The sequence below is a fragment of the Anarrhichthys ocellatus genome, unplaced genomic scaffold, assembly GCF_004355925.1.
Source record: "Anarrhichthys ocellatus isolate YVR2014 unplaced genomic scaffold, GSC_Weel_1.0 scaffold48, whole genome shotgun sequence".
NCBI classification, from domain to species: domain Eukaryota; kingdom Metazoa; phylum Chordata; class Actinopteri; order Perciformes; family Anarhichadidae; genus Anarrhichthys; species Anarrhichthys ocellatus.
In genome coordinates this window covers 1,702,661-1,809,012 of record NW_022280078.1, presented here as the reverse complement: position 1 = coordinate 1,809,012, position 106,352 = coordinate 1,702,661, and the positions used below count along the sequence as shown (strand labels likewise).

The following is a 106,352-nucleotide window of genomic DNA, read 5'->3' as shown; positions in this document are numbered from 1 at the left end:
CACACACACACACACACACACACACACACACACACACACACACACACTAAAATTTGACCTTTGCATTTAACCCATCCTAAGCATTTTGGGGCAGAGGTCTGTTGTATTTTAGCTTCAAACTTTATCATCAACTACAACTTGTTTCAAAACAGAGCTTGTATAAATTAAGGTTTCAATCGATCAGTGTGTATTACCTTACAAGCCGATACACTAACAACATCTAGTGATTACTACGATCACACCCAGCCTCTTTATGGACCTTATAACAGGTGTTCATTCCAGGGACAGATGGGAAGGATATGTGGTATTTACTGGAGTTGCAGGTTGCTTATCTAAGGTTTGCTCGTCATATAATTTAGACTTGATTGGCAGAAGAAAATCTAAGGCAATACGAGACTGAAGAATTGTTATGATTCTTACTGCTGTACAGTGGCCTCTAGCTGGCATATTTCCAAAATAGAGAACATAGCCTGTTAAATCAATATAAATAAATCATAATGTCTGTTTTTGTGAATTTGTTGTTCTATTCAAAGCTACAACAAGTTCTTGAGCAACCAGAGCAAATACAGAAATTAAGAGAAATAAACCACAAATGACAGTGGAAACATTGTATTTTCACCCGTTATGCAAATATAACCATGGGCATTTCAAGAACTTGAGACCCAACAGGGCCATGTGATAGATGAAATGAACTCCTAATAAATAAATAAATATATTGATATGTATAAAAAGATAGTTTTTTTATGAATTGTGATATCAATGTGTCAGTAAGAGCAGTCAGTATATGTTTTCCTCTGTAGATGGAGAAAGTAAAATGCCCAGAAAATGTGTTGGCATATACTGACACAGGGAATACTAATTACTCTTTTAATTAAAATAACAAAAGCTCAGACTAACACATTTCCTTTTACATCAAGCATTGATATTTAAGTCGACCACTTTGTTCACGAGGACAGGAATGCTAATTCAGAGGATTGAAGTATTCCAGACAAAATAAACATCTACATGCTTAACATGAACTGGTAGAGATCAAGCTTAAATGTGTATTACAAACAGTAGCTTCCTTTTTAAAATGGGTAAAATCATTTCCTTAAACATGTGGTCATTAGTCGTTAGCACTGTTACTCAAACAGGTGGAAATTGTGTTTTTGTTGGGGACTATTTTCAGCAGCGGAATGATACAGTTGACACTTGTGCGCTAGTGAGTGTGTATGTTAATTTGCAACAATGTCCGAGTTCATCTTAAAAATGGAAATCCGTCATCTAGTTTGACAGTGTGGCTCATCGATGTGTTTTATGGACAGTAATGCAGAACACAGAGGAATGAGATATCCCAGGCTTTGGATTCATAAGGAATACTTGTTCTTAGTAGGATCCACTCACTGTGGAATTTGTCAATAATAAGAAAACTATATAATCCAAACATTTTAATGTGTTTTCCTGACAAGCGACCTTTTTTGGTGAATGATGATTGTGTCATTTCAGATGCAATAGCTCAAAGGGCACTTCCTGTGATACAGAAGCATTCAACAAGATCTTTGCTTGTACCATGAGAAGGCCGCACTGATTAGGATGAGTCAGCTAATGTAGACTGGATGTGAAGAACAATAGATGACCTAACCTGTCCAGATTCATTGTGCTGGGGAGGATTTAATTGCACCATTTTCATTGCCTGGGAAGAACAAAGGTTTGCATGAGAAGCCTGGGGTATCCCGGCCGCCCACTTACCTACTCGTACACTCATACTGTGATGTCAGCACACGTCTGCGTCTCTGACAGTCCTATGGACACGGCAAACCGGAAACTAGACAATTATAGAGCGAAGACAAAAAGTCTATCATATTGTTGAGTGAAAGGGCTTTTCTGGAAGTTGGAGATTCACTGTCCTTGAAGCTCGCGGATGAAACACACACATACGCACCAACCCCACATCACTATGTGCGCAAACAAGATTTATATTTGACTGATATAACACAAAAAGTGTCTCAGAAATAAAAAGTTGAACAAAGTACCAGCTCTGCAAGCCATCCCTGTGTTTTAGCATTCAACCCTTTGTGACAAATATAATAAATAACAGACAGATGTGACACATGAATTAAAGCTTTGAGAGAGGGCTTTAACATCTTATTTCTCAGAAAACCCTTTCGGTGAAATCCCTATCTTAGATCTAATCAACAGAGAGTTTCATTGTCTGATTAGCAGTTTCCTAGTTATGCCATTTGTTGCCCTAAGGCTGTCATGCCTCCCTTTACCCTTATGACCACCATATGGGATAGTACCCCCTGAAAATGTTATGATTCAATAATCTATTGGTTAAATGGTCATCGCTAACACACTGTCTGGTGAACTGTGATGCTTTGAGTATTGAAGTTGTTTTGGGGCTTTTCTTACAATGCACTGGAGCGTCTTTGCCTAGATTTCAGCCCTAAAAAGAGTCTGAATTTAACCAAGCTATCTCAAAATTGCCCAAATTTAACTCAGTTTTAACTATTGACCTTTATAAGAAGTGGACGTAGTCACCGTGATGTCCCACATTGGTTTGCGGACAGCCTTAAGTCTGTGTTTTGGCCATCGCCATCTGGGTTTTTTGCAACCAGAAGTGACACGACAGGCAGGAGATAAGTAAGATAAGATAAGATAATCCTTTTATTAGTCCCTCAGGATCACAGCAGCAAAGTGGATAGTGCAAACAAGGTACACGGTAAAAAACAAGAGCAGCAAGTATTATAAATAAGTAATAAACAGTAAAGAATATCAACTAAGTAAAAAAAAAAAACTGAACTCAATTTATCTTTAATGTGTCACGTTATAATATTGAATCGCACCAATGAAATGCATCACCAGACAATCCTGATAAACCAGAAGTGACATTTACCTGTTTGAGTGAGTTCCAAACGGAAGGTCACATCTCACTCCAAGCTTGCTTCATCACATCTGGGACTGATTCAAGGCTGAGGCCAATTTAGGACACTTACGTCTCAGGGCCCTACTTTATCTCAACCCACAATTCTATTCACATCATTTGCATTCAGACTAAGCCTTTTTACCTCAGGCTACCTGATATTGGAAGTCCTTTTTCCATCTTTGTTCATCTCGAGCCTGGCGAGGACCTTTCAGTTTAATGTGGCATCAGCTGTGATGGAGGGAAAGCTCATCTTCAGCTCAGTGTGCTCCTTTCAATGTTCACCTCCATCTGCGAAGATGAAAAAGCAGGATGGGGATCATCCTCTCTTTGGGGGATGCTGTTATCCCAATGCATTGTTGCCAAAGAGAAAATCACAAATAAATCAGAAGAGGTCCCTGATACCTCACTGTCACACCCACAGAGTATGCCGAAACAAAAAGACCACCAACAGGCAACAACAGTAAGATTTTGAATCTTAAATGACACCCTGATGTATTGAGTGCAAAAACTGCTTTTCCTGCTCAAAACTAGTTTGCATGCATCTCCTTGGAGTTAGTTTTGCTGAATTCTTTGAGATTGAGTTGAAGTTTTTCTTTTGTCACGAGCAGCTTACAGTGCTAGCTACAAACAGAGATTGTTCTTTCAGACATATTTTTGTGATTAGCAATTTGACACAGATTGAGCACAATACATTGAGTACACATGTGGATTATAATGCAACAGTGGTTGATGGTTTTTCACAGTGAAATTGAGTCATTTTAGTAAACATACTCGTTGGTGCTACCATTGAAGCCCACAGGTAGTGAATGTTTAAGTACTATGTACATTCCAGTGGTACATACAGTCAGTTGCGAATTGATTAGGAAAGCTTTGCTAAAACGATTGCCATACCATCTGCATTAATGAGACTAAATATTGAAAGACATCCCGATGCAAATAAAGTCAAAACTACGACAAACTAGAGCCTCCAAAATGACCATTAAAGCCTAACATGGCTATTGTTAGTACTCACAGCTTTAAAGCTAGCAGCTTGTGGGAGACTGAGGTAACGCACAATGAGTGCACACAGGTAGGCTTATAACAGCCCTGCAACAGCCACAGATACCAAATTGTTCCTTTTCTTTTGTCAGAGCATTTGATTGATTTATTGCTGTTGGGATATAAAGCGAATTTCAACAAATATAACAAAAAAAAGTTTCTAAAATACATTATCAACCCTAGCTTTGTGTTTGATCAATATCTTTCGGTGAACATTTTGCTACTTGTGTTTCTAAAGATTAATACACAGCTAAAAAAAACAAAAAACTATTATGCTCTGGAGGACAATTTAGCTCTCCACATGTTCCATCAAGGACCAGCTGTTAAATTTCCTTTGCAATGCCGATCACAAATCACTTCCACAATACAGAATGTACACATTAGGCTGCAGAACAAACACATGGAGCAGCTGTTGTGATGACACACTGGAAGTTAAATGAACAAGTTGTGTTATGTGTGAACTTCCAGTGCGCTGCCAGACTGCTGATGCACGTGTACACCACGTTCATGTGCGCTGAATGAAACTAAGTGGAGACAATGGGGGAGAGCTTCTCCGCAGACTTAGTGTGACTTCATGCATGAGGAAGTGCTGAAAGCACCGCAGAAGCAATCTTATTTGAGTAATTGCCCTGCATGTGTTTGTGTTGGAGAAAAGAAGGTGAATTATGGGAAAACCCAACATCCTAGCCTCGTGTCAATGCCACAGGAAGTGTCTGTAATGTTTCCTGGCATTACATCGGTTTCTTTGTTTGTTTGTTTTTTTCTGAAGGTCCTCAGAGCGGTGACTCAGTGATGAGTGGAGGGGGACAGCTGGAAGCCCATTTAAACCAATAATTTAATGGAAACAGAAATGAGTGCAATGCTGGCCTACGGATCTACACAATATTAGAAATATATATATATATATATATATATATATATATATATATATATATATAATCCTTGATTAATGAAGGGTTTTATTATCGTCATTTATCACATCAGTACCCTATGTAAATCTGGAATTACACAATTATAACATTTTAAACTCAATCTTTTCATCTAACTCTTGCCAAGAAGGGTTTTTAAAATGAAAAACCATTAATTTAAAATATAAAACAAATAGGCCATGCAGTTCCACAAATGACAGATCACATGTTTTTATTGCTGCCATTCCTGGGAATGTAATACATATAATACAGCAACACCTTCAAATGAGGCCAAATTCTTCTTTGGGTGGGTTGTAAATGGAGCTCACATTGCACATGTGTTTTCAAAGCAAATATTTGCACCATGATGTTAAACTGTCTTCACAGTAATGTATTTTCATAATGATAATGTAACTGTATACAGCCTTGGTCTTGTTTGATTAAAATGCACATAAATGTTTACTCAATTCTCAAGATGTAGTCTGGCTATGTGAGAGGAGGAGGCGTAATGATCTGGACTAGCAATTAACATTTTCAAATATTAGATCATTTTTGAACCCCCAAACATAACCGTATTCACTATTTAAACAAAAAGTGCTGAGATAGTTTATCCCAGGCCTCTACACATTTGTGAAGTGGTCCAGTTTGATCTCTGCAGGAGTGCATCTGGCAGTGTCCATGGAGGACCCTCAGGTTGCTCATCTGTCTGTTCGTCCTCCGGGGAGAAGAGGGGCATGCATGCCTGCCGCAGGCCCGACCAGATGCTCACTGTGGCCGTTAAACAATAACCACTGGAGTGCGTTTCCCCCTCAGCAACACTATGATCCGCAACTACTCCCAGGAGCCTGTTTAGATAGGAGGTCAGCCGAGCTTACAATATGCAAACTCTCCTGAGATTCAAAGTGATAATCTAATGAAAAATGTTTTCCATTTCTATGCTGTTTTTGCACTATTTAATACCCAAATCACTTTATGTTCCAACATTGTATATAGAGCTGTATTCTTCTTTTCTGTTGATGTTCTGTTTGAGTTTGCACTCCATTCTTTGTCTGTTAAGGTTATGCAAGAAGTGTGGTCACACCACCTACTTTTGCTACTTCTCAAGAATTGAAATGGAACTGAATGGAAGTAGTGCAGTGTGCAGTTCTACCTCAGGTAGTAGAGAAGAAGTTGGCTGTAGGCTTAATGTACAGTACCAGGTGGGAGATGTGATTCTGTAGAGAGATGTTTGACATAACTGTGCTTTGAACTAAATGCTAACATTAGCATGGTACTATTTGGTACTTAGCACTTATTTGGCCACAAACCAAAGTGTCGACAAATTAAAATTTTGAGCTGCACACTAGATGAGAAGTCAGGAGATCAGTGAGTGATTAGGATTCACCGTCTGAGAACCATGTATGTCTTTAGCAATTTTTGTTTCATTAAGACATTTTCAGAAGATATTTCAAAAGTGTCATTTTGACCATGATGAGGAACTTGAATATCTCTACAAAATGTCATGGCAGTCCATCCAATAGTTGTAAAGTTATTTTAATCCAAACCAAAAATGCTGTTGCAGGTCAGAGGATGAGCAAAGTCATCAGGCTTCATCTTCATTGGACCGAAACTGGACCAATTCCATATGTACCAAGATATTCTCAACACCATCCATGCACAGGGCCAGCAGATGTCTGTTGATCGGAATGGACAAAAAAAACACCCTTACTGTAAATCATTTATCAATGTGTTGATATCATCTCCGAACACTGAATCTGCAAGAATGGGAGACACTTGCTGCGATTTTCGGAAAATCAAACAAAAAGGTAATATTTATAGACATTTCAGTCTCTCTTTATGGATTATTCCAGTTTGATTGGCATCATAAAGATTGTCTGTTGAGGTGGATTGATCATCACCTGTGGTAATCCATTTTCATACAAATCCCTATATAACATCAAAGTGGGCTTTCATATGTGCGTTGATGGAAAAAAAAGAACATTCTCCATTGCCAAACAAACACATGGCTTTAAGGATGATCAAGTGTACCTTGTTTCCTCTCAACAATATGCCACCTTCTAATCTGTCTTTGAACTGCCTTCTTGGATATCACCACCCCATCTTGTTAACAGTATGACATGATGGTATTCATCATTTCCTGTGTACATATTTACTAGTATTTGGTGGAAACATGCCAACAACCCTGTTCACCAGGAGCATTTAACTTTTTGTTTTTACCAAAGCTATTGGGAAAACGCATAAAACTTGGTACTTTTTAAATGAGAATTAAATTAATTTAAAAAATGCTGATATCATTAAGACATTTATTTATTAATAGGTGCCAAAGTCAATCCAGAGCAAGCACACGTGCCAGAACACATGCCCCGTCTTTGAATGTGTTTTGGTTATGTCATCAGAGGCACAACTGACATTTTTAATTTAACATTTTGTTTCTTCCAAAACTGAGCTACAAATATTTTTAAAGGAGAAAACCTGCCAAGCTGCATTGGAAATTACTTGACTTAATTTGTGTTCTGAACGTCTCTGTGGTCACGTGTGCTCTTCATTTTACCCTGACAGCTCATCGCATTGTGTGTGTGTGTGTGTGTGTCGTGAGATGTGTATTAGAGTGTAACGAGAGAGGAGCAGGGTTAGCTGAAACAGATTTCACAGTCATGAATAAAGTATAACAGTGATGTTCTCTCCCACAAAACTACCTCCAGCTGTTAAATGACTGACTTGTAGGTGGTCCTGTACCAGTAGTGCTTGCCCTGGAGAAATCACTGATAATGATTAACTTGACGCTGAATGGCTTTGTGTTTTTCTGCTGTACCCCATAGGTGGGGCTGCCAAACGTTGGACCCAGACAACAACAGGACTGATATTTGACTCTTGTCAACATTACATGAATGTACCTGCTGCCTTGGAGATCATAAACAATGATTGATGTCAATACCTCGGAGCAGCAGGTACTGTTATTCCCAGAGACTGTTGTTTTTGACTAAAACAAGTGGTGATACACAAGTGGACAATCCAGTCCTATGGGAATTTGGTTTATTAGGGACCTGATGGTACATTGTACAGATATTTGTGGAGACATAATGTTAAAAAGGTGATTGTATGTATATGCTGCTCTTCATGTGTATTTTATTATACCCAGATGACAATAAAACATGTTTAACAGCCTGAAATGATTCGGAATTATACCGCAACTAAGAAAGTGTTTTTCCTTGCCTTGTATTTTGAGTTGACACAGTTCTAAATTTTGCAATTTGAATGCTAGATTACCTAAACACTTACATTCTACCGAAACAATGGCTGTTGAATGATAAACAGCAGTCTGTTATTGTTTTACCCTGCAGGCACTAAAACACACCCTGGAATCTGAACAACGGAAAGTTTTTTTTTTTTTTTATTTCACATTGTATTTTTGCTAGCAAAATGACAACTACATTACAGGTGTTCTTCCACTTAATTTGCACAGACTTTATACCAAAGGTTGTTCATCATATGGCAAGCTAATTGCACAAAGCCAGAAAAACGCACCAAAAACACAATTGAGTGACGTTAAGCTACTCTGCTAATTCCAAATCTGTTTGAGTGATTTCTATAGCAACTTTGGATACACTGAAATGTAAATGCTTGAAATGATTTGGCATTTTGGGGCCAAAAGAATTCAACAAAGAGCTGATGGCTCTAGAGGCGAATTTGATGATGAGAGGGCTGAGACTACAGTAAATGTGCTGTTAAACCAAACAATGAACACGACTAAGATGCTCCACAGAGCTGCAGAATAGGTTGACAAGGCATGTATCACATAAAGGCATTTAACTCAGTGTTGAAAATATATTGACTAATTGAGCATTATATTTACATCTTCTGCATCTGACATGCGAGAGTGGTACAGCCTGTGATAAAATGAAAAAATAAAACATTGTTGTCACATGGACAGTCAACTTTGTTCTGTTGTTTTTCCCTGCACTGCTTCTGTTGTTTGTCTCAGAGCTTAACAGGATGACTAATCAACTGGCCTGCACATCCTCCCTGTGATCCATAGTCATGGCAGCGCTGCACCATGTGTTTTCTATTGATTAAGAGACCATAGAGATACTGTAGAGCTGTAGAAAGGGATTGAGTTGTACTGATGTCATTGCCTGCATCGTGTTCAAGAAGAAAATAAGGCCCGATTATTTTACAGCATCTGGGTTTGAAGTCGACTGGCTCAGATATGTTTGCGTTGTGCCCGAGCATGGTGCTGCTGTCCCACATTTCCCCACTCTTCGTTCCCCGAGTGAGACACACACATATACCCAACAACAGCAAAAGTTAATGGACATACAATGTCACAGTGGGCGACTCCATGCCCCAGATACTAGTAGAGAACACTGGTTTTGTGCCATGAATGTTTGATCATTGTTCCGTTTTTGGTTTCTCATCTTCACTTTGTGTGATTCATTCCTAAATTAGCTGCAACATCTGACCTAAGATGTGACGAAATATAAAGTTTAAATGTTGAGCAAAGTCCATTAACAATAGAAATGAACTGACTTTGTCCCTCATCAGCCAGCCATCGTATTACTTTACATTTCTTTCCATCTTATTATTCCAATAGAATGGTAAATAGAAACCAGACCTTACAATCCAAATTCTCCGATCCAAAAATGAAAGCGATGAATCACTCCCCAGATTGAGTTCTCTTTCTTCTCTGGCCCCATTGCAGTTATAAAATGGCATTGGAATCGAGGTCAATCCGTCCGGTCAGTGGATGAATATATTTTCATATCTCTAATACCCTTTTGGTATTATGAGAATAAGGCCAAGCAGTGCACAAAATATAGATGCAGATTCATTTTTTAATCGCAAAATATAGTGGGAAGGTTACATTCATGTGGAACACAGTAACATACCATATAGGGTGGTATGTTCTTCAGCCAGTTCGGTTGCATTTCCAACAGTTTGGCCTTTATGGTGCACATGCAACAAAGAAAAATATTTGTCTTCGCTGAAATCTTTTCAAATCTTATTTTAAAAAGGAGTGCAAATGCTGAGGGAGCACATTTCAAACACATTTCTTTGCAGACATTTACATTACCCCCTGTACAAGTTGAAGGATATCTAAATAGTTATTCTGAGTATTGCATCATGCTGAAAATTATTTAGGAAATTTGCACAACATGTTTTTCAACTCGGAACAGATTATTTGGGGGTCTGGGCTGTCACTTTCAATTCACCACTAGCAGGAGGCCAATGTTTGATATTTAGTCTAATGAAGCAATGCATGCTCGTTATGCGGTAAATTGTAGCAAATTAATTATGTGATAAATTGCAATTTTCACTTTATTAAGGTACTGTAATTAATTACCTGTCAGTACTTCCAAACTTTAGGCAAATATTGAGTCATTTTAAATCCAATGTTGATTGTAAGAGATTACATTTAACAATTGTTTTTTTTAGTTAAAATGGCCTAAATCAAATAAAAAAAGATATGAACGATAATAAATCTCTACATAATCCTGGTCGCCAATGAATGATGTTCCAATAGGATGCACTGTATATACACAACATACAGAAACTTCTCAAAAAGGGTTGATAGCACATTTCTGCTTGCTGAATAGGAGTGAATTGAAAACAAAAAGTAACCCAAACCCTTCATTATACTTATACACATAGAATACCTCCAAGAGTTTACAATACACAGGATTATGTAGTTATATCGATATCGAAGTGCAATCTAATTTGGCACAGTTTGAGATATTAAGTGTTCACTCACTTCATTGTTCAATGTAAACACATAAACTACCCTATAGATCTAGTCACCTGCATACAACGGTGTCTATTTCCTAAAGAACTGAAGATAAGTAGAGGTAGTGCTGGGCGATAAAACATTAATGATATTTATCCCTTTATTTTTTACATGCATTAACTGTGTAAACCCCAACAAGTCAATCAAGTTTAACCAATGGAGCTCGCCAATTGCATTTAGGAAATTGTGTTTTATCATTTATTTTATTTCTGACCAAAAATACAAGACCTCCATGGTAATAACTGCATTAGTCATGCCCCAGCAGAGATCATGTCTAACATCAGTTAAATCCATTACCGAAATGGTTCATAATCAGAGGATTAGAAACAATAAAGTGCTCCAAAATAAAGTTTTGGCATTTACATGTCAGTTTAAAAAAGGTCCTGCTGAAGTTATGTTTTGATATTGATCTTTGATTTTCTGTACAGTAGAAATGAGATATGCATTTCAACTGAAAACAACCCTCAACTCTCAGCTGCATCTCAAGTTTTTCATTTTTAGCAGCTGTAATTCTTAATAAATATTTTGAATTACAGCTAAACAATATCAAGAGTTGGTTGTGACAATTCAATCGTTGCTTGCTCTGTTTAATAGTTGTAGTCTGTTTAATGTCAAATGCTTTTTGTTCTGCCAGCATACATTTGAATGTCATGGTTTGTGTCTGATAAATATCGTTATCGCATGATAAGGTAATTTTTTTTATTGTGATTATATCTTTAAAACATATCGCCCAGCACTAACTGGAGGTAAAACAATTAGCTTATCCTCGTGAAATCTCTTCTGTACTGAAGAGTGCAGTCCACCAAGACACTTCGTTTCTAGAGGGATTGCATGCATGGAGCTGGTGTAGACAAAGGAAACAGTCAAGCATATCGCCCCCATCCTTGCAGATTCACAGTATTCAGAGATGATGTCAAAGGGTTAACTAGTGATTTACAGTGTAGGTCCAGTTTGATGTCATCTGTGGTCTTCATCGGATTTGGTCAAACAGACCTCCGCTGACTTTGAGCATTTGCCCTGTTTAATATACCCTGGTACATCTTGGACCTGAGGAATCGTGGGTAAGAGTCTTTCTCCATGAGGCTGTAGACTTTAGCTTGGACTTCGTTGAGGCTGGTTGGGGACGGATCCCCCAGGCTCTGCTTGGTCTTTTCCCTGGTGGGGTAGTCAATGTTTACCTGACAGGATAATGAGAGCAAACATTTTTTTTTTAAAAAGTGAAGGTCCCCCACAATAAGTCATAGTCACAAATGCCATTAACTGTTCCGCAAACTCTACACTCTGCATTTTATTTTTGAAGGACTTTTTGTTTACTTTTACGCTTTTACCATCACACTCCCAACCGCAACCTCAGATCTACCGACGCCAACCTCCTTACCCCCCCTACTCTGTCCCAAGCATCGGACCTGGGGGACAGGGCCTTCTCCGTTGCTGCCCCCTCCCTCTGGAACTCCCTCCCCCAACACCTCAGACATTCTTCGTCACTCGCCACTTTCAAAACTGCACTTAAAACTCACCTATTCAAATCTGCTTTTAACCTCTAAAGTCAGTCATGTATGTTTTTCTCTTTCTTTTAATGTTTTTTTTTTTTTTTTTTCTTACTGTTATGTCGTATATTTTGTTATTATAAATGCTTCTATTGTTTCTGTTTTTAACATGTAAAGTGTCTTTGAGTGCCTTTTAAAGTGCTATATAAATAAAATGTATTATTATTATTATTACACCACCTGACCTTTACCAAGTAGTTTTATCTACCTGACCAAACCTTAACCAAGGCAGTTTCAGATCAGAAAACACGCATTTGGGGAGGTAATGACAAATTACCTATTGTGTGGTTTAGTTAAGGGGAGTCGTTGCTGTAATCCAGTCAGTAATCTAAAACAGGAAATGAAGCTAATGACCAAACTGAGGTGGGGCTATCCATCACGTTAGCCAATAAATGTACAAATGTTGCACAATTCATGATCAACGTTCTAACAATCAACGAATTAACCAAGAGACCGACTTTCATGAAAAAGGTGAAACGTTTAGATTAGTAGAGCAAAAGTACATTTACAGTTTGTGTGACATAACAGCAGTGTTTATGTGAAATGTAACCTTGGTCTCAATCTGATATCACAATAGTATATTGATCTAAAAAATGTTTGTAAAAGAAAAACACATTAAACAGCAGTCACACACACACACACACCTCTCTGGGCGCCTGAATATCAATGAACTCGTGAAAGATCTTGTTTGCTTTGGACACAAGCTTGGTTGAGCTTTTGATTTTTTTGTACTCCTCGCAAGCCATCCAAAACTCGATATTCTCGTCACTGAACTCTGACTTGAGAAATGTCCGGAAGGCAGCCAGGCCATCTGGAAAAGGAGAAATGAATGAGAAGGTAAGGGGAGGTGGTAAAAACAACAAAGGCACTTCACAAACATGATTGATATTGCAGCATAGCACCTATTTCTGTACAGCAGGATACTGGATGTTTTTTTTGTTCTTCTTCATCATAGAGTAGCTTGATCATGTCATAATACCCTTCACCCTAGGTTGATATTTTTCCAGTATGTACACACCCGTGTTCCCAGAAGCGGAAAACGTCTCTCATGACTAGAACACAAACAAAATTGGAACAAAATACTCCCACGAAGAGATCGCTTTTTTTTGCTGTCTCCAACAGTCAAGATAAGTGATCAATTAATGTGCTCCCCACTGATGATAACACAGAGGAAGGGCATGTTTTTCTATCGGCTCATGTCACACAGACATATTATTTCCACCCTTCTCCTTTCTGCTGTTTACCTAATAAAGCTAGGCAGAGCAGAGGGGATGGTCCATCCGTGCATATTCAAAAATATGACTTACATAGAAACACACACATTCTCATGAGTGTGTACACAACAACATGCAGGTTTACATGGACACGGGCATACACAAACACACACACACAGTGCTGCTGTATGTCCCCAAGTAACTGTGGTATCACAAGCAACAGGGAGTTTGCAAGCTTTTACAGTGTTCCCGCTTGTCTACTTGGACTTATTGGAAAGTGGATGAAAGGTTTTTCTCCCAAGTGACACACTTTGTGAAAAGCTTTCAGAGACCAAAGACCTCTGCTGAGAATACAAAATATGGGTAGGATCATCATAGATTACAGTTGGCATATTTCCTTTATGTCAATTTCAGTAGTTTGTGATAAAGTGGCCACATATTTAAAAGCATGCTATGTTTATAAATGTGGATTGAAACCCACAATTTGTAATTTTTGCACCAAAAATGTATTGATGAAATCAAACATCTTAACACATTTATTTGTTGAAAAATCTATATAGAATATTTCACCACTATTTACCTTATTTTAAGCTCAATGGCTGACCCTAAAGAAGATTAAGTGGTTAAAGATAATGGTTGGATGGACGGATGGATAAGCTGAAAGGTCCGAATGGACCGGACAGTTAATTAATCAACTTAAATTCACTAAACAGCTACGTAAAGCTAAGGGGAGCTGCAAAGATGCAGGTGATAATTCTGTCTAGCATCATCACTCAACCCGATCTCATGGGAAGGCAAATAAATAGCACAACATTTCCGCCGCCATTGATACACATCTTTGGCTTTTTGTGTGTCCTTAAACAACACGTCGTTACCGTGAAACGGTCATGGAAATATTTAGGCAACAAAACTACAGTGATGCAACAAGACCACTTAGTTGGGTTAAGAAACACATCATGGTTGGACCTAAAGTAAGTACATAAGCACATCACTAACGCACCTTTAAAAAATGAATAACACTTAGAACAAGTGACGAGGTTTACCGGTGTTCCAGAGTGCAGCATATTCACACAAATTAGTTTACCTTGCAGTCAGACTACATGGTGTACAAATAACAATGCGCAAAAGCAAGAAACAATGCGTTATTACATGCTAAATGACTCAAATATTTTTGTCATTCATACACCAATTGGTGAGACCGGGCTGCATTGCTACAATCAACTCGTTTCACATTGGCACATAGATTCGCATTGTCATTCGATAAGTTTTTTGTGTAAAATATTGATCATATCCGCTTTAAAGTCAAGTGTGTGAGTGCATTGACTTCCTCTTAATATATTTGCAAAGCCCGATCGTGCATTGTTCACAACTTTGTTTTTATGTTAGCAGTCTGCTTGACTGCTTCTGATGGTGCATTGCTATATTTGTTGACGCATTCATTGCACCAACTTTTAATGAGCAGAATAATATGAGACCACAAGCAGGATGTTTATGGTGCTGGGGAAAAACTCAGGCACCAAAAAAAAAACAAAAAAACTTCTAAAGTAGATTATGTGACACTAGAGTAGACCCACAAGCAGACACAAGACCAAGGTTATGTCCGTTTTTAGGTACCTTTCATTTGGAAAGGAGAGGGGCTGAGGGTTTGTTGCTTGGTACATTGAGGGATTAGACTGAGGCAGTTTGGATATATCTTCATAGAGCAAGGAAGACTGAGAGAGACAGAACAGGGTATTCTGAAGGCAGGCAGACTGAAACCAGAGTGCAGGTGAAGACTGAGTTGAGGCAAACCATGAATGTAAGCAGAGAATCTAGCTGAGAAAGTCTTAAATCAGAGCAGCAAGGGAACTTAGTGGACCGACAGGAGGCTGTCCAGAGACTCAAGCTTAAATACACCAGAGCAATTAGGAGCAGCTGGGAGTAATGTGGACAATGCACAGCAGCTGGGGCTGAGACAATCAGTTGAGACTCAAGCTGCACACTGGGACGAGAATGCAGTCAGGTGTAATTGGTAAACACTATCCCTCCTTTTGAATTAAATTAAGGCCGAGGTAAATATATATATATATAACCTATCAAGGGAACATTCAGTACTGTGGTCTTATTGCTTTGACAGTATGTGCGTTCGGTTACTTGTTGTATTTCACCTCTCTAATGTGTGTGGCCAATTGAAAAAGGAAAGGTGTGGCACGCTTTCTCCGCCTGGGGGGGGGGCAGCTCTATTCTTGGCTCTGTAACAAACAAACTTGTTGTGTCAGAACCTTGATCTGGACAAAACAGATAATTGTCATGTGAGTGCAGGTTGTTTACAGCTTTCTTTCAGTCCAGGGTGGCTGTCTCTAATCCCCTTGTCAGCAGTGTTTGATATGATCACTATAATCACTTTGATGACAGACCTGTGTGAAAAGTGGTTCATCCTAGTTTTGCAAGCTCAGACCAAAGCTTTGAAAGATAATTGCGATTGAGGACAAAACTAGGCAGTTTCTTTTCTGCTTAAGGACTGAAAATTGTTAAAAATCTAAAAAAATGGAAAAAGACACTGCAGGCATCACAAATACAAGTTTTAGTTTCAGCAGTCAGAAGTGATTACAGATGGGTTGTGAAAACAATACAATACACCCAAGAATTTTTTTTTATTAAAGAGACATCCATCAAAAGCAAAACTTCTGAGGATATAACATTGGGCTCTGGGAAAGTATTAGCCAAAATAATTATATCAATTAACTAAGAAAATAATAGGCTGATCGACCGATAATGAAAATAAGTTAGTTGCATCCCTAGCTTAACATGTTTCTTCTTCATGAAACATTTGCTAATAGTCAGATTAAATAATCGGCCAATTTTGTTCTTCTCACTGTGCGAATGTTAGTCAACCAGAATCATTCTCGATAGATTGAGGTTTATCATGGAGAAAGCGCTGAAGTTGTTGTAAAAAAGAAGCATGGCCCTTTAATAATCTAAATGGATATATATATATATATATATATATACAAAATAACTTTCCACTGGACAGATGATTATATAACAAAAAACAGACTAGGGCTGCGAGGTGGTGAATGTTGTATCCCCTGAGATATGGACTGTGGCTCAGGTCAAATAATAAAATAAAACAGTTTGATACAAAGTTTAAGCGAAAAGAAGAATAACAGATCAGACCAAGAAGAAGGAATCCAGGTGGAAGAGGAGGACAAGGGCCATCCAATCTGGTAACCCCAGATGAGAGACTTGCTGCAATAATTGGACAAACATCCAGAGTGGAATATGGCCAAGAAATGAGAGTGAAAGTGAGGACAACGGACTTTCCTCCAGAGGTAATTTATTTGATAAGTGTATTAGGGTTGTACCGAATAGTTTGAAGCTTCATTCTTGACATTCCGATCCTCAATCAACATTTGATGCTGCGCAGCTGCTTTTTTTGCATGTTTATTCATCGTGTAAATTCTTTAATTCTGCACAGTGTCAGATAATGATCAGACTACATTAATATTAGGAGTATTATGCTTTTTGTAGAATTAGATTTCAGTGGTGGCTGTGTTGTTTCCGACTAATGTGATCCAAACATTTGCTATTGTTCAAGAGCATTGTAATGTTTATTTGTGGAAAAAAAGATAGATGTGATCATTTCTAAATTTCGTAAACATATTTTATCTACATCTGTAACAAAACATGCACTCTTCCTGTGGGCTTGTCAAAAACGTTACACGGTTCCTTTTCAACATTAGACACTGATTTTCTCTACAAGTTCTCAAAATAAACTGGGATAGACTACAACCGACTTGGATCAACTTTGTCTAATCATAAGTCAGTACGGTAATTACAGCTCTAAACAATACATCAATGTACATATTGTTTGTTGTCTTGTCTTTATCTTTTATTATAGTGGCTTTTTCAGAGCAAATAGCGTTCTCTATCTGTTATTGTTTTCCTTATTTCTTGTGGCACCTATTGAGCCGTGGTTTCTGTCACTGTTATTGCAAAATAAACATTTGTTTTACAGTTTACTCCAACCATCTAACAACATAAAACAAGCCTAAGATGATTTGTTTTTACTTGTTCTCCAGAAAAGTACTATCAGAGTTTTTAATATCAATCATACAAAAATCAAAGCAGGAGGAAAGCTTCTTATTGTCTCCCTGCTTCCGAATGAATATTTGTCTTCTAATCCAAGTTTAAATTTCTTTCCTTTCCGGGGATCAGTAAAAGGCAAGGATGTTGATAGGCAAAGGTCGGTTTTCATATCACTCAAAGAGCAGCAAGAGTGTGTGCTGGAGTGCTTCTAGAGATTGAAAAGAAATCTCAAAAAGTGCACATGCTCTGAATCCACTTGTGTTTTCCCTTCATCTCTCAGACCAGATAATTCGATACCACTGATGTTGGGTTACGTAGCTTGTTAGCAGTTAAAAAAATAAATGCCCGTCCTGTTTGTGCTGATGGATTTGTGTGAGTGAGTCTGTGCTAGGTCCATGGGGAAGGTCAGAGACATGTGACTCATTCTGCGGGAAGGAGTCCTCACAACACAGACATGAGAGCCTTACATAAGACAGGCATGGAGGGGGGGAAATGGACTTGTGCTGTGCAAAAAAATAGACTTTCTATTTCGTAAACAGAAAAGCATTACTGCTACATTAAAGTGGCTTTAATTTTCTTCATCGTGAAAAATAGAACATGTCTACTTACATTTGTGAGACAGGAGATGATCAAACGATTCCGACCATCGAACAACTTCATCCGTTGATACTCTGACGGTGAAAAAGACAAAAGGACACTGCCTGAGTAAGAAGCTGATCAACCACTGTGCTTTCATGCATTTTGAACACAAGATGGTACTGTATGTATTATTGAAGGGCAGCAGAGTTTGATGTATGAAATATTCTCTACTCACAGGCCATCATGTAATTGAAATATCTGGTTCAATTTAGAGAATGATGAATGGAGGAAGGAGATGAGATAGAAGAACAATAGCTTCACATGTTAATGCTCTTTATGAAGTGATGGAACGCAGTCTCTTGGAGATTAGAGGGATGCATTAAGATTATTGCACCGCTCCATCTTTGGAACGTTAGGCTAAACATGAAGAACATTCTCGTCAACTTAAAATCTCAAAGTGACGTCTCTTAATAATGCCAGATTTCTCTATACAGTTTATGAAATTATTTTGTGTCCGAGAACATTGTCGGTTTACTTGGATTACTTGGATTGACAAATTAGGGAAAACACATTTTCTTGGAGGTACTTTAATTGACCACCCACATCCTATGCATAATATTACTTTGTAATATTTGCAAATCAAGGCATTATTAAATGCCACTGAGAGAAATGTTTCCCTATTGGCATTAGAGGGTAAAAAAAAAAAAAAAAAGTTAAATTGTATCACTCTAATCTTTAGTATAATGAACAACAAAAGGTTGAATTGCTCATTTATGTTGCTGGCTATCTTGGCTAACAGGACAGTACATTACATTGAACATCCCACTAAAATAACTAAATCTGAAACAAGACTTTCTTTGTCCTTCAAGAGTTTTAAAATGTTGAATGTAATTTCATAACGCCTCCAAATTTTGAAGGCCAAGTGTGAGGTCTAGAGAGTTATTTAACACAACAGAAGCTTTGAATTTCATTTGTTACAAAATTGTAGTCCCACAGAAGTAGGCGCAGGATTTGTTGGCAGACTCACTTCAGACACCTGGCAGTGGTTTCGTGGGCAGGAGGCAGGAACTCAGAGAAGTCACTGTAGGAGTCAGATTTGTTGGACAGGCAGCCTAGTCTGGTCTTCATGGTGCTGATCCTGCTGAAGAAAACACACAATACTTAAGCAAAGGAAAGGCAAGTTTATTTGTATAGCACATTTTAACAACAAGGCAATTCAAACTGCTTCACATAAAACCATTAAAAGCATCAAAACACAAGGCAAAAGAAAAGGAGATTTAAAAACTGATTGAAACCTTAAAAACAGTCATTAAAACACGAAAAAGCTAAAAAATAGAATTGCTGCAGTGCAGTTCAAGAAATAAAATGCAGAAATGCAGGAAATTGATTAATATCCTTGAATCTGGTTCAATTAAAGGCAGCAGCAAAGAAAAAAGTCTTCAATCTTCATCTTCTAGGGAAGAATTCACAATAGGATTGTGCTCAAAGCACCCGCAAAGGTAAAACGCACCCATAACTGCGCTGCTAAGCAAATAGCATCACATTTTTATGTTTTTAAATTAAGAAATACGTCTACATTTAGTGCAAATCTGCCCATTTCCATGGCCTCAATCCAAAAACAGTGCAATTCACAAAGATCAGCGCTACAGTTACAGTTAAATTATTAAGGACTTCAAAAAGTTGGTGGCATAGACTTTATATAAGTGGAAGTGGAGGTCATCACCATGGCGTCACCCAGTGGTTTGTGGACTACAGTTTTGTATGTGTGGAAGGAACAAAACAAAGTGGAAATATGATATTAAGACTCAGTGCTTGTAGTCAACAAATCACATAAAACTGTAAAATGCATTTTTATTGTAAGCTTAGCACCATCAAGAACACGCCATATTTGAACTGTTGCCAGGGTGGCTAATCATATGTTTATGCTTCATGTAGTTGGGCTGCCCCTTTTAGATATTCAGCCTATGCATAAGTTCTACAATGTTGTTAGGAGACCTGGTGAATCAACTGATATAAGATGCAGAGAGATAAGGCCAACTGACAGGACTGGACTGGAGGTAGACAACAGGTGCAACTCCATATATGCAAGAAGCTGAATCATTATGCCTCAATCGGCAGGGAGCTTCAAACATCCCTGATATCCAAATTCCCAAACTGGTAAGGTTTCTTATTTAAGTGTTGTTTGCAGAGTTAAAGAAAACCTCCTACGCAACAATTCATGACTGCAACTGAGTTCTAGGGGCAGCACTGTCTCTGATAGTCTCACCAACATATCCAGTTTGCATGAGCTTAAAATATGTTCTGCAGCTCTGTGCTTGCCGTATTTTTCTTTTACAGACGACGTAGACTTCACCTATCAAAGTTATCGTTGTGATAGAAGACTGCCCACCACCCTCTAGAATTATTATTAATAATAATGATTAGAGTAAATTATTCATTTTTTTGGCTTTGGAAAATACATGACATTTTTAATAATAGTCACTAAGATGGCCCTTAATTGTGATCATTCTTTTTTTTCAATTCACTACACTCAACAAGAATTGAATGCACTGAAATGAACCATATCCCCCCCATCACAATCTGTCCCATTTTATTAGTACACTGCTGCTGCCATGTACTATCCGTCAATGTTCTCCCTCCGGGACACATTGGTCTCTCCAGATGGGGCACGGTTGTAAAGATGCTCCGTCAAAGGCAAAACATTTGTGAAAAAGTAGGTTTATTTCACAGGAAACATTAATGATAACCATCTAAAGGACATGACATTCAGGCAAAATCATCCAAGCTAGAATGTAAAGGGCCATGACACGAGGAAAGACAACGATATAACAAATGAATGAATGAATGAATTCTGCTTCACCCCCTTTCTGATGTCATTAGGGGTTTTGTCCCTTGACTCCCACTGTGAAATGTAAATGCTGCATGAGTGAAAAATAAAAAATTAAAATGTTGAACCCTTTCTAACAAGAAAAAGAAGTATTCCAAACTTTTTCGGAAAAATCCTGCAAGATTATATTTGTGATTAAATAATATGAAAACAATAAAGTCGCCATTGGATTTATGAGCCGGACTATATTTGAATTTGTTTTGATTAAACATACAAGATATAAGGTGTTAATTAGATGTGTTTCATACCTTGGTTCAGCTACACATTTAGAAGTGTTTCAATCTTCTCATATAACTCTCATAAGCATTTTCCCCTCAGTGTCAAACTATTCCTTTAATAGAGCATTAAGAGCTTATATTGCATATATACATATATATAACCTCTGCTTAATCATCTCATTGAGATCAAGATCTCTTCTGGGACATGAATACAGCAGAGAAACATAGCTAGACAAAACAAAAAAATTACCAGATGAACATAACATACAAAGAACCCAGGCAGACATAACAAAAGCACACACAGCATCAGTGACGATCCACCTAAATATATTTAACATTACACGTTTTATCGGCCAGTGGAATGACACATTTCATTTTTTAAATCCTCTCCAACTCATTCCATTTATGGGGCTCAAAGTAGTGGACGGCAGTCTTCCCGTGTTCAGTGTTTACCCGAGGGGTATCTTAGGTTTTGTGATGGATCTGTTTTGTAAAAGTTTCCGGAGAACTCCAATAGACTGACGGGCTTAACTAAAACAACATGTATCTGTTTTCATAGTATTTGTCTATTCACTCTAAGTGTTCCTCTAGTATTCCTGTCTCTTAGATGGTGTCATTGCAGTAGGAGAACTGGAACAGTGGGTTGTTTTGATGCTTGAACATTCAATTGGGAACATTGCCTTAAATGTACTGTTCATTAGTCACCTGAAAGCCATTTGCTTGAATTAATGGACTCTATCCACCACATTAATGCCAAGGCTCTTTAAATTGTCTCTTTGTGTGCTCATCTTCCTCAGACAATTTGTTGCAAGTGTGTTTGTGTGTGAGAGAGACAGCATGTGTGCATTTGTGTTTTGGTTGGACTAATATCCTGATTCTGTTATTGCTTTTAAATGAAAATTGGATGGCTGTCTGCTTTCATTATGTGTGAGCACTAGAGGGGTAAATATAACAGTTTGCATATGAGTTTAAAAAAACAACAAAAACAAAACATACCTGACACACTCTGACACACACTCTGACACACACTCTCCAGTGAGGAGGGAGCATTTGTTTGGGTTTTAGTGGAGAGTTGTTTACATGCTCTTTCTGAAGTTTTTCCAACCGATCAAGAATAAAATCAAGTAACACACTGAAGTGTTCGCAGCGTGTGCCCCAGAAACAGCCATGTTATGTATAAAACAGATCCACTGGACTGGAAGAGTTGTTTGCGTGTCATCTGTGTGAGTCATAATCTCAAGGTACACTTCATTTGCTAATGTAGAGTTATTTTCAGAGAGGATTAATACAAATTATAATGAAGCAGGCCATGTATTGACTATGCGTTTGAAGTTCACCAGTGAGGGTTGAGTTTTACATCAGATTTCCCCGCAGACTTGTGGAAGGTTATACAAAATTGCTGTTCAGATGACTTTATTATACAATGATGGCAGGAATTCCAACACCTCTAACATTTACACCAATACTAATTTGGGATATATCGCTGTTCTGAAAGCACTCAGGGAGGCTAAACAATATAAAGTTAAGGATGAAAAGCACAATGAAGGTCATAGAATCACACAATGCGAAGGGCTATTCCTCTGAAGAGCATACATGTGCTCATGAAACACACGGCACCCATAACATTGTGTAACATACTGTATGTAAGTGAAATATTTGTGTAAGGCTTGAACAGGTCACCAAACCACTCAAATGAATTGGAGACATCCTCTGGGGAACATGCAGCTTATGCAATTTTTTTAACAGTTGTTGGACACACTCGGTAAAGTTAGTTTTAGGAACTTTAATTTCGTGTTGATTTTGGTGGACCCTGTTGACAAAAGCGGTCGTGTTTCCGAGCACCAGATTCCCTTTTGAAAACTTCAAATTTTACTGCAGCAGGGTCTGGGCTAGAGGCAACGCTGGAGTCTGAGCTGAAGGCCTTTCATGGTGAACCTGCATGATTGTTTCAGGATACGGCAGAATCCGACCCGGTAGCACGGATGAACAGCATGAAGAACAACTAGATAACAATAGCCAATCTTCTTGCTGATGGTCTCGTTTCCTCATGTAGGTCATGTTGAGGCATCAATGTTGAATCAAGACAGTTTCATAACCAGTTAAAAGTTTCCCGTAACAAAACCATCTCACTACAAGGTCAATTTAGTAGCTCTTCTGGAGCTTTTGAACTTATCATGCAAGCTTTGCCAGCTAATGACAAGTGAGCAAAAGCTCCAGAGAAGAAACTAAATGGATCTTGTGGTTAGATTTTATTTCAATTATATCAATTAAGATGTATCTTCTGAGGACCATGAATAATAGAATCACATGCCTTGTTACTTGTCTTGCTCTTTTTCATGGCTTCATCTGAGTCAAATTCGACCACTGAGTCATGCTTATTAAGCTCCTCGTCCTTCTAGCTGTGCACTGCCGTTCATGGATTGCATAATTGAATAGAGCCATGATAGGTACAAATTTGGGATATTATTTCATGCAAGTTTTCTATGCATCAGTACACTGCAATTAATGCTTTGAATTTCATATAAAACATTTGGCCTTGAATCCTTGAGTGGCATGGACAAATGGGAACACAAATATTAAAAACTGGCGCATTGTACAGCAGCTTTAGTACATTAATATTGGAAGAGGGAACCAGGCTTCAATAATTTATTTAGGTTGAATTCGTATGCATGTCAGCATGTGCCTTTTTAGAGCAGACAAAGGTCATCAAGTGAAGTTGATGAGGGAAGACGTGAACATATTGATTAATCCATTTGGCGTGTGCCAAACTGTAAATAACATGATACCAGACCTCCCCCCCCCCCCCTCCTGATATTCCTTCTCTCCTTGTCTCTCTTGACAAATCTGTATCTCGCTGACTGTTGTGAGCTAGATTCTTCGTCTGCAGTATGGTGCAGACACGTGCTGCCACTGAGCTATTTATAAAATCCCTGACAAATCCATGTAGTCAGGAGGAAGCAGTGCATGTTCTATTCAGCCATGCAGCAGGGCCGGCTCCTGGAGGAAAGATGCTAAAAACAGCAACGGCACTTTAATGTTTCAGATTTACACAAGTGCGCCTCATGCATCTAAAAGTGCAAGCAACATCCGCTAGACCTCTGATGTCTGATATCCCTGTTGGGGTTGGTGGATTAGGAAGTAAAAATCTAGATCAGGGAAATTGTGTCCGAGTGTGTGCGTATGAACATCTTCTTTGATGTTACCTAACTTGGTGCAATGCAGGTTTTCAGATTTCTCTCTGTTTCCTCATTTCTGTATGCAGACACCCAGCAGTTCTATGGCTACGTGTTAATTGACATGCTGCAAAGTGATTATGAAACGGGGTTTGCATGATGAGATTAGATTCATGTACACAGAGCGAATTCAAATGAATATGCTATGCATTATCTTCTGCTGAGAAATGGCAGCAAACGTGCACAGTATTGATTAATAGACTCTACTGTAATATACTCAGCATGATGACGTGTGCATGAATGCTCAAGTGCACATATTTGCATTGACGTTAACGTTGATGTTAGAGGCCACGTGTGTCTCGTGTCATCTCTCCAGTTAGAGGAAGAGCGTCTTAAGGACAGGTCACACCTCACATTCCTGCTGAGTGCAGCTTAAAATAGCAGCTCGCTGAATTCTTGGACACTTTAGGTTGCGCCCAATTATAGCAGATCATGTTTTTGTCCTAAGTCTTCTTCTGATACTGTGGTTACTACTACTAATACTCACGCTAACTAAAGTGTCACCAACTAAATTAATAGTAATAATAATATATAAAACAATTCACAACTGTTTGTAAATGTCTGTCTTCCGCCATAAAGCCTGTCCTGCTTTCCCACAGCCTCATTTATTGGGAGCTGTCTCTCACATATTCATTAATTGATTCTAATTCATGAACTTGTTAATTCAGTCACTCACTCACTGTCAGAGTCTCTGCCCCCTCCACTTCTACACAAACATTAAAACAGGATCATTTGCTTGTCTCATCTCTGCAGAACCACTGAGCTGTGACGGTGTGCTTTGCTTCTTTGTCTCCTCTGTGACTTTCTTGTGCTGATTCTTTTCAAGACAACACCGGCTTTGCTGCTTGCTCTCGCTTCCGCTTATATTCTCGTTTTTCTCTCGTGAGAAACTTTGAGCAGCGCCTCCTGTAAACGCATAATTGACTTTAACTGTAATTACTTAAACATATAAATAGCCGATTGACATATTTCAACATTTTTATGACAGTCCAGTACAACTTGAGCGTGGCCTACCAAGCACAAGCCTTTAGCACATAGATGCCCCCCTTCTCCACAGACGACTACCGCACACTTTTACAGAAGATTGCAGGGCTGGAAACTAATATTCATTGGTAAGAAGTGAACGTGGCCATGACTAGACTATGTAACGATCCCACTTGGCTCCAAAAACAACTACCTCGTAGCCGTGTGCTAGCAGCTCTTGTCCACTGTTTTGAGTCAACTGTAAAGTGATAACTATTAAGAGTTAGTGCTTAACTTCAATCAGCAATGTTAAAAACCTCAGAAATCTAGGTGTACTGTAGTCACGGACTCAAACCCTAATTTGAACAGCCTCATTTAAACACATAGAAAGTCAGCCAACTATCATCTTAATAATATAATAATACAATTTAAATGATTTATGTCTCAGCAGGATTTGCAAAAACTTCACATCACTCCAGTTCTGAGGTCTCGACACTGTCCTCCTGTTTGTCAAATAATTGATTTAAAAATACTACTGTTGGTTATTAAAGCACAGAGTGGTTTATGGACAAAGTACATTCACAAGCGTCTCCCAGAAAACTGCAGGACTTCAAATCAAGGCTCAAGACTTTTCGGTTTCCCTTTTATTAAATCATTTCTTGCACTGTAACTTTTTATTCTTATTCTTATTCTTATGTCTTGTTTTATATTCTCTTGAATATAATAACTATTTTCAATTGTATTTATGTCTTTTTTGGTGTCCTTTTTTGTCTTTGCATTTTGATGTTTAAGTAATCATCGGCCGTTGTGGACACACCTAGCTGAGATCTGCGCGCTACTGAGTGCTCTTCTATTTTCATTATGTGATTTTCATTGTGCTTCAAATTGAATCATTCATTATCTTTTTGATGTTAAATATGAATGATTTAGTTGCCACCACTGATGGCTCATATGTACTTGTGATGAATTAATAAACAGGTGCCGTATATAGCCACAGCTAACAGTCACATATACGGCTGATCTGACATTGTTGGAGAATCTTGCCGCCGTGGCACAATGGTTAGGCCTATAATTACACTTTTCATTGACAGATAGAGCAAGTGGTTCAGCGGGTAGAAGTATTAATATGGAAACAGATGATTAAGATCGTGTCTGCATGAAGAGATTTATAAAACAGAATATATTTTTGATGCAAACAACACGCATGCTTCACATATTTCCTTGTGTTTTATTCATTAGTTTGATACATCTGGCTCCTGTTATCCTCAAAAAATTAAAAAAGGTGACAGTTCAAAAATAATTTTGCAATCCACTATTGTTTTTCCCATTTAGTATTTACTAGGTTTCAATATTCAATAATTATGCTCATTTCAAAAACTATTTCAAACAAAATTCTTTAAGTGCATGTGAGTATGCCCCAATAGCTTGCTCATGACCGCACCTCTGCACTTTACGCTCGTCGCAAGTGTAGTGCCAAGCCTCCGGTTCCCCCTCAGGTATAAACTCTGTTAGCTCTGTCAGCACTGTTGCTGGTGTTTGCACTGTTAGCGCTGTTAGCACCGTTAGCTACAAAGCTGCCGGGTCAGCCATTATATGAGTCATTTAGAGGCAATAAATATGCTTTAAATTTTGCGTTTAGCACCTTTTAAAACTTAAGACTAGTGAATGATGTTCTTTACTATTTGTCATGTTCCATAAATCTCTGGGGCCTCTCACTCCTGTAAGGTCTCCTATTATGACACCTGAGTACATTTCTCACAACAGCCTGATAGGTCAATCTGGGATAGAGCTACCCAGGGGCTTTTCAGCACATAACACCCTGATACCATTTTCATCAACGGAGAGGTACACCCATGTACGGTTAGATTAATGTCACCCCCCCCCCGCCACGCAGGCCCTCCTCTATCTATTTTTTTTTCAACTTAATCTGTGTCCAGTTCACAAACCTCAGCAGCTTAAAATTTAATCTCAGAAAGAATAGAACTGCACTGTGCAAGCCTGCAATTTTGTTTGGCAAGCTGAAAAAGATTGGCCATCTGCTCAACAAATAATACAATGTTCATAATTGTATCTTCTTTCCACCTGCATGTGTTCTGCAGTTGCCACTTTTTTGTTTCAGAATTGTGCAGACAAACATGTGCATGCTTTTGTTACATTGCTACATGTTTTTTTGCCCATCCATCCACCTATACTTTTATTTTCTATATGCTTATTACATTCACAGGCAAATTTCTTCATGGTAATAGTTTGAAATTTCACATAGAAGTTAAATGAAAATTGCACCTGAATATATGAGTGCTGATGATAAAGAATGGAGCTACGTGACCAAATTCAGAATATATAATATTTTTATTTTTACTTAGATTATACCATATATGCTAATTTATGATTTCCATTTACATCCTAGACTAAAAAGAAATGTCGTCTTTTGTGCTCCGTTTCGATAGGCTGGGGAGCTTGCTTTTATCCTGGATGTGAAGAGCCTCGTAGCAATATGTAAGCATCTGGTTTGGGAGCAGCCAGCGAGTAGAAACTGTTGCAGTGTGAGCTTTGTCAGGTGCATATATGGTGCAGTCCATTGGGAAAACATTGGAGGACTATTTGGGACACATCGTGATTTAATCGTTCTTGATAAACAAGTGACTGGTTTCTGCTCGTGAAGATTACATGAGCTTTCATTCATAAACGACTATCATCCCTCTAATTGCAACTTATCTATTGTTACAGGAGGGTTGGTTAAAATATTTCAGTTCCTTGACCAGGTAGATGTTTCACCAAATTGTGATTAGTGTTGCACAGAAAATATCTTTGGAGCAATGCTGCTTAGTTAACCAGATTTGCTAGCTCGCTAATCAGTCTGATGGAGCTTGACACTACCCAAATCATTAGCGTCATGACCGGCCAGTGGATGAGTGCATTAGCACTGGTCAGACATGTAATTAGCAATATTTCACAGAGTGAAATTAGCATTCATTTGGAGATATTTTTCTGCTGATGTGTAAGTTCAAATATTCACTCTCCTTTTAGTTCTGTTTGTCTCTACAAATTCCTCAGCGGCTAAATCGTCGACCATGTTTACCAGCCAATCTCAAACTTTGTTTGTCTGCTGTTTGTTGCTGGGCAGGCTGCATACGGTCGTATTCTAAGAGTTTCTTTGACTGAAAACAGCTGTCTGTAGAAACAAGGTTGGTGAGAAGTAAGAGTGAGCCATACAGTAAATGTGCTGCAAAACCAAAAGGTCAGGTAGGTTTGTCACCAGGAGCCACGTCTTTCACATGAATCAGTCATTTGAGCCATTGTTAATTAAAAAAACATTGATTCATTGTTGCTTCAACTTCCAGGTGCGTTAATTGAATAAAATCAACTAAAATAAATAGCAAGATGATCAGCTTTCATCCAGCAAAGTATGTTTAGAAAGCCAACCAGCTCTTTACAGCTACTGTCCTAATATGGCATGCCTCTTGAAATATTTATATTCTGTAATAAAAACCTCTTTTGCATATTTGACACAAATCTCAAAACTGACCTCTAGCCACTCTCACTCACCTTAGAGGTAAAGGGAGGGTGAAAACGACTTCCCAATCTTTGGCCGAATATCTGATAAAGAGCTACGTCGGATTATATTCAAATAAATCTGCCCGGTACTGGCTGGACAGGACTATTAAAAGCACATGTGTGACACTGGTGTTCAGGATGATAAGGGCGCACCACTGACTTGCATTAGCTTCTGGAGAACATTTTGCTTGGTTGATAAAAAAGTTAGAGCCTGTCATCTACTGTAGGCTGTATCCCAAGATGATGGGATGTGACTGGGTTTGAATGGGCTTTATATGGTCCTGCTGCATTTGATGAGGAGAATGAGCTATAACCATACACTGCAGTCTGGAGGAGAACGACAAAGAACAGTGATGGAGTTATATGAAGCCACAGTAAGCCTGAAAGTTATTCACTAGCACATCCTACCATTCACATTTTCCACCATGTGTAACAAACCCTGTTATGCAGGTGTACTTAATACTTAAGTGTTTGTTTTTTCAATCTGGACATGTGCTTTGTTCTATTTAGATTTAACGGCTCAGTGCTACAGTCTGAGCGCATGTCTTCGCTCATCCTGCCTTTAACCACTTGTGTAATCAGTTTGTTCCAGGCTATTTGTTTTGCATTGCAGACACTGAAAGCATTTCTCTTAATAAGCAGGATGTGAAAATGTGTTTCCTAGTATGCATGTAAGCATAAGCTGACTTGTACCGTTGAGCTACAGATGTGCACTTGATCACTTGCTTCAATCGCCACATGTGGTGACAAAACTAACGCAACCTATAACAGTTGATTTAGAATTATTTATTTTTCTGTTTTTTCTGCTGCCACCTAAATACAATGACTGGGATTTAGTTTATGGTGCTCACATCATAAAAAACTTAAATAAAGAAAACAGCAAGTTGTTTTTCCAGAATCAGTGTTCATGTTACTCTGGATAATCTACAGACTTGGCTGTCAACAGTTTTCATTGGATCTACTTTCTACCAAACAAAAGATCCCAGCATTTCTTAGATTGAAGAAATTACATTGACCTTCATTTTATTTGCAAGAAGGCTATAAGACCTGATGCGCCGGATTGCTTTGCTAACAGAACCATTTGAGAGGCCGTCATTGGCAACTGTTGGAAAAGGCAAGAACTTCCAAAAGATAATTGGCAGAACAATCTGTCAAACGCTTTCCGAAGCCAGTCGAGAGACGAGCAAAAATACGTTTTCCATCGAGAAAAGTCTTCAGTGGCCATCTTTGCCCTTCTTTCAATGGAGAAATACTCTCCAGTTCTGATAAAACCGTTGCAGTATCTACGCCACCATTATTTAACAAACAGTCACCTCTCCGTATCGTGTCACACACACCTGAACCACACCCGTAGCCGACACAAGCTCCTCACAGGAAGCTTATTGGTCTCATTACTTGAAGTCTGACAAAATAGATTTTTGTGTGATCTTCTGTCATCGTGAGAATCCAGCTGCCGTACAAGTTATTGAAGGCTAGGCCTATATTTTAAAACCTGGTCCAACTTAGATTTCTAGGAATTTAGTTCATAAACATAAGGAGAGAGATCGTGTGAATGGCATTTCATTGTTATGTTTAGGGAAATAAAAGCAATTGGTTTAGATATGACTAGACATTTTGGGGGAAAAGCACATTTGCTTATTCAAGAATTGTCGAGAAGATCGATACGACTCTCATGTTTTGTTCGGTACAAATGAAGTGATCACCTAGATTAGCACAAAGCAGGGTTGAACAGCCACCCTGACTATGTGCTGAAGGTACATAGTACCTCTAATGCTCACAAATGAACAAGATATAACAAGTGCCCTGGTCAATGACATACAAAGGTAGGGTAAGTAGGGGTAGAAGAGTTTAAAATTCAAAAATCTAAATGTTATGGACGGGTTTGGATACACCTCACCTTGAGGTGGCACTTGCGTGGGCTTCAAAGCCCTCCTCCATCTTTGATAGCTCTGATGAGTGACATTTACTGGACTGAAAAGCCCTCAGAGCTTTTTGCATCAAGGGAGGGAAGGTGGGAAGGTGGGAAGTGATTTTCAGTATTGCTCACAGGAAATGTTACTAAAAGCATGCGTGAATAAGCAATCATGTTGCCAGAAATGTGAACATGCAGCCAAACAGAATGAACACAAGCATGCATTGAATTAGCTGGAAAATAGGCAATAGGACACTCTTGTATGGAGCTTGCATTTCTCTCCTCCAATAGTTTGACTGTTTGCACTGCTCCACATATATGTTGAATCAGTTCATCAACAGGGTTTTTACTGATGTAACTATAAGCTATTCAAAGCAGCAGATAATAATCAGCCTGGTGAAGCACTTAGAATAACAAAGACCCACCTAATGTCTAGAGCTCTTTGTCCACAGCAGAATTACATAACACTTTGTCATCCAAAAAATTAATATGGATCCTTTACCTTGAGCCTGCTGTGTGCGAGAGACGCTGGACTCTTTCTCCCCTTCTTATATATCACTGCCTATCGCCAACGTGTGTTTTGGCAGAACGCAGCCTCCGTCTAGCCAATGCTGGTGTGTATTTGTATGAATCTGTAGAGCTGAAGATATCTAGTGTTTCTGATGCCAGCAAGTGGGAACTACACGCGGCATGCTCATTGGTGTGAAATCGCGGGGGGGAGAGAGGAGCCGATACGGATAGAGGGAGAGGCAGAGGGGGTGGAATAAGAGAGAGATGGAGGGGGAAGAGAGCTTTGTTTGCACGGGGAAATCTCCAAGGACAACCTGAACACATCTGTGAAGTGGAGAAGTGCTGTTCAGTGATGTTGTGGTTGAAGAGATGTAAATGTGTAGTGCAGCAGGGATGCTGGGGGTGCTATGTCAAAACCTCAACAGAAAACTAGAATAAATAGAATGCATTTGTTTTCATTTCGTGCTGAATGAATGCTCTGCATTTAATGGATCCAGCTTCTGAAATGTGATGATTTTAAATTGGGGTTGTTTTTTCGTTTTTTTTTAACCCTTAAATGGACAAAATAAGCTATTTGAAGATGCTAATGTTACATTGCATTTTTTAATTAATTGTTGGAGCATGTGACAGAAAGAGACAAAGGGAGAAATAGTGGATACGGTTTAAGACTAGAAAGGAGAGTTCATTATTAGGCGAGACTAAGTATTCCACAGATGATTTATAGTAAATGATGGATTTCGCTCACTAAGCACAGACCACAGCAGGTTCACTACCATGCCATGTGCATCTGTGTACATGTTAATTAACACAGCATATACAGTGCACACATGTAAACTAGCACTCAGAAGGTGCCATGGGAATAATAACATGAACGTTCTTTCTGGTAGCAACAGCAAGCAAATAATTTCTCTCACAGTATCTCTCTTTAGTAAATATTGCATATCCACAAACACACGCAAAGCACACAGGAATTGCGATTGCACCTTTATGCATATAAAATCATATTGAAGATGAAGTAAGTGCATAGAAAATAAAGAGGGAGTGCAGAACAGTTATCTTGCAATCTTGAGAGGAAGATATAATCTGCAAGGAGCTGAGAGTGTGGAGGAGGCAGCCTGGCAGAGGACATATAATTCCTGCTACTGAATAGACAACCAAGTGTTACATAAAATCACTCACACACAAACACGCACGCTCACACACAGAACCATGCAAAAACACTGCCTACACACACACATGTTCCATGTCTCTATCCTTCTTTCTCTCTTTCCTCAATTTCAGACACTTACAAACACATCATTCTATCGTGTCAAGAATTCAGGGTTGCACACAAGTCTGTAAAAGCTATGGTTCAGAGAATTAACTCGAGAAGCAAGCAAAATCCATTAAGAAATTTGAGTAGCTTTATGGATCAATACTGTAAATATAAATGTTGAAACAACCAATTTAAGAATCAAGAGAAGGCATGGAAATACAAGACCAAGAGTTGATGATGGGATGTTTGAAAAGAGGTTTCTGTATTCTGATGAATTACATAACCACAGCAAATACCATTTGAACAAAAGAGTGAAAAAACAACAACATTTGGTGTGCTTCCAGTCAGGAGTAACACAGCTAAAATGGCCGTTCTGAATTAAGTCTCTTCCTGTCGCACCCGGCAATGATGCATAGATCCCCTGAATCACCCATTATGGCGTAAGAAGAAACGCATGCACCCTCACAGCTGAGAAAGGAAATCTTGCAGTTTGACTGATTCTATTTTTCCATCATCCAGCAGTGAGCAGATACTTAAACTATGTGTGTTCAAAACCCTTTTCAAAACGCGAGGAAGCAGACCACAAAAGGGTGAAAGAGTGATGAAAAATATTCGCCCACATCGTTGTTCAGATATATGTGACCTTCATGACGCTGCAGATGCTTGTATCGTAGCTTTACCATTCAGACACCGTCTTTGTCCCTCACAGTCTCTCTGGGTGACTAATCAGAAATCTACCGGAAGCAAAAATTTCACACGTCCTTAATCCATCGAGTAATTAGTCTTTCACATTGTCTGACAGGCACGTCTCCCAGTCCTGTTTGGCATTTCACACATTTCAAATGCCAATGCTAAATAAAATAAGATGATGAATATGGTAAAGATTATACCCGCTAAACATCAGCATTGTCATTGTGAACATGTGACCATGCTTCCCATTTTAGCCGAGTATGAGGTTATAGAGACGCTAACGTAGATTATATGTTTTTCATCATGGTTACAATGAGACGACAAACAAAAGTTTAAAGTGTCATAGATTCCAATACCCTATATATATATATAGTGTATGCTTATAATATCACTGTTTATAATATTAGTATTGGATCTCATCAACAGAAATAATTCGACTTAACATTTAGCCCATTTCTACAATTTGAAATCGGGAAACAGACAACCCTATTCCACCTAATTTATCTAACGGGGACAGCACACATTAATTCAATCAATCTGTTGGAACTGTTCCATATTTTCATCTGCAACCCCTGAGATGTCATGCTGTTTCTTTGTTTTTTTGATTTGCAGGCTTGTAAAAAATAAACCTGTTCTTAGTGAAAGGTTATTTTATTTTTGTGATTCACAAAAATGTGTTATGGCTTCAATTGGACAACATCAACTTTCCACCATCACACACTGAGTAGGGATTCTGTCTGGTAGATTTATTGGATACTAATTTTGGTGTCAAATCCTCTGCATCTATGTCCCAGCGTTCCCCCTCTGATCCCTCATCTCCATTATTATGGCTTACAAAGCCATTATGACTTACACAAGGAGGAGGCTTACTGACCTGCTAAAATAGGTCATAATACCCCTGGAACACATAGACATTCTGAAATGATTGTGTGCAGGTTTAAATATATTCACCCTGTTAGTCATTGTTGTTGCGTCTGCCTCCATGTTTATCTCAGGCTGTCAGATTTAACTTTACAGCTTCTTCATTCATCTTTCTCACCTTTTTTCACATTGTGTTTTGCACAGATGGCCTTAATTTAAACCACCTGTGTAAACAAGTTTACCAGATAATTTAGAATAGTTTAATCTCTCACTATAAAAGACTCAGAAATCAATACATTGTGATGTAAAACAAAGTTTTGTTTCATCAAGGGGTCCTTTTGGGCTTGTCCAAATCGGACTGAAATTTACACTTTTTGTTTGTTTTCTATTTAGTCTGGTTCAGTTTCACAGTGCACAAATTAAAGTGGACCAAATAATGATCTCGGACCAGTTGTTTTGGTCCTCGCTAAATTATGACTACTGCTTTCAGAACTGACCGCACTAGAGTTCATTTTAAACGGACTAAATTTTGGCTTGTAAAAGCGCCCTAGATAGTAGCCAATATTGGAGTAATTGACTGCTGACCGCTAGAATGCCTCTTCTGTAAATTTCATTTGCAGGTGCGTCGTTGTTCATTACACAGTTTGGCGAACTGGAAGGGGAAGCATTCAGGGTTTTGGCTCAGCAGGGGAGAATGTCTTACAGTTTTTTCATTTCAGGTTGTCTAAATATATCTCCTTTGCTTGCAAACGAATTGCTTCTTTATTGATGTTTGGCAACATAATCATAACCTCAATGTGGTAATCTGTGTTGTGAGATTACCGTGTCTTCCACTTTGAGCCAGCATTGTCGGTCTTGATTTGTGCCAAACGACTAGCTTGTGGCTTCCCTACGGTAACCAGACAACAGGGATTGTCCCAGTTTCAAGCTGAATGTCCTGAGTCCAAACAAATATCCATAAAACACTGGAATGTCCCGGTTTTCAACATAATCAAAATAATAATAATAATAACCTGTCAGTTAGTTAGCTAGCTAGCAAGCTAACTTAACTTGTAGTCTATTTTTTACCTCTGGAAAACTTCTAGTTCGGTACAAATAGTCTTGGGCATTTACAAAATGCAGGCTCAAAGTGTTCAGGCGGGAGTTTACTCAGTTTAACCGCATCATTTCGGGTGTTGGGGTGCTGAGGAATGACATACAGAACAGAAACTGTGGGTTTGGGGGGATGTTTGCCATACACATAATGAAGCAGACGGGACAAACACCATCCATGCCTGCGACCAGAGAGTAGAGGCGGAGATGACTTTAGAGGGCAGAGGGAGAAATGTGTTGCACGTCCTGCCATATTTGTGATTTATTTTGGATGGAGAACTCGCCCAGATGGATCATATGTTTAGCAGAGACACCAGTGTACAGCTCCCTTCCTCCCCTCCTTCTCACGTAGCCTACCACTGAATCATGTGTGTTGTTAACCCACGTGTTTCCTCAATATTTGTATAAACATCTTTGCCACAAAGTTGGAAAAAAAGTTAAAATGTCAGAATCTGTAGACTCTCCACTGCTTAAGTCCGTAACATTGCGAGATCGTACGTGACTCACACAGCATGCTAGGACGCAGAGGAGGGAGCTCGACACACCTGCCTCTCACTGTGCATATTTGGTGGATCTGTGTGTCCGTCTACACTTTGAGTGAAACCAATTGACGCTCAAGAAAGAAATACCCATCATCAACCAATCACACCTCTTTAAAATAATGCATCAACGGGGTCAACCACGTGTCCTCACTTAGGTAAAAGTTTATTTTTCTTACTTGCTCAGAGTTGCTCTGAGACGTTTCTAAATCACTCTGCAACTAGACGTTTTTAAGAGAGTATTCTCCGACTGTTTGTGAATACGGCCCAAGGACGGTTTAAATCAATATTAATTTAATCACCCAAACTGTCTGAAATAGAAATTGTTGGGGACACAGTGACATTTTTCTCTCTGGATCCCGATTCGTTGGACTGGTACAGGACAATTGCAGCACATTCCATTAATCTACATCAAGCTGACTTTTCTCCATTTCAGTCATTTTACCTGAAAAATGATATCAAGTGAATGTGGAATATGTGCAGAGGTGGCCTTGTCACTCCCCACAAAGATACACCAAACTCAGGCTAAACGTAACCTTTCTTCAGAGGTCCAAATGTCTGGAGAGGTCTTCAGGATGAGTCATCAACAGGTTGACAGTTTGATTACCGGGGCCTGCTGTCCACATATCGTAGTGAGCTTGAGCAAGACTTGGAACTCCAAATTGCTCCTGCATGATGGTTAGATCGCTGCCGTGTGTGCGTGTGAAAATGATTGAATGAGAGGCAAAATATTAAAGCGATTTGGATTTAAAGTACTGTATGAATGCAGTCCATGTAACTCATTCCCTAAACTGCTGCCAGCCATGTGGAATGTGTTACATTTTTGGGGATTTAATGTGACATGTTCTTGAAATAAAGTCAAAACTGAAGAAAATAGAACTGATTCATCAAAAACAAGTTGGATCACGTACAAAGCCAGTTAAGTTGTTGATGTAATATTGTCTTTACAGGGTGCTCAGTGTGAGTGTCATACAAAAAGTTAAATCATAAATGTGGCCCGGACCTGTAGTTACAGTAGCCTTGCCTCATATAGCTATATTGAGGGAAATACCCTGGTTGTCATTGCTGACCGTAACTATAAATAGAAAAGGAAGTTGTCTGAGCTCCTGTGTGCCCCTTTGCTAAACAACATCTTAGAAACTGGGGTAGACCTGCATGGCAGTTGCAGACATAAACAGTTGGGAAATGAATGAAATTATTTTCTAGTATTTCCAATAGTTTAACAAGATGAACTAATCCCACTAGCATCTAACAAGTGTGAAAAAGAGGAACTGCGGCAAACATGTTGGCCGTAGAACAGGTTTGTGTGGGAGGTACAGCAGAACATTGTACAAAGTGATTTCTCCCAATCTAACCAGTGATCACACGGTCACCCAACTGAACAGTTCTTCCGAAGACAAAACATTTGGCATTTTCATTTGGGGATATCATTTTTGTGGAGACCATGAAGCAATCCTCAATAAATGAGGTAATGTGTGATGTTACAATGGAGCCAAACGTAGTAAGAGCTTACTCTTATGCATAAAAAGAACATTATATATATATTTATTATATCTATATATTTTTTTTTTCAGTTTGTTCACCATCAGCTCTCTTATTTTGTCTTTTTTAGACGAATATTAAAAAGGTAAAAGAAGAAGTAACATGCAAACATAAATACAGAGAAAATAAACCAAATTGAACTCATCGTTTTTTGTTGAATTTACCACTTTTATTTATTGCTGTTAGATGTGTGACTACAAGTGAAACAGGTTAAGTATGATTCTTTTACCCTCGGTTAACATACTGTAAAGTTCTGACGACTCATTCCCAACTAGAAGTTCTGACTTTGTACATACGTTATGACGCTGCAGATGACCTGTACGGTCCACGAGGATTTTAACATGTGCGAGGGTGAGTAAACCTGTGCGTCAAGACAAAGTATTAAAAAGCTCATTAATTCTGTCGATCTTTCGTACTTCTGCCTCTCGTTCAATAAATCCAAACCCCAAGTGATCTGGCTGTTGCTTTCATTTCTCTCAGAGGTGAGGGAATGATGACTGTGTGACCTCAGGGAACTGCAATAAAGTGGGTGGCTGTTTATTTGCAGCTGATAGTGAGTTACGAGGCTGATGATTATAAACCTGCTTCCTTAATTCTCTTACAACACTATAGTGTCTACCTCTGACGGAAAGACTGATAACCGCAACTGAATAAACTGTACCCACCCTTTTTTTAGATTCACATGAAAGCTTGAATTCACATGAATAACCTCCGAGACTCCAAATTCATCCTCGTCTGACAGCGCTGGCAGAGTAGTTTTATTTTTCTTCAAATTTCAGTTAACTCCACTTTAAATCAGTTCCAGGAATATATTCTCACAGGGAGACATGCGTATTATCCCAATAGGCCTTTTTCACAGAAGACATTTTGACCTGTCACAGCAGGAAAAGCATAAGTGTGAATAATGAAATTAATGATGGCTGAACATCCTGAACAGCTGCTTCAGTTTTGGGGGTGGGCATGTCAGCTCCGTGTCACACTGTCATGGCTCACTGTGACATTTATGTAGAATACAGACCCATTGTTATTATTCACAGTTGACCTTTTCCAACTACGACAAGTCAAAATGTCTGCTCTTTCCCTCGTTTATACGACATGTTTTAAAGGGCCAGTTCTCCCCAAAAAGCACAAACATATGCTTATAGCTCGTGGTACTTAATTCCAGCACCCTATAATATGCAGTAGACGTTGATTGGCATTGGGAAACATTTTAAAGCGGTCATGAACAATGCCGAAATGAAAGAGCTAGTCTCCAAGCAAAATATGCGTAGTTATAACAGCAGTACAAGATTTTATGCAAAAAGACAAAAAAGAAAACATTTTCAGCGGAAGTAAAATCAAGACTAAGAGTCTACAGTCATGCTCACAGCAACAGGGTTAACATGCAGTAGGTATAATATTTACAATTTCCCCCATCTTAGCTTAGCATTTGCTATTTAGCACTAGATACAAAGTGAATTTTGACCTTATGGCAGCTGTACATGAAAAGTTAAGGGAATCACCAAAGTGTTTACAATCCATCCTTATGAAAATACAAACATCTGTACAAATTGTCATTGCAATCTCTCCAGTGGTTGTTGATACATTTCAGTGTGGACCAAAGTGGTGGTCCGAGCGACATTGTCATCCCTCGAGCCATTGCATAGAATGCTGCTAGCATTGCTAAAAATACAAGTGTGAAGTCACAATAGCTGCGGCCATATGTATGCATTCACACACACACACACACCTCACAAACCCTTGACCTTCGTGGCAAAATGAAAAAGGAACTTGTGCCTCTCACAAGTGTCTATGAGAAACATTTTAAAAGTTATGAAACGGCGTGGTTTAAGTACAGTGGGCAGGGCTAACCCACACCAACGAAGGAGTGCAGCAATTGGTCAGTCAATTTAATGTCAACCACAATCTTTTCCTAAACCAAGGTGGTTTTGTCTTATTATTGCAAAGCTCTGCATGAGGCACACTCAGGCACACTCACCTGTTTTCCAGTGGATGACCCAAAACACAAGCAAAAAAAATATCATTGTATTTGTTGAAATTGACTGATATTTTTACTGACAACATAGAACCAATATGCTGAAATTACCTAGCTGTTATTTTAATATTCCAACCCTAGTTTTGAGTAGAAAAGAAGCTCGGTAACACTTTATAATAACTACACGCTATGAAGCATTAGTTCAGTGTGAGTAAACACTTCATCATTTTTAAAGCATTGTTCCTACATTAACACTCAGTATACAATTTATAACAGTTACAAATATTTTTTTCTTCATTAATAAGCTCGTCTATTATATGTTTCATGATTGTCTTTTCATACTTTATAAATGATGGATTCCCCATTTGTAAATAAAGTATTATATATATTACAAACCAATTATTAAGGAGTTGTAGATGATTAACATCCTTTATAAAGTGTTAGTAAATGATTAAGAACTGATTTAGATATGCGCTAATGGTTAGGGACTATGTTAATATATGCTTTATAAATGCGTATTAACACTGCAATTCATGATTAATTCAGGTAGTTACTATTCGTTAGTTAAGTACTTTGTGTGATCTCATCTAAAGTGAAGACTATCTATGCTTGACAAAGCATTTATAAATGACATTGAAAGGCCAGCAGTGCCTGAAAAACCAAAACAAAGAGATTCTCCTTCAGAAGAATATGGCTGTATTTAGGAACAATGCTTTAAGTGTTTACTCATACTTAACTAATGCTTCATAGCGTGTTATTATAAAGTGTTACCAGAAACTCTTTGCTATACATTTAATGAGAGTCTTAACACCAGACAAAACTAAGGGACTTGTCATCATCAATATATTAACAATAAGCAATAAGTGCGACGCATAAAATGTGCCAGCTCATTCCAGCTAATAGCTGCCCTTAATATCCATCTCGGGACCTTTATTATTCACTGTTGTAATTATGAATTAAAGGTCAGACTTGACTATGCATGCATCATCCGACCACTTGGGGAGGGTCATTTCCATTTTTTTTCTATCTGCCTGACTGCTGTGTGGTGTCATTCATGAATGAGGACAGAGATTGCTCATCGACTAATATCAACATGCAGAACTAGAGCATCAGGTTTACGCACCACATGCTGAGAATCGCAGCACTGAACTGATTGTAACAAGGTCGCTTGATTGATTACGGCACATGATTAGCAAAAAAACATGTACGCAATCATGTCCCTACACATGTATAATAAAAGCTGTTGTACACATACAAACCCATCAGAAGCTCGAGCAGACTGACTCGGACCTCTTTGCACAAAGCTAAGCCTTAAAAAACTAACTGGGTCTGTTACCTGGGAACAACATGTTGCTTTAAGACGTTCGTCCTATTGCACCTAATAATGCCTCAATTCACCAGATTCAATCCCAAGCTTATTGCTGATTTAGTGTCTAAACATCAACAGCAAGCTGAGAGGCATTTAGAGGTATTTGCTATAACAAAACATTGAACGATACTTACTGGACATAATTACAGCAGGCTGTTGGTGCTCGGGAGGCTGATCAGCATTTATAAAAGAGTTTACATGAATGTTCATGCAAGCCTGATAAATATCCCATAGATGCACTTTTGTAGATTCTTTCATCAATCAACCACAAACACAAGAAGCAAATATTAGGCGCATTGTGAATCAGGCATATATTTACACGTAGGTGAACACTAACATACATAGAACATACTGGAAACAATATCGATTACAACACGTCAGCATCTCAACTGGAAGGACTACTGAGATTCATAGCTTTGAATGTCCAAAGCGTTATAATTCACATATTCTGTCATACTAGATATATTTACTTTGAAAACATACATCCAGAATGATAGTCTAAAGTGTGGCGTTATCATTGTTTTACATTGTGCAGGTGGTGTCCTCTGGTGGCCACATTTAAGAAATGCACTTTCCTTAATTTCCTCACTGTAGAATCGATAAGTTACATCATGGTGATGACATACTGATAATTCAACCACATTGAATAGCTTGATGTTCATGTAAGTATGAATCTTTAAATGTCATTTTTTATGTAGCTGCTGTAATTCATTATGACAGTTTTGATTGAAAAGATAATTGGGGTCTTCAAAGGCGTGAGGCCTTTGGCAGGTTGGTGCCTCTCTCTGTCTGGTTGCCTCCAGCGGGACGCTTCATGTGGAGCACAGTATACACACCTCGGACTGTGAACAGCAGCGAAATGGCAACAAAGTACGAGGCGTAGATAAGGAACTGAAAAGATGTGAGGGGGTTACTTGCACTGTGGATGATGACTTGTAAATCAAAAAACAAAAATCATCCAGTCATTCTCTTTTGATCCGTCTCCTTCTGTATGTTTATTGAAAGGCCCTTCAAACAGCATAATGTTGTTCTGAGGCCTTTAATCAGCACTCTTAATTGTTTTTATTTAAGCTCTAATAAAAGCTCTTTATATTCCAAGTTAAGTTCATACGTATAACTCAGTATTCTACTTTCAATGAATGAAATATAAAGCCTATGAATCATCTCCTGAACTCAACGTGTGATGTGTGAGTACCTGCGAGGTGATGGTGAGCTGGAGAGACTTGGAGCTGATGACGATGGCGGTGAGGACACTCTGGAGGATCGTGCCCACAAAACTGTTCATGCCGAATACCAACGCGTAGCGCTCCCTGCTCAGCATCTTGGCTATCTGAAAACTGGGAAATACATACATGATAGTCCTCATACGCTTTGATTAATTCAGTTATAACTTATAGTAATATGAACATGGACCTACAACAAAGGATAATCAAATATTGAAAAAATGAATTAGACAATTTGGTGGTATGAGCTAAAGTCAGCATGCTATTATGCATGAGGATGCATAGCAGATTGTATTAAGCATATTCACCATCCTATTTTAGGGTTTTAGCATGCTAACCTTTACTAATTAAACACAAAGTATAGCTGAGGCAGATGGAAACATAATTTGTTATTCATTTGGTTATAGACAACAATTTTGAACAAATACAATGTTTGACCTGATTGCGTTTGTTTCCTGTCAATTCATTGAAAATAGACCACAAGTTTCAACCTCAGGGAGCCACAATAAAGGAAAAGTTAGGGCACCACCAAAGTCATTAGGATTCATCGTCTGGAACCATGAATGTCAATCCGTCTATTAGATGTTAAGATATTTCACTAGATAAGTAAAAACCTTAACTTTATGGTGGCAACAGATAAAGTTAAGAAGTCATCCGCATTGGGATTTATCTTCTGCGGACATGGTTATACTGTATCTATCAAATTGTATGGCAATCTAGCCTCACATTTCACATTTCAGGGACCATGAGAGTAATATATCCAATAATTGTTGAGATAATTCAGTTTTGACCAATGTGGTGGACCGGCCAACCGTCATTGCCATCGCTAAAAATGATTTGACTGAAAGCTCTTCACTTTGTCCCACACAGCAGGGACAAGATATAAGTGTCACAATGATATAAAAAAAGGAAAATAACCGGGGTTGAAAACAAGCAGAGTAATTCATTTATCTTGTGGTGTTAGTGGCGGATGTAATTGACTTATGTTGTGCTCAGGGAAATCTTTGCACAATCTGAGTATTAAGCATCGCTGGAGCCCAAATTACACACACAAGTACAGATCAACCTGCACAAAGCGATTATGTCGTTAACTGTGCAACAACACCATTAAATACAGTTAGGATGCGTTTGGAGGTTTAGAATACTCTCCACTCGCCATAGAACCATTGCAGCCCGTGAGGCATATCTAGACTTGTTTAACACACAAAACATCTTTGTGGTGTCATACATTCAAATTCAACACAGTATTTGTGGACTGTTGTGCTGCTGACACTTCTATAATGCATTCTTACGTGCAGATGGTGGTGAGTGCCATGTAAACGGTTTTGAAGAGGAAGAAGCATGAGTAGCTGATCCAGATGTTGTCAGTCAGATCCATTAGGAATATAGCTCCTGCGATCAGGAACGTGAAGCCCCCCAGGACCAGTTCCCCCCACACAGACCACTCCAGAGAGATGTGTCCCACAGCAACAGTGGCTACGGCTCCTAAAGGAGAACACATTCACTCTGAGTCACTGCATGACTACCGGGTTAGTTAATGAATTACTGAAATGTATTCACAGTTCATCCCAACACAGTCAAATATATTCAGTGTTGTCTTGAATCTGTCACATAATATCTATGTCTTCATGAAATAATGACAATCTTTAGCAGCAGGGAATGCATAGATATAATTCTGTCCAACATTTGACTAGTTGAACTCTTCTCTTTTGGAAAGTGACGTTTCTCATTTCAGCCACAAGGTGGCACAGTGCAGCCCAGGCACATCACAAGACTCCTCGTATGACATGTGAATTAGTTATGAGACCTTCATCCCTGTCGATGGATGTACGATCGGGGACTCCACTGGCTCTTTGAAGCATTGGTTATTTTAGGACACTTGTCTCCCTTTTTTTGCCCTCTTTTTATCTTTTGAAATTCTCACTGGTTTCATCCCCCGACTCTTCATCTCACGTCACTTTAACTTGCTTGCTACATATTCATCACAATTTCCACAACTACAACTGCCATGTCGAACCTTTCTTGTAATTGCTGAAGATTGAATAAAAACTAAATCTGAGGCGAGTTCAGTATGGTGAGGGTAAATAGGGAATACCAGAGACATGGATCTCTTCACTCAGAGCTCTTTATCCACACGACTATGAAGAGAAGCTAAGTATAATTGCTTCACTCATCTAAATGTGTACATTTCCTTTAAGTCATTGTCTATTCGTGATCAATCAGTGCTAATAGTCCAACACGGACACCACTGGAGCTTGTGTGTATTTAAGATATACTTAATCAATCCCCGGGTGCTGATTAGCAGAGGTGGGTCAAATGGAGACTGAATAATTGGACCAGTTTCCACAGCAGTGTCAATTGGAGGCTTAGCAGGGTCAGCAGGAGCCAGCTGTACAGCTTCATAGAGAGGAATCAATAATGCAGCTGGGCTCTACAGTGTTTAAATTGGTCTCAGTTTAATTGGATACGTTTTTGCACTTATTCTATGTTTTAACCAATTTTATATGTGACAGCAAGAGGTGTTAACAGAGATCTTGAAAGTTAGAGGTTCACCAAAGGTATTAAGACTCATCCCCTGAGAATCTGGAATATCAGCAGCAAATTCCACAGCAATCCATTAAATAGTTGATGAGATATTTAGGTCTGGACCGAAGAAGTGGGCAGACCCTCCATAAAGCACCGATAGAGCCATGTAGGTAGTGTGGCTAAGAGAAGAACAGTCAGAATTGATGGCGAGGGTATCTCGGTATCTCGACTATTAATCCCCATTTAAGAACTGCATTATTTTTTTCCAAAGATTTGCCTCTTACTGCCCATGTTTTCCCAACATCATGACCACAGTTTGTAACACGGTCTTTCTGTTTATAATCTGAGGTATTCATGCCCTATTTGAGTTAACCTTGACGCCATCATTAGTTTCACCGTAATTGTAGTTATGAAGGTTCAAACACAAGCTGCATGCAGGTCACCCTGCTTATGAACCACTTTGTAATATGTGTGGCATAGAAGAGGAAAAATATATGACATCACGCTGCGTTTGGCTGTTCACGCTGATTAGATAACATCATACTGTGTGTGTAGTGTATGTGGGGGAGTGAAATATGTATTTGCAAGCTTTAAACTGTGTGTGTGTGTGTGTGTGTGTGTGTGTGGCCTGAATCTAAACTGAAAAAACAACAAAAAATATCGCCCCTTTTGATGAATGGTTGGGAGAAACCATAACTCCAATTATGAACAGTCAATTTTTTAATTGAACAAAAGACAGGAGGTATTTCTGAAAATATGGGGCGTACTTAATTACAATATTGAATGGCTAGAGTTAAGCTGACAATGTTATAAGATGTTATCTTGGGTTGTGAGGGATGGCCTGCATTGTAGGTCATTTTGTTATCATTATGATAAGTGTCCGATAGCAATGTGATAAATGATGTCCTGATAGTGGCAGTAAGTGGGACAAGGGTTGCTACTAAAGGCGATTCTTGTAGGGTAGGTTTCTTACATTATGACATATGAATGATAACTCTGAGGATGACATTTTCCCAATACATTTCATTACTATTGGATATGTCCATAGCAGCTCTCTATGTACATTTATTGTTATTTTTTCTCTTATTTTCAGTCGGTTTTTTTATAGTTTTATTGCTATTATTGTTTTAATTCTGTCTGGCGTTACCTCTTTTGCAATAAAAACTGAATTATAAATATGTATGTTTGAAGTGTAAATTATTTGTAATTACTGCTTGAGACCATAGATAAAAAGATGGAAGCCTGATTTTTAAAGGAAAAGGAGTTACACACTATACAAAAACATATTACTGAACATAACTCAGTTTGTTCTGCATACACATTTTGTTTTATCTTAATCCTAATGAGCTACAAGAAAATGTTGTTTTCGAGCTCGAGGGCGTACAGTTATTAATATACCGAACATGAAAATAGTAAATTATGTGCAGTATTCTGCCGTATTTTATCATGCTGGTAATCCATATTCATAGTTTCCCTTTTGGATTCCACCAACTTTTTTTTCCTCAGGGAGGTCTATGTGTGGAACAGAGGAGAATACAGCAGGGATCTTTGGGGAAATATCAGACATAGGGCCCTACAGCTTGACTGCATGTTGGGCAGAACCATTTACAAGTGAAATGCATACAGCTGGATGCGGTTTACACGGAGTAATTGCCTTTGGCTTCTGGGGAATACAGGACTGTATCAGTTCTATAATCAATAAAAGTGTACTGGCTGGATGGCAGCAGCTGCTGTACCCATATGGGGATGAGAGCAGGCAATTAAACAGTCTTTATTTAATTAATGTTGCTGCTATTGTCTGCCGTACTTTGGGGGTTGTGAATACTGATAATAGAAAGGGATTGAGTTTTCTTTGTCTATTTATTCAATTATTTTTTTGTAGCGTACAATGAAAATGTTTGGAAAACAAAATCCACATACTAGCACCTCTAAAACTCAATAATCAACAAATCATGTCTCATCATTAAACTGCACAAAAAAGTTAAAGACTTCATGGAGAGCTACAGTATGTGCCGGGCTATTTCTTTGCAAGGAGCCTACAGTCAAGGTTGTTAATTGTTGTTCAATGGATTATTATTTCCGATGCATTACATGTTCATCTTGAAGCTTGTTAAAGTGGTGCTTATAACGGTGCATTAGTTACCTGACAGTGTGCTGAGGCTGTCCACCCCTCCATTGTAGGCCGTGAAGTTGTGGGGCTGCATGTAAACCCAGAAGAGCTGGACGTACCCTGTAACCTGGTAAAAGCCACATCTCCCTGTAGCTGCCCATATGCAGAAGAAGAGCACGGCCACAGACGAATAACATTTCTTGCAGTCCAATACGAGTCTCCTAAACATCCTCCTCACGTGCCTGGCAGCCGTCACGCTCTTGACCCACGTGGAAAAGTCTTGGCTTTCAGAGTCGTGACTGTCTTCACCTAAGCTTCCCTGTTGGGCAGAACACGTCCCCTTAACAAGTAAACTAGTCTCAGGCATGGGCAGGAAAAAGGAGGTTATGAGTGCTACGGAGACAGAGATGAGAGTCACAATAGCTAAGCAATACAAGGACACCCCACCCAAAGACACTAGCAGTTGACCCAGCAGAGCGCCCACAGCGTAGCCCAGCAGCACGGCCCCTTTGACATAACTGGTCACTTTCTGATAGTAGCTAGGCTGCACCACACTGTATATGTAGGAGAAATAGGCCACATCTGCTGCCATGGCAATGCTGTAGCTGAAGAAGGCCAACTGAGCCGAGCGGACCCCCGAGCCAACTAGTACCAGCAAAAACGTTGTGACATGGCTGAGCCCCTGGAGGATGATTACAGGCTTGTACCTGAGGAAGTCTGTCACCAGGAGGACTGGGATGAGGAGAACCAGGCTTGAGTAAGTCCACACGGGATACACCTGTCTTGTCACCTGGAAATGGAGGAAGGTGGAGACCTAATTATTCTTTAGAAAATGATTCCTAACTGGTGATTGCAAGAGTGTCTGTGAAACATGATGAGAGCAGCACTCCGTGATGCAGTTCCACCTCTTTTCATAATCAATGAAAAATGACTTCTGCATGTACATGATGGAACACGAAGCACTTCGAATGAGGCTCATAATGTGATAAATTGATTCATTATAATATTATGACAATAAACACAATGGCTCCAGCTTGGAAGGCAGGTCCCTTTAAGCAAAAATATGGTTATTAAATTGCTGTTCCAGTTAAGTTGTTTTTTGGCTTTTCACTTTAGCCTCGACTGGAATCCTATTCAAAGATGGGTTTTTATGGCAATGGCACGATTTCAAATCTGCCCCATCTCTATCAGCTGTTATGTAACAAAACAATGTGTGTGAATGAGATCAGACAGTTGTTGTAAATAGTGATTTTTATAGGAAGTGTCAGAGTCTTACATAAATAACAGGTTTGATAATGAGTCATCTGTCCCCAGCAGATAAATTATAATGACTTTGGTGTCCATATTCATTTCCTTAGTGGTACCATAAGGTCAAACTGCCCTCTTAACCAACACTTTGGTAAGGGTAAACTGAATAAAGTAACACCCATAACCCCTGCTGTACCAATCAGTAGCTAGAACAGTTAACTTAACATTTTTCACACCAATTAAATAAATGTGCATTGAAATAGAGATGCCATTGTGCAAGCTGTTTGAGAGAAAAACTTAGAAAATTCCTTCATTGTATAGACTTGAGCTATTAGCTAATATCCCAACCCTTACTCTCCTAATTATGTTTGTGGCAAATACACATGGAACACTGCGGTAGTCATTCTGTAGAAGCATGGATCAAACCAACTGTGTTGGTAAGTATTCAGTCTAAATGCATCCTTAAGAGCTCCTTGAGCATATTTTAGTCACTCTTGTGTCAAATGTACTTTGTTGGTATACATTTGGAACAGGAAATTGAATCTCTGGAGTCTGCACTTTGTTCACCAACTTAGTAAATTCCTACAAACTTCATATGGAATCTCAACAGCCTCTCAGGACCACAAGTTGAAACGTAATTTGCATCATACATGGTTGATCATGAAATGAGTACACCTCGGGTGAACCTGCCATAAAGTGGCTCCCAGCCCGCCTTGTGCATCACAAAGTGATTGTCATTGCAGAGGTGTGAAGGACTCTATTCAGTTCCTTCTTAATGCCCCCATGTGAGGCGCAATGCTGTCGAGGCTCCCCCTGTTCCCTCCAGTCTGAACCAAAAGCTTTGAACTCTCGTGTAAAGAGGACAGCTCTGCTGATGCTAGTCTAGCTAGTGCTTACATCAGTTTGCAGTGGCTGACACATTATTATTAGTAGTGGTCTTTTCTCTCCATGTATGGAGAGAAAATAACATGGTGAATAATGTGAAGAAGTGATACAAATTACAATAATAATTCGTCCTCTAAGATGAATCCTTCCTCTTAGACATGTTAAACAGTTAACACATGTGATTACTTTACCTTGTACGGGTATTTTACACATTTGCCCACGTTTAAGGATAATCTTAACAAAGACTAGCAAGATTGCAAAATTTTACTTATAAATTCTTGATCTTACTTATTTCAGTAACCGTCTGAACCTCTTTTTTAGTGCCACCATCAGCTTAAACATTTTGTGAAAGGCCGTAATTTCACGTTAGGCTACATCTTTAGTTATCAGGTGGTATTGTTCAAAATATTATTTGACTCAATTTAAACTGACGGTTCACTAAACTATATTAGAGGCATAGAAAACAGAATGCCAATATTATGAGCACAGCATTAATATGTCATAATGGCATGAATAATGGAAAACAATTATATTGACTTACATATTACATTTGTAACCAATAAAGCAACTAGTTACTGTAGTTCTGACTATTGACAGATGTACCTCTGAACCAAACGTCCACTATTTGGATTCATCCTGTATATTCATAACTTTGTTTACATGCATTTAGATTATTCATATTATGTATATTAAAACAAAAACCTAGCAAACCTAATGACCTCCTAAAGCTTCCATCACTGTGCAGCAGTCACAAATCTCATTTCATAGCTCAGTGCCTCACCTGCTCGCTGGTGAGATTCTTGTAAGTCCCTGTGAGGAACTCTGTCATGAAGGGCTCTATAGGCCTCATCATGGAGCAGAAACCATAGATGCAGAGCGGCACGGTGGGGCCCACCCAACCAGCATGGCAGGGCATATAATGGCCTGCCCAGCAAGGCCTGCTACCACACTCCCCGCTCCAGCAAAAACCCATCGTTCCTCTCCGGCTCCCCGGGGACGTCTCGCCGTGTCCGGCCAGAGCACAGTTTAATTTAGGCAGTTTAATCTGTTGAGATATGGAAGCGCCTGATAAGGCCAAGGTGAGACTGATTGTGAACACCGAGTCACCTGCTTTGCCATTGTTGTTTCTCTCCTCTGAAGTTTTCTACGATGAGACAGAAAAGAAGAAAAAAGTGAGGCTGTAAGGCATTAAGATGAAATATGAGGTAGGGAGCCTCTGGGACTCCAGCGGGTTATAATAAATACTGTCTCCTCCTCTGTCTTTATACAACACCTCCTCATTCCTGCAGATATTGAGGAAGGGGTGGAGGTCAAGCAGAGGAATATGTATGAGTGTGTGTCTCCACGCAGGTGTACACATCATACTGCCCGTACACACACAGCATGTACATATGCTGTGCCTGTTTAGCTTCTGCCACTATTAGCCAGTGGAGTCTAAAAAACAAAGTGAGTGATGCATAAGATGATTCAACACTGTTTTAATCAAAGAGATATTAGATTATATAAACTATAAATTTACAAAATACTTAATGCACTTTCTCCAGACTACTAAAGAGTTATGTAGACACTTGGACACATCCACAAATATCACTCAGCTCGGAATTAAATCGACCCAAATTTCAATTTTCCAGAGTAGCTCATCTGATCAAATTATCTTAACTTTCAGCGTTTTGTCTTTGTGACCGTGATAAATAACAAGTTCATAACTTTAAAGCCAGTTAGCAGGATGGCTTGGCAGTCAATTCTTAATACTTAGGGAAAGAAATAAGCAAGGCAATAATTCCCGAGCTGAGAATTACTGTAGTCTGTAATTTAAAATATCCCACGGCGAATTATGAGTCACCAGTGGGGTGTCAACAGAAAGCTCTGCCTCAGCTCAAACTGTCAGACCGCTGCCATGACTTAATTCTCAACATCAAGGTCACCGGATAGGAAAAATATTATTCATATTTATACATTTGGCATTTCTAGTTTAATGTTGTCAGATTTACTGTATGTGATGCTCAGTGACTATGGCTGGAGGGAGCAGATACAGAGACACACAATCTGACCTTCACACCATCAGAGTAAAACTGTAGTGTTACGAACATTTGGCTCTATTATCAATCCATGTTGTAGAACAGTAACAAATAAAATATTCACCCCTTTCATCTACAAAGTACCTGTGTTTTCTACAAAGTACCTGTGTTTTCATTAATGTGCTTCTGTATCAATGTTGCTGAGGTATTTAACTTAGTTAAATTCAAAGCTAATACCCATGATTACATGATAGGAGTAGTTATATATTTTTTGAATTGGCTGCACTGGCAGTATTTGCATCAGTACTACTCTTCCTTTGCTTCCTCCTCTTACGTTTCCCACATTGAAAGAAGCTTATACAACATAACAAAATACATTCTTAAAAAAACCTCCGGACCAAAAAATACGATTAACACAACACGACTGCAAGATGCTGTGCCAAGATCGCACCATCCAACACCCTCGCCCTACTCTCTGGACTCATTACGCTCTTAATCATCTCTGACCCGCAGTCTTATTCCTTATTAATCTACAGCAGACAGAGATGAACCTCATTCTCATTTGGAGAAGCCAGATTAACTAATTTTCTTTCTTTTTTTCCTCTGTAATCTCCTACAGTCTGTACTGGGACAGAAGTGATGATCAAAGGTATCTCTCCTCCATTTCCCCTTCCTTTCCGTCTGCAAATTCATGTGTAAAGATGGTGAGACGGCCTGATGATAGCTGGAGCAGAGTGGGGGCAATGGCAGGTAAATGTCTGAAATTGCCTGCTGCGCGCAGTAGGGCCAAATGGAGCTCAGCGTGGGGAAGGACATCTAAAAGCTCAGGCCGCCATATATCGGTGTGTCACCTGCACCAGCTCAGTAAAAAAAAATCCCTATAAGAAACCATTTGGAATTTGATTTTGGGGTGAACACGGTCGACACTTTGTTGAGTAAGCTCTGAAATGCTCGGGTTGACCCTGCTGTGAACAAGGAGTTTAGCACCATAAGCAAACCTTACTGTACCAGCACATCACAGATAGAACACGAGCGCCAGCTCTATACTTTTTTTAATCTCACCTTTGTCAAAGGGACATCTTTTACTCCATGTTCTCCTTCTCAACAGCATTGCTCTTAGGTTATGTGATTTCCTCTCCATACCCTCACTTTATATTTCATCTAACCTATAGCCTATTTGTCCTTTCTTCATCATCACTTCTGTTCAAAGACAGCCCTGATGCATTGATTCCTAATTCTTCACAGACCAAACCCTTCTTCCCACAAGCTCCCTTTTTCCCGCCCATCCTTGCTGGCAAATCATATGAGGCCGCGGCAGTCAGGAGCCTGACTTTGAAACAAACAGTGAGTGTGGGATGGGGGTTTGGGTTGGTGTGTGTGAGTATATTGAGGTGTTTTGTGCAGCTCAGATAAGCATATGTTTGCAGTGGTTTGGCTGGAAAACAGAACTCCCACTGCCTTAAGCTGATAAGACTTGGAAGTTCTGTGCATGTGTGTGTTTGTGTGTGTGTGTTTTTCCCATCCTCCATTATGGCTCTTGTTGATTTCACTGAACAATGAGTTGGATGTATAATAAGGTGACTGCGGTAAGTTTCTGGTTTAAACAAGAAGACAAACACAATATAATCCAGCACCACTTACAAACACTTTTTTTTTTTTTTTGAAATACTTTACATAAGTGCAACACTTCATTTCCACAGTGCCATTTTGATACAGTTCTCAACAAGACTAATGCATATTGAACATAGTGTAATTGGTGGTCTGTTTTATTCCTGAATATCTAGGTGAGTGTAAAATGAAGTAAAATATTTTTGTGTTAAATTTACAATATATTTCTTCAAAAGCCAAGTGATCTGCTGTGAACCATAGGTTTTTGGTGCCCCTAGAATCACGGGGCCCTGAGACAGAGTCCCTAAAGCTGGTAATTCAGCCTTCAACTATTACCTGCATCAGATTCTAACCTTAGCATGAACCAAAATCTAAAACAAATTTCACCATTTGTCATACATAGATAAAATCCTGAAACACAGACTACATTTCACTCAACTCTACCAAATCAAACACATTACACCTGTGATGTAATAAGTTGCATATCAGCACTGGACTGTCTTAATGAAGCGAGTACTCATCTAAGAGTGCATTTCATTCCAATATACTGGATTGAATTGGAAAACATCCAAATATTTACTGCACCAACAGATTGTTTGAGTGCAGTCTGGTAGTAAGATCGAGAACAGAGTGTTGAAACATCACGTTGTAATCGTCTATCTGAAGGTTCTCAGGAAGCCTTTGGGCCAGAAGCACTAAATGCTGGTCATCATGGAAAGCACCCGTAACACTAGATGGAGCTCTTGCTTCATCATACACCCGCAACATCACTCCTCATCTCTGTGACGCACGGCGGTCATGACACATTCCTGACGATTTTTGACAGTCTCAAACTTGTGGGAGCTTCAGGATGAGCAGCACATGATTGACACGCTGATGGACGGACAAACAGGGAAAACCTCAAAAACCAGCTGTCCTTACCACGCGGCCATCTGCCGCTTCCTGTCTAATTGGATGATGAGTGCTTCATTTGGAAAGCTTGCTTGATTGCTTAATATTTTGTCTCCACATGTTTTGAATTATCTTCCAGGCTTTTTATTGTTCCGACACGGTTGCAATGGATGTAGCAGAATTAGTAATAGCGCTGGCAGTACGAGCAGTAACAGTCAATAGATCGTAGCTGTAGCTGACAGCAGCCGTGATCTATTGACGTGCTTGTGGTGAAGATATAACTTCCGCAGAATCATATAAAGTGCTGGTTGTTGGCTTACAGCTAAGCCCCTTTTGACATTTTGTTCACTCAACCATGGGGTAACATCTCCTGACACTGAGAAATATTGTAAAGATCCAGGATTTCACAGTATTCACCTACAGTAATGTGTAACAAAGAAATCATGCTTTATCCTCTCAACTCTGACCACAATGTACAATATGATGGACATGTCTGGACATTGCTGCTGTGATCAAACCCAGAAAACATATGAATTGTACAGTAGAACCAATTTGTCACTCTACCTGTCAGTCAGAGGAAAATTGAATAAAAAAACATTTCCATGATGCATTCTGGCATAACTCTGAATAACCCTGCTGGATAACAGATAAAGGGTATGCAGGTATAAATACGTGTTTTCAGTTTTTACTGGAAACACTGCCACACCATTGCTAATTACTGACTGTGGACAGCCCCCCAAAAAAAGAAGAAAATCAAGAGATATAGTAACAGTATGTTGCAGTGCATGTAAGAATGAAATCAAATGAATATGGTAAGAAAAAAAACAAACAAAAGAGAAGCTTGTGGAATTCAAATGTCACTGAATATCAATACGTCAATGGCACTGTAAAGCTCACAAGGAGCTGCTTCCGATCAACACTTCACATTTGAGCCAAGTGGACCTATGGCTGTCAGCGCTGATCCCAACCCTGTGACATTTAAAAGGGGAAACAAGGAGGGTTTTCACTGCCTCATTGCACAAAATGACAGTAATAAGGTGTGTGACAGGGATGATAGTCGTAGCTGGAATTTCTGGCATTCAGAGCTCAACTCTCTTGGCCATACTTGTTATTTTGATTTCAACAGAAGCTTTCTTCCTTTTCAATCATTTTGTTTGTAAGGTAACTCTTAAAGGACGACATTGGACTGCAAACAAGACTAAAAGCCTCGGGACCCTGAGGCAGTGTTTTCCATCAGAAATTGTCGCACATTGAAAAATAAGCACAACCTCATATTGTGTCGATAAAGTTTACACACAGACTCCAAAACTTTCGTTCGTCATTAATGTTTCATGAAAAGGTTTGGTCGCGTGCATTTTTTTCACATCCGTCAAAAGCCTTTGGACCGCTGTTTGATCACTCATAGCGACTGTATATGCAAAACGTCATCATCCAAAAAGGCATTTAATCAGCTGATTCACTTCATCTCCCAGAACAAAGCACTTTACGACAAACAACCTAAAGACTACAGAGATGCGGGATTTGACTTGTGGCAGATTGCAGAACAGCTTAATTTGGAGATGATAGCAACCTATCACAAAAAAAAGAATATATGAAATATCAGACAGAAAAGAGTGTGCCCTAGGCAGCTATTTGATAGTATCTTGCTAATGTCATGCATTAATTATCCCCCGTTTTGGACTAGTGGACATACAGCTGATGCTGAAGGGGATGCCATTAGTTTTGCAGCTATTTGGCCATAAACCAAAGAAAAAAAACTGGATCTGATGAAGGCGCTGGACGCGACATTTTACAGAAATGCCAACCTCAGAGGAAAATTCAGAGGGAAGTCAGTTAATGTTACCCTCTCTGGACCATGAATGTCTGTGCAAAATGGAATGGAAATCCATTCTACAGTTGTCGAGATATTTCAGTCTGGACCAAAGTGGACCCGCTCATCAACCTACTCACCAACATTGCCATCCATGAAAACCCTTTATTTTTCTCACCTAGAATCCCCATCCTCTCTGATATATTGTCATGGGAGTACCTGGTACTTGGTAGGTATATATAGTTACTCCGTGAATTCAGATAAGGATCAAATTAACTTTCTTCATTTGCCAGTGTCATTCAGTGTATTTAGGGATCATTTGGGCTCATTTTAGTTAAAGCTTGCCCGCAAAACCAGGGAAGAAAATTGAATTGATTATAATGACTTTGCTGTGTGCAATGTCACACGGTTGTCCATCTATCAAATGGTAAGCTTGGTAAGGCTGGTGGACAGTGTTAGGGAAGTGACACATTCTAGAGTTCCTCGGAGCAATTTCTTCTGGTCCTACAGAGGTCACTGATGACTTAATACCACTTTAACAAGTCCTAAACAGATAAATGACTTGAAAAAAATTACTCAATATGGCAATGTTCACGGCAGTTAGAATATATCTATTAGGAGCCATGCATTAAAACTCATTAGAGCTTGTTTGGAAAGGATAGGAGGTCCTTGGCACCAATCAATCAAGGTCATTGCTAAGATGATACCATGCCATAGCTGGAGGGCTCTTAGACTGATGAGTGTCAGCAGCTTCTGGTGAGCGCTTGAGGGCTAATGTCCCCCTCACTGGGCTCCCCTCTTTCCCCTCCTCGCAGATGAGTCCTGCTCTGACAGAGAGAGCTGCAGGAGGGGGATGGAAATAAAAGCTGACATATCAGCACCCTCTCCACATCTTGTCAGAGTAGTACTCTTTTGCCCCGATCCAATATCCAGAACCTCTTGTTCTCTTTCCCACCCCCCTCTTTCACCCTAGTTCTCAATCCTATAGGCTGCTCAAGTTAGCTGCGAATAGACTGTCTTTTCATTAACTCCCTGTGTGGGGGTTTGCAAGCACCCGTGAACGTGTGTGCATGCAATATTTTTAAACTTTCACCACTCATATACCGGTACCCCTTTCTCCTTGCCTCCAGTCTTCCTGTTTCGGTCTTTCCACCTTTTATCATCTTAATTTCTCCCCTTTATTCTCTCTGCATCTTAAGGTAATAGATCCAAAATTGTGGGGGTAATTATGGCAGAGGAGGAGGAGTAGCAGGAAGAACACTATACGAAGGAGGAGATGATTAGCTCCAGTTATACAACAGTTATTTTGTGTGGTAGGACGGATTATTTTGTGCTGCATTTTTGGTTCTGAGCACCACTCAGCCTTCCGTTTGACAGCTCTCATCCAGATCCTTCAGGGTGCTTCCTTCCGCAATCAACTAATCATATTCTTTATACTGCTGTCTTTCATAAGACTGTATTTTTGGCTCCCGTCCAAACAGGAAACAGTACTTAGTCTACATTATTTGGGCGGAGATCTGAGAGTCCTAAAAATTCAGGCAGGATTTAAATCATGGTAATAATTTACATAATTGGTTAAAAAGCAAACATTTAGTCCAGACAAACAGACAGATAGACAGAAAGATAGATAGATAGATAGATGTCCTTTTTTACATATGCCAGTATATACGTTTCTCACAAATCTTAATAACACTGGATATCTCTAGAAACACGAATTGTTAATTTTAACCTCTCGGCAGTGTTTCTAGTAAATGTGCAGTTGTGTGTCTTCTCTTGGAAGTGCAATTTGCAGCCATTCCCATTAAGCCTTAATGGGAAACATTAAAGGAGAAAGAGAAAGAAAAATCCAGGCAAGATGATCAACAGTGCATTTCAAGCAGCTGACAATAAGTTGCACTCCGCTAGATTTAGGCATTAGTTATTCTAATGAAAGCAGGGAATTCACTCTGAGGTCTAATGTCATACTGTATGTTAATAGAATCTTCATCTGAGAGAGACGGTGTGCCAAATCCTGCTTTCTAAATGACCTTGCAGATCAAGTTACCCTCGTGTTGATGCTCTCTCTTAATGGCATTGCCTCATTAGGAATTAGTGCTCTATTATTGGCCATGTGAAAATCAATCAACGCTCTGTGAATTGCAATCAGTACTCAACACTTCACACAGATAAAGAAGATATATTGTGGAATCACAGCACCTATTTGCTATTGAAGACTACATTTGTCACTTCAACTTTCAAAAACATGTTTTATTTAATACAAAAAAAAAATGTAAGTCTTCTAGTTTAGATATCCCAGTACTTTGGCTTAACAATTTAGATTATATAAGTCAAAACAAGATTCATCTTCAGTGATAGCAGTTCTTACTTCAGTGCTCTCCTGGGGCTTGAATGTTTTGTTCCCAATTTACAAAGTCTGTACTTGTATTGTAATTGCATGGTGCAATATCTGCGTGAACTAAAATGGTTTGTAATATCACCGCAGGCGGGGGGGGGGGGCTGACATGGTTAGCCGGTTAGCCATTGCTGAGCACTTTGTTGGACTCAGTTGAGCACTATTGTGACTCAGTCCACTACTTTGTGTCGTGATATTAATCACCGTGTAATGTATCGAGTACTAATGTCAAAGAACTGTTCGTTGCTGGGAATTTTTACATTGTCATTTGTCTTTTTTCTATCTGCACAAATCAACCCATGAAAAAAGGGCAGCTAATACTAGCCACACATCCTATTGTGGTACGAATGCAACACTGAATCTGTGGGAGCTTTCGATCATTCAGCAGGTGCTGAAAATCATATTTAAAAAACAATATTTCTCTGCTAATATTTGCAAGCTAAACTGGCTTTCACTTTCTGAATACAAACTCAACAGCACAATGGATTCTCCCAAAATCTGAAATGTCTTCAGGGACAGAGCTTAAATCACAAACCGTTTATGTAATTACGCCATAGGCAGCTCTATTAAGAGGCATGGAGGGGGCTTGGCGGTGTGCTATGAGCGGCTCTAGATAACTGCCTGCGATGAAAGTGACTTACAGGTCTGGCCTTGAGATTTATAGTACCCCTTGCCTGAACCTCGGGACCGGGCCCCCTGCGCCCGTCGCGTCTGCCTGGCATCACTATATATATCTATTCAAGCACTTTGTTTACAATTAAATTGTTTACTAGAGCACACAATTGTTTTCAAGAGGACAAAGTACTTCCCACATCTAGCCTCTTGCACCAGATTGATGCATTTCATAGGGTCAGAGGTCCACCCACCCTAGTGGGAAACACTGGGTTAAGCAAGAATTGGACTGGCCATCGGGAGCAAGCTTTGATTGTGCACCATAATTTAGCTTCCCCATGCCTGATGCCCTAGCGCCGCCTATGGCCAAAGCTATACGAGTTTGTTTATAAGATAGGAAAATAAATGGCATATCAACATCCAAAAGATATACGACCATGACGTGCTCCAGTCAGTAGCGCACCACAGAAGTTGACAGTGCATCTCCTAGCTTTGCCTGCTCTCAAACGTCATCTTTACTCCCAACTTTTCACATAGCTCCTTTCAAACAGAGAACAGATACCAAGGCACAGTTTATTGTGTGTGTATATGTGCCTCCACTGCTCTGTTAAAAAGATTCACAACTGACTTTAAAATCCACATTATGCCACGTCTCTGGGACTCTCTGACTTGTGAACATGAGCATCTGCGCTGCTGTCAACACTGAGGTGCTCCTCTGACAAAGAGAGGAAGTAGGTATGAACTTTGTGAACTTGTAAAATGTTGGTTTGAACTTTGCAGCTGTGCTAACAGCTCTGAACCAGAATACAGACCCATATCCTGTGCTCTTCCTCAGCCACCTTTTCTAATTAATTCTCTATGGAGCTTCACAACCGCGGGGACCGGACCAACTCTGCTCTCTTGTTTCAGGCTGCATGAGACAGTAATAGATGTTCACCTATAGAGAAAGAATTGCCCCAGGGATGGAGGACAGTATAGGAAGTCAGAAGCTCACTGAATGCCATTTTCACAGTGGCTTTGTTTGTAGGAGTCAAGAGTTTTGTCATGCCTACATTTAACCCTCCTTGTCTGCTTGCTGGACGTCTTTACTGTTGTTCTCGTCTTGTGTACCACTGCTGCCAAGAAATGAGATCGTTGCCCGTTTTGGAAGGTGGAGCAACATTACCGCGCAACCAAAAGTGAACAATACGTACTTCTTCAAGGGCAGGTTATTTTTTGAAATGAACTCGTTTGTAAATAACATTGTCCCACCATATCTAAAGGTTTGTACACACAAACATTTGACGGAAGTGGTTGTGTGGAGGATGAAAAAAAAAAAAAAAAAGAGCTTGAGACTTGTACTTGAAGGGAAGTTATCAAAGCTAAAATTTGACGTCGGAAAGGTGTGAGTGTTCAAAGACTGAAGAATCAAAGAAGAAGTAGAAACTAGATAGCAGTGTTCGGGTACTTTGTTCTTCCCCTGCAATGCAGACATGATTCCACTTCTGCTGCACATTTAGCGTACCCTGGCTCGACCGGAACCAAACTGTGGCGCCTTGTTCCAGAAACAGCGTTTATATTAACCTGTGTTTTAGGCAAAACCTCTCCCAGATTCAGATAAAACTGCCAGCATGATAGCTCCCCAAATTTCATCCCCTTAAATTGTTGGATAAGGATGCAACCTTGGCTGCTCTCACTTGGCACCCAGTTGTTTCTGATTGGAAGCCTTCAAGCTGAGCCAACGAAGCGAAGCATCACGTTTTATCTGCCAGGGCTCAGTTCCTTCATCCACACGGAACAGTGGGAAGCATAAAGAGAAAAGCCAAAAAAGGACATCTATAATTAGTTAGTCAGTTAGGCTTCACCTCTCTCCAGCTCGCTCAGCTGGCCAAGACCCCCAGTATAAACACACACAATCACTCACACCCACTGTGCCCGCTCCCCCTTTGAGATTCATCTCGACTCACGGCTCTGCTTTGTAATTGCCTCACAAGCCTGGTTATTGAGAGCCAGCCTATTAGGAGAGCACCGGAGTGGAACATAACATTTTCAGTTTCAATTAGGTCTATGAGGGCATACATAATGCACGGGGGAGGTTTGGTCCCCTCGGAGTGATGAACTGATGAACTCATGTGGGGAAAAGACACAGCAGTGGTCAAAAGAGCTGAGCTGAGCTGACCGTTTGTGCTGCATATGGCTGTACGATTTGTCAGCTTTAAGTGAATTAGTTTGTGCTCATTGGAATGTGGAGATAAGTTTGGAGAGAGCATTTATGAGTGTCTCTGTGTGTGTGTGTGTGTGTGTGTGTGTGTGTGTGTGTGTGTGTGTGATACAGGGAGAGAGCGAGGCAGTAAGCTTTAAAAAGAGAGGAAATTGCACCAGGCTGAACTAACTGAATTACATTCACACTTATGTGGCTGCAATTACCTGGTGTGGATTTTGGCTAACCGAGGTTGCAGCAATCCCCACACATTGGGACCTTATTATGGAAGTATATGATTTTATGTCATCTTGTAGTATGTATGTAATCATCTCAACCGACTCCCTACGGATACGTTTGCATTGAATTATTCTCCGCTGCAGTTGAATCGCAGTCAAGTTGAGCCACTACAGCATACCACTTCCTCGTTAAAAGCTTACGGAGAGACCCCACAAATTACAGAAACATCATAATATGGGAACTAGCAGTGTTAACAGTAGTGCTCATATAGATGCAAACGGCCTTAACATAAGAATCCCAGATGAGCAGAAGCAGAGCCCCAAGGTCACGATAGTTTGATTCATGCTTCGATCATTCACTGATGTGCTTTTAAATGGTGTATTAGCTTTAGCATTAGCTAAAGAGACATTACATACATAGTCAGTGACCATAAATATGTGCATTGAACTGGATGACTTGATTAACTTTGATTAATGTTTTGAACACCTAACCTTTTAGTATGCCCTTCACTAGTTTTAGTTGCCCAACCATACATTAACAGTACATTTATGATTTGTAGTTGATATAATACAATTAATTAATAGGGGAGAAAGGAGCAAATCAAAGAAATCATTATAGCAACGTCGCAGTTCAATTTCACTGCTGCCTCCCTCATGCATTCATCTCCGTGGGCATACATCTTACCTTTTTCTCTACCCTCTTTGGTTCCTGTACTAATGAATGCATCCCTGAACTTAGAAGGGCTTGCATACGATTGTATAGACTTGCAAGACAGATGCTCTAAAGGCCCCCGTTTCTCAGTAGGTTTCTGCTTCCTTGTTTTGACATTGTGCACCTTCAGGCTTCCAACCTTCATATCTCTGCCATCATCTATGTCTGCCAGTTAACTAACTTTGCAGACTCTGAACTCCCTGGCTTCCCTTCACCTGTCAGTTCCTCACAGCCAAAGGTCTTGTGGAGCATATCGTTGACTGTCTCCCTCACTTTCACATTCACTCTCCCTTCTTACAAACATTATGTATGTATAAGCCCCAAAGCGGTGTTGTAAACCAGTTTAAAACTCAGTGTTGAAGTTGAGCCAGTGCACATAGTTCAGTGGTTCATTTGTTACCTGTATCAAATATTTTTCCAACATTTATATAGAATTCTGGTCTTTATTTTTGCATTGTTGAATATGTTCAGAAATAGGTAATCAAACCCTAAAGAGGTAAAAGAACAGGCAAGAGCACCAGTTAACAGTCGAGATTTCACTTTGCTTTAAAAAGTAGTACGATTTATTCGTACTTTTTTCAAATTTTCATTTTGTGTCGTCATGTGGTGCTATCAAGATGATAAATTTCAGTTTTCCCAGAAGTATCTGTTTTATTATGTCTAATAATTATTTTTTGCATCCTAGGATCATTTTGTGAATAATATATAGCTTTCTTTAAGTTGTTCGACTTCACAACCTCCTGTAGGGCCCATCTCTCAAATGTGCACTGGGTTGTTTTTGTTTCCGTCTATGTGACACACAAACAATCAACCACTTAAGGCTGCATCGTGATGTGTGACCATCCACAGGCAGAAATTGACTCTACCAGAGAATGACAACAGGCAGCAGGCCTTCACCCATGCAACGGCGAGCTCTTTGTGTGTGTGTATTTATGGGATCCGTCAGGCCAGAGAGGCCAAGTGTGGCCGGGTGCCCGCCTCAGCCAGGGCAAACAAGACAGGACAGAACAAGCCATTTTCTCCAACCCCCTCTGGTTAAACTCCCCGTTTCCACACCAGTCGCCCTGGAATTGCTCCGTCTCTCTCTATGAGCGACATCCTGATGGCACAGTGGGCAGCAAACCCAGTAAGCAAATAGGAGCAAGCCGAGGGTGAGACAGCAGTGGGAAGGCGTGGGTGAACACATTAAATGCCATACCACAGAGAAACAGCTGATAAAATCTCAAACGCTCTGTTTGGGTTTGTTTGGTTTAGTTTTGAGTTGGCCTGCAGACATGCCTCTCCTGGGCATTCGAGATCATGTTGACATCCATCTTGTTTATGTCCATCTGCTGTTTGTTCAATTCCAACATGGATGGGGCCGGGTCGAACGGTGTTGTCTTGTCGGCTCTCGGAGGTGTACGTGACCCTCCCTCGACCCTCCTCTGAGCCTGACTGGCCCGCATGTCTGTGCTTTAGCTCAGCAAGTCGAGCTGCTCTTGGATTCCCCCCAGGTCCTGTTCACTAGCGTAGGATCACAGGGTCAAAGAACCTGGCTTTACTTTAATTTCAGACTGAATGTCCCGAGGGCTAAATTGTTAAGAACACACTGTCCGGTGCATTACGTTGATTTCCGAGGTGGCTGGCCAGGTATTACAGCACAGGCAGTGGACTGTCTTTCTATTCAATGATTTCCCCACTTATCCTGCTGCAAAATGGATTATTCGTTGTTGTATTGTGTGTTTGTGATCTACCACAGTACAGGTATTCACCATGTGCCTGTGATTTGCATTATTAATTTGTTTTTAATATGTGTGCTCCTTTTCGTGCCTACACAGTGAATACATATCCTCATGGGGAAAACACAATTAATGAATCAATCAATCATGAAGAGCTTTGGAATATTTTTTGAACCGATATCAGCAAAAACATGCATGTGCCCGTTTAATAAAATGATATAGGTACCCAGCGACAAAGATAATGTAGTTTTGTTCATAATAACGCCCAGTCCTGCTAGGAGGCTGTTCATCTTGTAAGCATGTAACACAAACTTCACACCCGATTGTTGAAGAATCCTTTCCAAAACCATTAATGGGCATTAATCTGCTTTACTTGACCATTATTTAGCAGTCAGTGGGGTCTATTCACTCAATTCTGCCCACGCACTCATTAAAGTCACATTCTGCTAGCATTACAGCAGTGGGTATTAACAATTGCCATGTCCGTTGTTTACGGTCATTATGATAATTTTGGGTGAGTGGCTGTGGAGGGAGGCCTGAAGGGACGGGCTGTCAGGGTTGCTGCTAAGCAACTTCCTTGCAAGATTTTATGACTTTTGGAGCCAGTGCTGCAAGCAGATTTCATTGGAAAGGAGTTGGTAACACTGGGCTGCGTATTACAGCTGGACACTTTGAAAATCTACTCTTGGTTTCTCCAATGTTGCACCACAGTTCCAATGGAAATGTTTGATTATCAAAATGATGCGCTTGCATTTCAACAAAGTTCAGGAAAATTCAACTGCAGATCATGCAATATGATAGCAGCTATTGAATGGACCTCGTGTTAAGCTGTTTTGTAAACTGCCAAGTCAAGAATGAACCTTTCGTTTCAGCTTTAAAGACAAAAAATAGAATGATATCAAACCACGAGTGCCTAGATTTTGCACTTGCTATGCAATTTTCAAGTGACTGCACCTGCTCAAGACGGGTATAACGGGTTTTGTAATCTACTGGAATACCAAGAGGCTCCATGTAGTGAATTTAAAAATGGGGAGCACTCATAAATAATAGTTGTCCATGCTGTCAGTGGATCTGTATGCAGACTCACTTGTGAAAAAGATAGTCTCTGCTTCGTATCCCTTTATCTCAGCTGTACAGCTAAAAGAAAACAGACCGTACAATTCACTTGATAGTCCATGATTTTTTGGTCAAAAAATAAATTGCTCTTCAGGGGAGCATAGATAGTCCCAGTTACCACTGGGCAGCAAACTGTTTGAGTGGGAGAGAGAGCACGATCCCGCTTTCCGAGGATTCAAATCGTTATTTGTTTGCGCTTAGATGTTATGTTAATTGATTTTGAGTGAGAAGGCATCTGCGATCCCCTTTTGTCCGCACTGAAGCTGGATTTTGATCAGTGCTGGAATCGACTTTTGTGTTTGAGCCAACACAAGTCAAGCATGTTAGAAAGCATGAGTGCCGGCAAAAACACCACAACGTCCCATACCGAGTCTCGGTTTAAAACTCTTTGATCTTGCTCCCACTCTTTCATTCCTCATGCATGTATTTCCTCACACATGCAGAAGGCAACACATGAAATATAAATCATTAATATCATATTTGTATATACCATTTGTAAATTATCCATGACTCTTCTAATGAGCTGTCAGAGCACTTTAACTACCTCATAACGCCTTATTGATTGTGGCACGATGTGTACATGCGCAATCAAGGCTGGTGAGCTGAAAATGCATTTAGAGTTCCCATAGAAACCCAGGTTTGAACAATTGATCCATGCTTTCGTACTGTATATATTTAAAGGGCAGTCAGCAGTCAGATTATATGCAATAACACAATATAATGAATAATTGATTCGTTGCTCTCGGGTAAGGGAAGGAAATGGTTGCCAGGACAACCAGTAAAGCACTACATCTTCTTTCTCGCTCTCTCTCTCTCACACACACACACACACACACACACACACAGTGATAAGGCTGTCTAATTTGCCCCGATCTCTCTGTCTCTACCTCCACATGGACAGCCTTTAATTGTTTGACTTAGAGGTTCCCCTTCCATCTCACCTGAACACAAACACACACACACACACAGTGACACACACACACACACACACACACACACACACACACACAGTAGTCCTTCCTCTGATAACGGGAAAAGCCAAACAACTCCCTGTATCTATATCACAGATGTAAGAAGATGTATAATCTTTGTACCGTTTTCTTTCATCTGCTGGACATCGTTTCGTTACCAGTGTGACACAATATAAATGGACTAACAGTGCCATCAGTGTCTGATATGTTGATTAGCATTTTATTCACAGATCCCATATTTTTATAAAAACAGGGTAATTAGCTGGCAGCAGAATACAATGTGTGCAATGATGGGCTGTTCTGCAACGTGGATGGGCGCTGGGCACTGCTATCTGTCATTTTTTGGGGTTTATTTAAATCAACATTCATCTGAATCCACCAGTTTCAGAAAGAAACTCGCTCAGGATCGATAAGTGTATTGGTACATCAACAAAAACATGCAAAATCTATTACAGTTGTGTAACAAAGGGGATTTGGGGATTTAACCCACGGCGAATAAAGAACTAAATCTGATCAGGAATTAAAGATAACTATTGTTGCCTGTATTACAACCCGGCTCAAAGGCTGAAACATAAAAGGGAGACAAGACAAGTGTAAAAGTAATATATACACATTTATTTAAAGAATACAAAAACTAAACCAACAAAACAAATAAGCAGCGTGTCAGCCAAAGAAGAGGCAGCGCAATCCATGTTCAGATGGTGCGTATTTATAGCGGTCACCACACCAGACTCACGTGGGGCTCATTAGCTGCCAATCAACATCCTGAAAGACAGAAAAGACAGCAAACAGGGCACAGACCCCTAGTGGAAGGGAGGGGTCATCACACCTGCCTTTAGGCCGACACACAAAAGAGGTTGAACAGTCACAGCTGCAGTTATTCTTGGAGTACAGTAATTCTCACAAACAACATCATGAGAAATCTGAGATAGGTTTTTGCTCTTGCAGTGAATACTCGGCTTTGATCTAATGGGTATAAAGCATATTAAATGGTACAGATGACAGGCCCTATACAGAGCTCCATTCACATTTTTCTCTGATTAAAAAAAACAAAAAACGTCCTCAAAGCTCCAGGTTCCTTTGATGCTTTTTAGAAAAGAAAAAAACCCTCAGGTGTGGCTGAATGATGTAATGTTGAGCTGCTCCTGCGAAAAGCAGGCAGGGACCTTAAACATCCATGTGTATGCAGGGGGTTAAGATGGCTCAAGCGAGTTCCTCTTTCTTTCTATCAGTCTCTATCGTCCTATCTCCCTCCCTTGCTCTATTCATTAATCAACCCTTTATTAAACAAAAGCCGCTTCCAGCACTGCCTAAAAGGTGCATAGATAATCTTGACATGAAGGCAGAGTATTTACCCTCCTTACCCTCTACCTCTTCACTGCATGGTAATGGGGGGGGGGGGGGAAGCTCTTGCGCTGTATAAAGACCAATTGAAAACACCAACCTTTGTAAATATTACATACAGTTCTGTTTAATGGTCTTTGAGCTATTGTGCCTCAGAAAGCCCAACGTCTGCTGCCAAGTACAGTCTGTGTTGATAGAGGTGACGTGAATGGACAACATGAATGGTGAGGTGAATTATCCACTGCGGAGAGTCTGGAATTTAATTACCACCCTTCGACACTGACGTTTTTAAGGACACGGGCAATTTCGAGCACCATTGTCTAACCACTCACAGGAAAAGTGATACAGCCGAGCCGGGCAATCAAACATCCCACGGCCAAGAAAACTGGGCCACAGTGTACTTTCTTTGAACAAGACAATTTAAAAGTTATAGTTTACTAGTCTATGGCAGAGGCAAAGGCACTCAAAGGGCAGGAAAAAAAAATGATAGCGTGTAAAGGTTTCGATGTGTGTAACAATGACAATGAGGTGTCGAACTGGAAAGGAGCCCTTAATAGGTGCTTGCCTGCCCTGGGGACCGCACTCGCGTCTTTTGGGTCATCCATTCACAAGACAACGGTGCATTCTCCTCAGCGCCAATCAGACAATTACAGGCTCCATAACAGGAGGCCTACTGGCAGCGAGGCAGTCTTTACAAGCCCTGCATCTCAGGCAGGGGGAGACGACCCTGTCACTGAATAATAACTATGATGAATATGGCAGTGGGTTTACGGTAACACCACTGTTTCTGGTAATGTGAGGTTGGGTGCGAAATTACCATTCATGGGGACCAGACGGTGTACCCCCCCTTTGAGGCTTCGAAGAACAGTGTATAATGATAAAGCCAGGGAGAGTATTAGTGTTAATCTAGACGTGGTGAACATTTATTAGCGTTAGAGGGAAGGGGCAGCACTAATGTTGCTTCTCACCAGCTGCTGAACCCAGTTATGATGGAGACGCTAGTTAGGAGTTGAGCAGGAGGGCAGAGAGAGGGGATGCTTTGCTACCCCTGCTTTAATATGAAGTTATTTTATAGAGTGGTGCCAGTCCATTTTATCCTGCAATTATTAATCCGATCGTTTCAATGAGGTCTAAGCAGACCCCGCCTGTTTGGCTTAAGTCCACGTCTCTTCGATTGCACTGAGCATCAATGACTCTTCAGCACATTATCCAACCCACCAATGATGCTGATCATTTGGGGGGCTCCATGCATTTTAATGTTCGACCTGCAGCCCATCTAGACATTACAGCAGTGGTGTCTTAGAGCAGTGACAACGATACCACGCAACAGTGTGTGCTAGTTGTTGGGAAAGAAAAGGAGCGTGTTTGAGTCATCAGCATATATAAAACTAAATTGTTGACATCAATAGAATTATTAATGTCAGTAAAATTATTAACGATTATTAATAATAACGGGACACCACCCTGCGAACAGGGACCAATAACCAAACTATAAACCAAGTCTCATAATTAGTATTCACTCACAATGTCAATAGTCAAAGTACTATTACTGATCTGGCTCCGCAACGCCACTGCCATATGCACATTATCTCGTCTCCCTCCCCCCTCCCTTCGCAGATGTCCTCCTTCTCCTCTGCCTGCCGATGCATCCACCAAGGTTCCCAGCCTTGGTATTGTTTTCGTGGGAGGAGGGTTAAGTGGTGAGATCAGGATGACACTACAGCGAGCCAGAAATGCTCAAATACCTTCGATATAACATTTATTATTAGGTTTAAATGAGTCTGGTTGGCCTCATCTGCATATGTTCATGTTTAAGCGATACAAGTTATAATTAAAAGAATGGTATGATAAATTTCCACAACAACTTTCATCTTTTAAAAAGTAAATATTACATCACAATTCAATGATTTTTCAGTTAGGAACACGAGTGTTTCTTGCTGAAAGTGTGCCGAAGTGAGCAATACAAATGCCCTACACAATGTCCATGTATATTCTAAGATATACAAATTTCAGTGAGCGTCATCCAAGGTTTAAATGAGAATGTGTCACACAATATAGTGGAAGACTATGAACGCAGCAGCCAAGCATGTGGACGCCTGATAGGTGAAGCCCTGGATGGCGATCCCATGTAAATGAATCAGTCCACAAAAAACTCGCCTTGTCTTTAGCTATATGATCTCATAAGTCGTTCCGGGTACACCACCCACAGGGATCTCATTTCATAAAGGTGCTAGTTAGCTACCCAAGCCTGTTTGAAAGTATCAGCTAGATGACACAGCCCTTGCAGCATCTCTGCGCATGCATGTTATCAGTGACGGTACAGCCGTGCCTTCCTTCATACATAAATCAGAGAGCAACACATGAGAGATATGGAACATTTTGATCTTTATTCTTTGGAAAGACATAATTTGCAGATATGTGTGCTGTACATGCTGGTACAAGCACAAATCTCACATGCTTAAGGCTACTGACAACTGCTTCCTTGAGCAGTTTTTAATACAGTGAATTCGCCAACAGAGTCAGAGAGAGAGATGAAGGCTGAAGATTGTTCCACTATCAGCAGAGAGAGGCTATAGCTACTGGCCTTTGTGAATAGAGCAGAGCAGAGATATACTGGACCTCTTTTGACACAGGTATAGACTTTCAGCTATTATCTATCTAAGTTGTATGGAGCAGAAGATAACAGGTGTTAACCATATTATAGAAGAGTTTTGTGGACACATTATTCTATGCAAGCATCGCAAAACTCGCCCAGATAAAATAAACAAGTCTAGTTAGAATTCATCTCTGTAAACAGATTCTGCATTCATTTGCAATGGGACGAGATTTTGGAGGCGTTCCGGTTTCCGTTTGAGCTCCATGTAGTATTGACCAATCACTTTTGAGCAGACTATGGTTGAATGTAGGTAAACAGTCCGTGTGGAGAGCAACAGAGATGGATTACATTTGCTGAAATGCAATATAGGAACCCATCAGTTATCGTCTGACGTTGATTAACAACTAACTTTAGTGATCCTTTGGTGATCATCAGGCCAACATTTTAATTTGTTAAATACTCAGTCAACTTCTTTTTTGTATTCGGGGTTTCTCCGTAGATTCTATAACAGAAGTGGACTCAGCCACTGTAATGTCACCCACAGGTTTAAAGCCACGATTGTTGCATTTTTCTTTTTGCAGCCAGAAGGTACCATATTTGGACAAGAGGGTGGAGCTGGGTCGGAGCAAGGCAAACAGCACAACCAACTGCAAAAGTGCTGGGTGATAGCACATTGTGTTTTGTATATCATATATTTGCCCTTGTCACCATTTTTATTTTTATCTTGGTCTAACTGTGTTTATATATTATAACCTAGTTTCTTTATGAAGGTAAAGGGTTAGATGTTTTGGCTAACTTTCTGTAAGCGGGCCACATAGATGGATTCATGCGATGTCACAAGATCAAGCGAGACGTTAGCGTAGATGCTGCAATAGCATCAGTTATATCAGAAGTGGAAAGTATTTCTTCACTTAAAGAAGAGTAAAGAATGGCACTGAAGGCTTTTTTTGATGGAAAATATGTTCTCTCTCCCCTTCCAACTCGCTTCGGTCAGAGTTTATTTGAGTCAAATGACGGCTTTTCAGATGGTTCTGTGTAACAGACCATCTGGCGAGTCAGGTTACCACACAGAGGCCTGTAGTCTGCACATCCTTGACATTTACCATAAGGGATGGGAGTTGTGTTTTTCTTTGGAACTTTATCTGTTGAGAGGCATATGAGGACAGAGTATTGAGGACACAATTATCCCCACAACCTGGGTCTTAACAGATATCAGTCTGTTACCGCTAGAAGGACTTGTCTCATAAAGCAGGATTGCTGAGTCATCATCTTAACTTTGCTGAACCTATAGTTAAAAACTTAATTAGCTTGCTGAGAGTAAATCCAAAACCACCTTTTTTTGTTTTGTTACTGTGCTATGTAGACAATGACCCGCCATTAATCAAATAAGTGAAAAAAACAATAGTTGGATTCTACATTGTATACATTTGTAGTAGATAACATTATTTTGAGTAAAACAGGAAAGAGTGGACAAAAATCAGGCTCTGCACTGGCAGCTGATTAACTATCTGACTTGCATTCCATGTGTTAACATTAATGCATTGTAATTTATGCTCTAAAATGAATCTTTCCCTCTCTTGCCAATTTTTCCCATTTCTTCTATAATCACCTGTCACCAGCTGATGGCGAGCAATGCATCCCTAGCTCCATATTCATCTGGCTCCCCTTTTTTCTGAGCGAGATATACTTCCCCATTTGCCATCAGACCCTCGCCCAGCTCAACCCAGCGGAAAAGTCCTTTGATGTGTCACTTCACATCTCACCCTCAAAGCTGTGAAATCTCAATTTTCTGATAAGGCCAACCTCAATTTGTCAGGAAGCACTATTTATAGATCTGACAAGAGATAGAGCTGCACGAGTTGCGATAATTCTTAACAAGTACTTAGAGGCCATTGCCACTTTGGTGTGAAGTAAAAAGCAGCCCTGCCCCAGTCGATTCACCTGATAAAGACGCATCGAGGAAGTAGATTTGAAATGACGCTTGGCAGCACTTTTATTTTGTCACTTTATTAGACACGGGTCCGGCGTGGCCCAGCTTCCCGTTTGAACTCGTATACCTCCTGAGGATTGAAGATCTTTTAATATCTCAATTCAACCCACTTTGTGGATCTTATAAAGTACTGCCTCCATCTACACAGCAGTCACAGTACACACACCATTGTCGGGAAAGCATACTCTGAAAATGCAGTTAACTGTTCATTACTCACACAAGAGGTAGCTGAGCTGCAAACTACAAGGAAGAAAAAAAAAAAAAAAAAAAAAACTAACAGTGATGGCACAGGAATGATAAGTAATGTTTTATTTGACAGGGCCATAAAATCCTAATGCTGTGCCCTCTCATGATTATGTTTTCTTGTGTTTCACCATCCTTGTGTTCCCCCCTCTCTCTCTCTCTCTCTCTCTCTATCCGTTTTATTTTCTCTGTATGTGCTCGCGTGGGTGTGGTCTCCCATCATTCTCCCACCTCTGCTTATCACACTGACCTGTCTGCAGTTAGCTCATTAAGCACACCTGCCACCAAGTTTTCCAACCACTGATCGCCACATGAGAAATCATTTTCTAAAAACCTCTTATTGGCACTGAGAAAAATAAATTATACAGTCGAGACGGCATTTAATTAGGTGCACCTCCACTTAATTATTCCAATCAAATGCTAAGATAGCATTGTCAGTTCAACTGTATAGGGATTAAATGGAGCAATTCTTTCAAGGTAAAATTCACGCTCTCTATTTTCCTCTTAATTATCATCAAATTACATTATGCTTTTCAGGAAGTGATTAGAAAATAACAGACCTATAAAATAAAGCGGCACAGATCACTTTTCGTATATGGGAGCACTGGAACAACCCAGAGTTTCTTTGTCTGGTCCGTTCACTCTGCACAGCACACAGAGAAGGCCATCTACTACTTTCCAAAATTAGTAGATGGTTCTCTTTGACTGGTATCAAACAGAAGCACGAGACACTTCCCTTAGACTTAAGCAATTATAATTAGTTTCAGTTTTGCAATGAGACGAAAGTGAAAAGCAAAGCAGTCTCATGAGGAGAGATGCTGAGAATGAGTGCTTTTTGGATAAAAAAAAAATATTATAACCTGAAGGTTTTAGAAGATCAACAAGTATGGAAAATCATGTGGATCATTCAACAGACCACCTATAGCTTGAACACTGCTTGCTTGAAAGCAGACAATGTTCAGCACTTTGGACCAGATCAGGGGTGCACTTTATCATTTTAGCACCTTCAAAATTCAACTGCAATATAAACCAGGTTGCTCTCATGGCCAAACATACATTGTAACTAAACCAGTTCTTCTGTGTTTAAATGAAAATAAATGTTAAAGTAAAAATAATGCAGGGGCGGCTTTATACCACAGTCGGTTCATCTGTGATAAAAGAGACAAACATCACCAAACAAACAGGGGAAGAGGGGTCTGGAGACTAGCTGACTGTCTCCACCTTAAGTAATGCAGCAGCTGATCAGGTGAGCCAAATCTACTTAACGAACTGACTCCACCATCCTGGCTCTTGCGCGTAGATACCATGGAGGCGAATCCCTATTCAACGTAGCTGTCGCTTTCCCCTTTACAAATGTCAACTCTCTGCTTCACTGAACGTTCCTCAGCTATGTGGTTACTTACACTACCTGTGACAGGTACTTATTTACACAAGATTGACTGCAAATTATCAATAGTAAACTTTCAAGGCCACGCTATGATAGCAAAGTATTTTTCTGTATTTTATATTTATAGTAATTTTATCTTGAGACAATTTGCACCCACTGCATTTTAATATTTACTTGGATCACCCCTGCCTTACTTACAATGTTTGTAAGGCCTCAGCAGCCATCTTCTTCAAACTTCAAACTGGCTTCGGTTTCAATAGCAGCTTTGTAACCATCTCTAATGAGCTTTCCCTTGCATGTCAACACCACTAAATATGATGCTCACCTTTCTTCATACATGCATGTCTATCCACTTGTCTCTGTTAAAAGCAGGGTGATCATGCGACAAGGAAGATGGCACCACAGTCCTGCAAGCAATTGCATCCGCAGCATGATCTGTGAAATGATTTTGAAATGAAGATTTGTATTCACTGTGCAGGTGTCTCTGTGTTGGGAGGAAGTGGCCTGACGGGAGAATATTCTCACGTAATTTGTATCCACAATGTTTGGCACATAATGTTGATTTCCTAAAAATTCTATCACATACCAGCTTTACATGTATATATTTCTGTTTTTTTGAACAAGAAAATGTGAAAATAAGTCGAGGCTAATTGCGGACTATGTTTTTTACAACAATGGAAGTAAATGTCTTGTTCGATGGTTCTTCAGCTGACCTGAATTTTCCCAGCCAATCTTAGGAATTTAATTGACATTTTTGTGGTCACAAGTAGGAATCGTAATGCTCTGCTTTGACGTTTCTTCTACTGAGGAACAGGACAATTCTGTTCTTCCAAGTCCACATATTACAGTATATATCCAGCTCACACAACTCTGATTTTATACAACATACACAGCAGCTCGCTGAGTAAAGGGCTCTGTGTTTTGTTCTGACCCTCAGACAAAAGGCATTTACTGTACTTGTTTCTTTCATTCCAATGATATATTTCAATGGCAAACTGATTACCAGCCCTTGGGGAGCTAGAAAGAGCAATTTGAAGACATATTGACCTTCCTTCTTCACTCTATGGCCGCTTGCTATTCCTTTCCCATCTAAACCCTTACCGTCTCTGCATAACAGGAAGGACGTGTGTTTGTGTAGCCTCTCTGTTGTGTTCCAGAATGGTGAGTGTTGCCAACTATTTTCCTATAAAAGTTGCTATCAGTAGGTCCAAAAGTCGCTGAAAAAAGACGTCATACGTTCATTTGTATAATGGTGTTGGCATCACGCATTCGTAAGTGTGAAGCTTAGTGTCGGTTGCAGTGAGGGCGAGATCACAGAAAGTCATATAAAAAAGGTAAAAAAATATTTAGCCAAATAATCACAAACTCTCTACAAGGACAAAATCTTAAAAGTGAGGGTGAAAATCAAACAACTATTTTAATATACTGTATATATAAAATAAAAATTCAACAGATTCAATAGAAATGGCATGAGAGCTATGGCGCATACACTACAGTGCGCAGCTTCCTCGCACTTTGTAAAGTTCCAATCCAGAGAGTTTCAGAGCGAAAGCATTAATGTAACCATAGAAACTCTAATACAACTGAGCCCCCACTCCTGAGGCAAGTGGCGTCCTACTGTCTGCAGTATTAGAAATTAAGTCACTAAGAGGGTCTGAAAGGTCGCTGAATCTAAACAGAAAGTACTCACTGTGACAGAGAGTTGCAGTGGATACCTCTGAGTCTGCATTTTTAATAAAGCAAAGACAATACTGGCTTCACTGTTCTGTGTATTTTAGAAGAAGAGAGAAAGAGAGATGACTCTGCCCTGGGGCATCGTCATATATTACCTTCACAATGTGAATTCAAAACATTGCTTCCTCATTCCGTTCAGGGAACCATGATGCTATTATGTTTCGAATATAGGAACATGCCGCATCCATGTATCAATTTACCACTGAACCCAAAAAATGCCTCGTCGGCAAGACGTGACCCAGAAATGTCAAATGACTCCGACGTAGTGTCCTACGATGGGAGGATATTATGCAAGGAACAAACCTGCTGGCAGCAGTGATCAACCACAAATTATTCTATTCAGATTCACAAACCAACGGCTAATTTGAGAGAGTGACACCAATTTCCCACAGGCTGACCCGCGCGCCTTTGTTTCCCTCTATTTACCATTAAATACCAAAGAGACATGCATCTAGTCAGCGAGCGTGGGAGAGACTTTAATGAAGGAAGGATTCCATTCAGGGCCACCCCACCTCTCACCACCATCCCACCCTCTCATACAGGCCTTACAGATTTTGCGCCAATCTCCTAGCAACTACAGCTTGTGACAGCAACCATATAGGCTCTGTAGAAATAATAGCAGAAATATAACAAAACAAGAGTTACCATGCTAACATGCTCACAAGGACAATGCTAGCATGGTGATGTTGAACAGGTACTGTTTGACTTTGATTTAATTGTTGACAATTTAAACATGAAGTGGAAAAGTCAGCTAAACATCACAGTCATGACTATGTCTGAGCACCATGGATATAGAGGCCTATTATGCCACATTTATTTTCTAAGCTTGAACCTAAATCTTGAGATTCAGTGAGTGTGGACCAATGTGGTGGACCGTCCGCCTCGTCAAATGCATGGTGGATTTAGCTTTGAGTTCTGATCCTCTGCCCAATCCAGATTTGAATCAGTTCGGGATCATGAGAATTTTAGGAAATTAGGCAACTTTAAGGGCTGTACTGAAGAGTTTGAAGCTTTTTTTCATGACAATCAAATCTAAATTAAATCAAATGCTGTACTGTTTTTTTTTTTGCACGTTTGTTCACAGTCGAATATAACGAGGTTGTTTCACAAATGTCTCTTAAAGCCCTAAAATACAACTAAAAAATTTGCTAGATTGAGAAAAATCACAACATAGAATACATTAAGCTCAGTGCTATAAACTAAGGGGCCTCCAATATGGCCGACAGAGCCTGTGTCACTTGCATATTCACATGCAATCACAGTAACAACTGTAAATCTGAGTATGATGTAAAGTTTGGTTAGATGAGAGGCTCAAGCTGTTAATGCCACCTCAAACTGGTAACTATCTGTCCTGCATATTGCAATGTGGCTTGAGTGTTTGGAGCGTGTGCTGACCGCATCCTTGACATTAATCTCTCTGTCAGTCTTGCTTTCAGTCTCTCTCTCTCTTTTCTCCGGACTATATTTCTGAAAGTGTGACAGCACTCCAGGGATCATTTTACAGCAATTTAACTTCATGTCAGATGTGAGGATATTTGGAAGAGGGCAGCTGATGTATATTTCCTGTATTAGTGGTGGTGGAAAAGTACTCAGATCTTTTACTTAAGTGAAAGTACATGTAGCCAGGAGGAGCATTAACGACCATCAACTCTACCACAACATTAAACCCGACATACAAAAATAATTATTGACCTTGGAAGCAGCAATTGAGAAGTAAATTATGAATTTCCATTTTATTTGAGCACTTAAAGGACTTAAAGCTTAAGTTAAAAAGTCAACCATCACGTTGGAAACAGCCAATGCAAAAACACCTCACCACAAGGTCCTGTGAACTTCATGGAGTATAGATGTCATACCATCTGATGAAAATTAATTAAATTAATACTCCAGCTACCAAATGAACCTTAGGGTTAAATTATTTTCTTGTGTTAAAGTACTCGCATCACAAGAAAAAGACCTTGCAAGAAGTATCAGAAATGGTTATGCAGAATCGCTTTTCTGTTTTATTTCTGTTTTATTTTTATTTGTTGATTTTACTAAATTATTTTATTAAATATATATATACTATTTTATTTAATTCTTTGTTGATTTTCATCGTATCAACTGTCTCACTGAGCTTTCTGTTATTGTTGTTTTTGCTGCTTTGTCTGTCAAAGCACTTTGTAAACTCTGTTTTTAAAGATGCTATATAAACAAAGTTATTATTATTATAATGGCCCCACTCAATTTGTTACTATAAATGTTATGCTACTGAATTACTATAATTGGTGTCTTAATATGTCAGCAGTTTTTTAGCAGATTATTTATATAGTAACTTTCAATATCAAGGCAATTCATAGGGCTTTACATAAAGCAGAAAAAGGCATTATGATGAAGGCTATATACAATAATAGGCAAAAAGTACAATATTTCTCATTGTCAAAGAGCATAAAATGCTACTATTCAACGCAAGTACACTTCAAACCTGAACTTAAGTACTGTATATGAGTAAATTAGTACTTTTCGATTACACAAAAATTCTAGTAGAAAATGTAAGGGTTTAGTAAATGTATGTTTTTCAGTTGGTCTTAATTACAGTTGCAATTCAGGCCCGGATCATTCTTCCATGAAATGGGTATTCAATGTCAGATAATATTTGCCGTCATATGCCAAAATTTGACATATTTTTTGTACAATAACTAGGTAAATAATGGATTGTAGGGTCACATATACAGTAAGAACTGTGGTAGATTCATGCTCTATAGCAGTTTGTAGTAAATTATTTGGTGAGACCGGCTTAAAAGTGTAACAGCAACTGGGAGAACTAGGTGACATTGTGTTTTGAGTTAGACAACTGATGTGAGGATTTGCAGGACGGACCGGCTTAGCAGGTTGCGGCGGGCAAGTTGGAGAGGAGCCGGCTTAAAAGGCCTGCTAAATAAGGCCAGTCGCCGCAGTGCCAACTGCGGTCTCCTGCAATGTCGTGATTTGATTGTGGTTTGCTATTTGCTCATAATGGCACTTCTTTATCCCCTCTAATATTATTCAAATGAGAGTCCAATGACACACTTCTCCAGGGTAGAAAAATCCACCGAGGCTTCAGATTAGTTCAAGGGCCCCATGAGAAATGGGACGGCTAAATGGAAGAGCCATTACATTTTTTCTGTATATACTTTCTCAAAGTGTGAGAAGAGATGAGAGAGCCGTTGCAGAGCAGAATCATAATACAGAAATATGACATTTCAGCGAGTTGTAAGCACTGCAGAGCTGTGAGCAATGCTGTTTTGCTCGTAAACAAAAAGATCAATTTGGATAGAAATGATTTGTTATGCTAATTTGTATTTTGTGTGGTCTCAGCTAAGATAGGTCTCTGAATTAGAAACGGCAACAACAATAATCGTAAAACAAATTTGCTGTCACTTAAATCTCTACACAAATATACATACAGCTTTACAGACTCCTTGAAGTGAGCTCAAGTTTGTTAGGAATGATGTCACCTTTACATTTACAGTTTTGCCACCAATGACCGCTTGTTACCAATAGGTGGCAATCTGTCCTTGTCACTCAATGCGTTGCTTGTTCAAGCTTATCTGCAGAACTTTAATACGTGCCAAATGAGATTTTTACAGCTATATGTGAGGGAGAAGAGACGAAGAAATGCCGAAGAGAAAGACAGAAAAAGCCTCGGAAAGGTTGAGGGTGATGAAGGGTGGACGACAGGGCTGCTGACTGGTCAAAAGGTTTGCTTTCTGCACCTGCTACGCCTTCTGTCCATGTGACACCAAACCCCATTGGCGTTTTAACACTCCTCACGTGGGAGTACACATCCCAGAATGCTTCGTGTCTGTGTCCCCCAGTCACACTGTATGTCAGGAGTTCATCTATTCTGCATAAAGGTTAGCGGCAAGGACGCAACGGGTGTAAGTCGTCTGGCTTGTTCCTCATTAGAAGGCTACCATCAAATGAGTGCTCGGGGGGGTAGAGATATGGCTGATGATTGCATATTTTACTGCGGTGGCGGTTGTAGCTGCACAGCTGGCTGGCACAACACACCGGGGTCTCAGTCAAAGCCAGCGCAAAACAAATGCCAATCAACCTGGTGCCGCTGGATGCCTCTCTGCGTGAAGTCACTCGAGTACAAGCTGCGTCTCAAAAGTCCTCTGTCGCTTCTTGGCTTCGCTGCCTCCGATGCTCCTGCATTGACCTGAAAACAGACAGAGGGCAAAGCAATATAGTCAGTGTCTTCTGTACTTGAAAACAGTCTCTTAGCTCTGCTTTCAAGCAATCATGCAAAAAACAACTCTCTGGTTCCTAGTTTTAAAATTGACAGGAGAGCCGGCAATTCCTGCAAATCTTCACAGCTTTAACATCACACACATAATTGCCATTCCCACATGGGATGTTAATAAGACTATTTCCTGCCATTGACTATATAAATGACTCCCAAGTATTTAGGCAAGGGCATTGCAAGTAATTGCTTCCCGCCCGCCCTTTTCTGTTTTTTTTACAAGCAAGAAGCAGTGTTTTCCATTAAGACTCAATACATACTAGTTATCTTTTGCAAACATACCTAATGCATTACATATTGTATCTCCATGCAAAATACTATATAGCGATATCTTGGTATACATGGATCCATTTATCCCAAGAACTGTATCGCAATGTAAAAACATAATCTGTCTGTGGTATTCTGGAAACATGTTTTCCATTATTGCATTGTAAGAAAGCGATGCATTTCTTTGTATACGATTGTAAAAGATTGCAAGTGCAGAAGGTCCAAGGCTCGCTATATGGAGTAGAATGGGTGAGACAAAGAATATGTTATCGGTAAGGAGAAAATAAAACCTTCTATCTCTTCATCTTGCCCTTGTCGGAATCAGCAAATGAGCTCATAAAAGGAGACGAGAAAGAGGGCACAAACACAGGACAAAGGGGCGGCTCTGAATAAACAAAGCAAGGTCTACTCTCCCTCTTTCCCCAACTGCACGGGTGGAGGTCTAACCTGCCTTAAGATCAGGCTTCACACTCATGCAAGAAAGGCTGTGGGTTCTCAATGAATAAATATGCATGCTAACATACAGCTGGAGGTCACGCTGAATATTTGTACCAGATGGGATTGTTAGGAGGATTGCGTTTGAGAAGTGGTGCGGGCTGCTTGCCTTTATTGAAATGAACGAATCTTGACAGACACACTCCTATGAGTTTGACTATTAGTATCGGACATGATGGGACAATGGAAAAACATTATAGAACAAAACATTATGTATTGATCAGATGAATCACAAACAAGTAACTCTTAAATGATCTCCTGTCTTGACTGTAAATTATATTCTTTACTGTTAATATCAGTATTTAGATTTTAGGCCAAAGACTGCAAGTATTACATCCGCTTTGATCATTAATATAATCCGTTACCATAACAAACGATACCCCATGACAGATATGGCAGTAACATGCTATGCTGATCACGCTATCTGTTATCTTCAGCGAAGCATATATTACGCATATTTAACTTTATGTTTTGAGCACAAGTAAATTGGATTAAGATCTGGAGAGATTAGAGCTGTTCCAAAGAGTATGATGCATTTAGCTGATAAATTTAATCTACAGCATCTTTTAATGACAAGACAATGTCACAGTATCACCTACTGTAGCCACAAAGATAGGAGCGATTGAGTTCCTGATAATATAATAATGGAAAATGTAGCTGTCGGTGAAACAGTTAGGCCTATATCAGTGAGTTAGAGACAACCAGTATAGAAGGTTTGAGGCTGATACAGTATTCAAAATTTACATGAAAAAAAAGATAGCAATGTATTGACCCCCCCCCCCCCCCCACACACACACACACACACACACACACACACACACACACACACACTGTTAAAAACATTGACCCCTCAGATTTGGCTATTGATGAATTTGTCCAAGAAATATTTGTTATTTTACAATTGATCCATTAAATTGAGGCGTTCAGGTAAGTGTCGGCTGGTGCCAAAGACTTGTGTGGGAGCACAATCCCCTGCTAGGTATAGCGGCGTTACCCCTTTGGGTTCGTCTGGGTTTTTTTTTTTTTTTTTTTGTAGTGTAAACGTGGTTAGAGCAATTGCTCGGGAGCACGCCATAGTCTGGGGAAGGTTGCCAATTGCTGGTCGCCTTTCGCAACTACTGGTATTCAGTGTGTAAATACCCGCCACTGACACTGCATGAAGACTAGGGAAGAGTAAGATTAGTTAGACTGGGCAGATAAGTTAGAGGGGATTTGCTCTCTGTTCGGGTACGGATCGGACCCTGTAGGCACCTCGCTGACACTTGCTTTTGCCCGCCGCCCATACGGTAGTTTATTTACCTGTTTGGTGTAGAATATGGCTGAGATATCTGAGTTTGTTACAACTCCATCGGAGGAATTGTTGGAGGAATGTACAAGAGAGCAGCTATTAAACATAGCAAATCATTATGGAGTTGTGATTTCAGATAAACGGCTGAAAAATACTGTGAAAAGTATATTAAAAGCAAATTTGATTGAGATGGGTGTTTTAACTGGTAGCGAGGACCAACCTCCCTGTCCAACCGGGAGTTTAACATTTGAGCAGCAAAAAGAGATGCTTATGTTACAGTTGAAACATGATAAAATGATGCAAGAGGCAGAGCTTGATAAGCAATTGGCGGTGGAAAAATTGCACTACCAGACGGAACAAGCGAAGTTGACTCTGCAACAATACAAGCTTGATTTAATAAAAAGTGGGAAAGTTATAGCTGACGGTTCTCTGGAGCTGGAAAGGTCCTCACCTTACCCGGGGGCCTTCAGAGGAATCTTTTGACATTTTGGGTAACCTGCGGCTGTTGCCGAAGTTTAATGAGAAAGACCCTTTTTTTTCTTTATTCAAGTGCGTGGCGGACACGAGAAAGTGGCCTCAGTCTGCACGCACATTAATGCTGCAGTGCGCTTTGACCGGTAGAGCACAAGAGGCCTATGGATCATTGTCGTCAACGGATTGTGCAGATTATTTGGTCGTCAAGTCAGCGGTGTTAAAAGTTTAGAAGTTGGTCCCTGAGGCGTACCGGCAACGTTTTCGGTCGTGGAGAAAAGGGGATAAGCAGACACACCTTGAATTTGCCCGAGACTTGACAGTTCATTTTGGGCGCTGGTGTTCTGCATTAGAGGTGGAGAGGTTTGACGAGCTGTGTGAGTTGATAGTGTTGGAACAGTTTAAAAACTCCATACCTGAGAGGATCGCCACATTTATCAGTGATCGAAAGGTAAAAACTGCTACGGAAGCGGCTGCTTTCGCAGATGATTATGTCTTGACGCACAAACGGAATTTTGGGGAATTGCGTACTCGCCATGCTGGTTTTGGGGACAAAGCAAATGTCATTGCTGTGTATCCTTCTTTCCAGTCAGATAAATCGGAGGTGAGGGATCGTAGCATGCGGAGTTCAGATAAGGTCTGTAACTTTTGCTATAAAAAAGGGCATTGAAGGGCTGATTGTTATGCGCTTAAGGCAAGGCCTAGGCAGAGTGGGGCTGCAGCGCAGCCAAAAGGGGCTTGCCTAGCTGTGTCTGTGCCCGGGGTATCTGCGGTGGCTGTAGAGAGTGATGGGATGCAGGGAAAAACGTTGCCCGGTGAACTCGATTATTTTTTGCCTTTTGTGTTAGATAACTGGCTCTCTCTGGTGGGAAGCGATGTGAAAGTGCCAGTTAAGATATTGCGTGACACAGCGGCTTTTGACTCCTTCGTCCAGGCTTCAATATTACCATTCTCAGAGGAGAGTGACACAGGATGCTCTGTTCTAGTTTTGGGGATGGGCATGAAAGTTTTTCAGGTCCCATTGCACACTGTCATGCTGGATTCTGATCTGTTTCAGGGAAAAGTGGATGTTGGCGTGCGTCCGGCGCTGCCAATTCAGGGCATCACGTTAATTTTGGGAAATGGGGTAGCAGGAGGGCGCGTTTGGGCTGACGTTCCGCCGCCACGTCCTGTGGTTTCCTCGGTTCCACTGAATAATTCTCAAGGTTATTTCATGCACAATGCGCTGCTGCTAAGAAAATGGATGCCCAATGGTAGTTTCATTGGGGACCCCATTATCCAAATTATGTTGCACTTTACAGACGAAAGGACGTCTTCAAAGATTGAAATCCCTTTTGAGTTAACGGTTCAGCCAGCATGACTATTAACTTGCGTGTCAAGGCTCTTCTCGGCTGGGTCATGAAATTTGGGTTTAGAACTGTGCTTCAAGAAATTATAACAGAAGTGTTTAATAATTCATAATTAAGAAATCATAATTAGAAGTGTTTTGGAATACATAATTAGAAGATTCATAATTGTAGAAGTGTTTTAGAATTTGTAGTTAGAAGTGTATCTTCGTAGAATTTGTAGCACCTTAGATCTATGCTTGTGAAACTTATGAAGCTTTTGCCAAAAGTTGCAAATCCTTATCTTTATATGGAATGTTTATCATAGAAGTGTTAAACCATAAAAGACAGTCATTGAATGTATTAAACTGTAAAGAATAGCCAAGGGAAAGCCAGACTTCTAGACAGACATTTGCAGATTGTACCCGCACGAGGGTTTTCGGCAGCCTGAAGCCAGGAGGAGGCTGTCGAAATTAGCCAATAGGAATTAAGATGGACAAAAGGGGAGGGGATTTCAAACTGTAAGTGGGAGTGCTGGAAAGGAATTCTCTCTCTTGTCGCTCTGGTCTCAACTTGGAAACAGTTGTGTTTTCAGGCTGAGACGAGAGTGAATTGCTTTTCTGTGCAGATCATATTATTTTATATTCTTTTAGTAGTGTACTTCACATTGTAATTGTAATTGTAATAGTTTCAGTAGGATTAAATACTTTTGATTTGTAAACCAGTTTATGGTAGATTTATTAAGTAGTGACTCTACTGTAGAACAACAGTGGAGAGTGCTCTCCGGCCTTCCCTCATGTGAGGAAGATTGAGACCCTCAACAGTCAACACCCTTAAACTGTCCAACCAAAGGAACTTCATTATTTTGGGACATCAGAGATGGCATCAACCTTACAGTAGAAATTACAAAGGTGATTTTGTTGCTTGTATATTACGACAAAATGAATGACCGCCTGACGCTGAACAGGTTGGAATGCGATGTGGAGCGAGAGATAGCGAAGCTAACTGGTTCCTTTGTGATGGAGAACGACGGCTGCGTTTACTTGAGCAGAGGACTTGATGCCTATTTGGCGAGGAGACATATGCCCATCTCCCGTGAAATATTTGAGCGATCAACAACCACCTCGTCCTCGAATGTGTCGACGGTCTCATTTTCAGACGAGTCCCCCGTCTTCCACCGCATACCCAAAATAACATTTGTGATCCCCAGTCTCTCGAGTTCCGTCCCCCTCCTGACCCCCAGTCTCTCGAGTTCCGTCCTCCGGACCCCCAGTCTCTAGAGCTCCGTCCTCCGGACCCCCAGTCTCCTCAGTCTGGCAGTGCGGCCGTCCCTCCTCCAGACCCCCTCCACCCACCCGGTTGTGGACCGGTTGTGAGTTTATTGAATTCCATTTCACTCAACTTCTGGTCTGCGTTTGAGTCCACCACCATGCCCCGTGACAGGGAGGCTCTCCAAAGCCTACAGGAGAAAGTCAAAGAAGTGGAGATTCTGCATGAACAGATTTCTTCACACGAAGAAGAGATTCAAATGCTAAAAGAATCTCAGAGTGAGAAGGAAAGCCTCTTGCTCAAGGCTGAGGAAAAGCTTCAGATGCTCCAGACAGAGTTGTCTGCAGTCAACACACTCATAACTGATAAAGACCAACATCTGATCACTCTCAAACAGGACTTGGTTCACAAAGCAAAAGAGGAAGCTGAAGCCAATGAGAAAATGCTGGCTGAGATCAAGGAGGAGAGCTCCAAACAAAAAGATGTTCTTCAACATGAGATTCAGGGTCTGAAAGGGGAAATGGAAACCGCTTCTCTGAATCTTCTGGCTAAAGAGCAGGTGTTACTTGAAACTCAGCGGGAGTCCGCTGAGCAGATAGACCTCCAGCAGCAGCTTATCTCCGTAAATGCAGAGCTGAACCAATACAAAGAGACAAAAGCTGCAGACCTCAGACTGGAACAGGCTGCTCACGTTGCCGCTGTTGGGCAAAAGAATGTTCTTGTTCAGGAAAAAGAAGTACTCACGGCCAGGATACTCCAGGGAGAAAATAATCGGAAAGCTCTGGAGAAACAACTGGAAGCCACAGTGTTTGAGAAAGAGAGACTTGCTCAAGCCAAGCAGGCCATAGAGAGGGAGAATACTGCCTCTCGTGAATTAGAATCCGTGCTTCAGCAGGAGCTGCAACTCTGTTCCTGCAGCACCATGATTTTGTTTGTTACGAATAAATGCAAACTTTCTGTCTAAACCACCCGTGTGTCTTCCGTTCTGTCATGTGCTCAAGAGCCGGGTCGTGACACAACCAACTGAATACCCCATCACTCACAGCTCCCTGGCATGGCGAAGAACCTACGGTGGCCTCCAGACAATGAAAATAGGTGCAAGTCCCTCTGTAGAGCCAGTGTTTGGCTTGTTGGTTCTGGGCTACTGGCATGATGCAAAATAATAGTGTTTAAAATGAACTCCAATATTGGCCCGCTGATATATCAGTGAGGCTCTAGTTGCAACAGTGTTGACACTCCACTTAAATCATGCTTCGTGAGTTGTAATTCTAACTGGGGTCCGAGGTAGCAGACTTCATCGTTATCTCATTAGTCAGTATACATTCATAAGAAGGACTAAGACTTTCCAGTCAGCCAACCTTAAATTATAGCTCTTTTATGAAAGCAGCAATACACTTGAGGATGATCTTTGCTGTGATTATGGGCACTTCATTGCTGCTCGACGCTGCTGTGCTGTACCTCAGCATTGCCGGCATGCCCATCATCTTTTACTGAACCGGCTCTTGGGTGCTATTGCAATATTATTTAAATTGCTAATAGCTGGATTTCATCCTGGGATGTCAGCGCAGGAGCTAAAACTCAGCGAAACAATAATTCACGACTAGACAGTTCTCCCTACCCTTCAGACCTGGTTTTAAAGCCTTTCGTTATTACAGTTTCACCGTTTGTGCGAAGTGACACTGCCTGTGTCAGTTTACCTTTACACGCTTTGCATGATGGAGCAGTTAAGTGAAGAAATGCCTGTCGTTTCCATGCCAACTGGTCAATAATTGTCTGACAGATTTGAGCCGACAGGATGTTGACACTGATGACTGCAGTGGAGTTATAACTAGCAGGACAGCAGTGCCATCTAATTCATAGTCATGACCTGAGCCCACACGACCATGGAGGCTTGAGGACTGTCATGGCCACCCAAGCACATGGTTGTCTCCACATAATGAGCACTGGTGGGTTGCTTGTCCCCATACTGGCGAATGTTTCTGGCCTGCGCTCAAAAGTCAGTTAGAGTGGTAGCAGGGCTTCAGGGTATGGGATGAATGTCTGAGCAGCTGTCCAGACCCCACATATTTGACAGTTTTTTTCTGCAGAGGGAAATGAGGGCATATGAAGCTGGACGGTTGATATCCTTTAAATAAAAATTTGGCTGAAGTATATCTCCTTCATAAATTAAATGTTTTTATTATGAAAAATTGAATAAATAATTTAGCTTTTTCATGTACTAAGTAAGATGAGGAGGCAAAGGCTGACTTACCAAACAAAGTCAGAAAGGAAATAACTGACGTTAATGAGTTTTTTTCTGGCTGAAAGTGAACAATAACCAGCAAATGAATCTAGTGGTAGAGTGATGCAGGAAACAAAAAAAAGTCTGTGCCCAAGTATTTCAAAACAATCGCGATCCCCATATGACCAGACTCCCAGCCCCTGTGTCTGAACCGAACAAAAAAACGTGTTTGACCTATGTCACGACCCGGCTCAAAAGGCCACAACATGAGGGAGACAAGACGAGTTAAAAGTAATAAATAGACGTTTATTTAAAGTACAAACCAACAGACCTAAACTAAACTAAACAAACAAACAGCCAGGTCCTCCATACAGGAGGCTGAGAGGAGATGCGCCCCGAGAGGGACTGCGCAGCGAGGCCCAGCCACAGAAGAGGGGCAGCCTTTATAGCTAGGACCAACCCAACTCAGGTGTCGCCCATCGGTGGCCGATTAACATCCTGGAAGACAACCTGAGAGGAAACAGACAGACCCCTGGTGGAAGGGAGGGGTCGTCCCACCCCCCTCCATAAAAACAGTGTTCCCATCAGGAACACCAACAAACTGCATACACATTTCAAATTTCACAGATTTCACATTCCATATAAAGAGTGCATCCCCCCAGCCCTCCAACCAATCTCCACTCTTTAACCCAGCAACTCCAACATGTGGAGAAGCATCTAAGAGTGAGAGTGGATAAGGAAGGAAGGCCAGAGAGATTACACAGTGATATGGTGAAGCACATGATGGGAAGCAGGGTTTGCTGCGAGGGCCAGTTCATGCAATGAGCTGCATGAACGAGTGGTGAACAATCAGAACTGGAATTATCAAAATTGCCAGCTAACAGAAAGCACCAAACTGAACTATCATAAGCGCTAAGCTGTAGTAGCCTAAAGGTTCCACTGACAGATGCGCAAAGAGGCAACCCAACTACAACTCAGCTCACCCAACCAAGGCATGAGCTGTAGCACTTATGTTCCTGAAGGTAACAGGCCAAGTTACCAACTTGCCTGTCACCACACAAACACAAAAACCTGTTCACCACATCCCTCCTTTTATTACCCACTTGCTTACCCTATGAACCATGAATACCTACTGCACACTGTGCAGCAGCAGTCTTCAGGCTCCAACTGGAAGGTAACTGGGTCCAATACCCAGACACCCAACAGGCTGTGCAATGCTATTGTTACAGAGTCCAGAACATGACCATGATCACCAGAATACAAAACCAGAATAAAAAACCAGAAACCAAAACATGCAGTTAGCAGGAAACACCAGAAACAGAATTTAACACCACAGCAAGAGCAGCCCTTACACAGCTAACATCACTGCCTCCATGTCCCTCTGACTGCCTAACCAGAGCCTAACTAAACTCCCCCCTAGTCTTCAGGTGCTACTTGTGGTGGGTACTTATGCACTAAAACCCGCAGGCCCGGTAAAGCAACCAGGAACTGGCCACCCACCTGCAGCCTCGGACGTGCCCCCGAGACAACTGCTCTAACGACTTTCACACCACACTATAGAAACCCCCCAACGACCTCCAAAGGGAGTCCGCTCTTCAACCTAACAGGGACAGAACAACAGCAATTAACTCAGCGTGTAAAAAGGACCATCCAGACTCTGACACAAAATCACCAGCATAACAGGTCGGCGACACTCACACAAAACAACTTAGCCTACTTACCAAACTCAAATGTCTCCCAACAAGCAGATTGCGCAACCGCTCAACACATAGCACACAGCCTACAATGCTACAGCTGCTACTAATATTCAATGCAGACACCGGGTAAATCAGAAATGGACGAGCCCCCATATGTCACGACCCGGCTGAAAAGGCCGCAACATGAGGGAGACAAGACGAGTTAAAAGTAATAAATAGACGTTTATTTAAAGTACAAACTAACAGACTTAAACTAAACAAACAAACAACCAGCCAGGTCCTCCAAACAGGAAGCTGAGAGGAGATGCGCCCCGAGAGGGACTGCGCAGCAAGGCCCAGCCACAGAAGAGGGGCAGCCTTTATAGCTGGGACCAACCCAACTCAGGTATCGCCCATCAGTGGCCGATTAACATCCTGGAAGACAACCTGAGAGGAAACAGACAGACCCCTGGTGGAAGGGAGGGGTCGTCACACCATTTCAATTGGAATTGATTCATACATTGCCAAACACCAACCCGTTGACAGCATTTGAATCTATGATTTAGTTGTGCTAAAGCTAGCGTCAGTCTGCTGCAATACTTAAAACAAAATATGACGTTACTTAGTACCAATTATGCTGTTTATTCAGAAGTGCTCTAGTAACTAGGCTGAGTTTGCGTTAAGTGTTTGCATACATAAAAACAATTGTATTCATGTGGCTATTTAGAATCCCTGACAATGTCATAAAGATAACCCAACTTCATTCTCTCTCAACTTCTTCCACAATACACTCACTCCCACGGTCCCCACTCGCAATACCACTGCAAATTAGGACATCCATAGAACACAAACCATGACTAGTAAACTGGACCCAATAGCAAGGTAACATTATACAGAAATGAGTATTTAAATGCATTTTATTGCCATTTTTTTGTATGTACATTCATTGTGAGTTACAGAATAGTCCAATGTGAAGGTTATTACTGCATCATTTGTAGCAGTTAAGTAAAGCAGGAGTAGTGGTGGCAGTACTACTGTAGTAACAGTAGCATCAATACATAAGTATCAAACATAAAGAACATTATGCAAAAGGAAGTCAAATTGAGAGACAATTTGCCAACATTGCTTTCTTGTAAACAAGAGATGGAGTTTGACAACAATTCTTGAGAAATGACGTTTGCCATTTTGATCACAACAATCACGACTTTAATCCCCAAGGTAAATTACATAGCAGTAAATTCCATGTAGTAAATGTTATTTTACGTTAACTTTAATTAATACACATTGTTGTATGGTTGAGCTGTCATGATGTAATATTTTGTAGTCGGTGAAATAGTGTCATTTTAAACTGTGGTGTGCAGAAGCATTACATTTGTTTGGGGAATATCCCTTTTGATGTTATTACCTTTCAAAGAGAGCCACTTTAGCTCCGATACTGGGACCACATCCGCGGTAAGCCCTTTACCACCTGTAAATCAAACCTTCTGTGGAATACGTGTAATAAATTGAGTGGATGAATTAAGGGTTTTGTAGTGATGTAAATAGGAATGCTAATTCATAATTCCTATTTGCTGAAATTGGCTGACAAGAGCATCCATCTGCTGAAGGTGAGCAATGTTGCAAAGTGCTTGCTAATTAAAATACTTGAAAGATAATTTGGGGAATTGAAAATTATTTAATGCTCATTTATGTCATTCCAGTGCATTAGGAGAAACAGGATGCGAACATGCTCTGTGTTATTAATGGGTGCTTTTGTGCATGTAGGAGTGAAGGTAACAGAGGAAGTCGGGGGTGAAGGGAGGGTGAGTGGAAAATGCACAATATTTATGAAGCACTGTCAGGTTAATGTCATGCAACATTTATTGATGCAATAATGTTTAATTTAGCATACGCTCCTTTAATAAGCCATTCGGTGTTGTGCTATGATTCAGAGGTTGATGGTGCTGTAATGACAATCAGATGCCCTTGAATATCTCACTAACACTGTCTGCAGCAGTTAAAGGCAAAAAATAAATATAAATCACACTTATATATTTTTTGGACGGCTGAAGATGCTGTGCAGTTGTGCTGGCCATCGATAACATGAGTTTCCGTCTGTCAATGGCTGGCTGTAAAATATTAAAAATTTCAGACAGGGACATGATTGGATTAGCTTTGATAATGGATGTCATAAAAGCAGGCAGTGCTATTTTAATAAATCTGTCACATTACAAAAGAGATTGTAGAAGCATCTCAGACAATGACAACAGAACCTTTTTTTCTGGCCAGCACCCACTTAAACTACACAAGTATACACAACACAAAGAGGCCTTGGTTGCAACACTCTATAGTTAGATTTGTGGAGTGTCCAAGTTTATCACCTTTCACAGCCTCAAAGGACAAAACGACCAATGTCAGCTCAAGGAGTACAAGGACCTTGAAGATGAACCAGCAGGCTTCCCTGTGTTGCCCGTGATTGCATGACACTCCATAAATGACCTTTTATCCTTTGTGATTAATGCCCTTCATTTGCTTGTAGTCTGCCTGAAAGATTGTGTGTGTTTCAGTTGTCTCCGGCGAGGTAGTCCAAAGCATTTTTTTTGACACTCAGAGATTTACACAAGGATTAAAGAATAGATCGTACCAGAGGCAGAGATGGATCACTGAAATAACTCGAAGAAAACAGAGCTATCAACTGGATATCATGCTATGCTATGCATATAGATCAAGATGCTGAAATGTGTCCCGCTTCTTTCTGCTGTGCATTGCATGCAAGGATGCTTTTTTTCTGTTTAACCCAAAGCTATTTTAAGAAGGACCACAGTTTTTTTCGATTATTATTTTCAACAGCTATCATCACAACGGCTCAATCACTGGGTAAGGAGAGGACTTTGCAGGGTCACATTGTTATCATTGATTTCCTCGGCAATAACATGGGAATAAATGGCCAGTAACAAAGACACAGAGCGCGTTTCAGTGCAGAGTGTCAGGATCCCTGTCAGACCAGACGCCTCCCATGGCCACACAGCTGCAGCCACTTTAGCCGATTACCTCCTGCAGGCTGACACACCAGACTCAGGTCCCACTAACGCTTCCCCTGGCACTATATAAACTCTGGTCCTGCAGTCTAGGGTTGTCAGGTCGTACCGTCTTTCACCCGCTTCAACCCCATTGCATCTGCCTCCAGTGTCCGTCGGTCCGGGAATCCCCCGTGCCCTCCGTTGTGTTAACGGACTACACACCGCCGCTCTGCCCTCCGTTGTGTTAACGGACTACACACCGCCGCTCTGCCCTCCGTGGTGTTAGCGGACTACACACGCCGTCAAGCTGCCAGCTCTCCGGTGTCGAGCCACGGGACATCACGCCGTCAAGTTACCAGCCCTCCGGTGTCGAGCCACGGGACTCACACCGTCGATCTGCCTACTCTCTGGTGTCGAGCCACGGGACATCACGCCGTCAAGCTACCAGCCCTCCGGTGTCGAGCCACGGGACTCACACCGTCAATCTGCCTACTCTCTGGTGTCGGACCACGGGCTCCACACCTTCACACACCTTCAAAATAAAACCTGTTTATATCAACTTCTGTCTCCTGTGGTCTTGCGATTGGGTCCTAACCCATGAACTCCCGTGACACAGAGGCCACCAGCATTGTTTATAGTAGTTATTTTTTTCTTTTGTTGTTCTGCCACGAAAGCTTATTATTTTTGTATCTCTGAAACATTGGGTCCTAGACACTGCTGTGCTGAGGGGGTCTCCCTGTAATGAAAAAAACTGAATTTACCTACATAATGGATCATTATGCGTCTGCCACAGTGTATTGGCAGCAAGATAAAACATATTGTTGCTTGATTTACTTCACTGGAATACTGATAAAGTGGTAAATTAGCATAGAGGAGGAATCAGGATTGCAAAAAAAAGCAAGGTGCAAGATTGAGAACGTATGCACTGTAAAATTGCCCCATTATGAAAATTGCATCAGAAGGACATTGTAAACAACCCCTGCCAGGGGATTTATTAGGACTGTTCAAACCGGCAGGGTAGTAGCAGGGACAATGTCCCTTTTCACTCTTATAAAAAGCCATTAGGACAGTGCTCTGGGAAGCTGTGAGAAAGGAAAGAAATCAGGCACGGAAGGAAAGAGGCTGACACATAAATGATTGCAGGGGGAATTGAATGAAAGAAAATTATGTTTTGAACTTTGAAAATGAACTTTAAAAAATACCTAATATGTTACACAAGGGGTTACTTCCAATTTCACGTAACAATTCACCGTTTTGGATTGGATTGTCTGGCTCAGAGTTTGTTTCACGCAGATCTGTCTGTCAGAACTCAGTCTCTTGTCAATTATGATTTTCTCGAGCAGTTTATTGTAGCTCCTCATGACATTTGGTGGCACTTATAATTCTGCTTCTTGTCAGATGATTCAGTACCTGGTCAGTTTCTTCGGTAAAGATGATGGGATATACTTTTAAATTATCAGTGATTTTTCTTGGTGGCGTCAAGACATGTAATGAAACCCATCAGACACCGAGTAAAAGTGGGCTTCCTCACACTGTTAAGACTGATTAACTCGAAAAGACACTTTGTAAACAAACTGCATAGCAACATAAAGGCTACAAACAACCAGTAAAACAACATTATTGTAATGTATCACAGGGATGGGTACTTTCTATTCAAAGACAACATCTGTTGATGTGGATACTCTATTGATGTAAAAATGAAAATCTCCTTACATTGTTGCATGCTCTTAAACGGGAGGTAAATACTGAGAAAACAATTAGTTTTATTCTGCCAAAAACAATTCAATTACTCCCCTTCCTGTTATTCATACACATAGTAACAATGAAATGTAACTTCAATCTTCGAAATATCTCAGAATTTGGCTAAAAATCAGCTTGGCTTTCAAGCGTGATGGAGAACTAAAGGCAATAGGGTGATTCTAGGTAGCAACCTAAAGCCAGAAAAAGTTACTTTTGCAAGAAGAAACAACAAACTCTTCCTCTAATAAATGGAAAGTAGATTCATAAGAAATAAAACGCTGTTGCTCAATCCAGCCCACAGTTGTTTGGTATGCCCAGTAGCTTATAGTGGCTATGTTAGCTAGCTAGTGTTAGCAAGCTTTGTAACTTTGTAACTGCTTTGTAACTAGAATTCAACTGTGCTGACTTAGAGTGAGGATTCTTCTCTGTTTGTTCTGCTGTAAAACATTACGTTTTTGCATGTCAGTTAAATATCTCCATGGTTTTGTCACAAAAGTAAAACAAGACACATCGTACCTCACTGGGTAATCTTATTTCTAGCTTGTAACCCTATTCCGTTCGCTCTGAATACAAGTATTTGTATAAATCTATGACGAGTGAGTCAATTATTAATTTGAAAAGTACTTTTCACCATATGAATGGAATAAAATACAAAAAACTTTAGTGTCTCTTTAGAATTTCAAACTCCTAACCACGGATCTATTTTGAAAAGTTATCATGTTCTCTCCATTAATGTTTCACTGCTGGACTCTTAAGATACATTGCAATTCAAAGATCAGATCGATAGGAAAGTTGTACCACTAAGATTATTGCATCTGTACAATACATTTATATAGAATCAGAAATTCAACCCATCAGAACATTCAACACATTTTGAAATAGTTAAACGGAAATGTAACCATGCATATGCAAACACCCGGCATTGTAATGTTTTGCAGAGGAAGATAAGTGAATCCTAATTAGATGAGTTACATGGTTGACTGGCTCATTGTATCTTAATGAATGATTCATAATGACCAAAGTGACTTGGAACCTCGATCTTCTCTGACAGCTAAGAAAGCAGTTGTGGCACATACCCGGGGAAAGGCAATGACGCTCGCTGGTAACTTCAACACAGATCGGCCGCACATGCTTCTCAAGGTCGACAGAGCACTAGAGCAACAGCAAAGGTTATTTCATTGCATTTAGCCACTGACCACATTGTGTCTCACACAAGCCCGAGGCTGCTTTCAACGAGCCCGTCTTGCTGAATTCTTTTGAAAGGTTTTCCAAGCGCAGTCTGACATTTGTTATTTTCTCTGGGAATTTAATGCAATTGCCTTTCTCAGTATACCACACGTGTCTTGTGTAGATTAGAATAGAGCACAGGCTAACAAAACCTAAAAGCCACTCAAGTCCAGAATGTGAGGGCAAATTCCCATCACTGCAAACCACTGCCCTGTCACTTTGACAGGCTATAATACTTATTAAGCTGACAATGCCGTGATGGCTTGAGCTTCAAAGAGAAAAAAACATTTCATGAGGATACGGGCCAGAGCTCTGGCATTGGTCAAAGCAGTCATGGAGATAGCAAGGGAGAGAGAGAGCTTTTTTCTGACCTTGTGGGAGGGGAGAGGGGGGGGCGGTTATGAGTGGAAGAGGTGATAGTTTTTGTCAGCATAAAGTTATTGTGCTTGCTTCTGTAACAGGATGATATCCTGACTCTGCACTGTCTGGAATACACACCCTCCCCCGATACATTTCATCTCTTTATCCCTTGGAGTGGGAGCGCAGCGGCCCAGAACGCGCTCCCTGTGGGTGAAGGAGAGGAGGATTAGGAGCCCCCCCCCATGTGCACAGCTGTATGCTTGGAAGTTGTTTTCTTATGTTGATAGAGTGAGACAATTTGTCTAGAAGTATGACCTTATCCTTTTTTGGCACTCGCTTTCCATCGGTGTAGATAGCACTGATGGAGCGATGGATTCCAAAATGTGCTTTGTGATTGTGAGGATGCCACCGGCTGACACTGAGCAGAAAAACAAGAACATTGCATCATCCCTTCTATCACTCAAAATCATTTGAAGCTCTTAAATCATGTGGCAGTGCACCCAATTGGAGTGACAACCATGTGAAACTTGCTGCTGAGTTGTAAATGGATTAACAGTTATAAGAATTGCTCTTTTCCTACTAGTTTGGCAAGGGCGTCACAAATTAGAGGTTTGTAAAAAACCTCATTAACAACTTGTAACTTTTCTATTAAGAGCATACTTAACCGAAAAAATGTATGGTGGAGCATGTTCAAATATTAAGAGTGACATGTTTTGTGGATGTGCTTCAACAAGCAGTGTACATGTAGTGACTGCAGCCTCTGTCCTCACAGTGAAGCTATGGCTCGCACACTCTGAACAAAATCCTGGGGATTTTTGAATTTACGCTGACCAGTGGCTAACTTTGGTAAGCCAGCCAAGATCACACAATTTGTAAATAACACAACTTTGGGATTCTTGCTCTTCTGGGAGTAACTATGGCTTTCTCCCCCTACAAACTGGTATAAAAACCTTCTTAAACTCCTAGTCAGAAAGTAAAACAGATTTCAACGAATAGAGGTTTACTAGAATTTGAAACCTTAATGTTAAGGCACCTGACCCGACGTTAGGTTTTAAACACGTGGTTAACATTGTGCATTGAAACAAAACTACTTCATTTTAGGCAACCCAAATCATTGGTTAGATTTAGAAAAAGATCATGGTTTGAGTTCAAATGAATTCCTTTGCTACATAACTTAGGTCACGTAGGCTTTCCTACGTGCGTTACACGAGTGAACTTACGTACCTAAATAAAAATGAGTCAATCTGTTGACTTTTGGTTTCACATGGGACACACAAACACAAACAGCGGTCTCCTGGGTGAAAGTCCTGTGCTTGTTTGAGCCTGGCCTCCTCCCTATGTGGCTTTTGTTGCTCTTACTATGTCCCCTCTCCTCCGCGAATCGCCACCTTATCGTGGTGGAGGAGTTTGAGTGGCTCAGTGATCCTGGGAGCTATGTTGTCCGGGGCATTAGCCCCTGGTAGGGTCTCCCAAGGCAAACAGGTTTCAGGGGAGAGCCCAGACTAAGAGCGGTTCAAAACGACCCCTATGATAGTTAGCCCACGGACTTTAGCCACCTCGCCCGGACCAGGGAAACCAGGGCACCCTCCCGGAGCCAGACCCAGGAGGGGAGCTCGTAGGTGAGCGTCTGGTGGCCGGGCCTTTGCCCATGGGGCCCGGTCGGGCTCAGCCCGAATAAACACCATGGAGCAGCCACCCTGTGGACCCACCACCCGCAGGGACAAGCATCAGGGTCGGGTGGGAGGCCTGGGCATGCCGATCGCCGGCGGCATAGACTAGGTCTAGGGACGTGGAACGTCACCTCGCTAGCGGGGAAAGAGCAGGAGCTGGTGCAGGAGGTGGAGCAATACCAGCTAGAAATAGTTGGACTCACCTCCACACACAGCGTTGGCTCTGGAACCAAGCTCCTGGAGAGGGGTTGGACTTTGTCCTTTTCCGGAGTTGCCCAGGGTGAGAGGCGCCGGGCGGGAGTGGGGATACGAGCCCCCGGCTGAGCGCTGCTGTGTTGGAGTTCTCCCCGGAGAACGAGAGGGTCGCCTCCATGCGCCTCCGGGTTGCGGGGAGCAAGGCTCTGACTGTGGTTTGTGCTTATGCACCAAATAGCAGTTCGGAGTATCCGGCCTTCTTGGAGTCGGTGGGAGGGGTCCTGGAAAGGGCGCCGCCTACCGACTACTGACAGGTACCGACAGGCCAGAAGGGCTGCAGCTGCGGTGGTCGCGAATGCTAAAACTCGGGCATGGGAGGCCATGGAGAAGGACTTTTGGTTGGCCTCAAGGAGGTTCTGGCAAACCATCCGACGGCTCAGGAAGGGAAAGCAGGGCTTACCCCTGGCTGTTCTCAGCAGGGGGGGGAACTGCTAACCCGGACGGAGGACATCGTCAGGCGGTGGAAAGAGCACTTTAAGGAACTCCTAAACCCGACCAACATGTCCTCTGCAGAGGAGGCAGCGCCTGAGGACCTAGGGGGAGGCTCACCCATATCCCTGGCAGAGGTCGCTGAGGTAGTTAAAAAGCTCCTTGGTGGCAAGGCGCCGGGGGTGGATGAGATCCGCCCTGAGATGCTGAAGGCGCTGGACATAGTTGGGCTGTCCTGGCTGACACACCTCTTCAATGTCGCATGGGGGTCGGGATCAGTGCCCATGGAATGGCAGACCGGGGTCGTGGTTCCCATCTTCAAAAAGGGGGACCGGAGAGGGACGGAGTGCCTACCTCAAGCGAAGGAGTTTAAGTATCTCGGGGTCTTGTTCACAAGTGAGGGTAAGATGGAGCGGGAGATCGACAGGCGGAGCGGTGCGGCTGCAGCAGTAAAGCAGGCGCTGCAGCGGACCGTCTTGGTGAAGAGGGCGCTGAGCCGGAAGGCAAAGCTCTCAATTTACCACTCGGTCTACATTCCTACCCTCACCTATGGTCACGAACTCTGGGTCGTGACCGAAAGGACAAGGTCGCGGCTACAAGCAGCCGAAATGAGTTTCCTCCGTAGGGTCGCCGGGCTCAGTCTTAGAGATAGGGTAAGGAGGTCGGTCATCAGGAGGGAACTTGGAGTCGAGCCGCTACTCCTTCGCGTCGAAAGGAGTCAGCTGAGGTGATTCGGGCATCTAATTAGGACGCCTCCCACTGGAGGTTTTCCAGGCACGTCCACCTGGGAAGAGACCCCGGGGAAGACCCAGAACACGCTGGAGAGATTACATCTCCCAGCTGGCCTGGGAACGCCTCGGGATCCCCCAGAATGAGCTGGAACATGTTGCCGGTGAGAGGGAGGTCTGGGTCGGCCTGCTTGGCCTGCTGCCACCGCAACCCGACCCGGATAATCGGTGGAAAATGGATGGATGGATGGACTATGTCCCCTGACTTCCTCCTTTGCTCCCATCATAATCACTATGGCAAATAGAGGTCAGCGTCTAAAAATATTGAACCTCCCTGCGTTAATCCCATTTACCAAAAGATGATAACAGCCTACTGAGCCTTTCTGGAGGTAGAGTAGGGCCATACCACTTAAAATCAAAACAAAGGCTCATTTGCTCCCACACAGAACACTGACTATTTCCTTCCACATTAACTGACTAACCAACATTCAGTGGCCCCTGAATAATGCCACACCATATTGCAAATGTGCTTCATTAGGAATCTTTCTGATGTGACTGAATAAAAGCCATCTCCTTTGTGGTGGGCAAGCAGAGCCCCGTGCTCTCTGCCCCCCTCTGGACGGGTTTAAAGGTGACATTTTCCTGGTTCACATTCAGCTACACCGCTCAAGTTCATCGCTCCAGTAGACTGGACTTCTCATGTTAGCTGCCACAGCCCAAAGCAATGCATGACTCCTCGACATACAGTATATTCCTTCCCCCACTGCACTACACTGTAGGGTCCAAAATGAGATGCATGCTTCTCAACATAACTGCTCCTACTGACACCCTGTGTGGAATAAAATTAGCATATTTATCTTACGAGTTGAAATCATCTCATGCGTGTGCTATATTCAATTTAGATTTTTTTTTTCTTCAATGTGACAAATGAGATATATTCTTGCTGTAAGTTCTCATGCTGCTATCCTCTGCGGTGGTGTCAGAACAGAGAAGAACAGCATGATAAGACACCACATCAAAAAGCACAAGGTTTAGTTTGTCACAGAATGGTGACATTTTGTGCAGAGCGTCATTATGATAATGAACATGCATTCTCTATCACCAGCAGCTCGTGGGCACCCTTCCCTTTAATGTACTTTTCTGAAGGTAACCGTCGCTGACAGTCTTATTTATTGCATTGCATAGCAGGGTTATTTCTGGAAGTCATGAATAAAAAAAATTTTAAAAAAAGGTGCTAAAGGGAATATCTATGAAAATCTATATCAAATCTACTTCCAACAATGTATTATTGTTATTGGGTGTTATGGGAAATAAACTCTGTGTTGAATGTAATAACGTCTACCGATGTTCCCCTGCATATGCATGACTGTGTTTTGATTGACTGAGCCACGAGAATCTTAAAAATTAAACAAAAGTCAAAGCACAGAAAGAAGATGCAATTGTGCACGACCTTATGAAATGAGCTGAACAGTCTGCTTAAATCTAGCATGAAATAAAGTATTCATTCTCTGATTGCATATCTCCTCTTACGTAGAGTGATTGGGGCACCACTGCACCTTAATAACCCCGTAATGATCCAAAACCACTGCAATCTTATGGTGCTGATGCATGACAATATTATCATTTAAAAAGCCCTGTCGAGACCCTGTGCGCTCGTCTTAGCCAAGAACAAATGGTATCTACTCTCATCTCTGGAGGTATAATAATTCATGGAATTCACACCCAGAGATTTTTAACAAAAGCTGCTACGCCGTAGCCGAGACCCGACGCAATTACAAATTCTTTCAGGGGAAGTGATTGAAAGACTTTCATTTACCGTGGTTTTAAAACTTATGTGTTTGTGCAAATCTGCCCTCCGCTGAGACTGGCTCGGTAAAAGCTCTCCTCTGTTGCTCCGGTTTTTGCAAGCTGATCCCAAAACACATTCACACCTGCAGACACACACACACACACACACACACACACACACGCACGCACATGCAGTCTGTGCACTTACTACCTGTCATTCACCTGCCTACTCCTGGGCTCCAGTTTGCCATAGTTGCCATAGTTACCCCAACAAAAGACAGCAGACATTATTGTGTGTTTCTTCCCTTGATCATGTTATTGAGGGAGCCAGAACCTACATCATGTGTTGTACCTTAGCAACACTTAACACAGACATGAAATAACCTATGGGTGTTTTCATTGAATGTAAGAGTGTATCTGTCCGACTTTTCTGTTTTTTTGTACCTCGCCTTAATAATCGAAACTAATCACTCACTCAGCTCACTACTTTGGTTGTTATTTTTCAGGGACTGTCTTGCAAAATGTTCCCCCATGCTGGCAGAGAGGAGATTGGGAATGCTTGAAAAAAAAGAGAAACCCAGCATTGGTGAGCACTACACTGAATAGCCAGGTTTGGATTTCTTCAAGTTAAGAGCATCAGTGTTGTTAAAGTGCAGCTGGGGCTGAAAAATGAGTCATGAGAGATGGTGTCACACGCTGCACCTGCCTACTGAGCCTGAATAATGCTCTCAAACCACAAGGACACCTGCTGTAACCCGTACATCTGCAGCACACACACGTACTCATGGGCATCCACGAACGTACATGCAGATGCAGATTAAAATCTACACAGATGTGCATGAAACTGTGACTGCAATTATACAGGTACCCAGACCAGCTGAGCCAAAATAAATGCTCTTAATTGGAGTTGTGGGGCAAAACTTCAAATCATTTGTCAGAGAGAGAAACAGAAGTGTCTTCATCACTTTCTATTGACACAGATGATTAAGATCCTTCATTCAGATTTCATATTGAAGCCACTACTCAAAAAACAAAATTCCATTCTCCTGAGAGGGAGCTGGCTCAGGGAAGGAGCAGGGTTTATTTGATCAGAACAGACCCTCGACACTTTGCAGGTCTCCACAATGATGTATCTAGTAATACACATTGTCTTTTACTGTATTGGTGTCGTATGAAAGTGGGACAATAAACAAGCTTATTTTATACATTTTGAGTTGTGCTGGTGAAGAAGAAAGAAACATAATCATGTCATCTCGACTGCAAAAAACAACATCCCCAAAGCGTTCACAGCTTCAATTATTGATAGCTTCCGCTGTTGAACAGTCATCAAAATGGTTGTCAGGCTTGAAGCAAAAGGTTGGGAGAGTGGAAGGAGGGAGGGTCTTTTGTGTGTTCTGTGCAGACAATTTGAAAGCAACTGAATGGGGGGGGAGCTTTGATGAGAAACTGAAGGGAAATGTGCTGCTTCCCACTGTCTGTTTCTTGGGAGGATACTTAGTACATTTCAAGGTTAGAAACCGGAGAGAGAAATGAGAGTGAAGGAGAAATTGATTGCAATGTGGAGGAAGAGAAAAGAGCGGACACAGGATAGAACCATGCTGTGCCCCACTTTAGCATATTTCTTCACTTCAGGATTCTGGCGCCCTGCGTTGGAGCAGCGCAGAGCCCGACTCATCAATACTGGATGAGTTTTATCTCTCTACAGTGCGGGAGCTGTCAGTCTCAGCTCGAGCATGCTCCTACTGCTAACAGACGAGGGACACACACTGTACTGTATCACCTGTGTTTCGCTGTTCTGCCATTTGCTTAATATCCCTCAGTCAAATTGAATGTGACGTGTTGTGTTGTTGGGGAGGAAGAGCAAACTCGGACCTTATTCAATTATAGACCGGAAGATATCCAGTTCAATCGGGAGAGACAAGTCAGATGAAGAAAAGATATGTTTATTATTAACAGATGATATGGTAAAGTCTTGACAGAGTTTTTGGCGCTTGGACTCTACAGGGAGATTTGTATTTGAGTGGCGTCTGCCCTGAGCAGCAACAAGATAAATTCCCCCGTGGAGTCCACACACACTGTTGGTGGTGGCTGATGAGGCTGATAGAATGACGAGTTGATGAAGCTGATGAATTTGCAGACTGAGCAGAGGTGGAGAGGTGTGTTACAGCAACATGAACATACCGAAGGTAGAGAGAAAATGATATTTAAAAGAGACAGCAGCTAGATGATAGGCAGATGCATGAGAAATAAACTACAGGTTTAGGCATGCAAGATAATAGTCTTCCTGACTGAACTGACGCTAGAGCTTCATTTCAATCAGGAGAGACAAGTCAGATGAAGGAAAGATAATTGTTTATTATTAACAGATGATATGTGATGATAATGTCTTGACAGAGTCTTTGAGCTTGGACTCTAAAAGGAAATTTGTGATCGAGGGGCGTCAGCAATAAGCATCATCGAGACAGCAATACCCTGCTTGCAATGTAAATAATTTTAGTCAGCAATGGTTAGCACTGACCTGAATAGCAACAGTTTGAGCTTAGACTACGTGGCTAGTGTACTGGAATAAGGCATGGAATTACATAGATTTGGCTCAGCAGTAAGTCTCCATTACATGCAACATATAATGAATCCTACGTCACTCATAAGACATTGGAGGGATTTAACCAAAAAAGGTCAGCAGTGACCTGAGAATTAGCAATGCGATAGATCTGACACCACTTCGATATACGATGTACATGACGCTACTTATTAGAATACGATGATTGTGAGCAATTACAAAAGCAATGCAAATGTAGCAGACAGCCTTTGACAAAATTATTAGAATACAAGAAAAAACAGACAAACAATTGGCAAAGTACTCAAAACCGCTTCTGTGGTAGTTCTACTAGGGAAGTAGCCTCCAGGACACAAGGTTAAAACAATACCAGCCTCACATTAAGGCGACTGGTAGTGATTACTCAGCCAAAATTACAGTATAATATAATATATATGTATATATACAGTATATATATTGAGAAAAAGGCTTCGATGATCTCAATGATTCCAGAAAGAGGTGCATGAAATGTCGAAGTCAGCTATGACCAGAAACATGGAGAGGACAGTGATCACGAAGTGACTGTGAAGCAAAACTCCACCACCATTATATGCATAAGTTTAGAATCCGAGCGAGGCCCATTTTTACGGAGTGAGCACTGTCACTGCCACCGGAAAGGTTGCGATGATGACTTGAGTCGCAGCTAACTGCGTGATTCTGAAGCATGAATCTTGAAGAGAAATGCTCACATTGAGGAATGCTGACTGATTTCGGCTTGAGAGTGAGGCATTTGTGTTTCTGTTGCTGGCCCCAGACATGAGAGCTTCTACGATCAATTATCTCACACGATGCAGATTACAACAAATCTGCAGTAGAAGGAGATTAGAGGCTGAGAACCACTGACTGTGATATCCTTCAAAAGCCCAAGGATGGACATAAGTCTCACCTTCCGAGTCAAAAGAAAAACATCGGCACAACATGGAAGAAAGTTGCCGTTACGCCAACTGAGCATGCTTATTGTGGTTTGTGATGAGGTCAGTAATGACAAGGGCACTTTGCTTGAATGAGGCCGGCATGATCCTGCTTACGGACTTTATGAGCTGCACTGCTATGGATAACTTCTGAGCATGTCATGGATGACCGTGCCTTTGGCATTAAGTACTTCCCTTTGATTGATTGAAAATTAAAACATAAAAACCTCACAGTGTAAAAAGTTCCAAACAACTGTACTTTTAGTTATGTAACATAAGTGCCATAGGATGGAGACGGCTACATTGACCATGACAATTTCTTCAACTTTCACATAAGTGAACCTGTAAAGGGCTTTTATGGTACAGGAAGTATGATTGTAGGTTGTGAGGGCATGAACTTTTAGCAATACTGCAAATGCTGGATATTCTAATACCCTTCGGAAACAGAGGGATTAAATACGTCCTAGCTGCGTGTGTCTCTAATATCCCTGCTTCAAACGAGCCTTAGATACCCTTGTTGCAGAAGTAAGCCAATTTAGGCAGGCTGCTATTACAGAATTTAAGGTAATAATAATCCCATTGAACAGGGCAATGTCAAGAGAATGAAACAATGTTACCGTTGGGACAGCACCTAAAACTACTGACGAAGCAGCCTGGCCATATTTATCCAATTGAGAAGACGGTCCGGGTGCGACACGCTGATGAATGTCTTTACCTTGATTGATGAGCGCCTTGTAGTGGAATGAATGCGAAGCGCACAAGGCCGTGGCAGAAACTGAAGGATTCTTGACCCTGAGGCGTGCATGGATAGTTGGCCCAGTATTTCTCAAACTGTGGGGCGCGCCCCTCTAGTGGGGCTATGGCAGGGGGAAATGCAGATTTTTTTTATTTCAAGAACTTTATTGGGAACTTCACATATTACAAAAATACGAAGTACACGGACATAAAACTAAGTCATTAATAAATACATGGGTGGAATGCCTGTACTTTCGTGTAAATGTTTACGAAATTAACAGGTTCCGCTTGCGCATGTGCGACGGCCAAGATCGTTGGCGACTCACATTTGTAGCTTAGTGTGCAAAATGAAGAGACATTATCAAGATTACGTCCGACTCTACCCGGAGGCTGAGGTTTACAGCTCAAACACTGAGTGAGTTCTGGCTTGGTGTGGAGAGGGAGCATCCACTCATCGGACAGAGGGCTGTGGGCATTCTGCTTCCCTTCGCAACATCCTACCTCTGTGAGATCGGCTTTTCTGCTGTATCCTCTCTCAAAACAAAATACAGATCTAAGCTGAACATTGAGCATGACTTGAGTGGCCGTATCAAGTCTGCAACCCCGTTTTAAAAAGATTTGTAGTGGAAAGCAGGCTCATTGCAGCCACTAATACTGATAAAACTTGATGGCTCACACATATCTGCACTAATTTTGTTTTTCACAGGTTGCACGTTATTGTTGTTTTGAAAAGATATGCAGTGTAAAACTCTTTATTGCCAAATATTTGAACTAGTTTTGTTTAGTTTTTCACAGGTTGCACTTTATTGTTATTATCTTGAAAATATATTCAATGCAAAACAGGTTAATTGCAGCCACAATAATCTATTTTTTTTGCACAGATAGAACTTTATTTGCATTGTTCTAACAAAGTGATTGCACATTTTATTTGTTTTTGTCTGGTGGAGCAATCTGGTTTACTTGAAAGTTATTGCAATTTTTTTTATTCTATTATTTGAAAAAGCACAGATGGAGGAGTCACAAAATATTGTTATTTCAATAAAAATTCAACATGGACCATTTTGTTACAATTGTGTTGGGGCATGAACATTTTTTTTCCTCCAAAGTGGGGCGTGACAGAAAAAGTTTGAGAACCACTGATTTAGCCGGAGACTGCATGGTGGCGATCAGGTTGTTGTCTGCACAGAGTGACCCTGTGTAACCGGTGAGATTCCCCAGCAGGAACATATTTATCCTCTGCCGGTTGGCTTGTTCCTTCAAAGGAAAACTGGAATAAAGTAATGTGGATGTTTGCCGATTGCGTTGGTTTGTAATGAAAACACACAGGCACTGGACTGATGGACAGCGCACATGAACATACTGATGGTAGAGAGACAATCCTATATAAAAAGAGACAGCAGCAAGATGATAGGCGCTGTAATGGTTTCGTTGTGCTATGGGATAGGAGACCAGCTGATCTAAAAAGCTGATGTTTTGATTGACAGCCCCGAGCAACGAAATTATGAGTGAGCATGCGTGACAAGTGAATGGCGGATGAGAAATAAACTACAGGTTTAGGCATGCAAGAGTATAGTCTTCCTGACTGAACTCACGCTAGAGCTTCATTTCCATGGGGTTTACAGCTCTCACAACAATGGGATTAGAAGCTCTCTGTGTGATGATTCTAATATTGAAACAGGTTATGAAAAAATGAATACATTCAATTTAAATTAACAAATAAATTAAATCTCTTAAAGTGATATATTTTACCAAATGTACTTGTTTGCTTTCTTGCAATTTATACCACTTTCATATTTGTTCAGTACATGTAGCAGCTGGTTAGCTGAGCTCAGCATGAATATTTCCAAAAAAAAAATAAAAGCATGTAAAACAGCAATTGAACACACAAGGTAAATCTTATTATTTAGTTACCCTTAGAGGTGCTGTTTGACTTATCTTTAAAGCTTCAGACAGAGCAAGGCTAGCTGTCTTCTCCTGTTTATAGTCTTCATGCTAAGCTAAGCTAACTGTCTACTAGCTGTGGCCATATATTCAGATAGATATTTTATTTTAAAGAAACAAAACAACAGTATAAAAAGATCCGTGGGCAAGCTCATTGTGGTCAGGTTTCAGGCCAATCACTTGCATTCTCTGCGTTAAATTCCAACCCCATGCTGAGACTACAAGGTAACCAATTGAATAAATCCAATCCACCACCCTGTTCCCCTGCAGGTCAACCACCCTGGGAAAGCAGGTGTCTTTCTTTCAGTGGGGAGCAACATGTGTGAAAGCATGCGAGTAACAGAGAAAACATGCCTGTACATACATGTTTGATTGGCCTCTGCATGTGTATGCGCATGCTTCCACCCCTAGGAGGGCGTTAGGAACACAACCCGAGATTTTGTGCAACACCTGCAGCCACGCTTACCTCGACCTCATTTGTGGTGCAACCTGTGATTGGCCAGTCTCCCCTGCATTCTCAACATGTTAGATGTAGAGATGCCTTTAGCTCCCACTATCTGTTTTTCTTCATTTAAGTCCTTAATTAATTTAATCGTTTATTTCCCTGGATCTAGAGAATTATTCTCTGTGTATGTCTTCCGAAAGTGTCCAAGTAAAAAAAGCAGACAAATGTGGACATGGTGAGGATGAGGATGTAGAGTGACACGCGTAGGTCTGAAAATTAAGGATAGAGATGTCTTCGGAGAGAAGATGGATAGAGCCAATGAGGGGAGACAGAGGAATCCCCTCGGCACCATCTTTCTATTTCAGCACACAACATGACAGGCTGATGTTTGAGTGAGCACAAGCCAAAACCAACATGGTAACACACAATTAAGGCCCTAGTAAATTAGGATACAGTCAACAGCAACAGCATGTCAACATGGCCCAGGGTGGGGGCTGCGAGCGACATATTGGGGATACCGTATCTACGTGTTGGAAACAGATTAATGGGAAGCGATTTGGGCTTGGCCCAAGATATAATTACCGTCCCTACCTCTCCTGTTCAATGAGGCCTGCGGCCCCCTGGGAGAGGCCTATTTCAGTCAGGTAATGGAGAGCCCATGCCCAGGAGCGGATGATCAAATCGTCTCCAGCAATCTGCTTTTTTGCTCCCCTGATTGTCCCCAAAGACATAAAGAGCTGACCCAAGGATTCTTTTCTTCCCTTCTAATAGGGCCGAGCCAGCTTTAGAAGCAAAGCTCTCCCCCACCGTCACAGTGGTTGTATGGTGGCAGTGTGTGCGTCTTTGTTTTTGTGCATGGGTGTTTGTGTTGGGGACTGTAGCCAGACTTCATTGTGATTTATGTGTTGCCATGCTAACAGGAGCGTAATGAAGTGGTTTTTGCAAACACATGTTTGGGGCTCTAAGGGGCCAACTGTACTGCTGGGACCAACGAGTATGACCAATGAGGAGAGAGAGAGAGAGAGAGAGAGAGAGAGAGAGAGAGAGAGAGAGAG

The 106,352-nt window shown here is 40.8% G+C and overlaps 2 protein-coding genes across 4 annotated transcripts; both read right to left on the bottom strand.

Moving 5' to 3' along the window:
- Positions 1-9,663: 9,663 nt before the first annotated feature.
- LOC116395665 (regulator of G-protein signaling 8-like) lies at positions 9,664-31,533 on the bottom strand. Of its 3 annotated transcripts, XM_031869721.1 has the most exons (6): positions 31,312-31,533; positions 30,795-30,885; positions 19,069-19,179; positions 18,072-18,133; positions 12,825-12,991; positions 9,664-11,811 (listed from the first exon to the last, which is right to left on the bottom strand). In XM_031869721.1, exons 2-6 carry the CDS (start codon positions 30,833-30,835, stop codon positions 11,617-11,619), a joined length of 576 nt encoding a protein of 191 aa, XP_031725581.1. In that variant the 5' UTR covers positions 30,836-30,885; positions 31,312-31,533; the 3' UTR covers positions 9,664-11,616. The 3 variants fall into 3 exon arrangements, with proteins under 3 accessions (XP_031725581.1, XP_031725583.1, XP_031725582.1); XM_031869723.1 differs by lacking the exon at positions 30,795-30,885 and having other exon boundaries at positions 19,069-19,182; XM_031869722.1 differs by lacking the exon at positions 30,795-30,885 and having other exon boundaries at positions 31,312-31,532.
- A 9,856-nt stretch (positions 31,534-41,389) lies between these two features.
- Positions 41,390-49,607, bottom strand: LOC116395629 (thiamine transporter 1-like). The gene is made up of 5 exons (XM_031869656.1): positions 49,416-49,607; positions 46,535-47,291; positions 43,158-43,350; positions 41,838-41,979; positions 41,390-41,533 (listed from the first exon to the last, which is right to left on the bottom strand). Exons 1-5 carry the CDS (start codon positions 49,605-49,607, stop codon positions 41,390-41,392), a joined length of 1,428 nt encoding a protein of 475 aa, XP_031725516.1.
- Between the last annotated feature and the right edge of the window lie 56,745 nt (positions 49,608-106,352).

Coding starts and splice junctions, on each gene's coding strand:
- LOC116395665 (XM_031869721.1), bottom strand. CDS start 30,835: ATGGAGGAGGGCTTTGAAGCCCACGCAAGTGCCACCTCAAG. Junction 19,180..30,794: donor CACGCAAGTGCCACCTCAAG/GTGAGGTGTATC, acceptor TTTCTTCAGCAG/GATCAGCACCATGAAGACCA. Junction 12,992..18,071: donor TCATCTCCTGTCTCACAAAT/GTAAGTAGACAT, acceptor CTCCTTTTCCAG/ATGGCCTGGCTGCCTTCCGG.
- LOC116395629 (XM_031869656.1), bottom strand. CDS start 49,607: ATGGGTTTTTGCTGGAGCGGGGAGTGTGGTAGCAGGCCTTGCTGGGCA. Junction 47,292..49,415: donor AGAATCTCACCAGCGAGCAG/GTGAGGCACTGA, acceptor CTCCATTTCCAG/GTGACAAGACAGGTGTATCC. Junction 41,534..41,837: donor AGCTCACCATCACCTCGCAG/GTACTCACACAT, acceptor ACATCTTTTCAG/TTCCTTATCTACGCCTCGTA.